This window comes from Erpetoichthys calabaricus, chromosome 14, assembly GCF_900747795.2.
Source record: "Erpetoichthys calabaricus chromosome 14, fErpCal1.3, whole genome shotgun sequence".
NCBI lineage: Eukaryota > Metazoa > Chordata > Cladistia > Polypteriformes > Polypteridae > Erpetoichthys > Erpetoichthys calabaricus.
In genome coordinates, this window is record NC_041407.2 from 94,188,120 (window position 1) to 94,332,298 (window position 144,179).

The following is a 144,179-nucleotide window of genomic DNA, read 5'->3' on the forward strand; positions in this document are numbered from 1 at the left end:
CAAAATCCCTGACTTTGTGCAAGTGGACCGATAAGAATTGATGCTGGTTTGAAGGCAAAAGGTAGTAACACCAAATATTGATGTGATTTAGATTTTTCTTTTATTCGCTCACTTTTCATTTTGTAAATTGATAACAATAAACAATCATTATTTATATTTCTGAAAGCATTCTTTGTTTACAGCATTTTTCACACCTGCCTAAAACTTTTGCACAGCACTGTATATATAAAATATATATAATTAATATAAATAAAAGGAAATCCTGGGACGACACTTTCTCTGAGATAATTTCAACTCCATTTCTACCCACACCCACGCTCCACTTAACTTCTCATTCGTGTGAATGCTGTTGTCAGATGCAGTTCCTGTGCTCTCAGCTCCAACCAGGGTCAGAAATAAAAGATAAAGAGTAGACGACAAAGTAGAACGTCGTAAAGAATTCAAAAACGTTGGCATGATACACATTCAGAGCAGTCTAGAGATAATGAAAGTGCTAAATTTTGAAAGATCGCAATTTAAGATCGCATGAGCACAAACAAATGGAAATTATTACTCGGTGAAGTAATGAACAGCAAAAAGAGATTGAATATATGGACCTAAGTGATATGACAGAAGTATGTAGATATTGTTTGGCTTAAGACTTTAAGTCAGAGACTTGTAGATTGTCTAATTTGTGTTGCCATCAGGGAAAAGTAGTGTGTCTTCCCAATGAAGCGACGTATCTGTGAGAAATAAAAGATTTGTTGTTTGGTGAAAGTGAAATCCACATATGTGAGCGGGAGAGACGTGAAGTGGCTGGCGCATAGCACAGGCCGGGGGGTTGGCAAGCGAAGTGAGCAGAGGGCAAAGCCCCCGGTATATGTGTATCTACGTATGTCTGTCTGTCTCTGTGTGTGTGTATCTATATATCAAGAACTACTTAACAGATTTAGGTCAGGTTTTTTTCTATAATTTGCTAATCCGAGAAAGAGGCTGTGGGCCGAGGGGAAGTGGAGGCAGGACCTCCTCAGTCCCGCGCCAGCCTCCATTCGAGTCGGTCTTCCTCTCGCCATGTTTTGGAGCGTTCCTCACCTCCGCTTCACTAGCGCTACCCGTTTTGTTTCGCTACTACGCTGGCGGAGCTGTGGGGGACGGCGAGTATATATACAGTATATAAAAAGACACACACTGGATTTAGAATTCAGAGGGCCTTCAGACCCTTTTGCTTTTTACAGATTTTGTTGTGTTTCGGCCTCATACTAAAATGATTTAAATTCATATTTTTCTCTCATCAACGTACACTCCGCACATCCCAGAATGATGAAAACAGAAATTTAGACGTTTTTGCAAAAAATAAAACCCCTAAAATATCCCATTGACACAAGTATTAAGGCCCTTTCCTCAGTACTTCACTGAAGCCCCTTCAGCAGCCAGTCTGGTTTATGACGTGTCAAAGCTTCACAGATGTGCATTTAGGGAGTTTCTGCCATTCTGCCTCTTCTCTGTCTCTGGCCGGTTGGAGACCCCCGGTGGACAGCTGTATTCGAGAAAGTTGGGGGTGAAAAAAGCGGCTCGTGTAATAAGAGAAGGAGTTCAGTTCAAATTAGGGTTGCCTGATTTCCCGGGACTCTCGCATGTCTCGGGCCCTTTTATTTTTTTAAGTCCTCATTTGTCCCGTATGTTTCACACGAGTCCTCTCTCCGGTGGTCTACACAGCTGAGCGCCATCACCTCCCGAGCAGCGGCCTACACACGTACTGTAAGCGAACTCCGCCACACTCGTAACGACGCTGTGTGTGATGTCGCTCTCTGATCGGCACTCCCTTAAAGAAAAGAAAAAATAAACTCGGCACGCATGGACTCTACAGCACGCTTTATGGCACAGCCTGATGGGAATTCTGCACATTCTTTCAAGGTGTTCTAAAATACAAACGTTTTTATCATTTCAAGTAACAAGTGAAGGGTGGGCTTGTTGGTGGAGATACGAAAACGGGTGCAACGCTAATCAGGCTGGTGATTCGTGTTGTAAATTAAACCACGCGGGTGGAACACGTCAGGCAGTGGCGTAGAAGTGAAACACAACTCGTGTGCAAAGCCAAGTGTAAGCAGCACAGATGGGACAGCGCGCTACAGTCCGGTGGGCGGGCAGTGACCCTCCAATGTGTTAAAACTCGTCAATCTTTGGCCTCAACTTGAAGCAGACGCACTTTGTGGACGCGAAGGGCTGTTTGCTGCTGTCTGAGGGGCCGCAGTGGGCTTTCAACTTCAACGGAGTTATCGTCAGAGTGGCTGTAGACAGCAAGTGCACAAGGTGGCGTTTAGACCAGGGGGTGCTCAGCCTTTATTCCTTTGGAGTCCCCCAGTGTACCCCAACACCTGCCGTGATATTTACTGTCTTGTATTTTTTGATGCCATCTTGGAAAAATTTAATTTAAACTTACATTTATTAACAAAGGCAGATTCGCTACATGTGCTGTCACGCTGCCTGTAAAACAGAATACAAAATGAAGAAGCCGTTTCAAAAGCAGAATGTGCCCGTGAGTCCTGAGCAGGGTCAAGGGAGCCTCAGCCAGCTAGCACAGGGCACCCACCCCGACCACACGCTCAGGACGCCCCTCCACCCAAACTGCATGTCTTTGGACTGTTGGAGGGAAACCCCCGCAGACACTGAGAGGAAGTTGTTTTTAACTAGGGCACGACGAGTGGCCATTTATAAGGGATAAGTAACAACCAGTAATACCCATAGTTTAGAATTTGTCATTGTGGGCGTTTATGACAACAAAAGATACTCATTTGGCTAAATTGTGCATAAAATGATTATGCATTTCTAGAAATACGACACCAAAAGTAATTTTAAAAATAAAAAATTAACTGCTGCAGGCTTATTGGTGACAGAAGCTACTTGGTTATCCTGCGGCGTTTCTGTCACGAGTGGAAATACAAAGACGTCTTCTCTCCACATACAACACTCGAGTCAGAGGGAAAGATGAAGGTGGCGTGTGGCTGGGTGACTGCAGTCATGTAAGCAATTGGGGTGGGGGGGGCGGTGAGGGGGAGTGACCAGTAACCGGCCATGACACCTCTGCAGCCTGAACCAGTCAGCAGAGTGCTGGCAGTGGCGAAGTCGACTTTCCATACCCTTCATGAGACTGTCGTCACTTCGAGTGAGGTCCACCGAATCAGCAAGTCATAGGACCCCCTGTGGACCCGCTGGAGGTGGCAGAGGAGGAGAGGATGAAAACTAAACTGAGCGCCACTATGAACAACGCTGCACATCCTCACTCTTTCAACCAACGAATCGATCAGCAGATGAGTGTGAAGAAAGACGACAACCATATGCCAGTATGGCGCCTCACGAGGCCTGCCAAGCCACAAGTTTGCATCATTTGTAATTTTCATCCTTCTTTCTCATTTTGGTATGTGCTTAGACGTTAGTGTGTGGATTTGTTTATTTATTTATTTAAATAGAGTTTCTGTAAAATTTCCCCTGGGGACAAATAAATATTAATTATATAGTGCCTTTCATCTCTCCATTTATCTACGTCTCTGTAGATCAGCCTGCATAATGATTGACTCTCCTTTCAACAAAAAAGATAACACTGGTATGTCTTTCATTTCCTAGGAACATCTGAGTACTGCGGTGTTTTCCGAACAAAGATTTTTAGTGAAGCAGTATTTAGTTGTATGAAATTAAATCAAATGTGAAAAACTGGCTGTGCAGAAATGTGGGTCCCCTTGTAATTTTGCTGATTTGAATGCCTGTAACTGCTCAATGCTGATTACCTGCAACACCAAATTGGTTGGATGAGCTCGTTAAGCCTTGAACGTCATAGACAGGTGTGTCCAATCATGAGATATAAAGGTATTTAAGGTGGTCAATTACAAGTTGTGCTTCCTTCCCTTTGACTCTCCTCTGAAGAGTGACAGCATGGGATCCTCAAAGCAACTCTCAAAAGATCTGGAAACAAAGATTGTTCAGTCTCATGGTTTAGGGGAAGGCTACAAAAAGCCATCTCAGAGGTTTAAACTGTCAGTTTCAACTGTAAGGAATGTAATCGTGAAATGGAAGGCCACAGGCACAGTTGCTGTTAAACCCAGCAGGTCTGGCAGGCCAATAAAAATACAGGAGCGGCATATGAGCAGGATTGTGAGAATGGTTACAGACAACCCACAGATCACCTCCAAAGACCTACAAGAACATCTCGCTGCAGATGGTGTATCTGTACATCGTTCTACAATTCAGCGCAATTTACACAAAGAACATCTGTATGGCAGGGTGATGAGAAAGAAGCCCTTTCCGCACTCACGCTACAAACAGAGTCACTTGTTGTATGCAAATACTCATTTAGACAAGCTGTTCCAAAATGAATCTAAAGTGCTTTGGACTGATGACACAAAAATTGAGTTATTTGGTCATAACAAAAAGCACTTTGCATGGCGGAAGAAGAACACCGCATTCCAAGAAAAACACCTGCTACCTACTGTCAAATTTGGTGGAGGTTCCATCATGCTGTGGGGCTAGTTCAGGGACTGGGGCCCTTGTTAAAGTCGAGGGTCGGATGAATTCAACCCAATATCAACAAATTCTTCAGGATAATGTTCAAGCATCAGTAACAAAGTTGAAGTTACGCAGGGGTTGGATATTCCAACAAGACAATGACCCAAAACACAGTTCGAAATCTACAAAGGCATTCATGCAGAGGGAGAAGTACAATGTTCTGGAATGGCCGTCACAGTCCCCTGACTTGAATATCATCGAACATCTATGGGATGATTTGAAGCAGGCTGTCCATGCTCGGCAGCCATCAAATTTAACTGAACTGGAGAGATTTGTATGGAAGAATGGTCAAAAATACCTCCATCCAGAATCCAGACACTCATCAAAGCCTATAGGAGGACAGCATCTAGAGGCTATTAGATTTGCAAAAGGAGGCTCAACTAAGTATTGATGTCATATCTCTGTTGGGGTTGCCCAAATTTATACACCTGTCTAAGTTTGTTATGATGCATATTGCATTAATGTCACTGCTGAAGTACTACTGTTTCCATAAGGCATGTCAGATATTAAAAGGAAGTTGCTACTTTGAAAGCTCAGCCAATGATAAACAAAAATCCAAAGAATTAAGAGGGGTTCCCAAAATTTTTCATGTGACTGTATGGTTCCTTTCATATCTATCCATTATATAGTGCCTTTCAGTAAACCCCCACCTCCACAGAGGGGGCTGTCCTGTATTTATGGGTAAATCCAGTCACCTTAATTAAAGCAGAATTGGGTGGAATAAAACCCTGCAGCCATACGGAGTCCCAGGACAATGTTTTTGTTTAGATTGTTTGTTTTATATATATATATACAGTGTATATATTATTACTATTTTTTTTTTGTATGACTGGTGATAACTGTGACAATTCTAGTAATGCAATTACCATTTTGTGAAATCCCAGCTTATTTAAAGGCTTCACAGTCGCACCTCGCTAGTCAGCGTGTCTGCCTTCAGACTGAAGGTGTGATCAGACACTGATGGACCTCGACCTTGGTGGTCAGCACGTATCTCTTTGGAAGTCTTCCTTGGCTCTTGGTCTGCCATTCTCATCATCCTTCTGCCCATTCTGGGGTCCATGTTCCTCCAGGGAGGTTGGCTGCAGTCCCATGGACCTTACACTTCTTAATAATAGTTGTAGGTGTTGTCACAGGAACATCAAGCTGCTGGGTGATGGTGGTCTTCTGTCCTTTGCCTTCACATGCTTGTCTTTCATGTTCTCTCTGCTCTCCTTTGCTTTGTCCGGTCCATGTTCAGTGGGGGACACACGGTGACCCCAAACAGCAGAGTGATGACTTTTCTCCATTTAAATGGATACAATTTCCAGAAAACTGAGTTTGACAAATCACTCGAATCCGGTTATTTAGGATCTTTTTTCTAGGGGTCCCAACAAAGGTGTCCAGGCCATTTTAGAAGTCCCTTGTAGAATTAGTAACCCTTGCTCTCTTGTCTCGCTTGCTTTGCTTTACTTGTTGCCACATCAAAGGTCTGCAGGGGATGATTGTTTTTCCTTAACTCACTTTCAAGGTGGCAGACGGCACTTAGTCATTGAGCTGTAATGGCACCGGCACATTTGCCCACGTTGGTATGTAAATGAAATGCGTTATTAATATTATTAGCTATGAAGCCAGTTGGCTACACAGCAGCTCCACCCCATCCTGACAGCCACGGCCTGCGGACAGATAACCCGACTAAACGCCGCCATCACTTCTCTTGAGGGGTCCTCGCTCAGCTCATAAATGACAGAAAGAAAAATGTCAGCCTTTGCACAGCGGGCTAAATGTCACAGAGTCGGCATGAGGTTGTCACTTTTTAGTGAAGCGTTTGAAGCTAAAACGGTGGCTTGTTATGGCAGACGGTCTCCGGAGGACTTGCATTCATAAAAGAAATGTGTAAGACATGAAAAGAAAAAATCAAAACGTAAAGGCAACTGGAAAAGTGTGTGGTGACCACAAGCTGACACAACACAACGCGCTCGCAGTGGCTGATGGGAAGTCTGAACACAGCACAGCACGCCGTAGTGGGCAGAGGGGGTGAAACCCCCTGAAATTCGCCAAAGGATGTCGGCTCGAGCAGACCAGTCAGCTGTTCGGGTGCCCATCTTGTACGAAGTTTACGGCGCACTGTATGTGCAGATCTGATATCCAAATGTGCAGCAACAGCGGACAACGTAATCCGCGGCGGCCTTCTCTGATGTGGCCGTTCGCTTGTGGGTGCGACGCTGATGGTCGACCACATTGAGCTTCGTCGCTCCCACTTGTTCTTCCTGCTTTAAACTTTCATAAAGTTGTCGTCGCGTCTGCTGTTTTCACTTCCATACTGAGGCGACATCGTTCGGTGATCTTCAGCAGGTTTCACTCCCTGTTGTTAATCCGCTCTCTTTGTCACTTGGTCACCGTTGTGGCGGCGCTTCCAGCAGAGTGAGCTTTACGCTGTGCAATTCCCAGCACTGATCAGAGGACCCCAAACTCCTTGCCGGACAGATATGCCAACCTTCAACTGAAGTGGGCACCAGTGTCTGACGAGGCCATGCTGTTTACAGTGGTGTGAAAAACTATTTGCCCCCTTCCTGATTTCTTATTCTTTTGCATGTTTGTCACACAAAATGTTTCTGATCATCAAACACATTTAACCATTAGTCAAATATAACACAAGTAAACACAAAATGCAGTTTGTAAATGGTGGTTTTTATTATTTAGGGAGAAAAAAAAATCCAAACCTACATGGCCCTGTGTGAAAAAGTAATTGCCCCCTGAACCTAATAACTGGTTGGGCCACCCTTAGCAGCAATAACTGCAATCAAGCGTTTGCGATAACTTGCAATGAGCCTGTTACAGCGCTCTGGAGGAATTTTGGCCCACTCATCTTTGCAAAATTGTTGTAATTCAGCTTTATTTGAGGGTTTTCTAGCATGAACCGCCTTTTTAAGGTCATGCCATAGCATCTCAATTGGATTCAGGTCAGGACTTTGACTAGGCCACTCCAAAGTCTTCATTTTGTTTTTCTTCAGCCATTCAGAGGTGGATTTGCTGGTGTGTTTTGGGTCATTGTCCTGTTGCAGCACCCAAGATCGCTTCAGCTTGAGTTGACAAACAGATGGCCGGACATTCTCCTTCAGGATTTTTTGGTAGACAGTAGAATTCATGGTTCCATCTATCACAGCAAGCCTTCCAGGTCCTGAAGCAGCAAAACAACCCCAGACCATCACACTACCACCACCATATTTTACTGTTGGTATGATGTGCTTTTTCTGAAATGCTGTGTTCCTTTTACACCAGATGTAACGGGACATTTGCCTTCCAAAAAGTTCAACTTTTGACTCATCAGTCCACAAGGTATTTTCCCAAAAGTCTTGGCAATCATTGAGATGTTTCTTAGCAAAATTGAGACGAGCCCTAATGTTCTTTTTGCTTAACAGTGGTTTGCGTCTTGGAAATCTGCCATGCAGGCCGTTTTTGCCCAGTCTCTTTCTTATGGTGGAGTCGTGAACACTGACCTTAATTGAGGCAAGTGAGGCCTGCAGTTCTTTAGACGTTGTCCTGGGGTCTTTTGTGACCTCTCGGATGAGTCGTCTCTGCACTCTTGGGGTAATTTTGGTCGGCCGGCCACTCCTGGGAAGGTTCACCACTGTTCCATGTTTTTGCCATTTGTGGATAATGGCTCTCACTGTGGTTCGCTGGAGTCCCAAAGCTTTAGAAATGGCTTTATAACCTTTACCAGACTGATAGATCTCAATTACTTCTGTTCTCATTTGTTCCTGAATTTCTTTGGATCTTGGCATGATGTCTAGCTTGTGAGGTGCTTTTGGTCTACTTCTCTGTGTCAGGCAGCTCCTATTTAAGTGATTTCTTGATTGAAACAGTAATCAGGCCTGGGGGTGGCTACGGATATTTGAACTCCAGTGTGATACACCACAGTTAGGTTATTTTTTAACAAGGGGGCAATTACTTTTTCACACAGGGCCATGTAGGTTTGGATTTTTTTTTCTCCCTAAATAATAAAAAACATCATTTAAAAACTGCATTTTGTGTTTACTTGTGTTATATTTGACTAATGGTTAAATGTGTTTGATGATCAGAAACATTTTGTGTGACAAACATGCAAAAGAATAAGAAATCAGGAAGGGGGCAAATAGTTTTTCACACCACTGTAGATCCTGCCTAGCTCGACTTTTCTTATTCCGCTTTCTGCAGTTAACTGGGGGCTCATTAGCAGACCCCGTGGAGCTCTTTGAATAGACGGTGGGATTTGAAGGAACTTTTCGTGTTAACTTTTCCCAGCTCACGGACCCTCTTAAACAGTTATTTGTACAAATATGTAATCAATTATCACCTTCTCCAGGACTGTTTCCTGCCTTACGCCCACTACTGCCAGGGTGGGCTGTGGCCCCCCGTGACTGTACTTTGGATTAAGTAGGTTTGAGAATGGCAGGCTGCCTGACAGATTTGTTAACAGTCTTTGTTGTGACGAAGCTTCATATTTCCTAAGATTATTGTCCCCCTCTCACTTGTGGCCATACAATCCCCCTTTATTGGGGGGGGGGGCACCTAATGACCCTCTTCACTGAAAATGGCCACTTCAAGCAGGCCTGGTTCCAGGGGGTCATTTACCTGGGCTAAGCCCCCCCCCCCCATAGTGTCCAGTAATGTTACTTGTTGGATTTTTGAGACTTTATCGAGTCATGCCCCCCCTGTATTATAGATGCCCCCTTTAGTATTTTGCTCTTGTGCCCAGCAGAGAAGTCATCGGTGGAGATGGCTGCCAGCTTTCCAAACATCTCATCATGTGCTTTGTAGGCCACTTCTGTTGGCGCCTCTCCATAGACCTGTTCACACAAGCGGTGACTCGAACCCGTGACACCATTAACCGGACCCTCTCTATCGCACGTTCTGGATTGTGCTTAGGTGTCCCTTTGGCTTTACCTTCTATGGTGACACGTCAGAGTCCAAAAAGTGTGGATCTGCACCTGGCAGTGGGCATGACAGCTGGGCATTGCTGTGGGCTTTTGTGGGCACCTTCTATTTGAGGACTTGGCATCCAGGGCACACAGCTTGGACCCCTTCAAAACTTCATACGTTTCTTTTAAATTTGCACGCTTTCCCCACTCCGGCATGGATTTCTCAGGCATCTTGGTGACATTTCTACGCGGTCTTACTCTCAAATGAGGCCTTAGCATGTCTAAATCCAGCCCTGTGATCTTCTTAGTAGTGGTGTTGATATCTGCACAACAATCCTAACATGTTGGTGTTAAACTGATAAAATGGGCACACGTTCAGTGTGGACTGGAGCACAGGAGAGACCGGGGTGTGACATGGTGGCACATCCACAGTCCTCGGCACCGGTTCCGTTCATAAACATAATGTCACAGACGGACTGAGGCCTGGTACTGTGGACACAACTGCCATTTGGATGGTAAAGCTTTTTCCTTTTCGCTTGAATCCATTGCCTCCAAGGTTTGTGGTGGCTCCCTGCGGTCAACTGCCCTGGAGGTGATTTTGTAATTGATATGATTCTAATGGATCTTTATAATTTTGAAAATATTCAGGTGTATTTTTGCTTTAACTACAGTAGATCATGGAGTTGCACTAACGCCTTGACCTGCACTACCGAAAGCAGGAATTGATTGATTTTATATTGTTATTGGCGTCATGCCGGTTTGACCAGTAGGTGGCGGTGTTACATCTGCCTCCACGTTTCGCGCGCCGTCTCCATCTCAGTGGGCGCGTTCAACTGCTTTTAATTCCCGCCCCCTTCCTCAGCCCGCCCATTCCTGTCCTACACGGCCGGTCCGAGATGGCGGCGGCTGCGCCGCTTCCTGATGAGGCGAGTCGCACTACCGCTGGGGGCAGTGCCCTGTCTGCAGATGGCGACACGGAGGACGCTGAAGACTTCAGTTCATCGTCTTACTGCACCGAGCTGTCGCGGCGACAGAATGCGCAGAGGCGCAAGGGACTCTTCTGCGACGTGACCCTGGCGTTCATCGGCGGAGCGCACTGCTGTGAGTTCCCGGCCCATCGCTCCGTCCTCGCTGCCGCCACTGACTACTTCACGCCTCTGCTTAGCGGGCCCTTCTCTGAATCGATGTCGGGCAGGGTGGAAATGAAAGAATGGAGCTCGGAGCTTGGGCTGGACTCGGACACCGTGGAGGGAGTCATCCAGTACATGTACACCGGGGAGATCCGGGTGAGCACCTGTAACGTGCATGAGGTGCTGGAGCTGGCGGACAGGTGAGCCTTTGGGAATGGGCGTAACTCGGACTAAAGGGTCGCTAAAGAAACGTGCGGTATGAAGCATGCAAATGGCGCCCCTTGGGGTGTAATGGCCTTTTATATTGACAGGTACAGACAGACCTTCACACCTTTACAAGAATTGTTCCGTTAAAATGGCGAAGCAAACATTAATTCTTCCTTCGCATCCATTTCTCCCAAAATTGAGGCAGGGAGCCCAAATCTTAAAAAGCAGGACCCAACCCCGGATGAGATGCCACAGGGCTGTGGGGTCGGTACACAGAACCATCGACTCCAACTCCTTTAGTTGTAATTTCAGACAATATCCAGTACAGGTCAAAAGGTTGAGGTCACCCAGACATTGTAATAGAAATTGACACCTTTCTTATCAAGTTACCTTTAAATTGAATGAGTAGAGCACTACTAGTGTTGTTACTGCTTGAAGTGACTGATTTTTAATTTATTATTCAAGTGACTGCAAAGCCCCATTTTCAGAACAGTCTCCTGATAGTCAACTTCTTGAGCTTATCTTTAACTAGCAAAATACCCGCGCTTCGCAGCGGAGAAGTAGTGTGTTAAAGAGGGTATGAAAAAAAAAAAGGAAACATTTTAAAAATAACAACATGATTGTCAATGTAATTGTGTTGTCATTGTTATAACTGTTGCTGTCTTTTATATATATATATATATATATATATATATATAATATACACACACACATAAACATTTATATACATATACATATATATACATATGTACATATACACATCTACATATATATACACACATACATAAACACACACATAAGACTTACTGACTGAAACGGGCTTTCATTGACAATCATGTTACGTTATTTTTAAAATGTTTCCTTTTTTTTTCATAACCTCTTTAACACACTACTTCTCCGCTGCGAAGCGCGGGTATTTTGCTAGTATATATATATATATATATATATACATATACACACATACATGCAGTTTTAATAACACAGAAATCAATATAAACATTAACATCATTATCATATGAGAATATGAAGTAATATATAAGAAGCACATTTCATATAAATATAAATTATTAAACAGTAAAATCTTGTTCTGTAATTTGCTACCGTGGCAATTTGTGTGTCTGTCCAGGATTTTAAATGACCTGTAGCTCGCAAACCGTTGCACCTATACACTTGAAATGTGGTACACATATAGTACGTCACGTCTACTATCCGCTTTATGGGTGATGATTGTTTTACTCTTTTTATCTTTATTTTATTTTATTGTAGAATCGACTCCTATCTGCGCACAGCAGGGCAGCCGTGGGCGGATGCGTATGGTGTATTCACTCCATGTTATCGTGCATTGCGCTGTCAGTGGTATTTTGATAAAAGAATTTGAACAACATATAACAACCGTATAAATTATTAAACAGTAAAACATTAACAGTTATGAAGTAAAGTTACATTAAGTACTACTGCAGTGCCTTCGGGTATACCTCATTTTTTGTTTGCCCATTATATGCTTAAATGTATACATTTTTTTGTTGCACCTACCCGAGAACACGCGACATATAACCGAGCGTGGGAGAAGCATGGATTTTAAACACGCGTTGAGTTGATCTGCTGGTCTCCCTCGTGGAATAACTGGTAATGTTTGACTAAAATCTACAGCGAGTAAAACGACATTACCTCCTATTTTTTTTTTTTTACGATCTCTGAGATCTTGCTTTTTTCGGTTCAAGTCTTCATAAGCTCTTTTATGTTGTATGGTGTACTTATCGCAAACCATCATCTTTGAATGTTGCAAGACTTTCGCCTTGGATGTAGATCGGGGTAATTACATTCATTGCATTCCTAGTCTGAATCACAATGTGATTGTATGGGTGGTTACCTGGCACTGTAGGGTTGCCACCCGTCCTTTAAAATACGGAATCGTGCCGCATTTCAGAATGAAATTGCGCGTCCCGTTTTGAATCAATACTGGACGGGATTTATCCCGTATTTTTTTTATATTTTTTTTTTTTAAAGCAGCGTCTCATGCAAATCATCCCACACGCATTTTATGAAGATGCCTCCTTTCCTACTTTTGATTGGGTAATACTTGATGTCATCGTTAGTTTGATTGGTCTTTTTAACTGTCCAGTGAGGAGGGCGTGTCTTTTAAGTAGAGTCTGCAAAGTGTTGGCACTGAGATGTGGCGTCAGCGCCATACTTGAAGCCCCTAACGTTGCGGTCAGCAAGTCGGCTAACATCCGCCATGTGCCGTCTTTCAGTTGCGAGAAGCAGATCATAGAATGGTTGAAACTGTTGCCCCTAACGTTGCGCCACGGCGTGTGGTTCGTTTATACCTCGTGTGTTCTCATTAAAGTTTTATCTCGCGAATATGTTATTGCAATCCGCAGCGGGAGCGTTTCTATAAACTTAATTTAAACTTACGTTTTACACCGTGCTTTGTTTCCCTTATGAACATGCTTGTATGCTTAACTCGCTCCGTTCTCAATTGTTTAATTAATTTTTTGCTCTTCGCTGTTTGCGGGTCTTCCTCTATTTCCCCCTACTTCGTTGTTTTATCTCGCGAATATGTTATTGCAATCCTTAACGGGAGCGTTTCAATAAACTGATTGAAAATAGTTTTGCATTTACCATTTTAGTAAAAGGCGAGCTTTTAAGCCTGAGAAATCACCCCGTAAATGCACACGTTTAATTGCACATGTGTTAATATGTATGGTTACACAGTATTAAAAGACAGTGAACAACGTCAGTTACCTTTGTTCCCGCGTTTGATAAAATGTGAGCTTTTAAGCCTGAGAAATCACCCCGTAAATGCACACGTTTAATTGCACATGTGTTAATATGTATGCTTACACAGTATTAAAAGACAGTCAAAAATTAACGTCATTTACCTTCGTTCCCCGCGTGTGACTCGTGCTGTAAATCTCTTCCTTGTTTTTAGTTCACGTGATTACGTAGGAGGCGTGATGACGCGATACGTGACTCCGCCTCCTCCATTACAGTGTATGGACAAAAAATATGTTCCAGTTATGACCATTACGCTTTGAATTTCGAAATGAAACCTGCCTAACTTTTGTAAGTAAGCTGTAAGGAATGAGCCTGCCAAATTTCAGCCTTCCACCTACACGGGAAGTTGGAGAATTAGTGATGAGTCAGTCAGTGAGTGAGTGAGTCAGTCAGTCAGTCAGTGAGGGCTTTGCCTTTTATTATTATAGATTAATCACATTTACATGCTAACTGGTTATTAGAGAAACCTTTCTAACTGCACTTGCAACACTGAAACCTGATATCCTGCTCACTTGTGTTACAAGGTACTGGCATTTCTGAAGTTCAGTTCTGGGTTTAAAAGTCAGGATTGGTCTCCCCTAGACCTGTCCTCAGATATGGGGGATGGATATTTGAGGAGTAACCCTGCAAGTGAATGATTATATTTTTATATTATGTACATTAAAGAACCACCAACAATGAATCAAATTAATAATATATTGAACAATTATTCTAAAAGTAAAGTTGAATAAATCAGACTCTGCGGCTGCATGAATAAAAGGTAAAGTACCACTTCCAGTTAATGTAAATAGCCCAAAAGTTGATAGAAATCTACATTTTGTACCTGATACTTGTATGCAAAATTTGGTTGACCTAAGTGAAAGCGTCCTCAAGTTATTGTGTTTACGTACACACAGACATAATTCCAAAAATGATATTTTTGGGCTCGGACAGGTCTAAAATGTCGAGATTCATTAAAATCTTGACATAGAATCTTTGGACGATTACAATACTTTCCCTGTACTTTGTATACGAGAAAGTAAAAATGGACAAAATGAATCGGCTTTCTCAAGTAACATTTTTTTTTTTGAAGAATGAAGTTTATTCCGTGTGACAGGTTGCCAAAAAACTGAAGATTTCTTACAAAGCTGTCTGTTACTGTCTTGAGAAAAGAGGATGAACTGATCTGACCAGGATAGGACAAGAAGGGCAGGGCCCATATGGACAAGTGCACAAGGCGAGAAGAACATCTGAGTGTGTAGTTTGACAATCAAACACCTGACAGGTCCTCCATAGTCTTCTTCACTAAATACATACCCAATGCTAGTGTCCATCTACCACAGAGAAAAGACGACTCCGGGATGCTGAGCATACTACACTTTTCCGATCATCTTCTGTCCAATGTCTGTGCTCTTTTGTCCATTTTATCCTTTTCTTTTTATTTTCCAGTTTTACTTATGGCTTTTTTTTAAGGGCCAGCATTCCAGAATTGTCCTTTTCTCTGTTTCGGGTGACACTGGTATTTGACATGTATTTGAAGAAGAAGTCAACTGAGGATCTGTAAGGTTTTTGTTTCTCAAACTAAACACTCTCATGTCTTTCAGTTGCAGGTGTCCAGCTGGACCTTCCCCTTCTTTTTCTATCCTGGTTAGATCAGTTCACCCTTTCCTTTCCAGACATTTAAAGACACTTTTTTTAATGAAATCCTCAGTTTCTTGACAGTCTGCCACATTGAATAGCCTTCATTCTGCAAAACAAGAAAAACAAATAGACTGACATGTTTTTTTTTAGAGAAAACTCTTTCATTTTGAACCTAGGACTGAATTTTAGGAATGTCAGCACTTTGTAACCCAAGGGTTCTCTAAGAACATACACAGCCTTGGTCCACAATAGAAATAAAATCCTGCAGTATTTCTTTATATTCCCTGCTTTATGCCCCAATATATGCAAGTTATCGCTGATATACTAATAACCCAATTGTGCTTCACTCACTCAGAATATGGAACCAATGTAGAAAGCATTTTAAGATGGAGAATCTTTTATCTGTTTCACCTCTACATGATAACCACCTTTTTCAACCTTCGCAAACCTGTCCAGTTTTTAATATCTAGAAAACATTTGGGATTAAATTACTTGGAGATCTTTATATAGATAACATCTTTGCATCCTATGAACAATTACATTCCAAATTAAGTTTCCACCAACACATTTCTTTCACGGTGGCGCAGTGGGTAGCGCTGCTGCCTCGCAGTTGGGAGATCTGTGGACCTGGGTTCGCTTCCCAGGTCCTCCCTGCGTGGAGTTTGCATGTTCTCCCCGTGTCTGCGTGGGTTTCCTCCGGGCGCTCCGGTTTCCTCCCACAGTCCAAAGACATGCTGGTTAGGTGGATTGGCGATTCTAAATTGGCCCTAGTGTGTGTTTGTGTGTGTCCTGCGGTGGGTTGGCACCCTGCCCAGGATTGGTTCCTGCCTTGTGCCCTGTGTTGGCTGGGATTGGCTCCAGCAGACCCCCGTGACCCTGTGTTCGGATTCAGCAGGTTGGAAAATGGATGGATGGATGGACATTTCTTTCACTATCTTCAAATTAGAAACTTTGTTAAACAGAACCTGCCCGATTTTCCTCATCTCGCACCTTCCTCTATGCTGGAAAAAATATTGCTCAGTTTCGAGGACTCGGACAGCATTTCTGTAATATATAAAAATATTTTACAGTCCCTCCCTTTCAAAGATCCAAGAGGACAGTGGGAAAAGGATCTCTCACTCAACATATCAGAAAAGGAGTGGAAAGTAGCAATGCAGAGAATTCATTCGAGCTCCATACGCGCGAAGCATACAACTATTCAACTCAAAATTATATATCGAGCACATCTGTCTCGTTTAAAATTGTCCAAAATGTTTCCAGGGCAAAATCCAGCCTGCGAACACTACAATTGAGCTCCAGCCTCACTGGGCCACATGTTCTGGGTCTGCACCAAATTAACATTCTGGACAAAAATCTTTAAATGCCTTTCAGACAGCCTTGGTGTCCCAATCCCTCCTAACCCACTAACAAGTGTGTTTGGTGTAAAGTGGAGAAGGACAAACAAACTGTGATGGCCTTCACTACACTATTGGCACGCAAACTTATTTTGCTAAACTGGAAGAGTCCTAACTCTCCTCTTTTAAGTCAGTGGGTAACTGATGTTTTGTTTTATTTGAAATTGGAAAAAATCAAATTCTAACTTAGAGGACACGTGCAGAACGTTTTCAAAACCTGGTAGGATCTGATCAGTAATATTTTAGAATAAGCTGTTAAAGCACTGAGGAAGTAGATGCTCTCCCCATTTCTTTTTGTCCTCCATTTATCTTTATCCACCTATTAAACTCTTCAATTTATTTATTTTTACTAGTTTTAAGTTTTACTCTGTTGGCCATGCTCTCTTTAATAATTCATTAATAATAATAATAATAATTCATTACATTTATATAGCGCTTTTCTCAGTACTCAAAGTGCTATCCACACAGGGAGGAACCGGGAAGCGAACCCACAATCTTCCACAGTCTCTTTACTGCAAAGCAGCAGCACTACCACTGCGCCACCTGTGGGGGTTGATTTGTTTTCAATCCTATTTTTTTGTAAAAATTGATCTATTTGTATGGAATGATTACAATAAAATTATAAAAAAAAAGATGTACAGGCTAATATATACAGTACCTGCTGAAAGAGGCCTGCGATGAGTTGATGTCCGATCCTCGGTAGATTGTTGTCTCAGGGACCTGCCTGTGGACGCAGGAGTCATAGTGCGCAGGCGCCACACAAAGCCCCTCTCCCCAGAGTGAAACGGGAGAGACTACGAACCGTCTGACATGCCGCAAGCAGGATAAAGTGAGGTCAGAAATAAAAGACAGAGCAGGAAACAAAGTAAAACGTCATAAAGAGGTTAAAGAACGGGGACAAACACATGGAGAGCAGGTGACAGATGATGAAAACTGGAATGCAACAGCTTCAGAAAAACCTAGGCACGAAACACATGCACAGCGAGATACAGAATATAAAGGCAGAAACAACGACAGTTAAACGTCCACACCACACAGGCAGACCTGGACGGTGCAGGCGCCTACATCGCACGTCGGAAGGTGCGGGAAAGTACGAAAGGCAAAGGCGCCTACACAGCATGGTGAAACCCGACATAATACGGAAGGCGCAGGCGTTGCCGCCATATTGTGAGTGGCACTACTGCGTAGTGAAGGCGCAGGCGTCACCACCATATTGTGTATGACACTACTGCAGAGTGAAGTTAGGAATAATGTGCTGCTTGGGATCATACAAAACGCCGAACGCGACCCACCATCTGACACTGCGGAGGCAAAGCAGGCACGGGATCAAAACGAACGAGCTCGACTGACGGATATACGCCTACAACGCGCGTCTCAAACCACAGAAGCAGGGCAAGCACGGGTTCAAAACAACGCAAGCTCCTACAACGCACGTCTGAAACTACGGCTGCCCAGTGGGCACGGGTTCAAAACGCCGGGGGTAGGCGAGCGAAGCCCCCTTGTTGTTGTCTAACAGGCAGTAGTGGATTAAGTTAACCTAAATGTTTTTAAAGTTATAATTGTGTTTTGTTTTTTTGTTTTTTTTTCATTTGACACAAAGTAGTTAAGTACTTGAAAGAAGATTAATCCACAGAGGAATGTAGGGAGTAAGTCAGCTGGTCAGGACAATACAACTGTAGGAAGGAATGTTTTTGTTAAATTTGGCTGAAAGAGGACAAATATAAACCACGACATTGAGCATGTCAGGAGGAGGAATAGCAGAGCTGGGTTATTTCTTTTAATGTTCTCCAAACAGCAGTTTCTTTGTTCTGCGCCTCACTTGTTCTTTTGCTACTTTTCAGATTCCTGCTGTTGCAGCTGAAGGAGTTTTGTGGAGAGTTTCTAAAGAAGAAACTTAATTTAACAAACTGCGTGGCTGTCCACAGCCTGGCCCATATGTATTCCTTGGACCAGCTGGCTCTTAAGGCTGCTGACATGATCCGACGTAACTTCAACAAGGTCATCCAGGATGATGAGTTTTATGCTTTACCTTTCCATCTGTTCCGGGATTGGCTGTCAGATGCAGAGATCACCGTGGACTCTGAGGAGGTGCTTTTTGAGGCAATAGGCAAGTGGATTCGCAAAAACCCAGGAGATCGTGAAAAATATTTTGAAGAGCTGTTCAGGCTGTTGCGTCTTCCTCAGATCAAAGCAAGCTACCTAACCCGTGTGCTTAAGTGTGATAAGATGGTGGCTGAGAATGAGGCCTGCTTGAGACTGGTCACAGAGGCAGTAGAAGGTCACGCTATCCGCTTTGAGAATATTAAGGCTACGGACTTGGAGTACTGGGCCTCCTATATGGCTTCTTTTCAGCCGCGGTTTGGCCAGAACATGGATGTGATCATTGTGGTTGGGGGAGTGTCAGAAGGAGGTGACTACCTAAGTGAATGTGTTGGCTACTTCTTAGATGAAGACCGCTGGGTCAACCTGCCCCACATCCACAACCATCTAGATGGACATGCAATTGCCAGCACTGAGTCTCATGTTTATGTAGCTGGTTCAATGGAGCCTGGCTTTGCCAAAACTGTTGAGCGCTACAATCCGAATCGCAACACGTGGGAACAAGTGAACAACCTTATCACACGTAAGCATTCCTTTGGACTCGCCTGTGTCCGAGAGATTCTGTACAGCATAGGGGGCCACGGCAATTTCAGTCCTGGTTTCAAAGATGTCAGCGTGTATGAACCAGATCAGGACAAATGGCACAACCTGGAGTCGGCCCCCAAAATTTTAAGAGATGTTAAGGCAATAAGTGTTGAGGACCGTTTTGTGTACATCACTGCCCGCACGCCTGTGGACACTGACAATGAGGATGGCCTGAAAAACATCACCACCAGGTATGACACAGAGCTACGGCAGTGGCAGGATGTGGAGTCGCTTCCACTCATCGACAACTATTGCATATTTCAAATGGCTGTGGCCACTACCAACTTTTACCACACTGCCTCCTGCTGTCCCAAGAAGTATGATGTCCGAGACGAGGCTATCAAGCACAAGATCACTAGCAGGACATCAGATGAAATCCTGGAGAGCCTTCCTCCTGAAGTAACTAGCATTGAAGGAGCAGCCATCTGCTATTTCAAAGATGATGTTTTCATCATTGGTGGATGGAAGAACAGTGACGATGTGGACAAGCAATACCGCAAAGAGGCATACCGCTATTGTGCCGAGAAGAAGCGCTGGATGCTTCTGCCACCTATGCCTCAACCCCGATGCAGAGCCGCTGCCTGCCACGTGCGTATCCCATACAGATACCTGTATGGATCCCAGAGGTACCCCATGCCACAGAACTTGGCACGGCAGCGGGACCGCATGCAACAGATGCAACAGCTGCACCGGCGTACGCTGACCTTGCGGAAGCAGCTGCAGTCTCAGATTGAATGCTAGAAGGGCGACTAGATTGTGCACCTCTAGTGGCACCTTGACGTGTTTTTTTTTTTTCTTTTTTTGGTAAACCTTAAAGTACTTTCCATTCAGCTTTTATCTGTGGTGCCATCTTAAAGGACTAGTGATGCCCTAGGCCCGAATGACACTAGTAATGCTGGTGAATAATGGAGCATGTCGCTGGGCATGCCAATGATTGCACTTGTTGCATGGCTCCATACCTGTGCACCATACTACACACATTGTAGTTCATATTGACCTTTCTCTTGTTTAGACAAGATAACTCTGGACAGGAAGCCAAGCCTACAGAACTTTGAGAAGAACTTTACAAGATTTAAAGGTTCATATATTTGCTTTGGATGTGCTGTAGCCAAAGTTCAGCATATGTCAGTGAACCTTTTTTGATGGCCTCGCTCTTCTTTATCACCGCTTCTTGTCCCGTAACTGCTTTAAAGAGTTACAAGAGTCGCACACTCCTTTTCTATTGCGTTGGCTGCTGTTGTAACATTTTTAGGAGATCCTGCACTTATTCCAGTCGACCAATGCTAAAATAAGTGCACTTTTACATTGACGACTGAGCATGGAATGCCAGTATTACTGATGCGAGTTTTCAAAAGTTCCTTGAAGTGTAATATGAGGAAGGACACCCTTCAAGATATCATATGTGGGACCGTGTGAGCCTGGACCACGCGTGTAGGCTCTGCTTAGCATTGTAAGGTGACCAGGACCAACCGTGACTCTTGACATTCCCTCCTCACAGTGCCAGAACAGAATCTGCTCAGTTGATGTACCTCTGGGGCTCCGAAGCTTGTCTGTTGAGTTGCCATTATGTTGCACTTGCCTCTCCCTCCTTTGTACTCCACGGCTTGTCAGATACGTGACTTGACTGACACTCCTAACCGCACCATTTCTGCATTACTGCTGCTGTCGGCAAAGAGGTAGACGAGGTCAGACATGGCACTTCTCACATGCTTAATTGAGCTACTTGTTTCTTGGCGTGTGAGCTTTTAAACATGAATTATCTAGATACTGTATATTCTAAGAATTGTTTCATATTTCTACTATACAAACTGGCTATAATTAAAACATTCTCATACAAATTGGCATTTTTAGATTGCTTGTTCTTAAATTAAGACGCATTATAAGTTATTTTCTGTGCTTTACTCATCCTTGAACACACCATGAAGTGGCTACATGATATTTACAAACCAAAAAAAACCAAATGTGATTAGTGAAGTACACATGCCCCGTATTGGTAGGAGAACGTGTCATACCCAATAAAGTTATAAAGTTATTTGAAACCGAAATGTGAGTTTTATTTTCCCTTTACAGTCACACTTATTTTTTTTTTTTTTACATACTTTATTCTCCCATCACACTGCAGAACATTTTAAAGGGGCCTGAGTTGTCTTGAAAGCTTGCATGTTGTAATCTGTTCAGTTAGCCAATAAAAGGGTCCATTTGCTTAACTTCTCATTACATCCATAATGGCTAACACGGTACAACACTCTGTACTACAGCAGTCTTCAGTTAAACCCTCCTGCGGTGGGCTGGCGCCCTGCCCAGGGTTTGTTTCCTGCCTTGCACCCTGTGTTGGCTCCACAGACCCCCCCCGTGACCCTGCAGTTAGGATGTACAGTAATCCCTCCTCCATCGCGGGGGTTGCGTTCCAAAGCCACCCGCGAAATAAGAAAATCCGCGAAGTAGAAACCATATGTTTATATGGTTATTTTTATATTGTCATGCTTGGGTCACAGATTTGCGCAGAAACACAGGAGGTTGTAGAGAGACAGGAACGTTATTCAAACACTGCAAACAAACATTTGTCTCTTTTTCAAAAGTTTAAACTGTGCTCCATGACAATTCTGTCTCACAATTAAAAGAATGCAAACATATCTTCCTCTTCAAAGGAGTGCGTGTCAGGAGCAGATCATGTCAGAGAGATAGAGAAAAGCAAACAAATCAATAGGGCTGTTTGGCTTTTAAGTATGCGAAGCACCGCGGCACAAAGCTGTTGAAGGCGGCAGCTCACACCCCCTCCGTCAGGAGCAGAGAGATAGAGAAAGACAGATAAAAAAATCTACGTGCCCTTCGAGCTTTTAAGTATGTGAAGCACCGTGCTGCATGTCGCTTCACGAAGCAGCTGCACAGAAGATAGCAACGTGAAGATAATCTTTCAGCATTTTTAGACGAGCGTTCATATTGTCTAGGTGTGCGAACAGCCCCCCTGCTCACACCCCCTACGTCCGCGCAAGAGAGAGAAAAGTAAGTTGGGTAGCTTCTCAGCCATCTGCCAATAGCGTCCCTTGTATGAAATCAACTGGGCAAACCAACTGAGGAAGCATGTACCAGAAATTAAAAGACCCATTGTCCACAGAAATCCGCGAACCAGCAAAAAATTTGCGATATATATTTAAATATGCTTACATATAAAATCCGCGATGGAGTGAAGCCGCGAAAGGCGAAGCGTGATATAGCGAGGGATTACTGTAGCGGGTTGGATAATAGATGGATGGATGGATAAACCCTTTGTTTGCCTGTATTAGCCAAAGGTTTTTGCTCCTGTGACTTCCCCAGTGATGCAGTCACCCTGACAAAACAAGGCAAAAATCAAACCTGTTTAAGTTGTAGTGGGGGGGCTTGTTTGTGCAACGGGGCTCAGCCAGAGGTACAATATACACGATGGTGCTGCAGACAGACGAGGAAAGCAGCTGTTTTGGTCTGTGCAAACAGAAGAGAGGTGCATCGCTCTGAGATGGTGTGTTTGTTACCCCACAACAGAATGAAAAAAGAAACGGCCGAGACTGCAGGTGGTACCTGAAAAGCTTTAGTACTGGCACTGGTGCTGTCAGAATGCAGCGAGACTGCGATAGTTTGACACTGAACTGAAAGCCATGTCATTTGCTAGTCGTGTATCTGACACCCTTACGACAAGTGTGATGAGCTCTCCGACTAGAAGCTGTGTAATGTGCTGCCAGTTTTAGTTAAGAGTAGTGTAGCTAAAAGGAAATTAGTCTTGTAAGTACACAATGTACTGTGCAACACTGGCTGGATTAATCAACACGTGCCTGCCATTTTGGGCAACATTTACTGATTACAGCCCCACCTGGAATGCTGGTGTTCTCTTTAAAATAGTCCTGACATGTCCAGATCTGCACCTCGGTCACTCTGCCTCTAGATACAGGAGGGTTTTTTTTGCTGTGTTTGAGTGGCCAGGCAAGAAAATTGCTGAGCTAAAAAAACATCCAGGGTCTCATTTATAAAACTTTGTGTGGATTCAAGCATGAAAATATATACATGCTAAAACAGGAAAGTATGTACACACAATAAAAATAAAATCTGGTGTACGCACATTTCTATGCAATTTACCCTTTATAAACCACTACCTGTGTAAATGTGTGTACCTCCAAGACTGGCCTAAAACTTCTGTATGCTAATCAGTCAGTCAGTCTCCAACCCGCTATAACCTAACACAGGGTCACGGGGGTCTGCTGGAGCCAATCCCAGCCAACGCAGGGCACAAGGCAGGAACAAATCCTGGATAGGGCGACAGCCCACACACCAGGGACAATTTAGAATCACCAATCCACCTAACCTGCATGTCTTTGGACTGTGGGAGGAAACCCACGCAGACACGGGGAGAACATGCAAACTCCACACAGGGAGGACCTGGGAAGTGAATCCAAGTCTCCTTACTGCGAGGCTGCAGCGCTACCACTGTGCCACCATGCCGCCCGTATGCTAATCAACCTTATGCATATGCAATCCTGATTCTGCAGAACTTCACTGACTGGTAGAGCAGCCTCCCACCTGGGACCCCACCTGCTACACTTGGGGGTATCTGGCTGTGCACTGCAACTGAAAGCACAAGCTCATGTGTGGCATTATAGCGTCTCTCGTCTGCATTCTAGGCACCAGCAGGTATCTGTGTGCAGCAGATGGGTAAGAAGCATGGGAGTAAATCATCTTAGTGGGTGCAGATTCTGTATCAGTCTTATGCCATGCCTTTTGGAGGCAGCTGCACTAGGGGGCATTAGCCACAACCAAGTGGGCAAAATGATAATACTAGGCACAAATAACATTCTCAAACCCACCTAATCTAAATTGGGCATGTGTCTAATTAGGAATAGTTTGTAAAAATTCTCATTGTACTCACCAAGAAATAGTGTGCGCTAGCTTGTCTGTCACAGGATCAAAGACAATTGGAATGCATCAAGATTTCAAAATGGGAAACTTTGGGAGAATAAAAGGGGAGTCGTTGGGAGTAAAAGGGAGCGGATGCAATAAAAGGCACACAATTGTATTGTCTCTTTACCAGTTACAGTGGATCAAGGGGCGGTTTGTGCTAATGTTCTTTATAGAGCAACCATCTCTGATAAGTGAACACCGGAATCCTGACTCAGAGCTGCTAATCTGCCTCAGCTTTTCATGAATAATCACAGGACCAGTTCGACCAGTCACACAAATATTAGGCACCTCCAATTGCCAGGCATGTTGAAATGTTTCAGAGTTCATGGGTACTGAGATGTCCTCCAGCATTATAGTATTAAGCAAGGGATTCATTTGTCAATGCAAGTGTCGGGTATGAACCTCGGGGGATTAACAGAGTATATCAAAATCAAAAACCCAGTGAGTTTGTGTAAATCCCAGTAAGTACCTTTAACACCCTGTTTTACTTAAAGTCAAGTACAGTGCCGGCATTTAGCATTATGTGTGAAAAAGTTACGTTTTAATCAAGGTATCACTAACCACAGTGTTTTTAAACTGCGCAAAGTATGGCAGGGGCGGCACGGTGGCGCAGTGGGTAGCGCTGCTGCCTCGCAGTTGGGAGACCTGGGGACCTGGGTTCGCTTCCCAGGTCCTCCCTGCGTGGAGTTTGCATGTTCTCCCCGTGTCTACGTGGGTTTCCTCCCACAGTCCAAAGCCATGCAGGTTAGGTGGATTGGCGATTCTAAATTGGCCCTAGCGTGTGCTTGGTGTGTGGGTGTGTTTGTGTGTGTCCTGCGGTGGGTTGGCACCCTGCCCGGGATTGGTTCCTGCCTTGTGCCCTGTGTTGGCTGGGATTGGCTCCAGCAGACCCCCGTGACCCTGTGTTCGGATTCAGCGGGTTGGAAAATGGATGGATGGATGGAAAGTATGGCAGCATTGGCATGTGTGGTGCAGCATATTCACCATATTGCTTTCAGTGTGAATGCCCCCTCTTGTTCTTTCAACACCTGATGATTTTTATCTGCATAGTTCTGATGGCTGATGCCTTTGTTCTCTTTAGCATCTGACTTCCTGTACATGGGGCTCAACACAAGCCTCCAACAATCAGTGCTGTTATTATGTTGAAAAACATTTTACCACGTGCTGCTCCTCTCTTCCCTATTTTGGCATTGCTGTGTGTACAAACCTGCAAAGTCTTAATTCAATATTCTGGGCTGTCGTGCTCTGATTTGATGGGTTTCTGTTTGGATGGTTCAGCGGTGTTTCATGATGCAGAAATCTTTCATACACACAACAATTCACTGGTCCACTCCAGACATGCTGGACTTGCTGTTCCATTTTCCACTTTCACAATGGGGGACTTGGACTTGTCTGTGATGCTCAACTCCATATTTGTATTCTGACCTTGAAGGTGTGACAGTATGGAACATGTCCATTTTTGTTTATTTGTTGTCCTTCCACTGTCTTCAAACATATTTACTTAATCCAGAGGGAGCCAGCATCAGCATTATTACATCATCCATTCATTTTCTTGCACTGAATTAAAGTCCTATTTATATATATATATATATATATATATATATATATATATATATATATATATATATATATATACAGGTGCTGGTCATAAAATTAGAATATCATGACAAAGTTGATTTATTTCAGTAATTCCATTCAAAAAGTGAAACTTGTATATTAGATTCATTGATTACACACAGACTGATGTATTTCAAATGTTTATTTCTTTTAATGTTGATGATAATAACTGACAACTAATGAGAGTCCCAAATTCAGTATCTCTGAAAATTAGAATATTGTGAGAAGGTTCAATATTGAAGACACCTGGTGCCACACTCTAATCAGCTAATTAACTCAAAACACCTGCAAAAGCCTTTAAATGGTCTCTCAGTCGAGTTCTGTAGGCTACCCAATCACGGGGAAGGCTGCTGACTTGACAGTTGTCCAAAAGACGACCATTGACACCTTGCACAAGGAGGGCAAGACACAAAAGGTCATTGTTAAAGAGGCTGGCTGTTCACAGAGCTCTGTGTCCAAGCACATTAATAGAGAGGCGAAGGGAAGGACAAGATGTGGTAGAAAAAAGTGTACAAGCAATAGGGATAACCGCACCCTGGAGAGGATTGTGAAACAAAACCCGTTCAAAAATGTGGGGGAGAGTCACAAAGAGTGGACTGCAGCTGGAGTCAGTGCTTCAAGAACCACCACACACAGACGTATGCGAGACATGGGGTTCAGCTGTCGCATTCCTTGTGTCAAGCCACTCTTGAACAAGAGACAGTGTCAGAAGCGTCTCGCCTTTGGACTGCTGCTGAGTGGTACAAAGTTATGTTCTCTGATGAAAGTAAATTTTGCATTTCCTTTGGAAATCAAGGTCCCAGAGTCTGGAGGAAAAGAGGAGAGGCACAGAATCCACGTTGCGTGAGGTCCAGTGTAAAGTTTCCACAGTCAGTGATGGTTTGGGGTGCCATGTCATCTGCTGGTGTTGGTCCATTGTGTTTTCTGAGGTCCAAGGTCAATGCAGCCATCTACCAGGAAGGTTTAGAGCACTTCATGCTTCCTGCTGCTGACGAACTTTATGGAGATGCAGATTTCATTTTCCAACAGGACCTGGCACATGCACACAGTGCCAAAGCTACCAGTACCTGGTTTAAGGACCATGGTATCCCTGTTCTTGATTGGCCAGCAAACTCGCCTGACCTTAAACCCATAGAAAATCTATGGGGTATTGTGAAGAGGAAGATGCAATACGCCAGACCCAACAATTCAGAAGAGCTGAAGGCCACTATCAGAGCAACATGGGCTCTCATAACACCTGAGCAGTGCCACAGACTGATCGACTCCATGCCACGCCGCATTGCTGCAGTAATCCAGGCCAAAGGAGCCCCAACTAAATATTGAGTGCTGTACATGCTCATACTTTTCATGTTCATACCTTTCAGTTGGCCAACATTTCTAAAAATCCTTTTTTTGCATTGGTCTTAATTGATATTCTAATTTTCCGAGATACTGAATTTGGGACTTTCATTAGTTGTCAGTTATAATCATCAACATTAAAAGAAATAAACATTTGAAATACACCAGTCTGTGTGTAATGAATGAATCTAATATACAAGTTTCACTTTTTGAATGGAATTACTGAAATAAATCAACTTTGTCATGATATTCTAATTTTATGACCAGCACCTGTATATAGATATATACACACAAACACACAATCCCAATTCCAAAAAGTTGTGACAGTGCATAAAATCTAAATAAAAACAATGTAATGATTTGCAAATTTCATAAACTGATATTTTAGAACACAGAAAACATATCAAATGTTTAAACTGAGAAAACGTACCATTTTAAGAAAAGAATAAGAATTTGACGGCGGCAAAACGTCTCAAAAAAGTTGGGACAGGGCCATGTATGCCACTGTGCAGCGTCCCCTCTTCTTTTAACAACAGTCTGGGAACTGAGGAGAGCAGCTGCTGGACTTTTAGGAGAGCAGTGTTGTCCCATTCTTGTCTAATATAGTAAATTCTAGCTGCTCATGTTTTCAGTTGCTGAAAGGTCAGGACTGCAGGCAGGCTAGTTCAGCACCCAGACTCCTCTACTCTGAAGCCATGCTGTTGTAACAGATGCAGTATGCAGTTTAGCTTTATCTTGCTGAAATATGCAAGACGTCATCTGGATGGGAGCAGGTGTTGCTTTAAAACCCGTTTATACCTTTCTGCATTGATGGTGCGTTTCCAGATGTGCACGCTGCCATTCCATAGACGCTAATGCACCGCCATACCATAGATGCAGTCTTTTGAACTGAGCACCGATAACAAGCCGGAGGGTCCCTCTCTTCTTAGTCCAGAGGATGTGGTGTCCATATTTCCCCAAACAAATGTCAAATTTCGATTCATCTGACATCAGAACAGTTTTCCACTTTTACTCAGTCCATTTTAAATGAGCTTTGGCTCAGAGAAGAAAACAGCGTTTTGGGATCATGTTCTTATATGGCTTCTTCTTTGCATGAAAGAACTTTAACCTGCATTTGTGGATGGCATGGCAACCTATGTTCTCACACATTGATTTCTAGTAGTGTTCCTGAGCCCGTGCAGTGATTTGCACAACAGAATCCTGACTATTTTAATGCAGTGCAGCCCGATGGCCTGAAGATCACGGGGATCCAACATTGATGTTCAATCTTTAACTGTGTGTACAGAAATTTCTCCAGATTCTCGAATCTTTTGATGATGATATGTACCGTGGATGATGACACATTCAGGGTCTTCACAATTTTACATTGAGGATCATTATTCTGAACTTGTTCCACAATTTGTAGACGCAGGTTTTTTCAGATTGGTGAACCTCTGCCCTTTCTTTACTTCTGAGAGACTCTGCTTCTTTAAGATGCTCTTTTTATACCCAAACATGTTACCAATTAACCTAATTAGTTGCAAAATGTTCCTCCCGCTGTTTCTTTTTAGTATCACTTACTCTTCTAGCCTTTTGTTGCTTCATCCCAATTTTTTTGAGAAGTGTTTCTGCCATTAAATTCAAAATGAGCTAATAGTTTTCATGAAATGATAAAATGTTTAACTTTCAACATTTGATATGTTTTCTATGTTCTATTGCAGGGGTAGGCAATGTCGGTCCTGGAGGGCCGCAGTGGCTACAGGTTTTCATTCCAACCCAATTGCTTAATTAGAAACCAATCATTGCCAATCTCAGACCTTATTTAATTTTATGGCTTGTTAGTCTGTGCAATGTAAGGCTCTTATATCGTAGATTTTTTTCCTTTCCAAGGATATCATCCAAATGATTTGAAGCCTAAAACAGATCATTTTCAGTCTGTCACATTTTTCTATTAAGTGTTTTATTAAATCAAACAGTGCATGATGAACACACACAGATGTAATTGGAAAAAAGCTAGCTGGAGAACTGCTGGCTGCTTTGTCTTTTACATCTTATTGCTAATAAGGAGCAATTAAAACACTGAATGCAGCAGTTTAAGATTGAAATAAGCAATTAAGGTTGGAGAACCTTAACAAGCGAGACCACTAAAATGAAGTATCAAAATGTCACTTAAGCAATATGTGCTTCATCAGCAATAATTGAGTTCTCGTTAAGGAACTGGGTTGGAACAAAAACCTGCACATACTGCGGCTCTCCAGGACCGACGTTGCCTACCCCTGATCTAGAGTGAATAAAAGATGGGTTTATGAGATTTGCAAATCATTGCATTTTCTTTTTTACATTTTACAAAGAATCCAAACTTTTTTGGAATTGGGGATGTGTAAATATCTGCCTATATATATATATATATATATATATATATATATATATATATATATATATATATATATATATATACATCCATCCATCCATTATCCAACCCGCTGAATCTGAACACAGGGTCACGGGGGTCTGCTGGAGCCAATCCCAGCCAACACAGGGCACAAGGCAGATATATATTTAGACTGATTGCTGTGATTTGAGAAATTGGACAAACACTGTTACTTTAGATTTTCAAACAGAGGGGTTTCAGAAAATGAGGTGAACATTATGCATAATGCAGAGCTCTACCAGTGGGAAGGAGGCATTTGAGTTTAAATTGTGATACTCCTGATTTAGTCTCCAATGTGGAGTTACTCTATGTGACCCTGTGCAAGTCACTTATTCAATATACAGAAGGACTTGAATTATTTAATTATAAACTGTGTGTGTTTGCATCCTCCAATGAAATTGCATCTTATTTCAAATTGGCTGTTGCCTTACACATTATGAGTGTGTAATAAGAAGTCAAGCAAAATGACAACTTTCATTGGCTAACTAAGCTTTTGAGGCAAGTCAGGCCCCTTCTTCAAGCAAGATGTAGTCATATATGTGTATAATAGAATGTATAATAGAAAAGACATTTTTAAAAGCTAATTCTGGTTAACAGTTGTATTAAGAATGATTCAGTAGACAGGACAAGTCACACCTTATATCAACCAAAAAAAATGTGAATTAAAAAAATGTTTATTATCCAGTCAGTAGGCAGCACATTTAAATGATAGATCTTTCCATGTAAAATGTCATGACAACATCAGAAAATACAGTCAATTTAGTATAGAGATGCATTTCCTCAATCAGTTTAGATAGATAGATAGATAGATAGATAGATAGATAGATAGATAGATAGATAGATATGAAAGGCACTATATAATAGATAGATAGATAGATATGAAAGGCACTATATAATAGATAGATAGATAGATAGATAGATAGATAGATAGATAGATAGATATGAAAGGCACTATATAATAGATAGATAGATAGATAGATATGAAAGGCACTATATGATAGATAGATACTGTGGCACCTGGCTGGGGTTCTTACCCAGCCGGGATGCCCGGGGAGACAGGAGGAGGGCTCATGCCTCCTCCAGACCACAAGGGGGTGACCGCCCTGGTTGTATTGGGGGCCACAGGTACAGGGCTTAGAAGCTTAACCCTGCAGGGGGCATCCCCGTGCCTGATGGACCCTGGACCCCAGCACTTCCGCCACACCAGGAAGTGCTGGGCAGAAGAAGAGAGGGGGACACCCGGAGTGCTTCTGAGGAGACAGCCGGCACTTCTGCCACACTGGGGCGTGTCGGGTGGAAGATTGCCGGTGCACACATGGAGCACATCCAGGTATGAATAAAAGGGGCCACCTGCCTTCATTCAAGGCTGGAGTCGGGTGAAAGAGGACGAGGTCTTGGAAGGAGAGACAGGAGGCGGCCTGAAGAGTGAGGCATCGTGGTTTGGCCTGGACTTTGGGGAAGTCTGTGGGTTGTGTGGCACAATTGTAAATAGTAATAGTTGTAAATAAACATGTGTTGGGTGACATGAATGTGTCTGCCTGTCTGTGTCTGGGCTGTTCCCCACAATAGATAGATAGATAGATAGATAGATAGATAGATAGATAGATAGATAGATAGATAGATAGATAGATAGATAGATACTTTATTAATCCCAAGGGGAAATTCACATACTCCAGCAGCAGTCTTCCCACACTCTACCCCTCTAATTGACCATCTGGTTTTACAACCTTTACTGGAAGATGAAATATTATACTCAACACTCCATAGTGTTTGTCATAAAACAACCAAAACCCTTTACAACTTTTAAACTCGTCCTACCCACTGTCACTGTAGCATCACTAAGCCTGTTAGCCTTGCTTAGCCAATCAGTACTTCCTGTTACCTTTGACACATACCGACTGTCATGCCAGAGGGAAGGTGACACTGCCATTTATTTTAGTGTGCCTATTTGGCTCCAGTTTTTTCAGGCATGTTACTGTTTATCATGCATAATTACTTTTCCTCCATTTTAATTTGTTGGAGGTTTCAGAAGGTGCTCTCCAGCCTATAGTGATACCGAGACATTTACTATTTTCATTTTAGTGGTTGGGCGGCACAGTGGCACAGTGGGTAGCGCTGCTGCCACGTAGTTAGGAGACCCGGGTTTGCTTCCTGGGTCCTCCCTTTGTGGAGTTTGCATGTTCTCCCCGTGTTTGCGTGGGTTTCCTCCCACAGTCCAAAGACATGCAGGTTAGGTACATTGGCGATTCTAAATTGTCCCTAGTGTGTGCTTGGTGTGGGTGCGTGTGTGTGTGCGCGCCCTGCCCGGGGTTTGTTTCCTGCCATGCGCCCTGCCTTGGCTGGGATTGGCTCTAGCAGACCCCCGTGACTCTGTAGTTAGGATATAGTGGGTTGGATAATGGATGGATGGATTTTAGAGGTCTGTCCCTGTTGAATGGACAGGACTCACACACTTTTTGAATCTACAAATGTCTATCACTGCATATCTATTCAAACAAAAAAGTTATGTGTAGCCTGAAAGGGAAGAAATACACAGTTGAACATCAATGACTATGTAAAGCATCCACTCAGGCATTCAACTGACATCAAATACATTTTTAAATTTTCATTCACAACAGCCCCCTGTATGAACAGGGGAGTGAAGAGTTCTCATAGGATCCATTTAAGTGAAGTGAATTATTTAAAAATCAAACACAGAGTGAGACTAATCAATAAGTTAAAATCAGAAGCATTCACAACTTTCAGGCAAAACTGGTACTAGATGGTCATCCTATACAATTATTCTTAACTCCTGCACATGAGCAATACAAGAAGAGATATCTGTTTCCTAGTCACACTTCAGATAAGAGGTAAAAGTTAATATATATAGTAGCATTATATTTATAAAAGTAATATACAAAGTAAAAAGTATGTGAACCCCTAGGAATTATCTATATTTATGTCTAATTCCCATATAAAACATGGTTGTATCTTCATGTCAGTCACAATAATGAACAAACACAGTCTCCTATAACTAAAGATTCACAGATTTCAGAGAAGTTTTGACCATATTGAATAAATCATTCAAACTGTGAAACTGAAGGTTGGAAAAAGTAAGTGAACCCTAAGCTAATGACATTTTTTAAAAAGCTAATTGCAGTCAGAATTTAGCACACCTGGAGTCCATTTATTGAAACGAGTTCAGGGGTGTGACCTAGAATTACTTTGATTGATAAAAAAACACTATAAAGTTTGAGCTTTTGACAAGAAGCATATCCAGATGCGAATCATGCCTCGCACGAAAGAGCTGTCTGAAGAGCTACGATCGAGAATTGTTAATCTACAGAAGGCTGGAAAGGGTTACAAAGTAATCTCAAAGATTTTAGATATTCATCAGTCTACTGTAAGGCAAGTTGTCTATAAATGGAGATAATGTGGTATTGTGGCTACTCTGCCTAGAAGTGGGCACCCTGCCAAGATGACCCCAAGAGCACAATGCAAAGTCAGCAATGAGGTTAAGAAGAACCCTAGAGTGACGGCAAGGACTTGAAGAAGTCATTAGAACTGGCTAACATCTCTGTTCATGAGTCAACTATACGCAAAACATTGAACAAGAAAGGAGTCCATGGCAGGACACCAAGAAGGAAGCCACTGCTATCAAAAAAGAACATTGCTGAATGCCTGAAGTTTGTGAAACAGCACTTGGACACTCCACAACGGTACTGGGAAAATGTTTTGTGGAGTGATGAAACCAAAATTGAACTATTTGGGAGGAATTAGCAGAACTTCATTTGGCATAAAAAGGGCACTTCATATCAACATCAAAACATCATCCCTACAGTAAAGTATGGCGAAGGGAACATCATGATTTGGGCCTGCTTTGCTGCATCAGGGCCTGGACAGCTTGCCATCACTGAGGGGAAAATGAATTCACAAGTTTATCAACAAATTCTCCCAGATAATGTGAGGGTGTCTGTCCATCAACTTAAGCTCAGGAGAGGCTGGGTGATGGAACAGGAGAGAGCCATGCATTGAAGACAACCAAAGAATATGGAAGAGTTAAGGCAGTTCTTCAGGGAAGAATGGGCTAAAATTCCCTCCACACGATGTGCAGGTCTGATCTGCAGTTACAGGAAGCGCCTGGTTGAGGTCATTGCTGCCAAAGGAGAGTCAACCAGTTATTAAATCCCAAGGTTCACTTACTTTTTCCACTACCACTGTGAACGTTGAATGCGTTTGTAAAATAAAGACATGAAAGAGTAGAATTTTTTGTGTGTCGTTGGCTTAAGCTCATTGTGTATATCAGTACCTGTGACTTAGATGAAGATCAGTTCACATTTTATGACCAACTCATGCAGTAAGCAAGATAATTCCAAAGGGTTCACAGACTTTTTACTTTGACTGTATATAGTAGCATAGTATATTTATATACAGTACATTATATATACTGTATATATATATATAATATACTGTAGAGAAAAGCCAAGCAAAATGACACCTTTTATTGGCTAACTAAAAAGATTTCAATATGCAAGCTTTCGAGGCAACTCAGGCCCCTTACTGTATATTGAAGCATCCTGGCCCGGGCAAAGCCTGACACCTGAAGGACTGCTAAGCCTAATGGGGAGAGTGGAGGACTGCTGTTAGGGAAATGATTGACATTGCAAGGGTGAAAAGGGGTGGCACCCTGAACAAAGGAGCTGAAAATGGAGGCGGGGACTTCTGGATGGATCAGGGTGACAACGGGAAGGCGGGGGTGACCTGGGTAGTGAGGTGAAGTCTGGGAGCGAACAGTTGATTTTTTTCCGCATGTTTATGGCAACTCTCATGGCCATGACTAGGAGAATAAGTTTATAGATGATTGTAAATTATAAATATTGGTTCAGTCCCAGCTTGTTTTAAACATGCTGTGATGTAGCCTTTAACTAAAAAATAAAATCTAGACTTTACAGACGTGTCAAACTTCAGACCCATCTCCAAGTTGCCCTTTCTTTCTAAAGTTCTGGAGAAGGTTGTCTTTCCACAGCTGCAAACTTTTTAAAATGAAAATGGCATTTCCGAAGTTTTTCAGTCTGGTTTTAAGACAGGACAAGGAATAGCTTTGAAATGGTTCAGGTCATACTGCACAGGCAGAAGCTTTTCAGTCAGCCTGGGCAATCTCTTGTCATCCTCGGCCCCTATCATCTGTGGGGGTCTTTCAAGCATCTGTTCTGGGGCCTGCCCTTAGAATCCATTTTTAAAAGACAATACATTGATATATTTTCCATTGAAACAAATCCTCTTAAACCTTTATTGGAATGTCTGGAAGACATTAAAACATGGATGTCACTACACTTTCTTAGTCTAAATGACTAAAAAACAGATTGTTTTGTATTTTGGAACTTCTGATATATGTGCTACAGAAATTAATCTTGGCCCTTTGAAAACCTACTGTAAAACCTTCACAAAAATCTTGCTGTGACTTTTGATAATGATCTCAAATTTGATAAACAAATTAACTCCATTGTTAAAACCTGTTTCTAGCAGCTCAGGGTACTGGCTAAGGTCAAGCCCTTTCTTTCTGTACATGATTTCTGAAACACTAATTCAGGTATTTGTCTCTTCTAGGTTTTGACTACTGCAACTCATAATACATTGGAGTTAATATGTCATCGCTTGTTCGTCTTCAGCTAGACCAGTATGCTGCTGCCAGTGTCAGAGTCACATCACACCAGTCTTAGCTTATCTTCACTGGTTTCCTGTTCACTACAGGACTGAGTTTAAAATACATTTACTGTTTGTTTTTAAGTCGTTCAATGGTTTAGCTCCCTTTTATCTTAGTGACCTCTTCCACCCTTGCTCTCCTTCATGATCACTGATGTCCTCTGACCAGAAGTTATTGGTCGTAACGAGTCCAAGACTTAAGCTTAGAGGGAACTGTGCTTTAGCTGTAGCTGCCCCTATGGTTTCGAATAGTCTGCCATTTTATATTAGGTCAGCACCAACTTTGATCACTTTTAAATCCTGCCTGAAAGCCTATCTTTTTCACTTAACTTTTTAAATTTGTATATGAGTATTTATTTTTGGTGTATATATTTACAGTGTATATATATATATATATAAATCAGTGGATTGAAAAAGTATTCAAGCCCCTAGACAAAGTTTAAATTTCCTGTACAGTAATCCCTTGCTATATCGCGCTTTGACTTTCGCAGCTTCACTCTATCGCGGATTTTATATGTAAGCATATCTAAATATATGACGCGGATTTTTCGCTGCTTTGCGGGTTTCTGCGGACAATGGGTCTTTTTACTTCTGGTACATGCTTCCTCATTTGGTCTGCCCAGTTGATTTCATACAAGGGACGCTATTGGCGGATGGCTGAGAAGCTACCCAATCAGAGCACGCAGTTAAGTTCCTGTGTGCTGATTGGCTCAGTGACAGAGCGCCGAATTCGATTCCGCTGCGTTAACCAGGAAGTCTTGTCTCGCTCATTCAGCATTAATGTGCTCCTGCTACTGCTTCAGGGGCCGTGCCCGAGCGCCAACGGAAGATGCTAACGATTGCCAAAAAGGTAAAAGTTTTGGATATGTTGAAGGAAGGGAACAGCTACACCGCTGCAGGACGCCATTACAGCATCAATGAGTCCACGATTCTTTTTTTTTAAGGAGGAAAAGAATATAAGATCTACGGCCGCAGAGTCCTTTAACCAGGGCGCAAAACAAGTTGTAAGTGGATGTAATAAGGCAGTAGTCCAGATGGAATCTGCTTTAGGGATTTGGATTGAAGACTGCCGGAAGAAGAACAACGGCGGTGCTACACAATCGCCTGAAGAGGCTTCTTTAGAAGAGCTGTAACGCTATCCTTTGTTGTGCAGTAAAATTAAAGTCATCGTTATCGGACAAGTTGTCGTGTCATTGTTGGTGAGTAACCATAATTAATTTTCTACGTACAGTACTTATTACATGTACATAGTTTAGTGTCACTGTACACACATTTTACTGTATACAATTTTTCTTGTATTGTACGTATTTATTGCTGGTGGCCTGTCTGTCATAATGGCTGTAACATATGTGATATCGGAGACACTCGATATCTTTAAAATAATATTTAGGTTTTACTGTATATAAACAGTGTGTTTGCATACATAATTTCAACGAATCTTACCTAATATCTATGAGAATACAAAGGGTTTATGCTGTATAATTGTGTGGGAAATGTTTATAATAGTGTGGGAGAGTTTATAAGGGCTTAAAATATATAAAAATAACCATATAAACATATGGTTTTTACTTCACGGATTTTCACCTTTCACGGGCGGTTCTGGAATTGATTGATGAGGGATTACTGTAATATATTTCTTTGAAAATGCATTTTAGTTTCATACTGTTACATACGGTGGCGCAGTGGATATCGCTGCTGCCTCGCAGTTGGGAGACCTGGGGACCTGGGTTCGCTTCCCGGGTCCTCCCTGCGTGGAGTTTGCATGTTCTCCCCGTGTCTGCGTGGGTTTCCTCCGGGCGCTCCGGTTTCCTCCCACAGTCCAAAGACATGCAGGTTAGGTGGATTGGCGATTCTAAATTGGCCCTAGTGTGTGCTTGGTGTGTGGGTGTGTCCTGCGGTGGGTTGGCACCCTGCCCAGGATTGTTTCCTGCCTTGTGTTGGCTGGGATTGGCTCCAGCAGACCCCCATGACCCTGTGTTCGGATTCAGCGGGTTGGAAAATGGATGGATGGATGGATGGACATATAAATGAGGGCCTCATGGACAATAGAAAGGGTGGCAAAGTGGCACAGTGGTAGCGCTGCTGCCTCGCAGTAAGGAGACCCAGGTTCGCTTCCCGGGTCCTCCCTGCGGGTCCTCCCAAACTCCTCCCTGCAGTTTGCATGTTCTCCCCATGTCTGCATGGGTTTCCTCCCACAGTACAAAGACAAGCAGAACTAAATTGTCCCTAGTGTGTGCTTTATTTGTGTGTGTCCTGCGGTGGGTTGGCACTCTTCCCGGGATTGGTTCCAGCCTTGCACCCTGTGTTGGCTGGGATTGGCTCCAGCAGACCCCGTGAGTTGGAAAATGGATGGATGGATGGACAATAGATTTTCACTAAAAAATCCCAAAAATTAAATTATGCTGCAACGATAAAGAACATATCAGTGAAATCTGCTGTTAAATAAGTATTTGACCCCTAATAGCTTGGAGACTGTATGATTGTTATAGTGTTGCTGATTGGACATAAAACCGCAGTGAGAAGGCACAAGGTGAGGCAGACAGTACCGTGCCGCCCTGAAGGGGGCGCATGTGAGCCCAACAGGTGCTCGTTGCTGCTGTTCTTCTAAGCAGAGGCTCTGGGCGCCAATAAGTTAGCAATATCAGAAAGTCAAGTGCACTGTAGCTGTCCGTTTATTTTTATTTTTTGTTTTCCGACTGACTGACAAAATGGAAAATTAAGATTTTTAAAACTAAAGGAAAATAAGGACTTTTACAAGAAAGTGACAGAGATTTTCGTGGAGAAGGATAGGTGCACGAACTTCATTTACAAATAAATGTAAGACCATAACCGGTTTTCAATTTTATAAAAAAACTGGATCAGACTAAGAAAACAAACAATCCAATATTTAAAAACTAAATTCTGACCTTAAATAAAATATTCTTTTGTTTTTCTTGTTATCATTTGGTTGAACAGCCTGTGTTAAAATTGACTAAAGCAACAGAATTAAAAGCTTTTAAAAACAACTAAATATTTCAATTAAGGTCAAAATTGAAATCCATTTCTTTTTGTACGACACTCTGTATCCTTTCATTTGTATTGAATGAGTTTGAATTGTGGAATTGTAACGGCAAAGTTAGAACACACGGAGGGTGAGGAGCAAATGCGCTCTCATGCCGCTATAAATGTGACGTTCTTTCTTAGCCAAATATGTGCCTTACCGATGTGTGTGTAAAGAATGCTCATGAGATATGAAACATAAGCAGTAGGCACTGTGCAGGCTGCCAGATGATTAGTGAATAAGCGACTCTTTGGGGTTTATATATTTGTAAATCTGACTCTGAAGGAGTCCGTGCCTCACCAGCAATGAACATCACCGCACGTCACTGACACACACAGAGTAAAGAGAGAGATACAGTTCATTCCAAAAGTATTCAGAACCTTTCACTTTCGGTACACTTCATTGTGTCGATTACATTTTAAGTAAACGTGTACCATTTGCCATCAATCTACACTCAATAACCCATAATGACGAAGTGAAAACATTTTCAGAAAGGTCTGCAAATTTATTAAACATCTAAAACTGAAATTTCTCAGAACCAAACACCAAAACAATGGCTCCCCAAGAAGCAACGTTAAACGGTTTACTATACAGAGAATTCTCTATAACTCTCATTCATTTGACTAAATCTTCGCCGTACGGTCTTTGAATATTTCTGGCTACCAGGTTGGAGTTTATACACAATACGAATGCCGTAAGGTTTACGAAAAACCGTAATTAAATATAAACCTACCGATGTTAAAGACGTCTGGTGAACGCAGTAAATCAGTGTACACTTGCCTTATGCTTTTAACGCTATTGCGATAAAAACATCAACTTATTTCTAAAGTTAACGGGAAGCGCGAATACTCGAAGGCGCAAAGCTTCTTGGGATAAGGCGAGCGACGTTATCTTCTCCCGCCCTCTTTTTGAGATCGCGTGGGCGGAGCTTTTTACCTTTCTGCTCCTCCAGTTGCGTATGCATACCTGTCGACCGGAGCCTTGTCTGTGTCTAGTTTTTTGTTATTATTATTAATTTTATCATAATGACTTATTATATGTTTTAATTACTTAACATTTTATACTGCAACGTAAAGACGACTTCCATCATGGTGAGTAAATGCTTAGATGAAGCTTTATATTTGATAGGTTTGACATATTTGTTGCCGGCGTTTGAATGCAGTCGCGTTGCATTTATTGGTCATCTGAAAATGGATACATCAAACATAAGAAACGGGAGTATATATCGAGCAGTTCGTCTGCGGCTTCGTATCCGGGGGAGCCTTCCAATCCTGATTGTGAAGCGGGCGACTTTTCATCTCGGCATGTGATTTAGTGAGTATGTGAACAGTGAGAACAGAAAAACGAAGCCATGGCATTCATCTCCCCACAGTACTGACAGGTCACTCTGTGAAGTATGTATCTGTCAATGACTCTGACCAGCAAATCTCCATTCTAGCTTGATGCATTTCCTGTGCTTCTGCTGTCCAGATATACAGGGCACAGTGGGCAGTCAATCCCCTGAAGATGGCTATAACTATTTGGCAGCACCTGGGCAAATACAAGGTCAGGGAATTTTTGCATGTCCATTGATGTGAATATATTGGTTGCTTTATATTGTCATCCACTAGAAGTAGGGCTACTCCTCTGCATTCTATGACCAAGAGTTTTTTGTATGCTGTGGGCATTTGTGTTCATAATTTTATTCCCAAGCAACTCAATGAAAAAAATTGAAAAAATTGTGATTGGTGGAATACTTCATGTGTATAGCAGAAGTCAGGCTGATTGGTGACTCTGAAATAACCAGGTGTGTGTGTGCCTGTGGTTGCCCATGTCCAGAATTGGCTATTCTGTCTTGTATTCAGAGCCGCCATGATAGGCTGCGGCTGCAAGAGACCTTCTACTGTACTGAGTGAGTTTTGAAAGGAATTATTTGATAATTATATTTAAAGTAATCTTGCTAGTTGTTCTGAGGAGTAGTTAGTAGGCAGCTGGCCCCTATTTTAAAGATTGAGGGTCAGCTGCCAGGGACAAAAGTACTTGAGAGACCAGGTTGGATTGTTATAGTAAGAGAAACAGAATATGCTCAAGGCCATGGCAGTTGTTGTTAGAGAACGGGTTTTACCTGCAGTGTTTATGAGACCCTTGTGCACTATTTAACCTGACAGTTTCTGCATAGTGCCTTTCACAGTAAGCACCTGCTCAAAATGCAGCTGTAGTGTAAAATAACCCGGCAATGACACAAACTAGGAACTGCATGTATGTCACAGCTGATACCTGTTATATGAAATATCAAGTTTAAGCATCACATGAAGTTCAGAAAAACATCAGAGGAAAGGTCGAACTTCAACAATTTATTTCTTGTTTCGCCCAAAATCACACAAGGAATATCGCAATGGGCTTTAATAGACAATGTTTTTGACAGCACCCCAGATCATTGCTTTTCTCCACAGCTATCATCTTAAAAAAGCAGAGGCGTTTATATCCGAAATGCTGGATGAGAAGTTCATGGCAGAAGTGTTCTTCATGAATGGCATCTTCCCAATTTAAATGGAATTAATCTTGGTTTGCTAGGAAAGGACAAAACAGTCAGCGATCTTATTAAAAAACGGAATGGATTTAAAGAGAAGCTGAACTTATTTTCAAATGATTTAACTACATTTCCCAACACTGTGTGATTTAATAAATAACTTGGCATCTGGACAAATTACTGTAATAATATCATTGATTGATGGGAGAGGCAAGTTTGCATCAAAGGCCAAACAGGTGCTTATGTCACTTGAGGAACGTTACCTGCACCTAGAACTGATAGACATGCAAGAATCATCTAAATTGGAACAGGCACTTTGATCTGTGGGATGTGTAAAAGTTTGGACAGAACTGAACCAGGCCCAGTTCCCAAACATTAAATGGTAGGCCGTTTTATGTTTGTTGTGATGTACACGTGTGTCAAGCTTTTTGTATATGAATGCAATGAAAATGAATAATTGTTCCCCTTTATACGCACCCACCTCCATGAATGTCTACAAACTCTTCTCACTTCATATGAACCGAACTTTAATGCTCTTGCAAAGTCAAGTAAGTACAACTTTAGTCATTAGAAAACAAATATAGTTCTGGTTGTCAAATGTGTATCAGATACTGTATAAACAAGTGTGGACGCTAGGGGCTCTGTTGCCCCGTGAAACCCAACAGACAGACGTCCAAGACACGCTTGTAAAAAGCACCAAGAAGAATTTTAATATTTTCTTCAAATACGGTACACAAAGCACCACACTCGCCACAATTCTCCAATACTCAATAATAAAAATACAATAAATCAATAACAATAATCCTCCTCTCCTCCCAGCAGCTCCGTCACTCTACCGCCCAACTCCAGCTCTCCTGCTGGGTCTGCATCAGTTCTTTAAATAGTCCTTGACCATCCGTCTTCAAGTAGCCTGGAAGTACTGTTGGCTTCTGTCCTTGTGACTCCGAAGTACTTCCGGGTTATAAGAAAAGTAGGAGTCCCCAGGTTCTTTATGAGCTCCCCATGGCGGCACCCAACTGGGCTGAGGAAACGGACTCCATATCCCAGGATGCCCTGAGGGAATCCGGGGTACAGCTACCGTCCAGGGGAGCTGCCACCTAGCGTCCCGGGGGAGGCAGTGTCCTGAAAAGGCTGCCTTCCTCCATTCTTCTCGTTCAGGGACGTCCCAGCCAGATTGAGCTGCCAGCCGTCTATCACACAAGGCAAAAGAGAAGTTAAAAAAAAGAATGAGAGTGAGAGTTAACTAATATTGAGAACATGTTGTTATTTCACATGTGGTCCTGTGAAGGAATTCTGTTTTGTTAAAATTAAAAGTGAAACTAACAAATGTATAAAATGTAATTATAACAAATGTAACAAAAAGTAATATATTGTCAAGGGACTCATAGTCCAGACCATTGTTATATGGCATTCCTAGGTAAATTTATGAGATTTTTTTTTTTGAGGCTGTGTAATACAAATCAGTTTTTTATTATTATTATTAATAATAATTCAATATTAATGTCGATAAACACCCAGTGTTACATTTAGTTTTGTTCATCTCATTCACATATGAATGCTGAGAGCCAATAATTATGCTTGGACCTCCCAATGTTTAACATTTGATAGTCTGACCCTCAAAAGAAAGTATTTGAAGAACCCTGACATAGAGTGTGTTCTAGTTTGGACATTCTCGCTGTGGAAATTGCGCAGGTTGCCAGCACCAGTGTTTGGGTTACAGGTGGCGCAGTGGTAGTGCTGCTGCTTTGCAGTAAGGAGACTGTGGAAGATTGTGGGTTCGCTTCCCGGTTCCTCCCTGTGTGGAAAGCGCTTTGAGTACTGTGAAAAGCGCTATATAAATGTAATGAATTATTACAACAGCTTTCTCAGATACAGCTCCTTAACACTTTGAGGAATAGAAGAATCTCCTTCACAACCAACATTAAAGTTACGGCAAGCTGTGCCCTTCCTAGCAAGCTCTTAGTCGGCACCACCTGACAGCAACAGGGTGAGAATCTATGTGAGGTATACTTGGATATTTTTAGAGGAGTACCTGAGTTGCTGTGGAGGCACTAAAACAGACCAGATGCCTGGGTCTAATCACAAACTACAAGGTTATAGTCTCATCACATTTGCTCAGATTTGGGAGTCTATCAATAGCATTTTGAAACTGGTGGATTCTCCTTTAAAACTGAATATCTGTAATTTAAAATAAATTATCCAGAATTTCAGGCTTAAACTATAGGAGCAGGTTTTGGCTTTAGATCATGGTTTCACTCATTTTTCGTAATGTCAGCAAAGCCTTGCATTATAATAACATGTACTGGTTTGTGCATTTTGAAAGTGCCAAGTCAGTCCAGGGATTTGAAGCCTGGCACCCTCACCACTAGACTATACTGCTTTTCAGAACTGTGAACACTGGAACTAAATCTGCCTGTGGGGAAAAGGTGGGGTTGCCTACGCCTAGGCAAGGCAAATGTAATTGGAACTGTGTCCCAGAGGACATGTTAACACTGACAAATGCACAATTTTCACTTCTCAGGCCAGTCTGCCACAGGGTGGTTAGTAACTTGGATGTATGTGGATGTAGAGGAATACACCACTATTCATCCTCATTGCTGCTCCTCTTTCAGTCAGCTGGTAGGGGCTCACTGGGAACTGACTTGGCACAGCATTCAGCTACCACTTGACTTCTGACCTTAATTTACATTTCATTTAGCCTGGCAAACTGCACTACTCCCAATACTTGTTTCTGTGGTTTAAACATCCAGATCTGAATGTGCCTGCTGCCCAGGACACCCCATATTAGTGTCTCACTTGTTTGTGCTATCAGTTCTCATAAACAATTGTCTTTGCTACCCATTGAGGCCACACTGTGTGCTGCTGTGCTGCATGCTTACTTCTGTGCTTACCATGCCTATGCAATCAGGCGCGCATGTATGCTTACCCAGACATCACGTAGTGCATCTATCCTTTCTTTTGTCATCTTTTCAATTTGCATTGTAAATTAAGGCTTGCTAACCGCTGTTTTCTTTTTGCAGGTGCCAGAGCTTCATAATCTGTCAGTCCATATACGTGACAGGAAGAAGGTAGAAGTCACATTAGAGTGCTTTCGCAAAGGAGGACCCAACAGAGTACAGGTAGAGTCATGTGCCTAAGTGTCCTTGATGTCCATATGGCACTGCAGCCCTGCACCAATTCTAACTTTTCTATATGTATTTTTTGTATTCACCCTATGCTTTCTGCCATTTTCAGGTCATTTCTGATTTTGACATGACTCTAACTAGATTTGCCTACAATGGGACACGTGTCCCCACTTGTCACAGTAAGTGAATGGGGACAAGGGTGACATCACCTTAGCATGATCCCCTACCTGTGCTTAGCTAGTGTTGCTTTTCTTTTCAGGTATTATTGACAACAGCAGGCTGATTTCAGAAGAAGGGAAAAAGAAGGTATGGCTTTACATTCAAGTTAAGTTTCCTGCTGTTTTGTGACTTTGGTTGATTTTTTTTTTTTACCCAAACCTCATTTTGCTGAAGAGTGTGCACTTAGGTGGGCTCTATGTATGCGTCTGTGATAGGTGTTCTGTATTTTTATATGTTCTTGTTTATCATGACACTAGAGCATGGAAAGACGTTACAATTTTTTGGACATGCAAGTAGGAATGTCACTGTATTGTATACACATGGCAATCCTACTACTACTTAAATCTTTCACATAACATTGTAATTTCTATTAAGCTTACATGGACATGATTTGTATTTTAACGTGAAAGTTACTGTTTATAGGGTCCTTAGGGTCCCAAGTACACACACAGAGTAAAGTGAAATAGTTAACTTGAATGCGCTAATGTGCACCATGTCATCACTTTGGGGTAGGACATGCACTTCAAGCATGCTGTGTGATTAGTCACGTACACTAACATTGTCTTATTGGTTTGTTTAAGCAATATGCAAACCTAATTGTACAATGGTCATCTTAAACTATACTGCTAAAATATAAGGGAACACTTAAAGCACACATCAGATCTCAATGAACGAAATATTCAAGGGGAAAGTCTTTATTGAGTAATACTGTTTAATGATGTAACAACAGTCAATGGAAACCAAAATCACCAACTCATTGAGGGCTGATTCAACATCACACCGAAAAACAAAGTCTGTATGTACTCCCGACAACGTCTAGACTTGCTCCTGAAGAGACAGCAGATGGTGTCCTGGGGGGGGTCTCCTCCCAGATCTGGATCGGGGCATCAGTGAGCTCTTAAACAGTCTGTGGCACTCCTTGGCATTGTTGGGTGCACCAATGCATAACATCCCAGAGATTCTCAGTTGAATTCAGGTCTGGGGAGTATGCGGGCCAGTCAATGGCATCAATGCCTTCGTTGTCCAGGAACTGCCTACACATTCTGGCCACATGAGGCCTGGCATTGTCCTGCTCCAGGAGGAACCCAGGGCCCACTGCTCCAGTGTAAGCTCTGACAATGGCTCTGAGGATTTCACCCCCGCGCCTAATAGCAGTCAGGGTACCATTGTCTAGTATATGGAGGTCTGTGTAACCCTTCAAGGATATGCATTCCTAGACCATCACTGACCCAATGCCAAACTGGTCATACTGGATGATGTTGCAGGCTGCATAACATTCACCAAGGCGTCTCCAGACTCTTTCATGTCTGTCACATGTGCTCAGTGTGAACTTGCTCTCATCTGTGAAAAGAATGGGGTACCAATGGCCAAGCTGCCAATTGTGGTATTCTCTGGCAAATGCCAGTCAAGATGCACAATAATGGGCTATGAGCACTGGTCCCATTAGAGGATGTCAGGCCCTCATGCCACCCTCATGGAGTCAGAGACATACACACCAGTAGCCAGCTGGAGGTCATTTGTAGGGCTCTGCCAGTGCTCCTCCTGTTCCTCCTCACACAAAGGAGCAGATACCAGTCCTGCTGCTGGGCTGATGCCCTTCTATGTCCAGCTCTCCTCATGTAACAGCCCATCTCCAGGTATCTCCTCCATGCTCTTGAGACTGTGCTGGGAGACGTAGCAAACCTTCTTGTGAAGGCACATATGGACGTGCCATCCTGGAGGAGCTGGGCTACCTGATTTGGCTGCAGGTACCGCCTCATGATACCAGTAGTGACAAGAACACTAGCAAATTGCAAAACTAGAGAAGTATTAATCAGGAAAGATAAGGAGAGCACTCGTCTGTGGCCACTACCTGCAAAACCATTCCCTTTTTGGGGGTGTCTTGCTATTGCCTGTCCAGTGCTCCTGTTGTCACTTTTCATTTGCACTAAAGCAGGTGAAGTTGATTCATAATCGCTTATGCTTCCTAAGTGGACAAATTGATATCCCTGAAGCTTCATTGACTGTGATGATCAAGTGTTCCCTTCATTTTTTGAGCAGTGTATTTACACAGGTAACTGTAAGTACCTTGAATGTTTTATCATGTAAAAGTGTTCACAAAAGGCACATTAACCTCTAAGGTTCTTTTATATTGGAGGACAAGTTGTTAATAGTGGAAATACCTAAATTATTGGCCATGATTTAAATGTACACCACTCAATACTTATCTATGTGTCATTCACTTTTCACTCATTCTCATCACAAACAGCAGTGGCTAAGGCTGGCTACCTCAGCTTCAATACCTTAGCAAGAGTCAGACAGAACTCACTGCTTACAAGCTGTACTCCTGTCGGAATGCCGAAATCGCTACCTTTGAAAAGGCTTAATTTCCAACCTACCTCCGCAAAGGCCAAGAGCCACTTCAAGAGCTGCACTCCTGCTGGGATTTCCCAAATAGGCTATCTTTGAAAGGGCTGCACATCTTTAGCAAGGACAGCTCACACCTGAACACACACACAAGCCATCACACTGCCTCCACCGTGTTTTACAGATGATGTGCTATGCTTTGGATAATGAACCGTTTCATGCCTTCTCCATACTTTTTTCTTGCCATCATTCTGGTAGAGGTGATCTTGGTTTCTTTCATCTGTCCAAAGAATGTTTTTCCAGAGCTGTGCTGGCTTTTTTAGTTGTTCTTTAGCAAGGTCCAATCTAGCCTTTCTATTCTTGAGGCTTATGAGTGCCTTGCACCTTGCAGTGCACCGTCTGTATTTACTTTCATGCAGTCTTCTCTTTATGGTAGACTTGGATATCGATACGCCTACCCCCTGGAGAGTGTTGTTCACTTGGTTGGCTGTTGTGAAGGGGTTTCTCTTCACCATGGAAATGATTCTGCGATCATCCACCACTGTTGTCTTCCGTGGACGTCCAGGTCTTTTTGCGTTGCTGAGTTCACCAGTGCTTGCTTTGTTTCCCAGGATGTACCAAACTGTAGATTTTGCCACTCGTAATAGTGTAGCAATTTCTTGGATGGGTTTTTTCTGTTCTCACAGCTTAAGGATGGCTTCTTTCACCTGTATGGAGAGCTCCTTTGACCGCATGTTGTCTGTTCACAGCAAAATCTTCCACATGCAAGCACCACACCTCAAATCAACTCCAGGCCTGTTATCTGCTTAATTGATAAGGACATAACGATGGACTTGCCCACACCTGCCCATGAAATAGCCTTTGAGTCAATTGTCCAATTACTTTTGAGCCCCAGAAATGAAGGGATTGTGTTCAAAAAATGCTTTAGTTGCCTCACATTTTTATGCAATCGTTTTGTTCACCCCACTGAATTAAAGCTGAAAGTCTGCACTTCAATTGCATCTGAGTTGTTTCATTTAAAATTCATTGTGGTGATGTACAGAACCAAAATTAGAAAAAAGTGGCCTCTGTCCAAATATTTATGGACCTAACTGTATATTGCAGTCTTAGTTTGTTGTTTAAATTTTTTTTCATAAAGCACCTATTGATCTATTAGATAGATAGATAGATAGATAGATAGATAGATAGATAGATAGATAGATAGATAGATAGATAGGAAAGGCACTATCTATCTATCTATCTATCTATCTATCTATTATATAGCACCTTTTCTATCTATCACATTGTTCCTTTCAAGTCTGCATGTTTCTCTAGCAGTATTTCAGCTGGCTGTGTTTTTTGAAGGCAAACCATTAATACACACTTGATTTTCATGACACTTCACGCTGTAAACAAGTGCGCTCCATTCACGCTCTAGTTTCAAGATTTTGTTATTGGAGGAAATGCTTGTAGGAAAGTCTTTCAGATGTGTAGACCTGGAAAGAAGGCTAGGTAGAGACAGTTTGTAGTTCTGATGGCCTGGGATCCAGATTCTCAGTTTTCATTAAAATAAAGACGCACAATTTTCAAACATTTCTTTGCACAGCTTAAGGACCTGTTAAATACGTACTACCCAATTGAAATTGATCCTGCCCTCACTGTTGAAGAGAAGCTGCCATTCATGGTGGAATGGTGAGTCTATGGTTCTCCTTTTATTATTATTATTATTATTTTTGGTTTTGCTCTTTATTTGGTTTCTTGTTGTATTTCTAATATTTTTATCTCCTTCTCCTTAGGGGGACAAAAGCACACAACTTTCTTGTTGCAGAGAAGATTCAGAAATCTCAAATAACTCAGGTGGTAAAGGAGTCCAATGTTATGCTCAGGTAGGTCAGGGTTTTGCTTTACCTTTTTGGGGAGGGGGGAGTGTAGGGTTAGCTGGGGATTTGAGTTGGTGGGGTGGTAAGGTGATCTGCCTCCTGGCTCTATCTTTTGCCTCTGAAACCAAACAAGCATAAAATAGTGCCCTTTATTTCATCATGGCATCATGGAGTACTGTAATTTACCAGTCTGTCACATAAACCTCAAGAGTTAAGAGATTGAATGGAAACATTTAAATCCGAGTTAGAAGGAGTTTGTATTTAGCACTTTATTTTGGTAAAATATTGAGAAAATAACTGGAAAGAATTATGGGAGACACTGACCTAAGGCAGGGAACAAAGCAAGAGTTTCTATTTTGAACCTTCTTACATTCTCTCGGACACTCTTGGATTGGAATAGAAGTAAACAGCTGGTTAAGTCTGCAGATGATACCAAGCTAGGAGGATAAAGAGATCATCAGTCGAATTATCATAGAGGAACTTGGGCAGGTTTGTGGCAGATGAAATTTAATGCAAGTAAATGTCAAGTATTACACATAGGAAGTAAAAATGTTAGACTTGAATAAACAATGAGAGGTTTGAAATTCGAAAGTCCACCTTATGAGAAGACTTTAGGAGTCACATTGGACTCAACATTCTTAACTGCTGGACACTGTTCAGAAGCCATTAAGAAGGCTAACAGAACACCAGGTTATATAGCACCCTGATGTGTGGAGTACAAGTCCAAGAAGGTTATGCTGAAGCTTTATAACACAGTGGTGAGGCCTCATCAGGAGTCCTGTGTGCAGTTTGGGTCTCCAGGCTACAAAATGGACATAGCAGCACTAGACAAAGTCCAAAGAATGCGACTAGGCTGATTCCAGGACTGCAAGGGATGAGCTATGAGGAAAGATTAAAAGAGCTGAGCCTTTTCAGTTTCAACAAAAGAAGATGAAGAGGAGACATGATCGCAGTGTTTAAAATTATGAATGGAATTATTCCAGTGGTTTGAGACAGTGACTTTAAAATGAGTTCATGAAGAACACTGGGACACAGTTGGAAACTTTTTTAAGGGTAAATTTCACACAAACATTACAAATTTTCCTTTACATAGAGAAAACCACAGACACAACGAATAAGTGACCGAGTACTGTGGTAGACACGAGGACTTTAGGGACTTTCAAAATTTGACTTGATGTCATTTTACAAGAATTAAACAGAATGGACTGGTGAGTTTTGTCGGGCTGCATGGCTTGTCCTTGTCTAGGTTGTTCTAATGTTCTCTCTAGCTGCTATATACAAACCCTGTTCAACAATTTTGTGGCGCAAGAAGGAGACAGACTTTTTATTCCATGTTAAGTTACTTGGTGTTCATGCATTCTTTTCCTGAAGCTTTTTTTCCCAGTGCAGGTTCATGGAGCGTTAAAGGGAATCCTTAACAATAGTGGCCAAAAGCTCATTGAAGGGTACACAAATGCACACCAGTTTAGAATCATATCCATATTACTAACCGAGACCATATTACTAACCGAGAATGCTAAACCGGATGATGGACGCAGGCACATCCGGCCATGGGCATTAGCTGCAAAAAGACGTACTGCGCAGGCGCAAGAAAGGGCGGACGGGATACACACCAAGAGGGAGATTTAACAAGCCCCTGGAACACAAAAAAAAAGAACACAAAACCACCCCACACACCCTACAAGCAACGGACGGGACACACACAAAGAGGGGGATTCAACAAGCCCCTGGAACACAAAACGAAAGAAGACGCTCGCGCAACAACAATCCTCACCCACACACACCCCCCCCCCCCCAAATCAATAAGAAGTGACACCCAAAGCCACATATCTAAAGGAAACGTCCATATTAAACATACGTCAAATCAAAACCTTCACACTAGGCAGCATAGGTGGATCTCATTAAAATAAAGCACTATTAACCATTCAACTGGAGAAAAGGATCCATATTAACAGTGAGTGCGATCCTCCTTATTACTTATCCATATTTCGCACGCTGAGGAACAAACAAGTCATGCATACACGGTCACGGGTACAAAACGATTCGGATCGGATAACGGGACCAAACACACGAACACGAATGAAACCAAAAAAATACACGGCGGCGCATACAACGCGCTTCGGAAAATACGTGAGAAAAAATGTCTCGGATCAATAAACGCAAAGCTCAAGTAACCCCGTTACAGAGACGTGCCCAAATGAACAGACACATTGAATGTAGATGCATACAGCGCGCGTCTCAAAGTGCTGCATCAAAACAAGCACGATTTCAAAAGAAAGAGCTCGCGTCTCAGACATACAAAAAAGGGAGCAAAGCAACGCGCATATGACCGGCCAGAAAACAAGCAAGCAGGACTCAAAAAGCAGAAAGCTCAACTGACCGACATACAAAAACGGACAAGGCACGATACAAACAATGCACGACGTAGAGTGAAACGGACTTTGCGCAAAGCGGAGACGGATCAATTAAAAATCAAAAATAGCGCGTCACAAATAATGGACATGCAACAACGCGGCACTCAAACACCACAAGCAAACCATGCCCGTCGCAGACATCAACACCAGACGTCTGCTAAACGCTTACGCCAGTTGGCTGACAACGCTTTCAATAATGAGTCCACTATTGAGGAAAATTCATTGGGATTAATGAATGTCATTTGCAATCATTGTCATTCACTTAACTTCACAGAAGAAACAACTGGCAATACAAATAATGAATTTACACGTTGTTGTCAAAAGGGGCAGATTAGACTGCCTCCTTTACATTCATATCCTGAATATCTACAGAAGCTTCTAACTAAGGATGTGCCTGAAAGTAAAAACTTTATGAACTGCATTAGATCCTACAATAGTTCATTTGCTTTTGCATCTACCGGAGTACATATCAGGCCACCAAAAGGCAATGGCCCATACTGCTTTCGCATATGTGGTTAACACAACGCACTATATTATGTCCAAAAAATATTAATGTTAATCACATTATTAACCAGGTCATTTCATTACTTCCTGGAGAGACACGGCTCTTTCTAAGCTCTGACAAAGTTGACTCTGATGACGACAATGAACATCTGAATTTCCCATTAGAATATTTGAACACTATTAACCCGTACGAATGACCACAACACAACCTTACCCTTAAAAACGGAACAATAATCATGCTATTAAGAAACCTTAACACTAAACAGGGTTTATGCAATGGCACACGGTTAGTCGTCAACACCATAACACACGATGTTATTCAAGCAACAGTTCTTTCAGATTCACATGCTAACAATACTGTTCTCATTCTTGGAATTGACCTTACGAGTTCTGACCTAGAATTACCTTTTACATTGAAACACCGACAGTTCCCCATTAAACCTGCATTTGCCATGACCATCAACAAATCACAAGGACAAACCATGGACAAGGTTGGCATCTACCTCTCTGAACCCGTTTTTGGACATGGACAACTTTATTTTGCCTTCTCATGTGTTCGACGTTCATCTCACATTAAAGTTAAAATTAAAAATGATCCATGCCAAGGAAGACTCATTCAAAGACAAGACACCATCTTTACTACTAATGTTGTATACAGAGAAATATTCCATTAAAACATTACTCTATGCCAAACACTCTATTTTGTATTTATATAGGCATCATCCAAACCTGCACACTATTCTATATCTAATTCATACATCTCACTCTTTGTCATGCCCCAACGCCAGGGGTTGGCGAGCGAAGCGAGCAGGGGGCGGAGCCCCCTAGTATTATCCTAATGTATGTGTCTTTGAGGTGTTACACAACATGTTAAGTATGTGAAAGGAGCCCTACAAAGACAGCCCAATGTGATTCAAATGTTTGACACAGCAGACGAAGGCTTTATGTTATTAAGACTCAAAGTTAGGTGCTCCCGTTGTCACGCATAGATAGCCCTGCAGCAATTAGTTTCACATCCTGAATAACTTCTGATGACGCTCCAGTCTGTCTGTCGATCTCTTGCTCTCTTTTCCCCACACTTGTGAACAAGACCCTGAGATGCTTAAACTCTTCCTCATAAGGTACCACCTCCTCCCCAACCTGGAGAGGTCACTCCACCCTTTTCTAGTTGAGAACAGTGACCTCAGACATGGAGGTGCTGATCCTCATCCTGACTGCTTCACACTCAGCCACAAAATGCCCCAGTGCACAGTTAAGGTTACCACCATATGAAGCCAACAGGACCACATCATCTGTCAAAAGGAGAGATGTGATCCGGGGGTCACTGAAGTGGTTTGCTTCCACCTCGTTTGCTGCATCTAGAAATTCTGTTTATAAAAACAGAATTGTGGGATCCCAAACTCACTGGAAGCAAGTCTAACTTATAAGGATGGAGTAGCCCACAACAGCAGGCCCGGTAGTGCATATTCCCAAAGCATCCCTTATAGGACACCTCGAGGGGACACAATCGTATGCCTTCTCCAACTCCACAAAACACATGTAGGCTGGTTGGGCATACTCCAATGAACCCTCCAGAATTCTCGTGAGGGTTAAGAGCTGGTCCAGTGTTCTATGTTCTGTGACCAGGCTGAAATAAACATTTTTCCTCTTGAATCTGAGCTTAGGGTATCTTGTGAGACATCAGAGACAGCTGACAGAACAACCAGAATATGGCAGTGACACTTGCTGAAGCAAAAATTCAGCTGTGGGAGGAGTTTGGTTATGCCGTGGAGAATGAGTTTTAGTTTGGCCTGAAAGCAATTCTGGAAATCCATGAGAAAATTCGGAAGGAGAAAAAGTGCTTCACCCATCCTGTGTATAGCAGGAATGGAGAGCTTCTGGGAATATAGACGGGAGGTGGAAGGTGCACTTTAAGGACCTCCAGAATTCCACTGACATGCCTTCCATAGAGGAAGCACAATCAGGGGTCCTGAAGGGTACTCACACATCACTGGAATGGAAGTAGCTGAGGTAGATAAAGAAAACTCCTTGGTGGCAAGGATGCAGAGTGGAGGACTTAAGAGGTCTTTGATGGACATGGATGCATTTCAGTTTATTCCTGGCTTCTTGAAGCTCTCAGGGTAGGCCACAGCAGCTCCCCTAGATTCATACTGTATAAAGGGGGTTCAAAAATCAGGATGGATATCTTAGTAGCTTTATTGGAGAGCCAGTGCTTACTGAGCCATGGCCTTGGAATATTTACAGTGTTACTAGAAACCTGGTGGGAAGAGGAGGTACAGGGCTGATTATTTGAATTTGATTAGATTTTAACACACACATTTGCTGTCATATCCTACTCCTTCCTACAGGGAAGGTTTTGACGTCTTTTTCAGGCAGCTACATAAGAATGGCATTCCTCTGTTCATTTTCTCTGCTGGAATTGGAGACATCCTTGAGGAGATCATTCGGCAGGCTGATGTTTTCTACTTCAACATCACTGTTGTCTCCAACTACATGGACTTTGATGGAAATGTAAGTGTTGAACATTCTGCTTTAACCAGCAGAGTTGTGCTACAATAGTTCCTATCATCCTGTGATGTTAAATAACTCAATTGTGGGAACTAAATTTACAACCTTTGAATTTTACTCTAATTGCCTAGTCAGTAGTCCGCACTGCCTGATCTACCAGCATAACCATCTACATAAACCTTTACCGCACACAGCTAAATTGAGGATTGCCTTTTTGAAAATCTACACACTGTCCCTGATGATGAGATTGAGAATTTTTGTGCTCTCTGAACCTGCTTACACACTGGCACCTGTGCTCTTGTAGACATCACCTGTAGTAAAGGAGACTTTGTTTTTACATTGTTTAACACAATAAAGAATTACCATTCATGACATTTCTGAGCTGTGGTGTGGGTTTGTATCTTGGTAGATACATGCTATGCTATGGAGTATGCTATGAGAAGCAAAGCAAAATGACACCTTTTATTGGCTAACTGACTGGGATAAACAATTTGTTTGCGCTAATGTGATCTTCACTATCAGTTTTTTGAGACTTTCGAATTTTAGTACTTTCATAATTTCTGACCTGCTCTGCAATGTTTTTGAGCCTCTTTGCGATGTTCTACTTTGTCTTCTACTCTTTGTCTTTTCTTCTTCTACTGTTTGTGTTTTATTTCTGCCCCTGCTTGGATCTGGTAGGTTTTTAATTCATCTCTTGGCACAAAGTCTCATACGCAGGACTTGAAATTATCTCTCTGAAAATGTGTAGTCTTATCCCAAGATTTTTTTATATAAGAGAGACATGGTACAACACCCTACAACTACAGGGGTACACTAAAAGAATTAACTGTCTCCATTTCTGGGTTGCCAGGTTATTGAAATCGCCAGTCACCTCTAGAAGACAGCTTCATTGTGGTTTGGTTCCTACTCTAATAAGCAAGTTCTCAGAGAATGTGCCACCTTGTTTATGGAGACTTCTTTGTTGTGCCTTAGGGCCTTTTGCAGGGGTTCAAAGGTAATCTCGTTCACCCGTACAACAAGCATGATGGAGCTCTGAAGAATTTGGGGCATTTTGAGAAACTTGACGATAAACGTAATGTCATCTTGTTGGGTGACTCCTTGGGAGACCTCCAGATGGCTGATGGAGTTGAGAACATGGAAAACATCCTGAAGATTGGTTATCTGAATGACAAGGTATGTGAAGATGAACACCAACCCTAAATGTCTGATTTTTTTTTTGTTGTTATGAGTGGGAACCCTCAGAACAAATGGCTTGAGAGAGAATGAAAAAGTAAAGGATACTTGATTTAATTGGGTAAAATTGACCAGTTATAGTTAAGGGAAACATGTTGCCAAAAAAACATCTGGCGCTGATAAAGATGGTTGGTGTGAAAAGTCTTTTAAAAACCTCTCTCCACAGGTGGACAAGCTTAGGGACCAGTATTTGGAGGGTTATGACATTGTGTTGGAGAAGGACGAAACTCTGAACGTTGTGAACGCCATTCTGCAGTACATCTCGGCTCAGAACTGAAAAAAGGCCAGACATGCGTACTCTTTTAATCTTCATCTGTTTCAAGAGGAAGCTGACCACACCACACTCCAGGAGACATCTTTTTTCTCATTTTTCTTAATTTGAAGGTAAACGAGCACCTAAATATGAAAGCTAGCATTTTTCTACAGTGGCATGAAAGTACACGGTTCCACTCCATGTTTTAAAGTGGCTCAGGTCATGGCTGCTTATCTGAAGAGAAGCACTTTAAAAACCGCACTCTTTAACCTGCACGTGAATATATAGTGTTAGGGAAAAATGGAGACACTTCAAGCTAAATTCTGGAAAAGTTTTTAATTTGTTCTCTATACCTCTATTTGGTATTTTACACTAACCAGTATAACATTTATCTTTTATGAAGTGCACTGTTGAAAGTGCAAAGGTGTTGTCAGAACTTTGAATCACAGACAACAACAGAAAGGGGAAATTCTGTATTGTAGGTCAGCTTGCGAAAAATTAGAAAAGCAGTTGAGCTTGCCTAAGCCGTACTGTGAGGTCAAGGCTCATGGAAGCTGCGTAACTGTCTGGTTTCTTACCTGAAGGAAATGGGTAAGCTTTAAATTTGTCAATCACAGATGTGAGCTCAGGCTTCACTTAACACTCTTTTTGTGCCCCTTTATAAAAGTGATCTCTATGAGAGGATCGTATCTGAGACTGGAGTAAGTGTCCAGTAGGCTATCTGAGAACGGGGAGCTGGTAATGAAGCTTGCTTACATCATTTTAATTTTTGATCAATTGAATATCAAATTATAATTATGTTTCTTAAACCCATCTTTGACAAATTATGTTTTATATGTTGTAGCACGGAATTCATTGGGACAGCTACAGTAAGTTGTCAAAAATAAACAAACTTCCTGCCTTTAAGAAAACAGCTTATGAATAGTTTTGAGAAAAAACAGAAAAAATAAAAGTGTTGAAGAGACACTTTTTTTAAAAAAAAAAAAGCATTATTTAAATTTTAGTTGGTCTCAAGTTCATATTGTGAGGCACATGTACAGAAGACTTCAAATTGTGCACTTGTAGAATTACACTGCGGCTCCCTGCTGCTAATACAAACACGCAGACTGAACACCGACTGCTTGCCTCGTTGGTATGTTTTGGCAGAAGAGGGCTGTACGTTTATTATAACGGTACATGAAATACACAATCCACTCCTCTATTGAAAAAAAAAAACCATTACAACAGTGCTATGAGAAGTCGTTCCCAGATCCCCTCTAACTACCCTTTGCCCCCATCCCTCCTGCCCACCACCACCATTTACTTTAATACCCGTAGGCCAGTTATATTTTTGGTAAAAAGCTCAACCTGGAAAAAAAGTAGAATCCTCATAACGGTAATTTCCAAGTGTGCACATATCTGAAGTCTGTTATAAAATAAGGAAAGGTCTTTCTGATTTACTGCTTGAAAAAATGTGATGCCTGTAACCACAGAACATGTTCTTAAAGGAGCTACCCAGTCAAACCAAGTGCAAAATTCATTCATTGGAAAGAAGCAGGTATTTATTTATTTATTTATCATTTATTTTACCTGAACCTCTCTGGAGTGCATTGCTGTTTCTCCTGATTTTGGCACAGCACCCTGCTTTTCACCCGGCACTCACTTGTGTGCAACTCGCCAGCTCCTTGTCTCCATTTTCTTGATGTTTACAGCTCCTCGTGCCTCACTTTTTCTGCATCCTCATCAGTCTTCAGCTTAAGTTCTTCTGCGACGATACGTCCATCTTTGTCACGGTCCTGGTTTACAAACATGTCTGTAATGATGGCTTCTGCATCCTCTCCTGGCTTCAGTCTGCCTATCCCATTATCCACCTGATTCTTGATAAATGTGGAGAACTATGAAAGTAAAGAAAAAAAAAGTGAGAGAGAAGACCACAGATGGATTATTGTGACACAAGACTGCTAATTGTGGACTGACTCCCAGAATTCAAGTGTGGTGCTACTAAAATCTGAGGAGCAGATAGGCTTTGATCACACTTCAAAAAAAAACACCGAAGGACTCTGTGAAGAAATGAAGTCGCACTCTGGTTCTTCTTTGAAAGTCCCAGTGATTTCTGAATAAATGTAAAGGCCACGTCGCATTACATGAATTTTCTAGCGATTTTCAGTCGTAGTCTTCATTTTCAAAATCGTAGCTGTCAGCGGCAGTCGTCACCGTGCCTAATGTGATGTAGCTAGTGGCTCACTCTACCTAGTCCTATTTGCTATGGCAAAACTCAAACTTTTATTATTTTTTTCCAAATACATCGCCTTTATCTAAAGATACTGTTAAAATGAAGATCAAATCTTAATATGTCCATGTGTTAAAAAAGAAAAAAAATGTCATTAGGTGTACTATTTTGTTTTGTTTTTTATTCATATCATTTCATCATTTGAATGAGCAGCCTGTTAAATAAAATAAAAATAATCTCAAGAGTCTATATAGCAGGCAGTAATGTACACTTTCTGCTCCCCCAGCGCGTTTCTACCAAATACACTGCTTAGCCCCCCATAGAGAGCTTGACACGTATCTATTAGAGCACTATTGTCCTGCACAGCATAAATAGGAAGGCCACAGCCTGCAATTAAATACAGCAGAGTGCCAGCCGGCAGTAACACAGATCACATTAGGCTACAGAATACGAAGACTAACGAAACTGAGCCTTTGTTATTGAATGCAATAAAGAGTCTTTTTAAAAATCAGGAACTCACTGGTATTTCACAAATCTGTGATCATCTATTCAAGGCTGTTTCTGAAACCTTTGTGAACCAAAAATGGGTCCCCTATGGCATCACCCTGAAGGACCACCTTTACTTTTGAGAGTTTAGCTCTAACCACACTTTCCCCTTATGCTTGCATTTCTCTAGGTCAGAGAACCGAGCTCCTATCAATTAACAGCAGCGTAACAAGAGTTGTTAACATCGTAAGATGCGTAATAAATCCGGTTAAAGTAAGCACTATGGACCAACTGGAGAAAATACCACACTACTGTCACAATTCACACTGCATCCTATATCTGCCAGTCCTCAGTGCCGCGCTGCTCGCTCCCGCCTGTCACCTCCAGTAACCGCGGAGACATTCAGCCCCTCAGAAGTGTTAAGGATTTAAAAAGAAGAAAAAACAAAATCAGAACGTGGATATCAGTGGGGAAAAAATCACTGAGTGTTCCCCCCTATTCCAGCCGGGCATGGAGTAAAAGGGCGCATGGAGCAGGGCGGGATACTGACGTTGATGGCATCTATGCTGTTCGGAGCCCAGGACAGAGAAGGTGGGTGACTGGGAGAGTGTGAAGGGGAAGGAGGGACGGCGAGGACGTGGGGGCCTGCCACCGTCTGCGGCGTACTGAAAAGGGACTCGGGACAGGCAAGAACCGCGCTAAGTCATCCAACTTGTGGAACTGGTTCCGAGCTTGGGGAGTGCAGGAGGTAGAGCCAGAGTGGGAACGTGCAGAAGGAAGCCATTAGTGCCAAAGTGTGGAGCCCACTGAGGTCGGTTTATAGGGCAAAACTAGGAGCCCACAGGGTGCAATCTATAGTGCCCAACTTGGACCACTGGAATGCTATGCATGTGGCCAAAGTGCCAACAGGGTCTGAAAGAGCTCTTGTAAATAGCACACACCACACCACATTCCTTGTGCTTATAAGCAATCACATTTTTGCCCAACCTTTGTGGAAAACCAAACATTTCTTTTGAGGCACAGAATTTCAATGTAGCTCTGTTTATTTAATGAATTTTTGGCACTGGTAGGGAATATTTCGATTATCTCCCCGTTTCTTATTTTGTAACTGAGCGACTGGGCTTGTGTTCCACCTTATTTTTGTGTGTTCCATCTAGTGGTCTCCGTCTAAGTTGCTATGTAAGGTTTGACTACCTACTTATAGTTAGTGATAAGCGAGACAGCAGAATCTCGATATGAACACAGTTTTGCAAAACTGCCACTAAAATGTACATTTGATTTTGCAATTGCAGAATGGGAAACTCACTAAAGATGAGTTTTTTTGAGGATTAAACCAAGGAATATTGCTCTCTAAGAGTTATTCTGTGACCAAAACCGCTGTTTCCTCAAACTTGGCCCCCCTCAGATGCTACTGTGACATCCACTGCCCCTTCCATGCGCCTCCATGTACTCTTATCTGCCTCACACACTGCCTGCTCCTTTGCACTGACTTTCCCCAGCTCTCTATATTGATCCATGCCAGGACCCTTCTGGAGACTCACTGGTGGCCACACACCCAAGCCAATGGATTTTAGAAGCTGAGAAGAGCTTGCAGGTTAGGGCTCTCTAGTTGCCTTCCCTTTCATGTTCTGCACCAGAACAAATTTTGCCATGCCTTAAATTTACACCAAAATCTCTATTGGAGAAGTCTAGTCAAGAAAATAGTAGCCGGATATTAAAATGGGAATAGCATTGGGAGAAGACAATTAAGAAGAAGAAACAAATGGAGGAAAAGGATACAGGTGACATGAAAATATATGTGGTAGTGGCTCAATATTCGTTGGTCATGAAACACAATTATTTTCAAAAATATTTCTACAAAGCTAAACTCCAAGTTTTACTGTGAATTCCATTTTGCGTGAATAATTTTGCTCATCTGTATGTTAAATAGCACAGCCCAAACTCGAAACGTTACAAATTCTCTTTTAATAACCACTAAATGGTGTTGAATATGATTTATTTTAATTTTAAATACAAATGTTTAGGAATGTTCCTTTGATTTGTTTTAACTTCCTGTGATTTATTCTTAAAACCTAATACAACAAAAAACAAAATTCTGCTTCCAATTGTTTTCTCTAATGCCATAATACAGTATATATGAAACTGTAGTTATTTTATCATCTTCTGGAATTGATACTGTACATTTTATTTCCTGCTATAGTCAAAAAGATAGTGTAGTGAATACACTGTTCTATTAAAATTTATATTTTTATTTTGCTATGCATTATTGGTATTCATTAAAAATAATATTGAAATTCTGATTTTTTTAACTATTAACTAGCTCTTCAGATTCAGCACCTACAGCTCAAAGTTATTTTATCAAAGCTCAGAATTTTTGCATGCATTTATCCTTCCCTCAATTCTGAACAGTCTCCCTGCCACTGTGGATAAGAAGCATCCCCATAACATGATGCTACCGCCACTGTGCTTCACCATGTAACAGGCGATGAGCATTCGCCTGGTGTTCAACAGACATAATGTTTGGAGTTTTGCCCAAAGTGGTTTAACTTCTTTCTCATCAGACCTGAGAATCTTTTCCCTTAAGTTTTCAGAGTCCTTTAAATTGCCAAGCACCTTTTACTCAAGAGTAGCCACTATACCGTAAATTCCACCGTCATTATAGCATCACAAAACTTTACTACCTGTTTCCGCGTTACCCACCTGATCCCCACGCGCATGCGAAGCGTGAACACTCCAAGGCGCATAGCTTCTTGGGATAAGGCGAGCGACGTCACCGTCTCCCGCCCTCTTTTTGAGATAGCGTGGGCGGAGCTTTTTGCCGCTGTGCTCTCCTCCAGTCGTTTGTATAGCTGTCGGGAAGAGTCTTGTCAGTGTCTAGTTTTTTTTTTGTTATTATTTTTTATCATAACGACTTATTGTTTTAATTACTTTAAATTTTATACTACAACGTAAAGACGACTTGCATCATGGTGAGTAAGTGCTTCGATGAGGCTTTATATTTGCACCGTTTGACATGTTTGCCGTCGCCGGTTGGAATTCATCCACGAAACATGTTTTGGTTATCTGAAAATGGTTAAGTCAAACATAAGAAACTGAGCTTGATTTACCGGTTCGGCTACCGCCTTTCTGCAAACATCGAGCAGATCGTTTGCGGCTTAATATCCGTGTGAACCTTCCGATCTTGACGTGAGCTCAGCATGCAGTTGCAGGGCGTGAGGAGGGCGCCTTTTCATCTCGGAATACGATTTAATGAGTATGTGAACAGTGAGTCTGAAAAGAAAGACGAATCCATGTCTTCATCTCCCAACAGTTCTGAATGTGGCTAAAAAGTGAATAACTCGTCATCATCTGGTAACGCTGGCTGACTGAGCAGAAAGTTGCCGAAAGTGAGGAAGACAGATCTTTACTACTACAAACGAGGGCAGAGTAGATTACTGCAGAGATAAGGAGATTACTTCATCATTTAATGCAGATGACTTTCAATACATAACTACTGATGTAAAGATCTGATCCTTGGGAAACGGGTTATTGGGCCAGGGCGAAGCACAGGAACACGAAAGTAGCTCTTTACATCACACTTTTCCTTGTGACATAGCACTGAGACAAGGGGAGCGAATCCTTATGTCCCCAACAAGGTTCACAATATGTTTGCTGAATTATAAAGGCTGTGAAGCTACAAAGTAGAAGTGTTCTCCTGGTTTAACTTGACAGGTCAGAATGTTGCAGAGCTCGGAGGTTAGCTAAGGTTAGATAGATTTCTTATTCTGGAGGTAGAGAAAAGCCAAGCAAAATGACACCTTTTATTGGCTAACTAAACAATATGCAAGCTTTCGAGGCAACTCAGGCCCTTCTTCATACTTATCTGTATCTCTTACGAAGAAAACAAATGCAACATGATGGAGTAAAGGATTCATCTTGTTAGGAAACTGGGGAGGAAACTGCTAGGGAGGAAGAGTAGAATTTTGTTGATCTCCTTTGAGGAAAAGTACAGTCAGTCATATGAACAAGTTTGGGAACCCCTCTTAATTCTTTGGATTTTTCTTTATCCGCTGCTGCACAACCAGTTACAACATTTTCAGGGTGTTTCTTTTCAATAAAGCCCAAAACATTTGCCCACTTTGCCAACACTTCCTTTATCTCACTTGAAGTGATAACCTGGCTCCTCTGCGATACCAATCTCCTGCAGAACCTCCGTATGTTGCTGCGTCTGTAGTTCCGTCAACTCCTTTGTCATCAGTTCATCAGAACGTGCAGTGACAAGCTCTTTGATGGCTCGTATCTCGAATTTTGGTTCGTAATTCAAGGCAAAAAATCAACCTAGTGACGGCTCGTATCTCAAAAAACTCGTGTGTTGAGGCACTCGTATCTCAAGGTACCACTGTATTTGTAAACCATTGGGCATCTCCGTTCACAATATGGCACTGAAAGGCAAGTGGACAGATGGCTGTGGTGTCCATTCTTGTTGGCTCGAGATGAGCAGCGTTTAGCATTGCCTTTAGTGGCTGCCTCCCAACATGTGGTGTCGGCTGGTGGTATGCATGTCCATCAGGGTTCAAGTAACCTGCTATTATGACATTTGGTTCCAAGTGTTTTGTGTTTGCTAACATTTCTATAGACAGTTTGACCAGCAGGCGTTGTTAACCTCTGTGAAGTATGTATCTGTCAGTGACTCTGACCAGCAAATCTCCATTCTAGCTTGATGCATTTCCTGTGCTTCTGCTGTCCAGATATACAGGGCGCAGTGGGCAGTCAATCCCCTGAAGATGGCTATAGCTATTTGGCAGCACCTGGGCAAATACAAGGTCAGGGAATTTTCGCATGTCCATTGATGTGAATATATTGGTTGCCTTATATTATCATCCACTAGAAGTAGGGCTACTCCTCTGCATTCTGTGACCAAGAATTTTTATGATGTTGGCATTTGTGTTCATAATTTTATTCCAAAGCATCTCAATTAAAGAAATTGTGATTGGTGTGATACTTTATTTGTATAGCAGAAGTCAGGTTGAATGGCAACTCTGAAATACCCATGTGTGTGTGTGTGTGTGTGTGCCTGTGGTTGCCCTACAAAGGACTAGCACCATACCCAGCATTGGCTATTCAGGGCCACCATGATAGGCTGTGGGTGCGAGAGACCCTCTACTGGACTGAGTGAGTTTTGAAACAAATTAATTGAGAATTATATTTAAAGTAATCTTGGGATGAACAGTACAGAGTAATGGGGATTGTGGAAGAGAGGTGAAAAAGAGAGTGCAGGCTGGGTGGAATGGGTGGAGAAGAGTGTCAGGAGTGATTTGTGACAGATGGGTATCAGCAAGAGTGAAAGGGAAGGTCTACAGGACAGTAGTGAGACCAGCTATCTCTTATATATATTTCTCTTCTGGTTCGTCCTGCTTCCACTTCAAAACCAGTTCCGCCGACACAACATTTCTCAATTCCTATTCGTCCTCTTCCATGGCCTGCTGAGCGTAATACATCCAACAAGTACTCGAGGTGCTGCCACAACGGTACAGTAGCTTTACCACCCTTGGGGGAGCCACCTGTGTCTTTACAACAGCTTCTTACACAGCAAACATCAGAAGCTAAACATTATCGTGAACACATTCGAGAATACAACTCTTCTCTAGCGTTTGCTTCCATGGGTGCACAGATAACTCAACCTCCTGGTCACGGACCATACTGTTTAAAATACACAAGCAAATTTATCACCAAATCTCTCCACTATACGCTAACACTTCTACCTCTCCAGGATATGGACTGTTGTATGTTTTTGACACAGCGCAAGCTACTGAAGTCCACTTACAAAATAAAGCAAACTCTGCATGCAGTGAAAATGTACTTCTCCAGCTAGATTCCATGCTCAGAACCATCAACCCCTTCGCTAAATCATACAAACACATGCATGAAATCACTCAATCCAATCCAACAGCATCTGTACAAATGGTTTTTAAGGAAAACCCTAGGCAGGATTTACGATGATACAATGCCCTGACATATCACATCGATATTGCAGCGATTTTCGTCTGAGAAGATGGCGAAACGCCTGCCGAAAGGGACATTTGCATCTATCCCATACGCAACTCCTGTAAACAGATTTCCACGCTCAATATGAATTGCAATCCTATGGCTTACTCACTTTTATTCCCTTACGGAGACATTGGCTGGCACAAAGATTTACAACATGTTCCCGATAAAAGAACCGCCAAGCGAATAAGGCTTACTCAATTCCAATTTTACATGTACAGATTAGCAATGAGGAATACATTTTGTATTTTGCACTCGAGCAGCAAACTATTCCAACAGTACGTTGTAGATGCATATGTTAAAACAGAGGGCGCGCGTCTCAACTATCTCAGATTACATCAACAAGATCTGCACATGGGACAATATAAAGGACTATCAGACGCACTGCAAGCAAACGCTGAAAATAACAACGTACGTGTAGGCAAAATGATCATATTACCGTCCACATTTCCAGGAAGTCCAAGATACATGCAACAAAACTATCAGGATGCCATGGCCATAGTACGTAAATTCGGAAAGTCTGATTTATTTATCACTTTCACATGTAATCCTACTTGGCCGGAAATTCTACATGCACACTGCGTCTTTCAAGAAGTATTTATTTCTACTTAATTTCTGAATTCCTTTCTCACCGTTTTTTTCCGTTCCTATTCTTACACCGCCGTATACTACGGCGGGCGTCGGCTAGTGTTATATGTGCTGGAGACGGTGGCACTGACCAGAAAGCAGGAGAAAGAGCTGGAGGTAGCAGAGTTAAAGATGTTAAGATTTGCATTGGGTGTGACGAGGATGGACAGGATTAGAAATGAGGACATTAGAGGGTCAGCTCAAGTTGGATGGTTGGGAGACAAAGTCAGAGAGATGAGATTGCATTGGTTTGGACATGTGCAGAGGAGAGATGTTGGGTATATTGAGAGAAGGATGCTAAGGATAGAGCTGCCAGGGAAGAGGAGAAGAGGAAGGCCTAAGAGAAGGTTTATGGATGTGCTGAGAGAGGACATGCAGCTGATGGGTGTAATAGAACAAGATGCAGAGGACAGAAAGATATGGAAGAAGATGATCCGCTGTGGCAACTCCTAACGGGAGCAGCCTAATGAAGAAGAAGAAGAAGATTTAAAGTAATCTTGCTAATTGTTGTGAGTAGTTAGTAGGCAGCTGGCACCTATTTAAAAGCTGCCAGGCACAAAAGTATTTGAGAGACCAGACTGGATTGTTATAGTAAGAGAAACAGAATATGCTCAGGCCATGACAGTTGTTGTAAGAGAACCTGCAGTGTTTTTTGAGACCCTCGTGCACTATTCAACCTGACAGTTTCTGTATAGTGCCTTTCACAGTAAGCACCTGCTCAAAATGCAGCAATAGTGTAAAATAACCCGGCAATGACACAAACTAGGAACTGCATGTATGTCACAGCTGATACCTGTTATATGAAAGTGTGAAAGATCAAGTTTAAGCATCACATAAAGTTCAGAAAAACACCAGAGGAAAGGTCGAACTTCAACAACAATTTATTTCTTGTATTGCCCAAAATCACACAAGGAATGTCGTAATGGGCTTTAATAGGCCATGTGTTTTGACAGCCCCCCTGCCTTGGTTCTCTAAGAAGACAAGAAAAACTCCCAAAAAAACCTTGTAGGGAAAAAAAAAAATGGAAAAAATCTTGGGAAGGACAATTCAGGGAGAAGACCCCCTTCTAGGTAGCTTGGAAGTGCAATGAGTATAAAAAATGGGGCAAGAACAACACAAAACAGCATACAGGTAATCCTCTTCACAGAGCACGATGGCCAGTCTAACATGGTCACCTCAGAGATGCGCAGAGCGCCGTGACGACTCTCAGGGCAAAGTGCAGGAATAGATGATATATCACTCACTAAATACAGAACTATCACATGTGAGGATGCAGACATTAACAAAAAGAAGAAACAAAATTGGGACGCACCTCAAGCCATGCTCACTGGTATGGGAACAGTGCATGCTGGGTTTTAAAAGTAAAATCTCACTCACTTCAGGAGCGCCGTGTGGAGGTTTCTTTACAGGGGCTATGAAATGAGCATTTCAGATGGGGGTGCCCCTCTAAGTGAGTATGTAGGTAGCATTTGAATCCAAGATATATTTGCATATTTTTTTAGAGGAGTACCTGAGTTGCTGTGGTGGCACTAAAACAGACCAGATGCCCAGGTCTAGTCACAAATGAAAAGGTTATAGTGTCATGACATTTGCTCAGATTTGGGAGCCTAACGATAGCATTTTCAAACTGATGGGATTCTCTTTTAAACTTAAATATCTGTAGTACTAGGGCAAGGGTAGGCAATGTCGGTCCTGGTGAGCCGCAGTGGCTACAGGTTTTCATTCAACCCAATTGCTTAATTAGAAACCAATCATTGCCAATCTCAGACCTTATTTAATTTTATGACTTGTTAGTCTGTGCAATGTAAGGCTCTTATATCGTAGATTTTTTTCCTTTCCAAAGATATCATCCAAATGATATGAAGCCTAAAACAGATCATTTTCAGTCTGTCACATTTTTCTATTAAGCGTTTTATTAAATCAAACAGTGCATGATGAACACACACAGATGTAATTGGAAAAAAGATAGCTGGAGAACTGCTGGCTGCTTTGTCTTTTACATCTTATTGCTAATAAGGAGCAATTAAAACACTGAATGCAGCAGTTTAAGATTGAAATAAGCAATTAAGGTTGGAGAACCTTAACAAGCGAGACCACTAAAATGAAGCATTAAAATGTCACTTAAGCAATATGTGCTTCATCAGCAATAATTGAGTTCTCGTTAAGGAACTGGGTTGGAACAAAAACCTGCACATACTGCGGCTCACCAGGACCGACGTTGCCTACCCCTGTACTAGGGTGTTGTACTGTGTTAGCCATTATGGATGTAATGAGAAGTCAAGCAAAATGACCCCTTTTATTGGCTAACTGAACAGATTACAACATGCAAGCTTCTGAGGCAACTCAGGCCCCTTCTTCAGGCGAGATTGAGTTGCCTCGAAAGCTTGCATATCGTAATCTTTTTAGTTAGCCAATAAAAGGTGTCATTTTGCTTGACTTCTCATTACAAACTTGAATATCTGTACTTTAAAATAAATTATCTCGAGTTTTTCAGGCTCAAACTATAGGAGCAGGTGTCGGCTTTAGATCATGGTTCTACTCAATTTTTATAATGTCAACAAAGCCTTGCATTACAATAAAATGCTCTGGTTTGTGCTTATGGAATTCCTCAGTCAGTCCAGGGATTTGAAGCCTGGCACCCTCACCACTAGACTATACTGCTTTTCAGAAAGGGAACACTGGCACTAAGTCTACCTGTGGGGAAAAGGTGGGGTTGGAAAAGGCAAATGTAATTGAAACTGTGCCCCAGAGGACATGTTAACACTGACAAATGCACAATTTCCACTTCTCAGGCCAGTCTGCCGCAAGGTGGTTAGTAACTTGGGTGTATGTGGATGTAGAGGAATACGCCGCCATTCATCCTCATTGCTGCTCTCCTTTTGTTTGTTCCCTAGATCGCTCCCCTTTCAGTTAGCTGGTAGGGCAGGGGTGCCCAACTTCAGTCCTGGAGGGCCGCAGTGGCTCAGAGGAACGATGAAGAAATTCAAGGAAACATTTCTTAAAAACCAAGTCAATTAAAATTAATTCAAAAGAAGTTAATTAGCAGCAAAAACAGGTCACTAATTAAGAAAAGGGTCAGAATGAAAACCGGCAGCCACTGCGGCCCTCCAGGACTGGAGTTGGGCACCCCTGTGGTAGGGGCTCACTAGGAACTGACTTGGCGCAGCATTCAGCTACCACTTGATTTCTGACCTTAATTTACATTTCATTTAGCCTGGCAAACTGCACTACTGTACTCCCAATACTTGTTTCTGTGGTTTAAACATCCAGATCTGAATGTGCCTGCTGCCCATGACACCCCATATTAGTGTCTCACTTGTTTGTGCTGCCAGTTTGTCTTTGTTACCCATTGAGGCCACACTGTGTGCTGCTGTGCTGCATGCTTACCTCTGTGCTTACCATTCTTATGCAGTCAGGCGCCCATGTATGCTTACCCAGACATCACGTAGTGCATCCATCCCTTCGTTTGTCATCTTTGCAATCTGCATTGTGAATGAAGGTTTGCTAACTGCTTTCTTTTTGCAGGTGCCAGAGCTTCATAACGTGTCAGTCCATATACGTGACAGGAAGAAGGTAGAAGACACATTAGAGTGCTTTCGCAAAGGAGGACCCAACAGAGTACAGGTAGAGTCATGTGCCTAAGTGTCCTTGATGTCCATGTGGCACTGCAGCCCTGCACCAATTCTAAATTTTCTATATGTATTTTTTTTGTATTCACCCTATGCTTTCTGCCACTTTCAGGTCATTTCTGATTTTGACATGACTCTAACTAGATTTGCCTACAATGGGACACGTGTCCCCACTTGTCACAGTAAGTGAATGGGGACAAGGGTGACATCACCTTAGCATGATCCCCTACCTGTGCTCAGCTAGCGTTGCTTTTCTTTTCAGATATTATTGACAACAGCAGGCTGATTTCAGAAGATGGGAAAAAGAAGGTATGGCTTTACATTCAAGTTAAGTTTCCTGCTGTGTTGTGAGTTTTGGAGGATGGACACATTTTTTACCCAAACCTCATTTTGTTGAAGAGTGTGCACTTAGGTGGGCTCTATGTGTGCATCTGTGTTTTTCTATATATTTCTATTTATTCTTGTTTATCATGACACTGAAGCGTGGAAAGATGTTGCTTATTTTTTTTTTTGGACAAGTACGAATGTCTTTGTCTGATTGCTTTGTTTAAGTAATATGCAAACATAATTGCACAATGTTCATTTTAAACTATACTGCTGAAAAAAAAATAGGGGAACACTTATATCATACATCGGATCTGGAACGAAATATTCAAGTGGAAAATCTTTACTGAGTAATAATTGACAACAAAATGATGTAACAATGGAAACCAAACTCCCCAACCCATTGAGGGCTCATTTAAACATAACACTGAAAACCAAAATCTGCATGCACTCCCGACAAGGTCTAAGCTTGCTCCTGGTTAGATGGCACATGGTGTCCGGGGGATCTCCTCCCAGACTTGGATCAGGGCATCAGTGAGATCCTAAACAGTCTGTGGCACTCCTTGGTGTTGTTGGGTGCACCAATGCATAACATCCCAGAGATTCTCAGTTGGATTCAGGTCTGGGGAACGTGCAGATAAGTCAAGGGCATCAATGCCTTAGTCATCCAGGAACTGTCTACACACTCTGGCCACATGAGGCCTGGCATTGTCCTGCTCCAGGAGGAACCCAGGGCCCACTGCTCCAGTGTAAGGTCTGACAATGGCCCTGAGGATTTCATCTTGTCACCTAACAGCAGTCAGGGTACCATTGTCTAGAACAGGGGTCCTCAATCCCAGTCCTGGAGGGCCGCAGTGGTTGCAGGTTTTTGTTCTAACCAGGTTGTTTAATTAGAAAGCAATTCTTGCCAATAATTTAATTTCATGGATTATTAGTGCTGTAACTCGGCTATGTCAGGTAATTCCCATATCCTAGATTTTCTTCCCATTTCTAAGGATATCATCCAAATGATTTGAAGGCTAAAATGGAGGAGTAATTCTCAGTCCTTCGCTTTTTTCTCTTTACTTTCCTTCCAAGTATTTAATTAAACCCAATAGTGCCTGATAAATACACACACGGGTAAATGGTAACAAGTTAAATGGAGAGATGCGGGTCTCTTTTGTCATTTGCATGTTATTGCTAATTAGGAGCCATTAAAAACTGAGTCTACAGCTGTTTAAGACTAAAGTAAGCAATAAGGGTTCAAAATCTTAACGAGCGAGAAAACTAAAGTGAAGCAGAAGTGTTACTTGAGCGGTAAGTGCTTCTTATTAAGTAATTGGGTTGGAGCAAAAACCTGCAGCCACTACGGCCCTCCAGGACCGGAATTGAGGACCCCTGGTCTAGCATATGGAGGTCTGTGTAACCCTCCAAGGATATGCCTCCCCAGACCATCACTGACCCACCACCAAACCGATCATGCTGGATAATGTTGCAGGCTGCATTCACCTGTTGTCTGTTACATAGAGAGAAAGCAGAAACACGAGGTGTGGTCATATCAACCATTTGGTACATTTCTATAAAGAAGGAACACACTGGTGAACTCGGCAAACCCAGAAGGTCTGGAAAACTACAGGAGACAACTGTTCTGGATAATTGCAGAATTCTTTGTTTGGTGAAGAAGAACCCCCTCACAACATTTAACCAAACCAAGAACACTCTCTGGGAGATAGGGCCATCATTGCCAAAGTGTACAATAAAGAGAAAACTTCATGAAAGTAAATATAGAGGGTTTACCACAAAGTGCAAACCACTGTTAAACCTCAAACACAGAAAGGACAGATTAAACTTTGCCAGAAAACATTTTTTAAAAGCCTGACCAGTTCTGCAATCATTTTCTTTGGACAAAGGAAACTAAAATCACAGTAGAGCAGAATACTGGAAAGAGAAGAGCATGGAGAAGAAAAGGAATGACCCATGATCTGTAGCATACCACATTATCTGTGAAACATGGTGAAGGTCGTGTTATGGCTTGATTATGCATGGTTGCGAATGGACGTCAGTCACTGGTGTTCACTGATGATATGACTGCTGGCAGAAGTAGCAGGATGAATTCTGAAGTGTACAGGGCTATACTGTCTGCTCAGGTTCAGACAAATGCTGCAAAACGGATAGGACGATGCTTCACAGTACAGATGGACAATAAGCCGAAACATACTGCGATAACAAACCAAATGCTTTTCAAGGCAAATAAGTGGAATGTTCTTCATTGGCCAAGTTAATCAACTGACTTCAACCCAATTGAACATGCATTTCACAAAACCGACGGCAGAAAGTCCAATGAACAAGCAACAACTGAAGACAGCTCAAATAAAGGCCTGGCAAAGCACCACTAGATAGATAGATGGTAGATAGATAGATAGATAGATACTTTATTAATCCCAGGGGGAAATTCACGTACTCCAGCAGAAAAAAATATTAAATTAAAGAGTAACAAAAAATGCAGGTAAAAAACAGACAATAACTTGAATAATGTTCAACGTTTACCCCCTCTGGTGGAATTGAAGAGTCGCATAGTTTGGGGGAGGAATGATCTTCTCAGTCTGTCAGTGGAGCAGGACAGTGACAGCAGTCTGTCGCTGAAACTGCTCCTCTGTCTGGAGATGATACTGTTTAGTGGATGTAGTGGATTCTCCACTAGGGTGAAAACCCAGCATTTGGAGATGGTCATGGGTTCCAGAATTGAGTCATTGACAGTAATGGGTTTTCAACCAAATATTGAAAATGATCATTATATTTATGATTATGTCTGTCCAAATACGTTTGAGCCCCTGAAACTAGGGGGACCATGTATAAAAATATCTATCTATCTATCTATCTATCTATCTATCTATCTATCTATCTATCTATCTATCTATCTATCACATTGTTCCTTTCCAGTCTACATGTTTCTCTAGCAGTATTTCAGCTGGCTGTGTTTTTTGAAGGCAAACCATTAATACACACTTGATTTTCATGACACTTCACGCTGTAAACAAGTGCACTCCATTCACGCTCTAGTTTCAAGATTTTGTTATTGGAGGAAATGCTTGTAGGAAAGTCTTTCAGAGGCCAGGTAGAGACAGTTTGTAGTTGTGATGGCCTGGGATCCAGATTCTCAGTTTTCATTAAAATAAGGAAACAAAATTTTCAAACTTTTCTTTGCACAGCTTAAGGACCTGTTAAATACGTACTACCCAATTGAAATTGATCCTGCCCTCACTGTTGAAGAGAAGCTGCCATTCATGGTGGAATGGTGAGTCTATGGTTCTCCTTTTATTAATTAATTTATTTATTTTTTTGGTTTTGCTCTTTATTTGGTTTCTTGTTGTATTTCTAATATTTTTATCTCCTTCTCCTTAGGTGGACAAAAGCACACAACTTTCTTGTTGCAGAGAAGATTCAGAAATCTCAAATAACTCAGGTGGTAAAGGAGTCCAATGTTATGCTCAGGTAGGTCAGGGTTTTGCTTTAACTTTTTGGGGAGTGGGGGGGGGGGGGGGAGTGTAGGGTTAGCTGAGGGTTTGAGTTAGCGGGGTGGTAAGGTGATCTGCCTCCTGACTCTTTATCTCTAGTCTCTGAAACCAAATAAGCATCATGGAGTACTGTAATTTACCAGTCTGTCACATAAACCTCAAGAGTTAAGAGATTGAATGGAAACATTTAAATCTGAGTTAGAAGGAGTTTGTATTTAGCACTTTATTTTGGTAAAACATTGAGAAAATAACTGAAAAGAATTATGGAAGACACTGACCTAAGGCAGGGAACAAAGCAAGAGTTTCTATTTTGAACCGTCTTACACACTCTCGGACACTGTTGGATCGGAATAGAAATAAACAGCTGGTTAAGTTTGCAGATGATACCAAACTAGGAGGATAAAGAGATCATCAGCCAAATTATCATAGAGGAACTTGGGCAGCATACAGGTTTGTGGCAGATAAAATTGAATGCAAGTAAATGTCAAGTATTACACGTAGGAAGTAAAAATGTTAGACTTGAATACACAATGGGAGGTCTGAAAATCGAAAGTCCACCTTATGAGAAGACTTTAGGAGTCGCAGTGGACTCAACACTCATAACTGCTGGACGCTGTTCAGAAGCAATTAAGAAGGCTAACAGAATGTCAGGTTATATAGCGCCCTGATGTGTGGAGTACAAGTCCAAGAAGGTTATGCTGAAGCTTTATAACACAGTGGTGAGGCCTCATCTGGAGTCTTGTGTGCAGTTTGGGTCTCCAGGCTACAAAATGGACATAGCAGCACTAGAAAAAGTCCAAAGAAGAGCAACTAGGCTGATTCCAGAACTACAAGGGATGAGCTATGAGGAAAGATTTAAAGAGCTGAGCCTTTTCAGTTTAAGCGAAAGAAGATTAAGAGGAGACATAACTGAAGTGTTTAAAATTATGAAGTGAATTAGTCCTGTGGTTCGAGACGGTGACTTTAAAATGAGTTCATCAAGAACACAGGTACACAATTGAAAACTTGTTAAGGGTAAATTTTGCACAAACATTACAAAGTTTTTCTTTGCAGAGAGAGAACCACTGACACAAGGAATAAGTGACCGAGTATTGTGGTAGACACGAGGACTTTAAGGGACTTTCAAAATTACACTTGATGTTATTTTACAAGAATTAAGAGGATAGGACTGGTGAACTTTGTCGGGCTGAATGGCTTGTCCTCGTCTAGGTTGTTCTAATGTTCTGTCTAGCTGCTATATACAAACCCTGTTCAACAATTTTGTGGAGCTAGAAGGAGACAGCATTGATTTCCTGAAGCCTTTTTTTCCAGTGCAGGCTCACAGAGAGTTAAAAGGGAATCCTTAACGGTAGTAGGCAAAAGCTCATTCGAGAGTATGCAAATGCACACCAATTTAGAATCACAAATTATCCTAATGTATATGTCTTTGAGATATTGCATAACATGTAAATATGTGAAAGCACCCCAACAAAGATACTGGGAGAACCTGCAAATTTTGCATAGATACCCTTGGACCAAGGCAGCAGCACTAACCACTGCAGCTCTGTGCTGACTCCATTAACATTTAGGTCGGTTTGTTTGATGCTTGAACATGTCAAAACAAGAAGAAAACTTTTCCTTGAATGTACACGATATTAGCAACAGCGAATGATTTCTACACTCCAAAAGACAGCCCGATTCAAGTGTTTTATACTGCAGAGATGTGATCCAGTGACCACTGAACTAGTCTGCCTCCACCCCTTTGCTGCATCTAGAAATTCTGTTCTTAAAATTTATGAACTGGATCGGTGACAGGGGCAGCCCTGGCAGAGTCCCAAACTCACTGGAAGAAATTCTGACTTAAAAAGATGGAGTAGCCCACAACAGCAGGCCTGGTAGCCCATATTCCCAAAGCATACCTTATAGGATGCCTACAGTCGTATTCCTTCTCCAAGTCCGCAAAAAACATGTAGGCTGGTTGGGCATACTCCCACAAACCCTCCAGAACTCTCGTGAGGGTCAAGGTCTGGTCCAGTGTTCTGTGACCAGACCGAAATCCACATTTTTCCTCTTGAATCTGAGGTTCGATCAACAGATTCTAGCACTCTGGTCTTGACCTTCCCAAGGAGTAGTGTGATACTCCTAAAGTTGGAACACACTCTTCGGTCCCCCTTCTTAAAAACTCCTTCCAAGCTTTGGGTATCTTGTGAGACATCAGAGGCAGCTGACAGGTACTGACAGGATAACCAGAATATGGCGATGACACTTGGCTGAAATCAAAATTCAGCTGTGGGAAGAGTTGAATTATGTCATGGATAATGAGTTTCAGGCTGGCCTCAAAACAATTCTGGAAAACCATAAGATAGTTCAGAAGGAGAAACTGTGCTTCACCCATCCTATGTATAGCAAGGACGGAGAGCTTCTAGGGATATAGTCGGGTGGTGAATGTAGCAGTTCAGAGACCTCCTGAATTCCACCGACATGCTTTCTGTTGAGGAAGCCAAATCCGGGGACTCAAAAGGTACTCACCTATCAGTGGAGTGGAGGTCGCTGAAGTAGATAAAGAAAACTCCTTGGTGACAAGGCAGCAGAAAGAGATCTTTGATGAACATGGATGCAGATCAAAGTTTACTCCTGGCTTCCTGAAGCTCTCAGGGTAGGCCACTTGCGCACCCCTAGATTCGTACTCTATAGGGGGTTAAAAAATCAGGATGGATATCATGGTAGCTTTACTGGAGAGGCCGTGCTTATTGAGCCATGGCCTTGGAACATTTACAGTGTTACTAGAAACCTGGTGGGGAGAGGAGGTTCAGGGCTGATTATTTGAATTTGATTAGATTTTAACCCACACATTTGCTGTTTTATCCTCCCTACAGGGAAGGTTTTGACGTCTTTTTCAGGCAGCTACATAAGAATGGCATTCCTCTGTTCATTTTCTCTGCTGGAATTGGAGACATCCTTGAGGAGGTCATTCGGCAGGCTGGTGTTTTCTACTCCAACATCACTGTTGTCTCCAATTACATGGACTTTGATGGAAATGTAAGTGTTGAACATTCTGCTTTAACCAGTAGAGCTGTGCTACAATCGTTTCTATCATCCTGTGATGTTAAATAACTCAGCTGTGGGAACTAAACGCACAACCTTTGCATTTTACTCTAATTGCCTAGTCAGTAGTCCGCGTTGCCTGACATTAGAACAATCTAGAGCAGAACAGGCCATTCAGCCCCACATAACTCGCCAGTCCTATCCACTTAATTTCTCCAAAAATAACATCAAGTCGAGTTTTGAAAGCCCCTAAAGTCTTACTGTCTGCCACACTGTTTGGTCACTTATTCCATGTGTCTGTGGTTCTCGGTGTACGTTTTGTGAGAAAGTTACCCTTAACAAGTGACCTACCAGAATTGCCATCTCCATAAACCTTTACCGCACACGGGTATCCGAACTCTACACGCTCTCCCTGATGATGAGATTGAAGTTTGTGTGCTGTCTGAACCTGCTCATACACTGCCAATCTGTGCTCTTCTAAACATCATCTGTAGCGAAGGAGATTTTTAAAAATTTTTTACATTGGTTAACATGATAAAGAATTTCTGTGCATCACATTTCTGAGCTGGGGTGTGGGTTTGTTTTTTGGTAGATGTGTTTATTTGCAGGGATATGCTGAAGGAGTTACCGGTCTTCATTTCTGGGTTGCCTGCTGATTGAAAACGGCAGTTATCTCGAGAAGACAGCATTATTTCTTTTCTAAGCAAGTTCTCAGAGAATGTGCCACCTTGTTTATGGAGACTTCTTTGTTGTGCCTTAGGGCCTTTTGCAGGGGTTCAAAGGTGATCTCATTCACACGTACAACAAGCATGAAGGAGCTCTGAAGAATTCAGGGCATTTTGAGAAGCTCAACGATCAACGTAATGTCATCTTGTTGGGTGACTCCTTGGGAGACCTCCAGATGGCTGATGGAGTTGAGAACATGGAAAACATCCTGAAGATTGGTTATCTGAATGACAAGGTATGTGAAGATGAACACCAACCCTAAATGTCTGATTTTTTTTTTTTTCCTTTTTGTTTTTATGAGTGGGAACCGTTAGCACAAATGGTTGAAGAGAGAAGGAAAAAGTAAAGGATAATTGTTTTAATTGTGGAAAAATTGACCAGTTATAGTTAAGGGAAGCATGTTGCCAAAAAAACATCTGGCGCTGACAAAGGTGGCTGGTTTGAAAAGTCTCTTAAAAACTTCTCTCCACAGGTGGACAAGCTTAGGGGCCAGTATTTGAAGGGTTATGACATTGTGTTGGAGAAGGACGAAACTCTGAACGTTGTGAACGCCATTCTGCAGTACATCTCGGCTCAGAACTGAAGAAAGCCAGACATGCGTACTCTTTTAGTCTTCATCTGCTTCAAGAGGAAGCTAACCAGACCAGCACCTAAATATGAAAGCCAGCATTCTTCCACAGCGGCCTGAAAGCTCACGGTTCCACTCCATGTTTTAAAGTGACTCAGGTCATGGCTGCTTATCTGAAGAGAAGCACTTTAAAAACCGCACTCTTTAACCTGCACGTGAATATATAGTGTTAGGGAAAAATGGAGACACTTCAAGCTAAATTCTTTTATTTATATTTTAGTAATGGAAAAAAATTTATTTTGGATAGGATGTTCTATATATCTGTATTTGGTATGAAGTGCATTATTGAAAGTACAAATGTCTTGTCCTGGACAACAACAGAAGAGGAAATTTGGTATTGTATGTGAAATGTCAGCTTGCGAAAAATTAGAAAAGCAGTTGAGCTTGCCTAAGCCGTACTGTGAGGTCAAGGCTCATGGAAGCTGCGTAACTGTCTGGTTTCTTACCTGAAGGAAATGGGTAAGCTTTAAATTTGTCAATCACAGATGTGAGCTCAGGCTTCACTTAACACTCTTTTTGTGCCCCTTTATAAAAGTGATCTCTATGAGAGGATCGTATCTGAGACTGGAGTAAGTGTCCAGTAGGCTATCTGAGAACGGGGAGCTGGTAATGAAGCTTGCTTACATCATTTTAATTCTTGATCAATTGAATTTCAAATTATAATTATGTTTCTTAAACCCATCTTTGACAAATTATGTTTTATATGTTGTAGCACGGAATTCATTGGGACAGCTACAGTAAGTTGTCAAAAATAAACAAACTTCCTGCCTTTAAGAAAACAGCTTATGAATAGTTTTGAGAAAAAACAGAAAAAATAAAAGTGCTGAAGAGACACTTTTTAAAAAAAAAAAAAGCATTATTTTTATTTTAGTTGGTCTCAAGTTCATATTGTGAGGCACATGTACAGAAGACTTCAAATTGTGCACTTGTAGAATTACACTGCGGCTCCCTGCTGCTAATACAAACACGCAGACTGAACACCGACTGCTTGCCTCGTTGGTACGTTTTGGCAGAAGAGGGCTGTACGTTTATTATAACGGTACATGAAATACACAATCCACTCCTCTACTGAAAAAAAACAACACCATTACAACAGTGCTATGAGAAGTCGTTCCCTGATCCCCTCTAACTACCGTTGCCCCCATCCCTCCTGCCCACCACCACCATTTACTTTAATACCCGTAGGCCAGTTATAATTTTGGTAAAAAGCTCAACCTGGAAAAAAAAGTAGAATCCTCATAACGGTAATTTCCAAGTGTGCACATATCTGAAGTCTGTTATAAAATAAGGAAAGGTCTTTCTGATTTACTGCTTGAAAAAATGTGATGCCTGTAACCACAGAACATGTTCTTAAAGGAGCTACCCAGTCAAACCAAGTGCAAAATTCATTCATTGGAAAGAAGCAGGTATTTATTTATTTATTTATCATTTATTTTACCTGAACCTCTCTGGAGTGCATTGCTGTTTCTCCTGATTTTGGCACAGCACCCTGTTTTCACCCGGCACTCACTTGTGTGCAACTCGCCAGCTCCTTGTCTCCATTTTCTTGATGTTTACAGCTCCTCGTGCCTCACTTTTTCTGCATCCTCATCAGTCTTCAGCTTAAGTTCTTCTGCGACGATACGTCCATCTTTGTCACGGTCCTGGTTTACAAACATGTCTGTAATGATGGCTTCTGCATCCTCTCCTGGCTTCAGTCTGCCTATCCCATTATCCACCTGATTCTTGATAAATGTGGAGAACTATGAAAGTAAAGAAAAAAAAAATGTGAGAGGAGACCACAGATGGATTATTGTGACACAAGACTGCTAATTGTGGACTGACTCCCAGAATTCAAGTGTGGTGCTACTAAAATCTGAGGAGCAGATAGGCTTTGATCACACTTCAAAAAAACATCGAAGGACTCTGTGAAGAAATGAAGTCGCACTCTGGTTCTTCTTTGAAAGTCCCAGTGATTTCTGAATAAATGTAAAGGCCACGTCGCATTACATGAATTTTCTAGCTATTTTCAGTCGTAGTCTTCATTTTCAAAATCGTAGCTGTCAGCGGCAGTCGTCGCCGTGCCTAATGTGATGTAGCTAGCGGCTCACTCTACCTAGTCAAGAGATTTGCTATGATGTCTTTAGTCATAGGGATGGGCTCTGCGTGTGTTCTAGCTGGCAACTGGAATTACAATGCCACAATAAGGAATATGGGTGTACTTTGGATGTCACAAACAGCAGCTTGTTTGGCTGATGTCTTGTGTTTTATATACCACGGCAGAATGGAAAAAAGGAGAATAAATAGGGATTGCAGCCAAAGACGCTATATGTGTTAATCCTTAATACAGCACTGGCTTCATCAGGCCCCATGCTATTGGCTGGATTGTCGGTGCACAGTCTCATAATTTGACATGGTCCGAAAAACAAGATCAGCAATGGCAGTCGGTAGGTAAGTCTGACATATGCAACACATAATGTGACATCTGCTTATGTCGGCCTTCAAGTACCCATTTGTTAGCTATACAGATCAGCTTTCAGAATAGTACAAGAAGACAGAATTGAAATACCATGAAGAGGAAGGCGTGACAAGTGATTAAAAAAAAGATGGGCTTGTCAGATGGAGGATTTTGTATATTCTTATATAAAAGTGAATCTCCTCTGCACGACATTCAGCGGCTCAACCTCATTTAAAATTAGCATTGCCTCTCATCCACAATTCCAGTTACAGGTCACTCACATTCATTTTCTCCATAAAAGTTAAAAGGCCTCCCTTCTACCCACAGACATTCAGAAGAAGATGACCCGCGTTGAACACCCCTGCTCTAAACGTTACCAGAGAAACATGGGGGTTACGTTTTGTTGTAATCGTCTCCAGGGATGTCTTTCACCCTGACAAATATTTTCACAGATAAAGGAGAGATAAACACCCTTTCTTAATCGTATTTTCTTCATGTTTTGTAACTTCTTCTGTGAGAAATGCGGGCAGAAGCACAAACAGTTGTGCAATATAATACACCAAAGCATTGGCTTGTCCTGACTTTTTAATGAAAAAGGCAAAGATTAAGTGAATATCACATTGCTCACCTCTTCAAGAGGCACCTCACCATTCTTGTCCAGGTCCATCGCTTCAAACAGATTTTCGGGGGTGTCACTCAGCCACACAAACAGATAGCCATTTGGGACTCCCTTCTTAAAATCCAGCAACTCAAGCTCAAAGCGCAGGACGGCACTACCAGGGACACCACGTGCTGGAAGTGACACAGATGTGGAAAAGAAAGCAGCGTACATGGTAAGACTGGGATCTGCAGCCTGAAGCAGCATTTGTAGGCTTGAGTATGAAGACAAACAGACACTTGAAAATTAGCAATGCTTTAAAAGAAATCCACTGGAATTGGACCCAAACAAGGCACCTTTTTTGCACAGTGGCCTAGTGGTTCTTTTAAATTCTCAGGCTATGTCCACACTACTGCATTTTCGAAAAAATGACCTGTCTATCTAGCATTTTCACATAATTTCAAAAGTATCTCCATCCACACTAAAAAGACTGAAAATGCATAAGATGTAGATGTTTGCTTACATTGGGTGTGCACACAAAAGTCCTTGAAGGTGTGGTAGCACTGCTGGCCACAGTATATATGTATATCAACACAGTAGCAACCAGTGAATTATTTGCCTTTTGTGTATTTATGCAGCATTCAAACTGTACAAAACACAATTTAGATGCATACAGGTAAGCAACACAACAAGTGCCATGGAAAGCAGCTCTTCTTTGTCTGCTATGTTGGAAATTGGTGACCAGTCAGGGAATGATAAGCAGGATCCAGTTAGGGACGGGCCTCATAATAAGCATGAATCAACCAATCAGAATGCGACCAGAGTCTGCGTTTTCAAATATCTGTTTTCACCTGTCTACATTACAAAGCTGAGGCTGCATTTTAAGAAGTACAGGACTCTGGAGTACATTTTCAAAAGTCTTCCATTTTTGGAAGTTGAAAATGCTGTTGTAGCATGGAGGAAAGGTGAAAACAGAGACTAATGTCTGCGTTTTTGACTGAAAAGCCTGAATATTTTTGTATAGTGGTTCCTGTTTTGCTTTGGCTATTGTCTGTTTTAACATACTTAACATAAAAGGAGTTCAGGGGAATGGAGTGGACATCAACTTTATTTATTTTTTTGCTGCATATTGCCTGTACGGAGGTGACCCTTTGTTTTAGATGTATGGCCAAAACCCCACAGTCAAAGTGCATTTGACTCCCTATATTCTTTCCATTTGTGTGTTTTAAGGTGTTAACAATAACAGAATGCAAATAAAAACCTCTTTCTTACCTCCATTTTCTCCATGTCCAAGATGGGGAGGGACAATGGCCACCCTACGTTCACCAGCACACATGCCATGCAGAGCAGTGTCCAGACCATCAATAACTTTGCTGGCTCCCAGGATGATTTCTTGGGGGTTTTTGTAGTCATGCCTGTGAAAACAGTACACCTTGTTTTCCCTCAATAAGGTTCCTTAAGTAAAGCTGACCACTGATTAAACGTCACACTTACGAGGAGAACAGCTGCGTGCCGTCCAGCATGGAGCAGTTGTAGTGGTACCTGACAAGGTCATCTGTTTGTGTGGTGTCATTGCAATTCTCTGGTTTGAATGTAGTGGTGACCTCCACATTGTCTTTGGGATTGTGGAAGTCGATAACATGGACGTCAAACACCAGTACGGCTGAGCCTGGAATGATGTTGTCTAGGAAGAAAAACACAAACAGGACTTAAGTTATATTGTGAGAGAATCTGGGGGCTGCACTGGATGCTCTGTAATACATACAGTCATATGAAAAAGTTTGGGAACCCCTCTCAGCCTGCATAATAATTGACTCTCCTTTCAACAAAAAAGATAACAGTGGTATGTCTTTCATTTCCTAGGAACATCTGAGTACTGCGGTGTTTTCCAAACAAAGATTTTTAGTGACGCAGTATTTAGTTGTATGAAATTAAATCAAATGTGAAAAACTGGCTGTGCAGAAATGTGGGTCCCCTTGTAACTTTGCTGAGTTGAATGCCTGTCACTGCTCAATGCTGATTACCTGCAACACCAAATTGGTTGGATGAGCTCGTTAAGCCTTGAACTTCATAGACAGGTGTGTCCAATCATGAGATATAAAGGTATTTAAGGTGGTCAATTGCAAGTTGTGCTTCCCTTTGACTCTCCTCTGAAGAGTGACAGCATGGGATCCTCAAAGCAACTCTCCAAAGATCTGAAAACAAAGATTGTTGAGTCTCCTGGTTTAGGGGAAGGCTACAAAAAGCCATCTCAGAGGTTTAAACTGTCAGTTTCAACTGTAAGAAATGTAATTAAGAAATGGAAGGCCACAGGCACAGTTGCTGTTAAACCAGCAGGTTTGGCAGGCCAAGAAAAATAGAGGAGCGGCATATGTGCAGGATTGTGAGAATGGTTACAGACAACCCACAGATCACCTCCAAAGACCTGCAAGAACATCTTGCTGCAGATGGTGTATCTGTACATCGTTCTACAATTCAGCGCAATTTACACAAAGAACTTCTGTAAGGCAGGGTGATGAGAAAGAAGCCCTTTCCGCACTCACACCACAAACAGAGTCGCTTGTTGTATGCAAATGCTCATTTAGACAAACCAGATTCATTTTGGAACAAAGTGCTTTGGACTGATGAGACAAAAATTGAGTTATTTGGTCATAACAAAAAGCGCTTTGCAAGGCTGAAGAATAACACAGCATTCCAAGAAAAACACCTGCTACCTACTGTCAAATGTGGTGGCGGTTCCATCATTCTGTGGGGCTGTGTGTCTAGTACAGGGACTGAGGCCCTTGTTAAAGTCGAGGGTCAGATGAATTCAACCCAATATCAACAAATTCTTCAGGATCATGTTCAAGCATCAGTCGCAAAGTTAAAGTTACACAGGGGTCGGATTTTCCAACAAGACAATGAACCAAAACACAGTTCGAAATCTACAAAGGTATTCATGCAGAGGGAGAAGTACAATGTTCTGGAATGGCCGTCACAGTCCCCTGAGTTGAATTTCATCGAAAATCTATGGGATGATTTGAAGCAGGCTTCTATGCTCGGCAGCCATCAAATTGAACTGAACTGGAGAGATTTTGTATGGAAGAATGGTCAGAAATACCTCCATCCAGAATCCAGACTCTCATCAAAGGCTATAGGAGGACAGCGTCTAGAGGCTGTTAGATTTACAAAAGGGGGCTCAACTAAGTATTGATGTCATATCTCTGTTGGGGTGCCCACATTTATGCACCTGTCTAATTTTGTTATGATGCATATTGCATATTTTCTGTTAATCCAATAAACTTGAAATACTAGTTTACATAAGGCATGTCATATATTAAAAGGAAGTTGCTACTTTGAAAGCTCAGCCAATGATAAACAAATATCCAAAGAATTAAGAGGGGTTCCCAAACATTTTCATATGACTGTAGAGTGCTGTGTGAGGCACTATAAAGTAATAAGCTGATGATAATGAGTCTATGGTATTCTCATTCTGTCAATCTACTGACATATATTTCAGTTCATCCCTACTTACAGTATGTACACTTTTACTTTGGCTTATTTCAGTTTATCATTGTAGCTGGTTACTTTGAATTTTACTAATTTGTTTTAAATACTCTATAAAAGTGCACTATAAAGTCCAGTCAGCGCCATAAGCTAGGAGACCCTAGCCAGGGGACCTCTAGGACTTCTACTATGGTACTGTGTGATTCATCAGGCAGCACTCCATTCTGAAAATGACAGTCTCCCTAATGAAGCTGAAAAAAGGAGGCCATGGCAGAAGACAGAGAAGAAACCCCAGATTTGAGGAAGTGCCAAATGGAGCCTTTTATTCGTGCCGTCTTCTGTCCCTTATGTCTTGTGCCAACAGCACAGGCTGACTAATGTTTTCTTTGCACACGTTATGCCTCTTACTACTAACTGACCGTCACTTGCATGCCACAGCATACCCAAGCACTGTAGCTGACCGTTTATAGTCTGCTGTTTTTCAAATGTACCACATTGCATCACAAAGTTCCTGTCTTTTCATGATGGTTTCACACAAATCACGGTGACCTTTTGTTAATTGCAATAGCCCACCTGGTCTCTAGATCTTAGTCCAACAGAGCACCTCTTAAATTAATGTGTTGCCACAAAATCTGCAGGAACTGTGTGATGCTATCAAGTCAGCATGGCTCAGAATCCTCACCTGTGTCTCCAAGCATTCAGGCAAGTTCTGGAGGCTAATAAAAAGGCCACCGATTGTGTCTGTGTGCAAAATAGCAAGTCGCAATTGGTCCTTCTGTTAGTAGATTTTTGTAGCCCACCATGGTTCGTGCTGTAGATTTTGTCCATTAGCCTCACCTGTGTTGATACTCCTATTTATGTAAACAGATGTTCTTGACGTTGTGATAAAAAGGAAGAATGTGTGTATGGAATCAAGTGTTAAGTTTACCCTCGGCCATTGCAGTTATTATTTGTTGTACTTGTCAGGAATTCAATGCCTCCATCGTTTACATGGTCAGGAAAGACTAACTTACCCTTACCGAGTAACTTTTATGTGAAAGCCAATTCTTCATTATGCTACTTCTAGTTGGAAGGTACAGTATGTCAGACTTTGTTGACGTCAGTTGCTGGTCTTGCTGCTGGACCATGACAGTTTACATGACTGGAAATTGCTGGGCTGGTCAAATTTATCGACTGTGTGCCGACCTTCCAGCACAGTCATGTTTGCCCCTTTTTCTGACAGCCAATAGCCTGCTGCCTGACAGAACTGGTACTTTATGAAGGGTTAACAGGTACAAAGAGTTTCCCAGCAATCTCTGCTGTCTCTTTTTTTTTTTCTTTTTCAAATTCTGTCATGGTACACAAAACGTGATACAACAGAGAAACGAGCTTCTGTTCTGTCTGTGAGGTCCGTAACACCTGCGTTTCTTAATCGTTGTTGCTGCATTAAATGCATTGTACTTCTGGATGAGCATTCATTGGTTGTCAGCTTTCCTGCAAAGAGAGCCGTTCCCTACAATTGAAGGTAAAATCAGACCCGTTTAATTTTGTTGGAGTGAGTTGCTGGGTATTTCAAACTACATGAGTGGCAGTCATGAGAGAGTGCCACCGTCTGCTTCTGTCTCAGTAAGATATGTAAATGAAAGCTACAACTGAAAATCGCTTTAAAACTTGTGAAGGCTTTAACTGTCCTGATATGGCTGGTGATTCTTCTCCAACTGTTCTTTGGTCTTTTAAACGTTTTCAAACATTGTTTCCAGGGTTTTGTGGACCTATAAGCACAGCAAATAGCTCTCATTTACTTGCGCGTTCGTGCAATGAAAAACTGGCAAAAACAAAGAAAAAACATGAATCTACTAGTTATACAGTATTTATTTAATTTTTTTTCAAACTGTTTTTAATGATATTGAAAGTGAATTACGTTCTTCTATGGTGTCAGATTGTTTTCTTATGGGCACTGCCATTTTTGTTGACATTTGTTAAGCAGTTAGCAGGCTAGGGTGGCATCATGTCATCTACGTGAATGTTCATTCCTTTGATTATTTGAGATTTCAAATTCCTCTTAAGAAAAACCTACATGATCCTTCTTACTAGTCTTACTAGTCTATTCCAGTTCTGTTCTTTGACTTTGTTTAACGTCCCCATTTGGCAACCAAATCCCACGCTGTATCCCGACTTTGATGTCTGAATCACATCCTGAGCTTTCTTTATTAATTTCACGTCTTCACAGTTTTCAACCTTTTGCTTATTATTTCTGACCTAGCGACATCTTTGGATTACTTTTGCAACTAAACCTTCTAATACCCAATGCAGGCAGTGCAGTAACCAGCTGTCACAGATTTGACCAGTTAAGCAGGCTGTACCCACAGACTCAAAACATGACGCACCTTGCATTATGTACTCTACACCCCAGCCCTGGCATGCGTCGACGCTCTAAAGATTTGTTTGAAACTCTACTTGTGCATTAAAAACTTCAAAAGGATTTAGGAGTACTACTTACCCACTCCATTCTCACCATAGGCCATATGAGGAGGAACAGTAACCCGCATCCTATCACCAATGCAAAGGCCCTGTAGGGCCTTGTCCATGCCAGCAATTACGTAGCCCATCCCGATGTAAGTGTTGTACGTCTGGTTTCGGGAGTAGCTATTGGGAAAAGGGCATTTACAAATTTTGTGAAAAATGTTTTCTATAACAGAATCGGACAGACAGGTTGAACAACATATTTGTTTAGGATAACTTATATAGACATTCATGAAAATACCAGTACCCTTTCACTTAAAAATGTTTTAGCAGCCATGTTTACTCCAATAAAAGAGCAAGAGAAACTGACAGACCGAGGTTAAAACTTTACCACTGTGACCAAAGGCACACCAGGGGAAAGCTGTACAGCCACCCCAAACCCAATTATCAAAAAGGTGCAGATAATTATTAGCTTTCATTCAAAAATTCCTTAGGATTACCTGGAATCGAAGGGTGTTCCATCCAGCAGGGTGGCATTGTAGTGGTATCTCATGTAGTCACCCGCCACAGACTGGCGTATGCAAGATTCTAGAGATTTCTTTGAGTCAATGGTAATGTCATCCTTTGGGTTGTGAAGATCCACCAGCAGTACATCAAACATCAGGCTGGCATTAGGGGGTATCTTGGTACCTATGTGCACACATGGACAGCTTGTGAAGATGGTGACAAGTGGAAAAATGGTATTATCAGTTGAATCTGAATAAGGGATTCATTCAAGGGTCATTACCTCAGTTTAGACAGAGAAGATTCAAGAGAAAGAAAAATAGCAAAACCCAATAATCCTATCATTTGGCCCCTCAGCCTGGCCTTCACTCAGAACTCCATCTCCGGCCCACACCCTCAGTAAGAAAAAGGCCCTCCTCAGCCCCGTAGGCACACAAATCTAGCTGGACCGCCTTCCTCACAGCTCCTCAGCTCTCTTACCCCCAGGATGACCCAGCACTATGTGGCTCTTCCCTTTTTATTAGTAGCGCCCACCTGTAACCCCTAATGAAAAAAAGGAAACAGCAATAAATAAAACTTCTGCATGCATTATAGGGACCATAAATAAATAGTGCAAACATTAAATTAAAGCTTTAATGTGGACTAACCAAAGCACTAAGAGTGAGCCCAGTTGGCCACACCATTTCAGGCACTGCAGTTAAACAAGTCTGTAAGCACACTGGGTGCCATATACCAACTAAAGTACTCTGACCATGCTGTCTCTGATCCCAGAGCCCAATACACCCCTTAATGCACCCCTCTGTAGCCCACTAGGTGTCCCTGTGCACTTCCCACAAAGATGCCCTAGAATGACCCTCTCACCTCCCTTTGGTTCTCCTTACCGAAGCCCTGCTCGCCATAGGCAAGAAAAGGCGGCATGATGATGCTCCTCCTCTCCCCAACACACATGCCAATGAGACCCTCATCCATGCCCTTGATGATCCAGTCTTGTCCAATATAGGTGTCGTATGTGTGGCCCCTGCTGTGGCTGTGAGGAACAAGAAGCAAGAGATTGGTACAACTAGAGAACACACAATATCCAAAACCAGGTAAGTGCATCTGGACATATTCCAGTTCAAGCATAGGAAGCAAAGCATTATGGTGAGGTGGAACCTGATGCGAATGACATAGTTGATGGTAAAAGTGGTGTCCAGCAGGGGTCAGTTCTGGGGCTACTGCTGCGTTTAATATACAAAAGTAATGTGGACAAGAAGCTAATCAGTAAGATGGTTAAGTTTGTAGATGATATCAAACTAGGTGTGAGGGCAGATAACATAAAATCAGCTAAACTGTTACGGAGGGACTTGCATACAGGCCTGAGCAGATTTGTGGCAGATGAAATTTAATGGAAGTAAATATAACGTAAAAATGTTAAATCTGAATACACAATGGGAGGTGTAAAACTTGAAAATACCCCTTACGAGAAGGACATGGAAGTCATAGTGGACTCGTTACTATCAACATCCAAACAGTGAGCAGGAGCAATCAAGAAGGCTAATGGGATGTTAGGGTTATATAGCGCCCTGATGTGCAGAGTACAAGTCGAGGTTGTGCTTACGTTATGTAACGCTCTGGTGAGGCCTCACCTGGAGTACTGCATGCAGTTTTGGCCTCCAGATTACAAAAAAAGACATAACAGCACAAGAGAAAGACCTGAGAACAACAACTAGACTGATTAGAACTGAGAGCTTCTCAGTCTAAGGAAATGGAGATTAAGAGGGGACATGATTAAAGTGTTTAAAATTATGAACAGAATTAAGTGGACCACAGCAGTTACTTTAAAATACATCTTAAAAACAAAAAAGAACATGAGAGTAATTTTTTTAAACTTTCACACAAATGTTTGAAAGTTTCCCTTCAGGCAACATACAGTGCATACAGATACCTTGAGTCAAACTCGGTGCCATCCAGCAGTGTTCCGTTGTAGTGATAGCGGACAAAGTCAGATGATTCGACTGTGCGATTACATTCTGCTGGCTTGTACAGCGTATGAATCTGGACCTTGTCCTCGATATTCCAAATATCCAGCATGTGGACATCAAAGTACAGAGTGGCATCCGGTGGAATCACACTACCTGCCCAAAAGAAGGGAAAAGTCTGGTTATATATAGATGTATGGCAGGCACAGCCATTGACCTCTAAAGCACAACACCTCGGATTCCATCCCTTCCACTGACTCTCTTATTAACCCAGAGTGAGACACTTCACCTGCCTGAGATGCAGTTGTAATGTTAACACAGTCGTATTATACAGTTATGATTCAGAAGCTGCTTGGAAAATAAGAAACTGATAGCAAAAATGAATGTGTTGCTCTGCAGCAGCATCACATACTCCAGCAGCAGCATACTGATAAAAAAACAATATTAAATTAAAGAGTGATAAAAAAAATGCAGGTAAAACAGACAATAACTTTATATAATGTTAACGTTTACCCCCCCCCCGGGTGGAATTGAAGAGTTGCATAGTGTGGGGGAGGAACAATCTCCCCCTATCTGTATCCTGAGTAAATAAATATAAGATTTAACTTCTCTACAGCTCAGATCATCCAATAAGAAGTGTCTAGCTGCAGATCTCCTGAGATCTGAGATTCAGATGCTTCTCTGAACAGCCAATTGAATTGCACATTTATATCCCATGATTTACACAGAGGAAAATCCGAGAAGGATCCATTTGTGGTGTGTAGCACTAGACAACACTCATACTAAAAGACACGCCTTCTTAACAGACATTATTACTTATAAGTAAGCTAACCCTTATACCACCCTAATCTTAATGATAGTGTTAGGATGTTTTATGACAACGAACCCCAAGATATACCTTGAAATAAGCGTGTAGAGAAATACATAAATGACCAGGCATATGATGTAATATCACTGAAGTATAATCCAAAAGCCACTAAATCCCATTGAATGTGTGCAGTTTGAGTGACAGTTCGATGGAGGGAACCTCTGGAGGTCTGTCTGCAGGTAGACTCTATTGGATCCATCGCTATCTGAAATTGTGGATATACTACACAAAAACCCTTTGTGCATGCAAGCACGTGTAAAATAGTGTTATTTAGATTTTCCAGTTCCTGACTTTTGACTTCTGTTTTTTTACTTTGATTCTTTACTTACAATTTTGATTAGAATAAAGATAGGCTTGACTCTTAGTTTTGAGCTTCTAGCTTGTTTAAGGTTTCCTCTTCTGGTCATCTCAATGTATTCTGTTTGCATTTCCTAGGGCGAGGCACATCACTGACTTGTGTTTTATCTCCTGCTTTTTACATTATAATTAGTCTGTTAGATATAGCAGCACGACACTAAACATGCTAAGTTAATTGGCAACTGTAACCTGGCCCCAGTGTAGCGGTGTGTGTGTGTATGTGTAGTAACGCTGAAGTTTAAAGAGCCCACTGTAAAAAGAAGATACCTTCACAGTCACAAGCCTGACTAGTTACATCGGGGTTCTTGATTAACTTGACTGGCTAAGACATCTGTACCCTGCACACTGAACCCAAGAGGGCAATCAGCGGCTCTCAATAAAGATCTTCTACTAAGAGGGGTGCTGCTTGAGTAGGAGAGCTTACCTAGGATTCACTCAGGTGAGTGTGGTGAGACTGAAATGGAGAGAGCCTGCTGAAAAACACAGGTACCCTCATAGTCAGGAGCCTGATTTGGCACTGGAGAGTACTCTTTAAGCTCTACAGATGGTACTCAGCACTCTGAATCCAGCAGCCCAATTCCAAGTCCAGAAGCTCAGAATGAGGACACTAAGCTGATAGGGATGACATCTGAACAAATTTCTAATTGTTGACAGTATATACATATCCTGCTGTGGACTGGTGCCCCGTACCATATCTGGTTCCAAACTTACACTACTTGCGACTAAGATAGGCGTTGAACATTTAAAAAGCTTGAACTGCCTTTCAGAAAAATGAAGTAAACCTAACCAAGGATGTCCATTTGCCCCTCACTACATGCACAAGTCAGCTGGCCTTTTCTAAACTGCTCTGCAATTTACTTGCACCTCCTCCAAGGCTGCTCCCTATTTTCCGCCTGACTCTACCAAGATAGACATTGTCCCCCACAGCCCTGAACTGAATTATGGATGTTTCAATAGAGGATCAATAGACAGACAAGAATGGCTGCAATCCTGTGTTTTGGCAGCTGTCATAACTGGTTACTGCTCACACTTGAAAGGCACAAAGAGGCCTCAAACACCTGCTTACTCACCTGCTCCCAGGCTGCCGTATGCTAGGTGGGGTGGCACAATGATTTTCCTCCGCTCATTCACACACATGCCCTGAAGGCCACGGTCCATGCCAGTAATCAATCGTCCAATGCCTACCAGTCCACTAAAAGGATATCCCCGGTCATGGCTGCAAAAGAAACATAAAGAAAACGTATGAAATATTACCAATGCCAACACCACACATTGACTTTAAATCATTGGTGACCAGATAGATAGATAGATAGATAGATAGATAGATAGATAGATAGATAGATAGATAGATAGATAGATAGATAGATAGATAGATAGATAGATAGATAGATAGATAGATAGATGTGAAAGGCACTACATAATTGATTACTTTTTATTATAACAATTCCCTAGCTCAACCACACACAAGAATTACAAAAAAGAAGAAAACTTCTGATTTTATTAAAAATAAGACATCGTAGGGAGGAAGGAGCCCCAGCAGCATTTCTTGATACACTCTGCCGAATAATTGGTTAGGTGAAAGTCCTTAATGCTTGTGTGTCAGAGAGGGGATGTACAGCATTGTTCATAATGGCTTTCAGTTTTTTGTTCAATCTCTGCTCCACTAATACCTTCAGCAGGTCCAGAGGGCCTTCCATTACTGAGCCTGCCTTGTTAATCAGCTTGTTGATTTGGTTGGCCTCTCTTGGAGTGATGTTACAGTCCCTGCACACCACTGAATGGCCATCACAGAGTTGTAGAACATGTAAAGGATGTCAATGCCCACATTTAAGGAGCTGAGTCTCCTAAGAAAGAAGAGTCTGCTCTGCCCTTTCTTATAAAACCCATCTGTGTTTTGAGACCAGTAAAGCATGTCACTAATGTGGACCACCGGTACTTATAGCAGTGCACCACATCCACTCCCTGAATGTGACTGGGCACAGAGGCCTCCTTGTGGTGCGAAATTCAATAAAATATGCACTCGGTGTCACAATGAGTCATATGAAAATGTCTGACAATCTTGGTATTCACTTCCAAGAGCTCCGTATGTTCAATTTTTTAGCAGTTAAACTGAACACTTGAATTCTCTCCTCATTCACTGGTCAAGAGTCCTGCATTTAATGCAAAAGTGTGTTCCCTTGTGAATGTGTTTTGTTTCAGTGTTCACAGTTCTGGTTTTCCTGAGTTATTTTATTTAACAATATTTTAGCTAATAATGCATGAGTTTTTCACATGACATTTTGTCGTAGACGCCCATTCTTTTAGAAACCTTGTTATCTCCGTTCACCATGAAAACATGAGATTATGATTTTTTCTTGTGCATTACTATGAAGCACAGTACATAGCATTTAAGAAAATATCATTTTTGGGGTAGAGTATCCCTTTAACTGAATTTTATCTTCACAGTAGCAGCATTCAGTGAACAAAAATAAAGTTGCAGACTTCATCTGTTAAAGAGACCTTTCATTACAGTTTGTGAGATATAATGGCTCAAATGTGGTCATTTTCTGGTAAAGTCAGAGGACTCAAGGGAGTTCTGGGTCTACAGCCAAACATTATTTATTGTGAATTTACTTTTTAATGTTTGCTTCAAAAAAATTTTAAACACATTGAGAGGCTCTTCCAACTGAACCTGTCTTATTTAAACCTCAGACATTTAGCTTGATTTGTTCTTTGGTATGCCATGCCTCGATTAAAAAAGCTCTCTGAGACCTTCAGAAAAAAGTTACAGATGCCTATGTGTCTGGGAATGGATTTAAAAAGATCTGCAAACAATTGAAAATCAATCATTCCACTGTCAAGAAGATCGTCTACAAGTGGAGAAGATTTCAAACAACTACGAACTTGTCCAGGCCAAGCTACCACAGCAAGCTGGGTCTGTGAGCAGAATGCAAGATACTGAAAGAAATCTCTAAGAACCCAAGAATTTCATCACAGGACCTACAGGTAGCTGTTACCACTGCTGATGTCAAAGTGCAAGAGTCTAACTTTAGAGGGAGGCTGCACAAATTTGATCTGCATTGGAGGTGTGCCAGAAAAAACTTCATGCCAAAACTAAAGTTTGCCCATGAATACCCAGGCAAAGACAAGGACTTAAAGAACAGACAAAGCAAAGACAAAGTAATTTGGCCACCATAACTGAACACATCCATCCATTCATTTTCTAACCCGCTGAATCCGAACACGGGGTCACGGGGGTCTGCTGGAGCCAATCCCAGCCAACACTGAACACATGTTTTGCAAAATCAAAGTCAGCATATAAGCAGAAGAACTTCACACCAACTATAAAGCATGGTGTGGAAATTTTCTGCTCTGATGCTGAGATGCTACATCAGGGTCTGAGCAGCTCACTATCTTAGAATCCATACAGTAATTCTTCATTGAACCAGAGGGTGCCTGAGGATAATTTGAGACCATCTATCAGGTGATTGAAGCTCAAGAGACCTTGCAACATGACAGTGACTTGAAACACACAGGAAATCCAAACAGGAAAGGCTAAAAAAGAAAGAAATGGAGGATCCTGGAATGGCCAGGTCAAAGCCAAGATCTGAATCCCATTGAGATACTGTGGTGGACTTGAAACGGGATGTGCACACAAGGCACCCTTCAAATTCTGCCTTGAGGAGTGGGAAAAGGCTTTCTCCAGATGTGAGAGACTGCTTGGCAGTTCCACAAAACACCCACTTGAGGGGGCAATACTAGCTGTTCGAGACAAGGGGGTACTTACTTTTTCCACAGATGGAAATGGCATATGTTCATTGTTTTTTTTTTTCAGTTAAATTCCCTTTATGTAAAGATATTATTAAAACAATGATCAAATCTTAACATGTCAACATATGTTAAAAAGGAAAAAATGTGGGCTGTACTTAGTTTTTTTTAATTCATGTAACATCAACATTTGAATGAGCAGCCTGTTAAATAAAATAAATAAGCAATAACCTCTATCCCATAGCACGTTGGAACGTACACGTTCTGCTCCCCCAGCACGTTTCTATCAAATACACTGCTTGGCACCGAGCACCCTATAACCCGCCCCCCACCCCCAAGTACTTGACACGTGTCTAGTATAGCACTTTTGTCCAGGACAGCCTACATGGGAAGGCCACAGCCTGCAATTTAATTCGGCAGATTGTCAGCAGGCAGTAACACAGATCGCATTAGCCTTAAAAAGTTGCTCTGGCTTTACATTTGAAGGAAAATGAGATTAGAAAGTAAAACTTGCTAAAGGAAGCACTCTATGACTTTTGCTCGGAGCTCTCACTGGGAACCCCATGCCCCTAATCCCCTTTCATTTTTGCGGTAGCTGCTTTTAGCTGGACCAACTTTCCTGCGTGCGTGTGTCAAGAACCTGTAAAAACGCATGCACGAATGCCAGACCCCCCAGCTCCAGCAAACTTTGACACGTTTGCACCCATGGGTTAACACCAAGTCAGTCCGGACCGAGACACTCACCTAGAGTCGAACTTTTTCCCGTCCTCGAAAGTGCCATTGTAGTGGTATCGTACGTGGTCCCCTAGCGTCACCTCTCGGGGGCACACCGGAGGGATGTAATACCTGTCGATCACTACATCTTCCAGGGGCCCCGTGCTGCAAAACACACAGAGGACTGCGAGGTTCAGTAAGGCAGACACCGGCGGCAGGCGCATCTCCTCCGGAAAATCTTTTTTTTATACACAGATTCAGAAAAGAATTTTACGGAGAAAATGTGCCCGGGTGCGTGTCGGCGTCTGAGTGTGGAGTGGGGATCAGGAGCTGGAGCGGGGGTGGGGTGCAGCACTCCAAGGAGCCTTCTCAGTCGGGCAGCCCAATATAACCGGGGCTGGGCGGAGAGCGAGCGGGGGGCTGAGGGGTGGAAGGGAAGTGGGGGCTGAGATCGGAGAGGAATTTTGTAAACGTGTAAAGCGGTCGAAGGGGGAGGCGCGCAATTTTAGGTGTCCCGGATTTTCGGGGCGGACCTTAAATCTCTAGTTGTCCTCTCGCCGAAGCTGTACTTTTACAAGAGAAGAATTTTTATAAACAGAGACGGGTTAGAGAGTTCTTTCTTTTAAGTGCTACACGGATACCAAGAACCAGAGAGCATAGACATCTAGGTCCTAAACAGTCCAACCATGGAGAACGGATGCATACAAATATATATGTACTGTATATCAGTGTCAGCCGAGCTCTGCACCGTTGCAGCCCTCGAAACATGTCTTGCTGAAGTGGACTTTTCCACCACCAGTAGCAACAATTTTCTATTGCATATTGAGCTGGAGGACTTCTAAACACACAATGCCGGACTGCCGGACAGTCCTTAGCAGATTCTCATCCAAGACTTACACGTCAGGACACGCATCCATTCTACGATGTATCCAATTTCTAAACCCGATTAGCCACAACATGTCGCAGGAAAGCTGGAGCCTATCTCAGCTTGCATTTGATGTCAGGCAGGAACAATACCTGCACAGGGTCCCAGTCTATTGTATGTTGAATAAACACACACCGACACACAGAACTCACACACTGTTCAGACCCACTCACTTTCTGCATATGTTCATGTGTTTTGTAGATTCCATGTTAAATGGGTTTCTAGTAAGAGAACATAAAGCTATCACTTAAGCATGATTTTTCTGCAATGGGGAAGGCATAAAATATACACTGGATTCAGAAAGTATTCACACTTTCAAAAATGGATAAACTGCCCAAATCCATGTGGTCAAAGCCAGAAGGAACTAACCGATGAAGACTCAAAGGTGGAATTGCTGCGAAATGGGCTTCTACAAAATACTGGATTGAGGGTCTGAATACTGTGGCAGATGGCCAGAGCCCTTACCTGGCTGGGATCACCCTGAGTATGGAAGGACTGGGGGAGAGAGTATTTGTAAGACTGTTTCCCCCCCCAGACCAACAGAGGGCAGCCCCCTTGTCTGGCAGCGAGGCCATAGGGTTGTGAGCATGGAAGCTCAACCTTGCTGGGGCCCATGGCCTCCGCCAGGGGGCACCTGGACTTTTACAAGAACATTTCCCGGTGTGGTAGAAGTGCTGCCGGAAGAAGCTCGTTGGGCACCTGGACTCCTTCTGGGTGCCCTATTAAAGGAGCCAGCCACCACCACTCAATGGCCAGAGTCGGGAGAAGGAAGACAAAGCTCTTAAAGGGGAGGGGAGGCAGAAGGACTGTGTTGTTTGTGCTTGTATGCTGTGAAGGCAACAGTGTTAATAAACCATGTGCTGTGATGACTAACACCTGTGTCCTACCTGTCTATGTCGAGGTTAGGGCGGCTGTATGCGCCCATGGGCATCACAATACTTACAATATATGAAGGAAAGATTTCAGTTTTTTGATTTTGAGTAACTTATCAAACCTTTATGAAAACATGGTTTCAGTTTGTCAGTACAGGATTTTGAGTGTAGATTGATGGGTAAAAATGACAAATTTATCAATTTAAAATTAAATCTCCAACACAATGAAGTGTGCAGAAATAGAAGGTGTCTGAATAGTTTGTGAATACACTGTACTTCACGGTCCGGTTTTAAATTACCAATCTGTCTAATCTGCATGTCTTTGGACTGCAGGAGTTAACAGGTTACAACATTTGATACTAAAATATAGGCATTCACATTGCCATTTTCTGTATTTTCACAGCTATTCTTGTTTTAATGTTGTTGTGCCCAAGAAATATTACATATTTAAAAATCTACTGTATTTTCAAAGCAGAGGTACATGTGGCTAGAGCCTGACCCTACAGCAGCATATATAAGGCAGGATCTGGACCAGTCAAAGCCACTCCATTATAGCTGTCACTTGATCACATACCCATCTGACACCCTGTCTTGGGATGGTGGAAGTAAACTGTGAAAGCACAAGGAGAGCTTGCAAAGTCACCCAATATATGAATCAAACCTGGGCATAAGAGCTGTAAGTTTGCAATTGTGCAATATGTGAATTTCCCATTGGGATTAATAAAGTATCTATCTATCTATCTATCTATCTATCTATCTATCTATCTATCTATCTATCTATCTATCTATCTATCTATCTATCTACTGAATCTCCATATGCCATGGATGAGCCATTTCTGGTTCCCAAAAGACCCAACCACATGAATGTTCCAGAAAGAACCTTTATTCATTTAGATCTGTAACAAACAATATTTGAGAAATACCAGTGGGTTATGATTTTAAACAGGACTCTTGCTGCATACAATAACACAGGCCTGTTTTCTTTATCTGTTTAGGTACCCTACCATACATTAAAGATTTCATTTTTTAATATACTGTATATTAGAAAGTTTTTTAAAGCAGAAAGAACCAACTTCATATACAAAGAACCCTTCCACAAATGGTGTTTGGTCAAGCAATAGTTTTACGAGGAACCACACAACCCAGTGAAGAGCCACAAAGTGCCAGTAAAGAACAAGGATTTTTAAGAGTGTACTTCCTGTTCTCAGAAATGGCTAAATTAATTGCAAACACCTGTTTACATCACTGAATAATTGATGTCCTTCTCATTTACTTAAATGTCATATGCATTTGGAATTATCATGTAAGGCATGACAGCATTCAGCAAAAAAATGAAGCATGTTAGTTAAAACAGCACAACCCCTGTGAAGTAGGCGTCCTACTCTTTACACCTTATCAGTAAAGTGTAACATCACAATATATAAGAACCCCAAAAATAGACCAGGACAAGAACAGCTATCCTGTACATTTGGTCATTCAATTGACAAAGTGCAACACAGGCAAAATGAGTAAGTCATTATATAGTACACACAAAATATTTTGATTTCATATTTGCATTGAACTCATTTCTTTCTCCTTATCTCTATTTCCTAAACCCACATTATGAATATTACAGATCTAATGGAGACATCAAGTTCTTTGCCCTCTATAAAGTACACTTAAAAATGCTGCTTCTAAAGTGGCACCTTACTGCATTGTGTGGTTTCTCGTAACCCCATTGCTTGACAAAGATGGGAAGACTCCCACACAGATAAAATGAATTCTTTGGACTTTGAAAGTGTTCTTAATACGTGGACAAAACATAAGTCTTTGATGTATAATAGGCTACAGGTTACTAAGAGTAACTAAACTTAGCCTTCGTTATTGTATGCAGTAAACAGTCCTTCTAAAATCAGGAACCCATTGGTATTTCACAAATCTGCGATCATCTATTCATGGTTACTTATGAAACCTGTTTCAGATCTAAACAATAAAGGTAGTTTCTGAAACCTTTGTGGACTGTTCTTTTGGGAACCAAAAATAGGTCCCCCTATGGCATCAGCCTGAAGGACCACCTTTACTTTTGAGAGTTTAGCTCTAACCACACTTTCCCCTTACGCTTGCATTTCTCTAGGTCAGAAAACCAATCTCCTTTCAATTAACAGCAGTGTAACAAGAGTTGTTAATATCGTAAGATGCATAATAAATTCAGTTAAAGTAAACACTATGAACCAACTGGAGAAAATACCACACCACTGTCACAATTCAGACTGCATCCTATATTTACAAATTCAGCTCTTGTAAATAGCACACACCACACCACATTCCTTGTGCTTATAAGCAATCACATTTTTGCCCAACCTTTGTGGAAAACCAAACATTTCTTTTGAGGCACAGAATTTCAATGTAGCTCTGTTTATTTAATGCATTATTGACACTGGTAGGGAATATTTCGATTATCTCCCCATTGCTTGTTTTGTAACTGAGTGACCGAGCTTGTGTTCCTCCTTATTTTTGTGTGTTCCATCTAGTGGTCTCCGTCTAAGTTGCTATGTAAGGTTTGACTACCTACTTATAGTTAGTGATGAGCGAGACAGCAGAATCTCGATATGAACACAGTTTTGCAAAACTGCCACTAAAATGTACTTCCCATTAGATTTTGCAATTGCAGAATGGGAAACTGACTAAAAATGTGTTTTTTGAGGATTTATAAAGTTGTTTGAGGAGTAAACCAAGGAATATTGCTCTCTAAGGGTTATTCTGTGACCAAAACCGCTGTTTCCTAATATTCCTATCTGCCTCACACACTGCCCTCTCCTTTGCACTGACTTTCCCCAGCTCTCTATATTGATCCATGCCAGGACCCTTCTGGAGACTCACTGGTGGCTACACACCCAAGCCAATGGATTTTAGAAGCTGAGAAGAGCTTGCAGGTTAGGGCTCTCTAGTTGCCTTCCCTTTCATATTCTGCACCAGAACAAATTTTGCCATGCCTTAAATTTACACCAAAATCTCTATTGGAGAAGTCTAGTCAAGAAAATATGTAGCCCGATATTAAAAGGGAATAGCATTGGGAGAAGACAATTAAGAAGAAGAAACAAATGGAGGAAAAGGGTACAGGTGACATGAAAATATATGTGGTAGTGGCTCAATATTCGTTGGTTCTGAAACACAATTTTTTTCAAAAATATTTCTGCAAAGCTAAACTCCAAGTTTTACTGTAAATTCCATTTTGCGTGAATAATTTTGCTCATCTGTATGTTAAATAGTACAGCCCAAACTAGGAACTCTTTTAATAACCACTAAATGGTGTTAAATATGATTTATTTTAATTTTAAACACAAATGTTTAAGAATGTTTCTTTGATTTTTTTTAACTTGCTGTGATTTATTCTTAAAGCCTAATAAAACCAAAAAAAGAAAATTATGTTTCCAATTGTTTTCTCTAATGCCATAATACAGTATATATAAAACTGTACAATTATTTTGTGGTTATCTTTTGGACTTGATACTGTACATTTTATTTCTTGCTATAGTCAAAGAGATCGTGTAGTGAATACACTGTCCTATTAAAATGTATATTTTTATTTTGCTATGCTTTATTGGTCTTCATTATAAATAATATTGAAATTCTGACTTTTTAACTAGTTATTAACTAGCTCTTCAGATTCAGTACCTACAGCTCAATGTTATTTTACCAAAATTGAAATTGCTAATTTTCTCAAACAAAAACTCTAAGGCAGCTGGTGCGGTATGGGTGATTATTGGGTGCTCCTTACAGGACTGGTTCCCGCTCTGCACTCTCCTGTGACCTGAAAATGGAATAAGAAGGACATAAAATGGGATGTTTTAAACTTAAGGGCATATTGTGAAGTCTGCATGTGTTTAGGGGTTTTACATATACCAGGCTGGTCAAAAATGAACGTATACAGTGGATTCAGAAAGTGTTCAGACCCCTCCACTTTCTGCACACTTTATTATGTTGTACATTTAATTTTACATGGTTAAATTTGCTCTTTTTACCCATCGGTCTACTGAGTAACCCATAGTTACAAAGTGAAAACATATTTTCAGAAAGGTTTGCAAATTTTTTAAAAATCAAAAATTGAAAACTATAATTCATTGAAGTATACAGACCCTTAGTTTGGTACTTTGTATAAGCCCATTTGGCAGCAATTGCAGCTTTAAGTCATCTTGAGTAGATCTCTACAAGCTATGCCAACCTGCATTTGGGCAATTTATCCCTTTCTTCCTAGCAAATCCTGTCAGGCTCCATCGGATTGGATGGGAAGAGTCTGAAATCTGCCATTTTCAGGTCTCTTGGCAGATGTTCTATGCTGTTTAAGGTTGGGCTTTCCCTGGGACACTTAAGGACAGTCTAAGACTTGTCCCAAAGCCACTCCAGCATTGTCCTGCCTGCATGCTTCAAATCACTGTCATGCTGAAAAGTACCATCTGTGGTGGAGTGCACTCTGGAGCAGGTTTTCATCAAGGACCGCTCTAAATTTGGCTGCATTTATCCTTCCCACAATTCTGACTGGGCTCCCTGCCATTGTAGATGAGAAGCGTCCTCATAACATGATGCTACCTCCTCCGTGCTTCACCATGGGGGTGGTATTAGACAGGTGATGAGCATTCGCCTGATCTTCAACAGACACAGTGTTTGGAGTTTTGCCCAAAGTGGTTCAATTTCTGTCTCATCAGACCAGGGAATAAATTTTCTTAAGCTTTCAGAGCCCTTTAAATTGTCACACGTCTTTTACTCAAGAGTAGCATCTGTCTAGCCAATATACCATAAATTTCTTAATTATACTTCCAGAATCCACTGTTACGTTCATTTGTGCCAGTCATTGCCATGTGCCCCGTACAGGTAGTTCTTCTGGTCTTTCAAGCTGCTGCAGTAGGCTCGCTACGAATCTATTTTAGGAAAGCAGGTTCATATAATAGACAGATCATACTGCTACTGTCTGCATCGTCATCCTGTTTATCTTGCAAGTGGTAAAATTCTGATCATGATCAGTGTTTGTCTAGGATGTATTTAGTTTAATTATTGTGCAGATGATTTTCCCAATCCCTGTTTACCGCTTTTAAACACATTCTCTTCCATTTCATCAGGCAGTAGGGTCCTTGCTAGCTCCAATCAATTGTGTATCATTGCAGTTTAATGTCGACATACTGCAATCGGATTGATAAGCACAATAACGTTAAAAATGACCAAACTGTATATATAAAAGTCTTTGAGAAAATTAACGAGGATTTCAAAAATCGTGCAAGAGCTGATAACCATTAGGTCTTAAAAAAGAAATTCTAAGCGTTCCCTGACAATTCTCTGGCTTACGTCCGTAAGATCACACGGGCTCTAGGACCCATCGGACACAAAGATATGCAGAGGGCCTGCCAGTTCTTCAAAAGCTCCAGGTTTTTTTTTTTTCCAACTTTCCAAAATTCCTTCATTCATCCCCGAGTCCTTCAGTGTACGTGCGAGGAGGCATGGCCATCTCTTTCTGACACAAGGAGCAAAGACACGAAGCAACATGGCACTGCGTGGCGCGGAGCCGCGGCTCGTCGCGTGTGTTTTTGTGGGACTTCTCGTGGTCCTCCAGGCGCAGTACGAAAAATATAGTTTCAGGAGCTTCCCCTCCAATGAGTTAATGCCACTGGAGAGCGCCTACGGCTATGCACTGGACCAGTACCAGGCTCAGAACTGGAAGGAGGCTATCCGTTACCTGGAGAGCAGCCTGCGACTCCACAGGTTATTGAAAGACTGCCAAGCGTTCTGCCACAAGAACTGTAGCTCTGCCGGGCGCCAGGAGGAGATCCAGTTTACTGACTCCGAGCTGCGGGTCTTCAGCCACGTCCTCCAGCGGGCGTCCTGCTTGAAGAAATGCAAAAGCAGCTTTCCAGTTTTCTCTATCACGCAGCCCAGGAAGGAGATCCTAGACGCGTTTGAAGCCCGGGTCCCCTACCGCTATCTTCAGTATGCCAACTTCCAGGTGGGTATGAAATGCACGAGAAACGCTACACGCCTTTTAACGGAGGCATTTAAAGGAGGGCGCGTCGAACACATATAAAGTGTTTAGAGTTTACTAAAAATACCGAAGTTAATGTTGTCTAAGTTAGCGTAAGTCACGCCCTTTTTTGTTTCTTGCTCGCTCCTTTTAAGAGTCGTGCAATTTGCTTAATAACTTCTCTTTCTTTCTTTCTTTCTTTCTTTCTTTCTTTCTTTCTTTCTTTCTTTCTTTCTTTCACACATGGCTGGAGCAATGTTACTCATTTTATCCCTGGTCTCCTCAGAGATCCGAATCGCCTCAGTAGCTCTACGCTCATCTTTCCCGAGTGAGCGCCACAGACTGTCGGACTATAAAAGCGAATCACGACGCTTCCTGTCTGATTTTTAATTCGCCGATTAACCAAAGGTGTTCCAGCAAACTACTGGATCAGTAGCCCTCATCTTTTACGGATCTGTTTTGGTCTGCACACGGGTGCCCCCTGGCAGGCAAAAAAGGGAAACAAAATTGTAACAAGTTGCCACGTCCCCCTAACTTTCAGAGCGTCAGCGGGGGGCAATTTAATGAGGTAGGAGACCTTCCCGAATCAGCTAAATAAAAAACAAAAATGTGTGCGTTCTCTCCACGACCTGCGGCATGCAGCCGTGTACAGAATTGTGTTCATATTTATACCAGATATTCAGCTTTAAGAGGTCTATATACACACTGCACTCTTTAGTAATATCACACTTTGCCAACACCTGGGATCAAACGAGGCTGGAGAAAATTCGATGTTTCAAGTCTATCCTCAGTTTTGTATTCATTCCACCTGCAGTCTGTATTGCAGGGGTCATCAATTATAATCCTGGAAGGCCGCAGTGGCTGCAGATTTTCATTTCAATTAGTTTTTTTTAATATTTGAACCCATTTGTAGCAGTGTCTTTTTTAGGTTCTCAAAGTCAAGCTGCTGCTGAGTTGGCAAGGTAGTATGCAACATAGTCAAACTCAATTACTGTCCATACAGAATAAAAGGCAAAAAGGAAAAAAAGGTTTCTGCTCTGTTTCATTACAGCTTTCACCTGTTGAACGTCTGTCACTTTCTATACTTAAAGGCTGTTACTTTTCTATGGAAAACTTACATGGGCTTTGCCTTAGTACCTCAGTATGTTCAGTAAATTCATTATGTCCAATACGTTCTGTACGGTTTGAAACTGTTCGCCCTCCATGCCTTACCAACTGCAAGGCAGATCTTAAACTGCACTAGTCTGTAGTTAGAATGAAAATAAATAATTAGAATATTCCATTTACAATTTAGCATGTATGAGTTAATAGAACCTCCCATTAAATATTCACTAATACATAGGGAAACATTTTAACATAACTAAGAAAATACTTCTATCAACTTAACATAACCTAACTAACTAACTAACAATTGGCTCTTACACCATTTACTGCCTGCTAAACCGATATGTTTTTTGGGCTAAATTTTCATTAACACATTATTTATGATTCAGAAACCTTAAATATCCATTTCAGTTTCAAACAGCTGCATTTAGGTTTTATTTGTTTCCTGTTTTCTTATCTAGCCTTCAGCTAATAATAAATGCAAATAAAGAAAGCACCAGCTATCCAGCTAACTTGGTTCCATTTAAAGCTCTGAATATAAATCTTGAAGTATCTGTGTTAGTAAATTGGGGAAAAAAGGGAAGGACTGTGAAGTGCAAATCTGTACTGGTCTACAAAGTATATGGAGAATGTTTTCAGAAAAGGAAACCCTACAATGTAAATAAAATTGGTCTTGGAAGCATGAGAGAACTAACAAGCCATATAGTTAAATACCGACTAACAGTATCAGCTGTCTTTTAATTTTTAAGGACTGTCTTTTAATTAGGAAACTATTTGGAATGAAAACGTGCAGCCACTGTTGCCCTCCAGGACAGTGATTGCGGACCTCTGCTTTATTGATTTGTCGAATTCATTGGCAGCAGGTATTACTGGTCTGATGTAGTTTTTCAAAGTTATTTTTTGATGTGAACATTTCCATGTGATATGTTCAACTCTGTATGCTTAGCTTTAACTAGCACTTTCTGCATCAACAGGACAGCAATCTGGAAAAAGCTGTCTCTGCAGCTCACACATTTCTACAGAAAAACCCTGCAGATCCCATGATGTTGAAGAACATGAATTATTTTAAGACATTGTTTGATGTGGAGGAATACCTGATTGACTTGGAAGAGCGCCCATATGAGGTAAGCGCCGTGTTGTGAAAGGCAGCAGTTGTAGTTCAGAGATATACTGTAGCACTTGCATTATTACATGAAGTTGTCACAGGTTATTTTTCAGTTAGCCAATGCACTACATTTCTACATACATTAATTGTTTAAGCAGCAGTGTCATAGGACAGCCATGTGTAAAATAGAAAATGGCAAAGACAGATGGATAAAAATTGGATCTTAATTTTAAACTTCAATTTCATTAAAAATTCTCCGGGGTTGAATTCATAATAATATGTAATATTTTTAAGCCATTTCAATTCATGGGTCTGAAGGTGCTGAAGCCAATCCTAACAACTTTATACACCTAGCAGAAACAGACACTGGATGAGGCTGTAACAAACTCACAAATTTGCATATGGCCATTGCAGAATTGCCAGTTAACCATGTAGGAAGAAAACTGGAAATAAATAAATGTGTACATAGTACAACATAGTATAAAAGGCCTGACGCTGTTCAAGATTAGCAGCATAAGTCAGTTGGAAACACAGTCAGTGTCTTAATAAAAAAAATGCTTTGAAAGTGTTTTTTTAGTTATGTGAATTCCAATTTTTTTTTTTCAATCAATTTTTAATTTTATTTAGCAAAGTCAAAAAGAAATCAATATGTCAGAATGACACCCCACTACTCTACCTTATGTCCTGTGCCAACTGACCATACCATCATACCTAACCTAGGCAGTGACTACGTCACAAGTCTCCGCGCATAAAACACTTAACTGTGGAAGCAGCAGAATCCCAGTTGTGTATGGATTTGCTGGGTGCTCCTTTAATGTATGATGTAAACAGTTCCAGAAGGATCAAGTTGTGAAAGGCAATCCACTAATTCTTCATTATAATTAGATCCCACCTAGAGGCAAGAAGAAGTTAGGTTAGGTTAGCTTAAATAGGGAAGTTTAGCATCTACAGTGCCCAGGCATAAGAGTTTGCACTGGTGCGCTGACAGAACAAGGCCTGAACGTGTGTAAGAATAGGCAAGAGAGAGAATAGGAACTGATAGCATTGAGGAGAGTGAGCAAGAGAAAAGCCAAAGATGAGGACAAAACCAGACATGCGTACATATCCCAGGGGCATCACTGAGGCAAAAGTGACAGAGGGGATCTATTCCCATAGTTTGATATTAAGACTAGACTGATAAAAACATCCTCATATAAAAGGGCCTCATTTGGAATTGTTGCATAAACGAATGCATGTCAGTGTTGACCAATTTAATTTATTGGCATGGAGCATTATTTGGTGTTTATTATAGCAAAGGGCAGTAAACTGTTTAAAGTGGATAAAACCATAAGAAAACTTTTTTATAAGTCTTTGAATTCTAATGTTACATGTGCGTTTACATGTTGTTTTGGCAACTTTATCATTAACATTAAAAACTGTCTAAACAATATTGTCAAAATTAGTAGTAAAAGTATTGGTTAATAATTAAAGTATTATTAATAATAATTAAAGTATTGGTTAAAATAATTAAAGTATTGGTTAACAATAAAAGTATTGGTTAATAATAATTGGGTAATATTGCAGCAACCCTTTGTTACTGTGCCATACCACAAATAAGTTAAACAAAGGCCGACTCAATTTTGTCAAACAGTAGACACCCTATTTTTTCTAAAATTCAGCTATTGCCTTAAGCTACAGATTTAGGTTCACAAGGGTAAAGAGTAAAAGATTTAGGACCTCTTTCATTCCTAGAGCTATAAGCATTTTGAATTCCAGTTGTTGTAGGGATCCTACAGAATTCTGAATTGTTATTGTGTAGTGTAAAAGGTAATTATTCCTATTTGCAGACTGGAGACAGATTTAGAATTATGGTTTTGTTTCTTATCAGTTTGATGTTTGCATGTTCTGCCAACATTTGTATGGTTTTTTATTAGGGTACTCTGTCTTCCTTCCATATCTTAAAGACTGGCAGGCTAGGTAAATTGGCTCTTTAAATTGCCCCAGTGTAGGTGCAGGTGTAACCATGCCCTGCCAGGACAGGCTCTAGTTCCATATAAACCTGTAACTGAATTAAGTGGATTAAAAAAATACATGAATAATGAGTGTTGTTTAAAATACTTATCAATGCTTTCTATACTTAAGAAGAGCATAATAGTAAATGTCTGAAGTTAACACTGTGGTTAATTTGAAACGTCCTGTTTGCAGCTGTAGCAACTCAGAACAGTCTGTTTTGTAGTCTATATAGAGGAGGCCCTCAGAATAAAGTTATGCAAAGCTTCTAGACATCATCTTGTTGCTGAATTTCTTATGGCGGAGAAGGAATCTGTGACAAATGATCACTAGCAGATAAAAATATATAGAGAGAGACAATGCTGTTTGTAAAAGTATGGCTTCATGAACTGGTTAATTCTGAGAAAGGCCAAACAGAGCTCATTGATGCACTTTGTATACCCAGCCAACAACAGCAGTCACTGCAGTCCTACTTCATTGGCTGACAGAACCAATGGATAATCACCAGAAAGTTTGAAAAAGTGCTCCCAGTATCCAAGGAAAGTCAGAACAACGCCATGAATTCTTTAGCATATTGAAATGTCTGTGCACATTGGACTCCACAAAACCCTGTTATTGATCGCACAACTGTGCAGCAAGAGAAGTGTTCCTATTTGCTCTCCTGTTACAAGGCTGAAAGTGAAAGTTTCTTGACAAGTATGACCTCTTTGGATAATACATGGATCTATTAACTTTGAACTGTAAACCAAAAGACAGTCAACTGAATAGTATTATTTAACTTTTGCTCAGAAAACATTTAAGGTTACTCCATCATCAAGGAAACCGTAGACACTATTTTTGGATGTGAAAGGGGTGATTTAAGTAGACATTATATCAAGTAGTGAAACCATTGACTCAGATCTGTACATTAAAATTATTTCAGAAGAATATACAGTAGGTAGAGTTTGAAGTCACAAAAATCATCCTTCAATATGACAAAGCATGATTACAAACACATTGGGAAGCACTGGAAATAATAAAAAAATCTCTGGCTGACTGTTCTTCAAATCCTGCACCATCATATTTTGACCTCTTTGGAGCCCTCAGAGATGCCATTATTGGCAAAAACATTTAAGAGTGATGATGAAGTTATTGACCATGTGAAGAAAGGGGTATTAATGAAGGATTCAGACTAGTACAAAGAAGGTGATACACACTAATGTTTTATTCTAGCACAAAGCTAATGTTAAAGGAGATTAAGTAGAAATTATAAGAAGTGTAAAATATATCTAGTTATCTTATGGGTATATTCAAACAATTCTATTATAAATTATTAGCATTAGCAACTTGTGTTTTAAAACTTTCTTGGCAACCTTTATATAATGTTAATAGTAGTTGACACATTTGCCTAGATGTTTATTTGCCTTTTCATCTATCCATTTTTATTTATTTTAGTTCAGTGTTATGAGGACATGAAATTGACCTGGGTGCATGGCAGGGACCGATTCTAGATGGGCCACCAGTCCATTATAGGACACATTTATCAAGACTGCCATATTCATTCATATTGGGATAATTTAGAGTTGCCACTTAATGCAAAATTAATGTTTTTGCAATGTAGTGAAAAACAAGTGTATTCAGGGAAACACAGATATAAGATTATTATTTCAATTTATAACATAACATTTCTAACCCTTACAATGACTTGACTCATTGTTTTAATGAGTAACAGCATACTAAATTTGATCTGTTCAGGGTCATGGCATATCAGCCCATCATGAACACTGTCCTAAAAGGCAGTTCTCACATCGACATCCCAGTGATGTGCAGGCTAGGCTAATTTAAATTGGCCTGATATGAGTAGGGGCCTTCTTTTAGAGTGCTAGCTAAACATCCAAAGTAGGGTGCATTTGCTCAGTTACCCCACTTAAAATTTAGCAGGTGTAAAAATGGTTGGATAAATTAACCCAATAAAATGCATTAATAATGCAAGTTTACCTAAATTAAGACATTTAAATTACAAAAGACATAAAGCAGTTTGCTTCAATAAAAATGCTTGCCAATTTACAATAAACAATCACATTAATAAAGTTATTTATTCAATTTTTGTATTATTTTGAATCATGCCAACCCATGGCCAGAGTCTGTTCATCAAATCAGTTAAGCTGTACAACACTGGGGACTTCAGCAGCAGTGTGCGTGACATGGAGCAGTGTCTTGTGGAATACTTCAAGAACTATGAGCTTTGCCTGGCTGGCTGTGAAGGTGCTTATGAGGTGAAGGAATTTAAGGATTTCTACCCAGCAGTGGCAGGTAAAGTTTTTGCTCCATTCAAGAGTGCTGTCTATCCCAGGTGCTGTGCATGTGTGGGTGTTAATACAAAGGACAGCAATTTAAGGGGTCAGTGTCTGGAGATCAAGTTACAGCAAAAGCACAAACAGAAAGAAAACGTGATATTAAAAGCACTGAAGCAAATATTCTATACTTATGTTTATAACAGCCTTGCTGGGCAGTAGTTGTTACAATGTGATTTTCTCATTCATGTGATCATGCAGCTGTGTGGCCTGTAGCCGATATAACTTGCTGTTTTTGGGTAGCTCGCTCTCCATTCAGTAAGATTTCTGACAGGAGATGCTATTAACCATTGAGATTTACTTGTTTAAAAAGAAAATGATAGAATTTGGCCTTTAAGGGTTTGTTACAATACACCTACTGGTAATAGTCACTAAGTGCTGTATAACACAAAGAAGGCCTTTGTTAAGCTCTAGTTACGTACATAGCAGTAGGAGACTAACAGATGCACTTTAAATAGTCCCTGTTCTAAGAAGGCCTCATCTCTTGAAATACATCAGAGTAAAGGAGGAGAACATCTACAGCAAGCAGTCAAATGTGAGGTCCCCACCTGCTGTCATTGGCTATTTTGAGCTTACTCTTCAGCATTGCACCCAGAACCTTTCCCATTCTTTACAAATTCCTGGCTGCTGGGAATAGAATGAAAGGCTCACATAGAACTAGTCTATCTCTAACCACTTTTTAAGGTTTTTGTTTAGACTTTAGGGGCTGGATTGCACAATGATTACCTTGGGCAGTGTGATCTAAGTATGCATTAGATAGAAGTCACAAGTTTCATGCATACACTATCTTTTCAGATCACTATGCAGATACCCTCAAGTGCAAAATAAAATGTGAAGACAGCCTAATCCCCAACGTGGGAGGCTTCTTTGTGGAGAAGTTTGTGGCCACCATGTTCCACTATCTTCAGTTCTCTTATTACAAATGTAAGTAAATACATTTTGATATGGGAGTGATAATCACAGAATGCAGGCTGTGTTTAGGAGTCCAGGAATGAAATGTAGCTTTGTATGCAAGTTTATTAGTATAATAGAATTTGTACCCTCTGTCTGAAGTTTGCTGATTTACAAGGAATGTGAAGCATAATGTGGAAAAAGGACTGAGAATGGAAGGGGGGAGGATTCAGGTGGGAGGGTATAGATTGTTACAGGCACTTTGAAAAAGAGATGTTAAGAAGAATAGGAACATTCAACAGCAACAATAAATGCAGTCGCAGCTCAGTGTAGTCATTAAAAAATCTAGACAGGTCGACTTAACTATCTGTAATTAATAATCTTGTCCTACTGTGTTTCTCTTACCAGTGAGTGATATTAAAAATGCTGCCCCCTGTGCAGCTAGCTATTTGCTCTTTGACCCCAGTGATGAGATCATGTTACAAAACATGGTGTATTACAGATTTTACCGGGAGAAGTGGGGCCTTGACGATGATCAGTTTAAGCCGAGACCGGTAAGTCAGTTCCTCACTTGAATATGATTTAGCAGATTTTGGACCAAAACAGAATGATACAGTAACTACACTTTTTGACATTTGAACCCTGCTGGTTTGTTGGGGCATTGGAGTTCTAAGAGAGCTTGTACTTTGGTCTTTGTTTATTTATTTTTTTTGTCTTAGTTATCCCTTATTCTGGTGGTCACCTGTCATTTTGACTTAGAGGAAATTACTATTATGTAGAACACATCCTACACCTTTGGAAGGTGGGACAACTATATTTTAATAAACTTTTTGCTTGTTCTGTATTTTAGGAAGCATTGAAATATTTCAATGTAACCACTATGCAGAAGCAGATGCTGGAATTCATGAAGAACTACATGCAATCAGATGATGAGGTAAGAGAACAGCAATTAAGCCAAGGTATGAATGAAATGGATGAGGCTGAAGGGTAATATAGCACAGGGAGAAGAGGCACAAGGCTGGGAAGAAAGTTGTGGTAGAATCAGGGGAGCATGGAATGGTGGTTAGGAGCAGGGAGGAAATATGTCCTGGACTGAATGTGGAGGGAGCCACAACACAAGTAAAATCAGAAATAGGTAGAAGCCAGAAAATGTTAATACAATCAGAAAAATAAATTTACATTTATTTTTTAAGCTAACAGTTTGGTCCATTGCGACCTAACCAGTCACATGTCACAAACCTTGACAACTGTTAGACAGTACCCGAAATAAGCCTAACAGACTAGCAGACATAGTCTCCATCCATGTTATAATGGGCATAATTCTCAAATGCTTTGTGAATGTTTGGTGTAGAATTTGGACAAGGTTTGTGCTTACTCAATTTTTTATTTTAACTCCCTGGGAAGTCTTATGCAAATATTTCTTTTGCTGTACAAAATGTTTTTAAGTATTTGAAAACGATTTTGTGGTTTACTGTAACGGCAATTTGTTTTCATGGGGCGCAACCATTTTCCATCAATAGCATCACCTGTTGGTATGAATTTCCTGTGATTGTGACATCATCAAAGCAACCATATATAAGACCCAGTTCATGCTTTCTACAATTAGCCAATATTAGGATCTTCTGAGCAATTGTGAGCAAACCTTTTATTTTTTATAGATAGATAGATAGATAGATAGATAGATAGATAGATAGATAGATAGATAGATAGATAGATAGATAGATAGATAGATAGATAGATAGATAGATAGATAACGTTATTAATCCCCAAGGTGAAATTCACATACTCCAGCAGCAGCATACTGATAAAAACAATATTAATTAAAGAGTGATAAAAATGCAGTACAAGTTAAAAAGTGCAAGGTGGAGAGTGCGAGGCAGGTATAACTTTCAATAACTTTGTATAATGTTAACGTTTACCCCCCCCCCCCCCCGGGTGGAATTAAAGAGTCGCATAGTGTGGGGGAGGAACGATCTCCTCAGTCTGTCAGTGGAGCAGGACAGTGACAGAAGTCTGTCGCTGAAGCTGCTCCTCTGTCTGGAGACGATACTGTTCAGTGGATGCAGTGGATTCTCCATGATTGACAGGAGCTTGCTCAGCGCCCGTCGCTCCGCCACAGATGTCAAACTGTCCAGCTCCATGCCTACAATAGAGCCTGCCTTCCTCACCAGTTTGTCCAGGTGTGAGGCGTCCCTCTTCTTTATGCTGCCTCCCAGCACACCACCGCATAGAAGAGGGCGCTCACCACAACCGTTTGATAGAACATCTGCAACATCTTATTGCAGATGTTGAAAGACGCCAGCCTTCTAAGGAAGTATAGTCGGCTCTGTCCTCTCTTGCACAGAGCATCAGTATTTGCAGTCCAGTCCAGTTTATCAACCAGCTACACTCCCAGGTATTTTTAGATCTACACCCTCTGCACACAGTCACCTCTGATAATCACGGGGTCCGTGAGGGGCCTGGGCCTCCTAAAATCCACTACCAGCTCTTTGGTTTTGCTGGTGTTCAGTTGTAAGTGGTTTGAGTCGCACTATTTAAGTCCTTGATTAGGTTCCTATACTCATCCTCCTGCCCACTCCAGATGCAGCCCATGATAGCAGTGTCGTCAGCGATCTTTTGCACTTTTGGACTCTGAGTTGTATTGGAAGTCCGATGTACAAAGGCTGAACAGGACCGGAGAAATCACAGTCCCCTGCGGCACTCCTGTGCTGCTGACCATAATGTTAACCGCCATTCCATGCTCCCTTGATTCTACCACAACTTTCTTCCCAGCCTTGTGCCTCCTCTCCCTGTGCTATATTAATGTATAACTCTGCTTTTGCTGTGATCTTTCATTTTTTAATTAGTATTTTGGGCTTTGACAATTAATAATTTCTTGACCACGTATTTTCTTCCAGTCCTTTATCATTAAAATTATTAATTGTCCTTTTTGAGACAGTAAAATTAATTTGTCAAACTTCTTATGTTGTAGGCCCACAGTAAAATGTTTTCATATTTCTACAGTGTGATTACTGGCAGTTGAAGTGACATTATCATTGTTGCGGAAGGCAGTGCAGGTCAAAGCCCATATGGAGCCTTAGGATGGTATTCACAGCACATGACCCTTCAGTTACAAGGACGGCACCACTCAGTGTCCATAGCATGGACTGTGAGAGTGGGGGCTTTTAGGTCTGTTTGATTTACATAAACAATGCGCCTCAGTGTTCATAGTGCAGCCAGGAGGTTAGGATTATGGACCGCGCGCCACGTAACTTTCATAAGTCTTGTACCTCGGGTGACTCCACCAGAAGTGTCCACCTATGTTTTCTAATGGATTGACCAGCTTTAGCAGAAGGAGATACAGCTAGGGACAGAACCCAGCATCCTTTGCTTTAAATAGATTCCAGGACTTTAGTCATACTGTCTACATTGATTTGAACCACACTTAAGGAACAAATACTTTACCACTGTATCAGAACAAAAATAAGAATATATTTAAATATTTAGATGATGCTGTTAGACATGGGCAACAACTACATAATCTTGCTGTTTCTACCAATAGGGCCTTGTCAGGTTAAACCATTCCTTGAGAGTCACCCACATCCCTTTTATACCCCTTGTATATCGCACCCCTCTCCTGATAACTTGTTATACTTAACTGGAACTGGTAATCCTATTTTGTTGTAAACACCCCTGCTGACAACTGCATAGAAAGTCAGAAGATTGATTTTTTAAAATTTTTACTATGTAATTCCATTTATTTTGAAGCATTAGCATAATTAAAATGGCAAAAGCATTCTTCGGTTGTTGTTTTATGTACAATATTGATCAACAAATCATCACTCAAACTTCCAAAATGTCAATCAGCTTTGTGGTTAGCTCAGATGAAGCCCCCACTTTACTTTGAGATGCTGTGTCTCAATTCCTGATCTCCTCTGGGTAATACATATCAGGTCTTTAACACCCGCTTGTAACCTTTTCACTTGTGTTTATTTAAAAAAGGTATGGCTTAACTGGACAAAAATTCTAAGCACACTATAAATATAAATGTCTGAGAAAGCATAATATGCTTAACTGTATTCTGTTAAAAAATAACACTCTCCTATCTGCTTTATTTAGCTCAGTGTCACCGGGGTTTGAGTCTATCGCAACAGCATCAGGCACAAGGCAGGAAACAAGTTCTACAAGTGGTGCAGGGCTCTCACTTACATGGAGCAAATTCAAAATAATTAATTAACCTAACATGCACATTTGTTAGATGTGGGAGGAAAACCAGAATATGCGGTAAATAAACCATGCAGACACAGCAGAGCCAAATTAAGACCAACTGATGCCCTAAGCTCAGTCCAACAATGGTGCCCCTTGTCCCTTCCATTGCCTAACTGACAAGATATTATGACTCAATAAGTGAATAAAACTTACTTCTTGTATAATGAAAAATCAATAAAAGAAATAATAAAATAAATGGCTTAAGGGTCCATTGCACAAATCTGCAGATGATTTAAATGCCAGCCAGATACAGAAGAGAAACTCTTATGCCATACAAATATGATGTCTAACAACATCTTTACACCTCTCTTTTAAAGTTTAGTCACTCACTATGCCAAAGAAAAATTTTTTTTTTCTTAACAACGAAGGTTGAACATAAACTAGAAGGTCAATTACCAAAGATTAGGCTAAAGTCGACTGTGGCAGTGAAAGAGTTATGAGCATAATAGCTTAACTTTTTTTTGGCCCCCTTTGCATTGGTTCCTTAAGAACAGTGCTGCTTTTACTTAATGGTTAATCCAGTGCTGCACAGCGAGGCAAATGTGCTGATATCATAGATGCTGGGTTTGGCAGTGGAGAAACTAGGGCCCTAGATACATGTGTCAGCAGCACTAGTATAAAATACATCTTACTTTTATGTGTAGGTAGGTGCTGAACACTTCAAAGTGGGGCTTAGGAACAAAGGCATCAGAAATTTCAGATCAGTTGTGGGTTAAATGTAAAATAAAGTGTACATCCACGTCAGAGGGATGCTGCACGTTTGTAATTGCAAAATATTAGTCATTATTATTAAAACAGAAATGATTTTATTTTGTTTGTGTTTCAGAGGGTGTGGCTTCATAGCTTGACTCCACTACTGAAGAGTGTGGACTTGCATGAGAGCCCCATTTCAGATGTCAAACTGTCAAGAATATTTTTTATCTGATGTGATTTTTAAATGTCTAAGTGTCAGGCCAGATTAAAGGCAGACTTTTAAATTATTGATTCTGAGGATTTCTTAGAATCAGCATTTCTCAAGCATATGAAGCACTATGTATCCTGACAGTAGCTGATGTTACATTGCTTACGTAATTTTTATCTGCTGTAGTTGTCTGATGTATGTCAGTTCTGCATAGTATAAGGAGAATCTGTTGCACTCGTTTTTGTATTTTTTTTTCTCACACTGTAAAGTATTCCAATCTCTTAACACCTAGCATATTATCTCTCTATTACTAAAAACATCTTGGGAGGGAGACGAGACATGATCTTCTCGGAAGACACTTTGTCCCACGAGACTACTTGCACAACACACCCTACTTACAAATAAATTCTCGGAGACGCTTTAATGTCCCGCCAGACAAAGAAGTGAGATAAAAGGACAGCTGCTGTACAGGCTTTTAAATGATTTAAATTAATTCGCATCTGAGAATAGATAGCATAAAACAGCCACAGCAATATGGTGGTGGGACTATAGCCAACAGAATTCTGGTGCATGATTCACTATTATCCTAATAAAACACAAAATAGGACAGACACACAAGAATGAAGTAGAAGCATGGCACCCACAAAAATGGGAAAAAACTGTAAATCATAAGAAAAAGGCAGGAGAAACAGGTGTCCATAAAATGTTCATGAAGGATTTTATACCCTGATTGGGCATCAAATGCTAAACACTACAGTAACCAACAGTATTGAGAGCGAGTGACTAACAGAGAAGAAAATGTGATCTTTTGGCAGCATTTAGGGAGTGGACCATTATATGAGCTGTGGTATTCAGCTTTTACTACACAGCAGGCCTCTTGGACCTTTGAAAATATGACACGTTCTGTGGAGTTGAATCATTTTTGGTCAGGCAATAAAAGTGTGTATTTTTCTGATTGATCTCTTCTTCCATCCAGGGAGTGGTGAGCCCCGAGATGTCATCTGTGACACCTGTTGAGTCTCCAGATACAGAGTTTGATGGTCTTGGAGACTATGAAGAATCCTTATATTCAGAATGGTGGCAAGAACCCAAATCGAAAGGCGATGCAGGGGAACCAGCTTAATGACACCCTCAGTTTTCTTTATCATACCAACCAGCAGGATTAAATGGAAATTCCCAAGTGACTGATACTTCCATTACAAGCCTCTCAAAGAATCAGCAAGGACAACAAGACATTACAAAGCACTGAAATAGGAACATTCAATTCTGTTTAGAAAATGACATAGCATCAGTCTACACTTGGGCAAGACACTTCTTTTCAGCAGTAGGGCAGCTTTTCAGAAAAGGATTCTGTAAAACATCCTGCCCGTAACTGTTCTGTTTAGATTAAGCAAACAGACCTAGTACCAAGTCTTTCAAACATGGCTACAGTACAAGACGTATGCCACTTCACTCTTCCAGCTGCTAGCTTGATTCCTTCCTTCCTTCCGTCCTTTATCTGGCATGGGTCTATGCTGCAACCATTAAACCAAATTGTACAGCTAATATAAATGTTATATTGTGGGCTTCCACTTTAAAAGCATAATGAAAAAGAGGAATTACCCTAAAAACAGTGTGAACCTGTTTTTTATTAAGATTTTCCTTTATGCCATTTGTTCCTCTTGAAACTAATCAATGTAAATAAACTACTATGTACAGAAAGCATAGATATTCATGTTGTAAATAAAAACTGTGATAAATAAAACAAAAAATAAACCATAGTGTCTTAATGTCCAAGTTATTGAGGCTTCTTTAGAAAATCCATTGAGGGAAGACAACTCAAGGCCATCAATAATCTGTCCAATAACACCTTAGTGTCACTTACAGTGCATCATAAAGGTTTGCTAACACTTCACTTTCCCATTTGAGGGTTTCAGTATTAGCACATCGAGCTGAACAGATCTGATCACTCTGTGGCTACACACAGAAAAAGCCAAGGGACCAGATGAAGTTTGTCCTCGAGTGCTTAAGGTGTGTACTGACCAACTTTGTGGTATCCTCTGCTACCTGTTTGCCGCCAAATGCAGCTGTTGTGCAAAATAAAATAAAACAGGCACCTCTTCAGCTAATCAGTACAGGCCAATGGCCCTTACATCCCACATCCTGAAGACCTTATGTGAGTCCTCTCATAAAAAAAAAAACACTTTGATCCACTGCAGTTTGCCTATGGGACAAAGATTAGAGTGGAACGTGCAATTACCTGTCTCCTCTACAAAACTTATCTTCATCTGCGCAAAGCTAGCAGAACAATGAGGATTATGTTTTTTGATTTCTCCAGTGCCTACAATACCATCCAGATATCACTTTTAATGTATAACCTAAGGCATATGCAGGCAGATGACTTAATAGTGTCCTGGATAATGGTCTATCAGTCCAGCATCTGCAATGCTGGGGCAACACAAGGCACAGTCCTGTTACACCAGACCATGTCATTTAAAGAAATTCTCTGTTGGTTCTACACTAATGTGGTTTATTGACATGTGGTATGAGACAGAGAATAACAGTCAAATGAAGAACTTTAGGAACTGTCTGCAACTAAACATCAACAATGACATGGTAGTCATTTCTAGCACTATACAAGAAAAAGCACAGAAGACTCTTTTTTGTAATTGGAGACCGTGTTTCTTTAATATGGGCTGTGATGGCCTTTACGCATTCTATAATTATAGATATGCTAATCTGTCCACATAGCATCTACATGATGTGCTAAACATGAAATGAACGAATGAGAATACTAACATAACGCATAATTAAAATCATTTCATTAATAAAACAAATTATTTTTTATCTAATAAGCTGACTGTATCCACAACCTACCTTCAGGGCGGACCTGTATTTATACAGTGGCATCCCCGCTTGTTTTAGGCGGCAATGTGTTAATAGGACGGAAGAGCCAATAGAGTAGCGGACTCATTTGATTGACAGCGGTAAGAGCCATACACAAAACAGTATTATATTTGATGTCATACGCCGGGAACATTCCGGGCTGTGGCAATATGCACTTGGCTGACCTGAGCATTGTACGCAAAGCTGAGTGTATTTATTTGAATTGTGCGGTATGAATTACTTTCATATTCCCTAGTTTTCTAGTTTTTAAGTATTCGCATATATAGAGAGAAAGGCTGTTGAAATGGACGTGTCAGCTTGCTCGGGTAAGTTAGCGAGTGGCGCTGCTTGTTCTTTCTTGCGGCAGTGTTGTCAATGTTAAACAGCAGGTGTCAGCAAACGTCTTTAAAACAAACTACGTGCTTTACTAAGTCGATTTTACAGCAGTCGTTATCGTTTTAATTCAGCGCTGAGAGGTCTCACTTGCAGCCTCAAGTTGTAAAAGTATTTTGGAATATGTGGGATAACTGTATTGGCAATTGAAAATCCATCCATCCATCCATTATCCAACCCGCTGAATCCGAACACAGGGTCACGGGGGTCTGCTGGAGCCAATCCCAGCCAACACAGGGAACCAATCCTGGGCAGGGTGCCAACCAATCGCAGGACACACACAAACACACACTAGGGCCAATTTAGAATCGCCAATCCACCTAACCTGCATGTCTTTGGACTGTGGGAGGAAACCCACGCAGACACAGGGAGAACATACAAACTCCACACAGGGAGGACCCGGGAAGCGAACCCGGGTCCCCAGGTGTCCCAACTGCGAGGCAGCAGCGCTACCCACTGCGCCACCGTGCTGCCGCAATTGAAAATGATCCTGTAAAGTTTACAAATGAAAACGTTTCCAGTGTCTGTCAGTAACCTGATCCTACCAGCCCTGAACCTGCGTACAGTATCCAACTGCAGGTTTATGTGTAATTACGCTATTTTTTTTAACTCTTATTTATTTATGCTGTTTATTTATTCATACATTTATCATCTGCTACTCCTACTTATTTGTGCATTTATTTATACCATCACTGCAACTGTGGCACAAGAATTATACTGTGCTCTTGCAGTGTATGTGACAATAAAGATTTCTAATCTCTAATCTAATAATCTTTATTTTCCTTGAGAAGTTTGTGGTAATAAAAATCAGAGTTCCTGATCAATTGACAGATATGTCCAGGCTAACTGATAGATCTAAGCTGTCCAGCATATGAAGGGTCAGACCTGGGTCTTCTCTCACTGGGCATGCTTTGAGGTCCCCCTGTATTACCAGACTCCTTGCTCAGTCATTTACAGTGAGCCCAGCAACCTTGCACAGACACCCCATGTCAGTATTCAGTATGTACAATCTGATTTGTTCCTTTACTACCTAGAGCTTGTGACTATGAAGGTGGGGATGTAGACTAACCAGTACATTGAAGGCTTTGTCTGAGGACTTTGCTTACTCTTAGCTTAGCAGTCCCAGTATAGCATTTGTGAAACTGTGTTCTCCACACTGATTTGTTGACACATTTCATGATCATTCATCCCTCACTCATGAGCAAGACTCCATAGTGCATGAAATCTTCCTTTTATGGGAGATGCTATTTGCCATTTTATGAATTCTTTTTCTTAAAAGATGATGCTATTTTGTGATTATTTTTTACAGATCCTGCATTAAGGGCCAGTGGGATACAGTCTGATCAGTAGTTATACAAAATAAGTAATATGCTTCCTTCATTATTTTAACTTATTACTAAAATGTTTATAAAATGAGGAATACCTGTTGTTGTTGTTTTTGTTTGTTTTTTTTTTAAAGCATGCATTTGCCAGTTCAAGTGTTTCCCAGCTGTGGCCATGTAGCACACACTAGCAAAGAGGTATGAAAGTCCAGTAACTTTTACTCCCTTAATGCTATCCACTATTATTTGAAAACAAAAGGAAGTAGATCAACACGAGGAATGCATTGTCCACAAGACATTGCGCCACATCTTGATTTTCACCCAGCAATGAGGAGGACCACCCTAAATGTGAAAAAACCACCAAGTAAGCTCACATATGCTCCTTCCACTTTGTAGAAAAGAAGCAAGAAGTTTGATGCTCTTGCTTCAAAGAACCGCAGAATCCTAGTAGGAAAGGAAAAGGTATGTAGTTGTTTGCTGGCCTTGTGCTACTACCAGACGTGCGTTGTGCATTTCAAATTGTGCAGTGCATGTACTCTGCATGTGCTGCTAGTGTTATTATGGCTTGTCCTTTTTCACTTCAAAGCCATGAAAAAGCCTTTCCATCTTTGGCAGTTCATAGCCAGTAGATTTTCCAGAACATCAAATGGCTGTGAGGTCCTCACTTTACTTAACATTTAAATTTATATTGCTGTATTTTGACAGACGATGACGATGTCAGATCTGATGATTACAATAATCTGATACCAAGCAAGATAGACCAGGTACCAGCATCCCTTTGTTTGATAGATTTTTTTTGATGTGAAAGGTACATGATCTTGCATGTCTTGCTACTCATTAGTTGAAGAGGAACTGACATGTTTATTTAAATAAATTAATGTTTGCATTAGAGAAGTCTATAAACAGAAAGGGTAAGTCTGGGATGGCCTCACCAATATTTTATGCCATAAATACCTTTGTTTGTAACTCACAATGTCTGTTGCTGTTCAACGCAGTTATTATTTAAGACAGTAGGGCTTTTGTTTAAATTTTGGATGGTAAGAATCCTCTTCAAACAGGTTTTGGAAAAAGAGTTAGATTGAAAATGGATAACTAGTTAGTTTTAGGATTTCAGCCTTTCCTTCTTTTGACTACAAGTACTGTTTTTTTATAATTGACAAGAGTACAAGATAAAGGGCCTGGGGCACCCGGAGGCAAGCCCCATATATTAAAGTTATGCAAAAGGTGTAAAAATAAAATGCGTGGTAATGCGTAAAACTGAGATGTCCTTGAAATCAGTCAGTCTGCCCAAGATGGCATTGTTTCCTCTTATGATGGATTCTGGGAGAAAGAGGTGGGTCCAGGTTGTCTGACCCTGGAAGTGACATCACAGTGAGAGAAGTGTCAATCTTCTTTTCTGCAGGAGGGGAGGGAGAAGAGAGAACATTATTATATAGTGCCCCATCATGTCTTAGCTGTAAGTTACACTCACAAAAGCCTTTAGGTTGCTCAATTAGCACACACATATGAATATATACTGTGTGTATATATATATATATATATATATATATATATATATATATATATATATATATACATGTATATAGAATCATTTATCTTAAAATAGTCTTTTATGCCTGAGCTTTCAACACCTACTAGGTGTCATCATCAGAGGAAGTCACTCTCAACAGAACCATCTCTTTCAAACCGTGTCTTTCAAACAGCACCTGTCCAAGGTTGCTGCGAAAATTAAGATGAGAAAGAACCTACTGTCAAAGGTGGCTGATACATCGTGGGGGCCAAAGCAAATGTATTGAGGTCTTCCTCCTTGTCTCTGTCATACTCGGTTGACTACTGCTGTCCAGAATGAGACCATTCATCTCACTGTAAAATGGTGGATACACAGCTCAACGAATCTATGCGCATCATAACAGGCGCTCTCCGTCCAACCCCTCTCAAGTGGCTACCAGTGCTAGCTAACATAAAACCTCCTCACAGTTGCTGTGATGCTGCTACTGCTGGCTTTTTAACAAAATATGAGAAGCAAGACCATACAATTTGGTTGTGACCTAGGGATGTATTCACTAAACAACAACAATATCAGAGAAAAATTATTAGACATACAGGAATTATAGGCCATATACATGTATTATCTAACTGCCTTACCTTAACCTTTCTTGTTTCTATTTTGTCTGTTTTATTTCATTCTGTCTGTTATTAGATGCAACTGAGAAGGCAAATTTCATGTTTTCTTGTGTAAACATGACTAAATAAAGAAACCTTAAATATACAGAAAATGAGGAAGGGAGGGGGGTAGGTGGGATTCATTTTTTCCCTTTGTGGGTTTCTAGCATTAAATATATAATCTATATGTATAAATATCTATATATGTAAAATACATTTTATTCTAATGAAAACCATGAAATGTTATATTGACCACTTCTTTTGGTTTCTCCTTAAAAACCGGTCATTTCCATGTTCAGCTATTAACTTCCTTTCTCCTTTTGGGCATTTATTTCTTTTACCATTCCTGGAGTCTAATGTCCACATTATGAGATCTTGCCTTAATTCCAAATATGAGAAAACATATTTGCATATACAGGACAAGAAAAGTAGACCAGAACATAATCTGCATTGTTCCTCTTGGACCTGAGGTTCAGTTATAAATAGAGCATTTGTTTAAATATCACTTTTCTAGAGAGACTGCGTAGTGTGATCCTCAGAACATGGAATGCAACCCCCTTGGCCAAATTTTTAAAAATGGGGATCACCACTCTTGTCTTCTTGTCCTGAGAACATTAAAGTGGTGCATTTGCTGTGAATCTTACTTTTTGACACCCTTGACTTTGGTTCTGCCATTATTTTGTGCATTTATTTGTTTCTTTAATATATTGGTATTTGTAATCATTATTTTTGTAACTTCACCACACTAGTATTACGATAAATCTTTTTAATTACCTTTGCTACTATTATGGGTCTTCAAGGGTAAGCTCGGGTCTGTTTTTGTTTGCAACAATGTCTGGTGGCTAATATGTGACCACCAAAAATTCAATGTGTGAGATCATTGCTGCATATTAACCTCCACGTCCAAGTTTCTGAATAAAAACAAAACTTCATGATGTGTTTATCTGTTTAAATGTCTTTGGTAGTTAGTAATGTTTTGTGAATTCTTACAATGATTTGTGCTGAAGGTTTCTGACTCTGACCCTTGCTTGTTTTTGACTTTTACCTTTTCTCTCCTTTATCTCCTATCCATTTTTCAAATTTGCCCTGCCATGTTTTCTTTATTTGAAGTACAGCATTCCTCAAAACACCCCCACAATATCCTGTATTTCCAGAATTTCCAGTTGGATCTCATTCACTCCTGTGGCCTTGCCACTTCGGCCTCCTCAGCCCCAGAGATTAACCCAATTCCATCCAATGCGTTTGGCAATGTTTCATTCAAGGATGACATGTTCACTGCGATTAAATAGTTCTAATACATGCTCTTTCTTTCTCTCGTTAATATCTGCATTTAAGGTCAGCATTCCTTCAGTCTTGCTAAGAACAGCTTGTGCAATGTCCCACCTATCCTTGGGATGTAGAACATGATTTATTGGGTGGGAAATTAACCAGATCTTGTACAGGAGGTTGAAAAATATTGTTTAGCTATAGTTGTACTTAACTCTGTGAACAGCACAGGGGCAGACTGGCCATTAGGGCATTTGGGCAATGCCTGGTGGGCCGTGGACTCTGGTCTGGTCATGGGCCGTCCGTTTCATGAAATAAATTTTATGTACTGGTTACTGTTTGACATTAAAATTAATGTTCGAAACTACTAAACATTATCTGTCCGGTACTGCGATTTATACAGTCCTATATAATATGCTGTATTACGTCATTAAGTTGTTTTAGTTGTCAATACACAATGTTGCAGTGAAAAATTTGGTCAAAACTGCCTTTTGCCGATTTTCTGTTTTGATACCGCTACATTTCGGTTAGCATATACATTATTGCAATTTATTTTATCTCATGTCTAATATTTAAATTCTTCAGTACTAATAATTACTTTAGATTATGTATTATGTATTTTATTGTTCTCTGGTCGTCGGCGTGAGCAATAATTAGTGGTTTTCAGCTGCGATTATTAGTATGATGAAATAAAGTTATAAAGCACATATTATGACGGAACATTTATAGTTTATCGTTAAGTTAATGGAACATTTCAATCATGTGAGGTTTTCATTATAACCTCGGTTATCATTTATTCCATTGTAAATAAGCAGTTTGATTATCGAGTTGAAAATAATTGTTTCATACCTTGTGGCAGGCGGCAGGGTCCCATGCCCGACCAGGATGCCCCTGCCGCATATGTTCCGGGGGAGCAGGCACGGGAAACCCAGTACCTCCCCCTGGACGCTAGATTGCAGCCTCCCTGGGTTGCAGCGGTGCCTCGGACTCCCCCAGGGCGTCATGGGGGTTGGAGTGTTGTGCAGCCATGTTGGGTTCTGCAGACACCACCAGGGGGTGCTGCAGCAGGAGCTGCTGGACCCTTCTGGGCACTGGTTTCGCCAAACGCGGAAGTGCAGCCGGATGTCGGTAATCAAGCACGTGGAGCACTTCCGGTTGCCCAATAAAAGGAGCCAGCAACCACCAATCAGTGGCCAGAGTCGGAGGAGGAGGACAAAGCTTGGAGGAGTGGTGGTGGTGGTGGAATAGAAAAGAAAAGAATTAGTGCGGTGTGTTTGGTGGTGCTTGCACACTTGGGACTGTGTTGTGCCTGTGGGGATTATGTGGAAGACGTGCCCCACAAGTGAAGAAAAATAAAAGTCTTTTTATTTTATACGTGTCTCCAGTGTGAATCTGTGTCAGGTCAGGCGCTTATATAGCGTCTTTTTACAACCTGTAATCATTTACTTTGCTTTAGCCCGCCTAACCGCCTATATGGGTAATTATTTGGCATTGAATTAAGTAAAGTTCTTTTAACACCCACTCATGACCCCATCCTCGTTTGACCTTGTATCATTGTCGTTCATTTCAGCCATTCAGCACCTGTTGCCAAATATGGATGAAGCAAAACAGATGAGGAGAAAAGGTTAGGCTCAGAAAGAACATGATCGAAAGAAAAAGAAACTGGCAGTTCATATCATAGTACGCGGCTCACTACTTGCTATGAGCCTGTCACAAATTTTAAGAAAATTACAATGAATAATGGGCCGAGTAGGTCGACCTCGTCACCTCACTCGTTGAAGGATGCTGGGACAGTTTTGAGACCCAGTCTACTCCTGGCACAGCATTTCCACTGGAACAGATTTCTCAATGAACATTTGGGTCTCTCTCTCTCTCTCTCTATCTCTTTCTCTTTCTCCCATCCCATGTAATGTCTGGGGTTTCTCAGTAGGAAAGGCCCTGGACGCATGTGACTAATACTCACAAGCCCGTAGCTGTGTATGGCATTTTCTGAGATTTTTTCTATGGCCAAGAGAATCAACTCAATGTGACTTAAATTTGCAGAGAACTTTGAATATTGTTTGCAAGAGTTCATGTAACAGCTCTCCAGGGTATTTGGCTATTTTGGAGACATTGGATTCCATGATCCAAAGAGTATCATGTGCTGACTGTAGTCCTACTGAAAAAGTAGTTAAGAAGTATCATTTCAGAATGTGATAAATGCCATTTCACTTTTAGTCCAAACTGCTATATTGAATAATTAAAAAAAAGGAAATCTTAGAATATATACACCATGGGACCACATAGCTGTCATAGTGTACAGGAGGCAGACACATTCTGTCATACTGAAGAGAAGTAGTTAAAAAGTATTACTTCAGAATGTGAAAAATTCCACTTCACTTTAAGTCTAAACTGCTATGTCAGGTAATTTAAAAAAGAAAAAAAGCAAAACTTAGAAAAGTGTAAACCAATTTGTAAAGGATCTCCCACAGTTTTTCCTTAATCTTACAAATGCTCAATATGCGCCCCTTGTGTCACAAAAGAAACCTCAATCCCACAGGCTAATTTCTCACAGAGGTTTTGCTTCATTTTACCAGCAAAATTTTTTTTTTAATTAAGGGCTTCTTTACAGTTTGGCACATACTCCATAATGCAGATAATTAGCTACTGAGTAATACATTTTTGAAAGTCCTATCATGTTCTAACCTGCTTAATCCAGACCAGAGTCGCGGGTGTGCTGGAGCCTATCCCAGTTAGCATAGGGCGCAATGCAGGAATAAACCCTGGACAGGGTGCCAGTCCATTGCAGATTTTTGAAAATGTTAATTTCTTTTTGATTTACCCTGTATATATATATGTTTAACCATACAGTGCCCTCCAAACATTCCAAGGTTACACTTTTGGCAACATTAGTGAAGAACGTAATTTATTTTTATTGAGTTATTTATTTCTGTAGTGATAATCACTGTGCTTGAAGCACCAGCTCATCTGTCCTCGGGTTAATAAGAAAATGCAGAGTCTTCCTGTGTAATGAACTATTTCTAGATATGTGCAATGAAATGTTTATTTACTAGATGTATTGTGATATGGTCTGGTATGGCAGTTGTTTAATTTATTGCCAGAAGGCATCCAAGACGGATGTGAAGATCACCCAGACCATTACTGGAACAGATGTTACACCAATTCAGAACATTTTTATAGTATTCTACCTCCAGAAAGCAGGTAACATTTTCCTTTCCTTCCTTCTGGCAAATTCAATACTGTAGAAATTTAAAACACTACTTCATATTGCCCCTCTGTCATTGTATTCATTGTATCCAATTATTACGATTGGTCAGCTAAAATCCATAAATGTTTCTTCATTTTCCAGCACTTGTGAGTTAGCATACAACAAGGCCTTTCGTTATCATAGAGTGTAAGTGTAAAAAAACTTTATCTTAATCCATTTCCCTATGTAATAATACTTTTAATAATTTTTTTCAACCTGCTTATTACAATATTTCTATTCCAGGCACAAGGCAGGAACCAGTCTTGGATCTGATACCATTCCATCTCAGGTAACACTCACATTTTCAAGTATGCTTTCTTAAACAGGCCAGATTTAGACTTGCAATTGAGTATGTTAATTTAGCAAGACATAATTAAATACTGCATACATTTTCTTTTCACTTTTTTGGAAGTATTGACTGTTAGATGTCACTGCAGTGACAACTGTTTCTCTGAATTATTCTGAGGCAAAGGAGATGCAAAAATGGTCAGAAAGGGGCGGTAGAGATTGTAACTAGAGAGACAGATAGAACCATGCACCAAAACCGAAAATATAATCAGAAATGAAAGTTGAGGACAAAAAACAGAGGTCAAAGCATAATGCTAGGGTTTACTTTGAAAAGAAGCTATCTATACTAGAGTTCTTCATACATTTAATTTTGTTTTTTCCATTGATGGATAAAGAATGAAGCAAATGCTGTGTTTTTATATGCAATTTCTTATAACATCATTAGCATGATCAAATTGATCGCATTGCCCTTTCATGGAGCATCACATAAAAAATTAAAATAAGACATGAATAAAATATACAGTAACTTCCACTAATCAAGTTATACTAAAAATATTTGCACAAATAATAACTTGACATAAAAATCATGTTCAAAATGTAATTGCTAGTGTAAATAACTCCAATAACAACAACAACAACATTTATTTATATAGCACATTTTCATACAAAAAGTAGCTCAAAGTGCTTTACATAATGAAGAGAAGAAAAATAAAAGACAAAATAAGAAATTAAAATAAGACAACATTAATTAACATAGAAAGGGAGTAAGGTCCGATGGCCAGGGTGGACAGAAAAAACAAAAAAAAACTCCAGAAGGCTGGAGAAAAAAATAAAATCTGTAGGGGTTCCAGGCCACGAGACCGCCCAGTCCCCTTTGGGCACTCTACCTAACATAAATGAAATAGTCCTCTTTGTAGTTCGGGTTTTTCACGGAGTCACTTGATGCTGATGGTCATACAGACTTCTGGCTTTTAATCCATCCATCATTGTTGGAACATCATGGTGCTTTGGGTAGATGGTGGTGGCGCACGCCACCACCAATAGGACACCGGAAAAGGAAACAGAAGAGAGAGTAGGGGTTAGTACAGATTTTGAATGAATAGTTATTATAATGAATTAGATATACAGAGTATCAGGATTAAATTACAGTGAAGTTATGAGAAGGCCATGTTAAAATAATGTGTTTTCAGTAGTTTTTTAAAGTGCTCCACTGTATTAGCCTGGCGAATTCTGGCAGGCTATTCCAGATTTTAGGTGCATAACAGCAGAAGGCCGCCTCACCACTTCTTTTAAGTTTTGCTCTTGGAATTCTAAGGAGACACTCAGTTGAGGATCTGAGGTTACGATTTGGAATATAAGGTGTCAGACATTCCGATATATAAGCCGGGGCGAGATTATTTAAAGCTTTATAAACCATAAGCAGAATTTTAAAGTCAATTCTGAATGACACAGGTAACCAGTGTAGTGACATCAAAACTGGAGAAATGTGTTCGGATTTTCTTTTCCTAGTTAGGATTCTAGCAGCTGCATTCTGCACCAGTTGCAAACAATTGATGTCTTTTTTGGGTAGTCCTGAGAGGAGTGCGTTACAGTAATCTAGCCGACTGAAAACAAATGCATGAACTAATTTCTCTGCATCTTTCGATGATATAAGAGGTCTAACTTTTGCTATGTTTCTTAGGTGAAAAAATGCTGTCCTAGTGATCTGATTAATATGCGATTTAAAATTCAGATTACAATCAACGGTTACCCCTAAGCTTTTTACCTCCGATTTGACTTTTAATCCTAATGCATCCAGTTTATTTCTAATAGCCTCATTGTATCCATTATTGCCAATCACTAAGATTTCGTTTTTTTCTTTATTTAATTTGAGAAAGTTACTATAATAATAATAATAATACTATAGCCACAGCCTACCAATCGGACAATGGTTGTAAATTAGGAATCAACACAGATCTCAATCTCCTTGGAACAATGTAAAGTTTCCAATCACCATAAAAATATATCTTTGAACTGTGGGTGAAAATGAGTGACCACAGAGGAACATCTCTGTCTCAGTCACTTGACACAAAGATTACATGACAGGGAGAACAAGACTCTGATTTGGATTAGGCAGGTTTGAGGTTATCATCGATAGTTTACATTTCATCAATGAAAATGCTAAAGGCTGAATTTCTGGTTACTTTATGGGTATGGTGAGGGAGGACATAAAGGCAGTTGGTGTGGCAGAAAATTATGTGAAAGACAGGGATAGATGGAGGCGGATGATCTGCTTTGGCAGCCCCTAAATGGGAGCAGCCAAAAGAAAAATAACAAGAAGAAGATGGATCACCTTCTAATAAAGGACAGAATGTTGGCACAAATATTAGTTCTGCAAACACACAACTCCAGGATCTCATGTTGGATTCCCACCTATTGCACTGTCCATGCATATTTTGCACATTCTGCCTGTGTCCATGTATCTTTTCACTGGGTATTCAATCTTTAAGACTTGCAGATTAGGTTGGCTAACAGATCTAAGCTGGCCCAGTGTTTTTAAGTTTGTGTGTGTGTGTACACACCATAACCTCTGCCAAATGGTAGTTATGTGTTACTCAGATTCTGTTTTGTGACACCAAGTATAAAACCTATTTCAATGTTTTACCCTGGAATGCACCTTAACTAAGAGGCCCAATGTTCCTTTGTTGTAATGTATTCCTTAATGGTATTTAATTAAAGGGAAAACACTGTACTGTTTAAAAGCCTCAAGAATGCAGCATCAAGTTGCTTTTTCCCAAACAGCATTAACTTACAGGAATCTGTATTCTTTAAAAGTTTCACATCCGTCATCTTGGGTGAATATTTGAATTTTTAATAGAGTACTCTTTTCCTATGGAATGCATTTCCCATGGAATTATTAGCCTCTGTGCTTGGTTAAGCAAATCAGAAGCCCAAGTTGAGAAGTGTTGCACTAGCTTTAAAATCAATGTCCATTTCCAATATGTTTTGCTTCAATATGTTCCATTCAGCACTTGGCTCAGTGATGATAGATTTAATTAGACTTATGCCAATAATGAGTTTTTCAATACTACCACTGGGTGAGGTTATAGAGGACAAATGATACAGTGAATTCCTTTTGTAAAAGTGCATTAATGAGTGCTATTAGACAGGGCAAAGCATATCATTTTTATGACCTGTGTAATTATGTGTCTAAATAAAACCACTTTTTTATTTAAATTCCTTTGATTTCACCTGCTGTCAGTATAGATAGAAAGGTAAAGGAATACATCAGACACAGAAAGCAGTTTCATATTCACTGAGTGCACTGCAATTTTGAGTGTTAGGAACATGTTAGAGCCTTGTCTGCTTCATTTTGTTTATTTTGTTTAACATTTATTAGATGTTTTTTTGTATTGTTGCTCAAGTGACTTTATAAATTTGTAGGGAAATCAATTTCAGCTTTGAACTTTTTTTTTACGAGATAGTGTTTGGTTTTGGCAAAAGATGTAATGAATCTCTGCATAATAAGTGCTTGCTTTGAAGCTGACTATCTCTACTGTGCTGTAAATGAAACTCAGTCTGACTAGACTTTTCAGTTCACCCAATTCAAAGATAACATTAACAACCAGTTTATCTAAACACTTGTGGTGTGTGTTTAAGGTAAATCTACAGTATATGTTTGACTGCGTGCTGAAAGACCATGCCAGGAGAGGCACACCATTGCACAGATCAACTGTTGTTATTCTGCCACAGTAGAATAGTAGAGAAGGAGATGAATACATAACCAAAAAACAACAATAGTAAGGTAGGTTGTGAAGGTAAAAATCAGGAGTGGTCTCCCCAAGACTTTCTTGTATACTCAGATATGGGGATGGATATTTAAGGAGTAAACTGCAAGACATTGATTATATTTTTATATTATTCACATTAAAGAACCATCAACAGCAAATCAAACCAAATTAATAATATATTGAACAATTATTATAAAAGTAAAGTTAAATAAATTAGACTCTGCAGCTGCATGAATAAAAGGTAAAGTACCACTTCCAGCTAGCGGAAATAACCCAAAAGTTGATAGAAGTGTATGTTTTGTACCTAATACTTGTATGCAGAATTTGGTTGAGCTAAGTAAAAGCGTACTCAAGTTATCGTGTTTAAATACACACACACGCAGACAGACAGACACACGGACATAATTCCAAAAATGGTCTTTTAAACACACACACACACATAAGCTTGTTTTTTGAGGATATTCATAAACCTGGATAATGATGCGTCTGATTTGTATGTTGTCAAGTTGATTATTTTAATCGTGGTATTTTTGAGAAACACTCTTTGTAGCAACCAGCACAATGTCACAATAATGGAAACTCAACATTCTCATAAAAAAATCAAAGCTACTGCAGAAATTGCAGAATTATTTTTTTTAATAATTAAAAACTATAATAATAGAAGCTAAAACAGGCACTCAAATATTAAAGTACACAGAATCATAACACACAGAAAAGGAGTGACAAAGGTTAGAACTCAGGCCCATACCTCACACTGAGAACTTAATGCTGAAATTTTTCTCTGGAGTTTAGGATTGAATTTGGAAATTGTATCAAGAATCAATGACTAAAAATGTAATCAGACTTTTAACAACAGCATTTATTTATATAGCACCTTTTTGTACTAAAGTTTAGTTCAAAGTGCTTTACAAACGGTCAAAGAAAAAATGGCAATAATAATAAAAGGTAGAAATGGAAGAATCTTTAAAGGAAATTAACATAAATTAGAGTTAAATTCAGGTAGTTTAGTCTCTAAAGAGAAAAATGATTTAACTTTTAGTTCTCTGTCAGGTACATCAGGTATGAAGGGGAATTCTACAATCAAACTCTAGAGACAAAACAAGAGGAAATAACAATGTTAAAGCCGCGAACTCACAAACACGAAACACAATGTACAAAAGTCTAAACATGACATAAATGATATGTTTCATAATACAGTATATTTTAATATATAAATATATTTAAGAAAAATGGGATATGCTGTAAAGTCCGATAACAGATGGTAAAAAAAGCCCCCTGTAGTGATCTCTGGACCCCAGTGGTAAAATCAGCCTTGTTTGGAAGGTGTTTCATAAGATTGATCAAGATGTTATACACAGGCATTATTTGTGACAGCCAACAGCTAAGCCATGACAGTACCTCACTCTAAAAACCCTGCCCTGAAGAGTTCAACTCAAAGTGACACTGCCTGCCAGAACAGTTTGTTTTATTCTAGTCAACCACTCACTTAATTAATTAATCAATCAGTTTTTGTGTTGTATTGCACTATTCACAATATGCACCTATCATGATTATGATGGAGCTATGGCCCTAACCCTACTTTTGCCTTTGAATTGCCCATGGACCCATCCTTTCACTTTTTCTAGCCACACAGCATTAATCAGGGGCAAATGATATAAAAGGATCTTGATAGTGGCTAACTGTGCATCCTTCTGTGGTGAATGCTGCTTGCTTAATGCATCTGTGCTTTTGCATTATAATGTCTAGTGCATTTTGAGCCTTGCTTTCTTTTTCTGGTTTTTTATTTTTTGCCTAGACAGTTGAAACTTTGCTTAAGTTTGTTTTGTTTTGTTTTGTTGTAATTTGACTGCTTGCCTGTTTCTCACATTTCTTTATTTCAATATTCAATTCACATGCTCGCAATAGCTCTGAACTCTTCAACTGCACCCCAGCCTTGTTGTGCACTGCTGTTCAGGCTTGACAGGGGTGGAGTTCCATGCTACAGCTCAGTACTTTAGCTTTTCCATACAGAAAGCTGATGGCTATCGATTGTGTTGCACATGCTGCCATCTCTGTGATCAAGCTTGGATAGAGGCAAACACAGATTTTCCAAAGTGCTAGGCAAAAACCAAAAGCAGTCAATTTGCGGTTTTATGTACAATTTACATAACATTTCTATTATTATTAAGTTATTAAGCAGTTCGCATACATTTGCAACCTGAGATTTTTCTTCTTTTTTGCATATAACAAAGACATATGCTTTGCATTTGCCATTCCAACAGATTGCACATCACAAACATTAACACTGTTATCGTTTTTTTTCGTGTCTGCCGTTTCTATAGGAGGGTGACAATGAGTTAAATTCCAATGGATGTTTTTCAAATGTTGACAAGCAATAAGCAAAAGGTATCACTGAAAACCACAGAAAACAAAAACAGCAAAAGAAAAAACAGTACGAGGAAAGTTCGAAGAAAGAATTTTTTTTACAATGTTTCTGTTTGGGGATCGTTGTGCAAACGTGCACAACTGAGCAGCGACCACAGAAGTAACTGCTCTGTGGATGATTCATTCAGGCATTTCAAGGTCACTTCGTTGTAATGAAAGCATCTGCTGAATGTACTTCGTAGTAACATGATTTCTATAGACTCGTGTTATATGGGGAAACTGTCGGGACCGTAACAATACTTTGTTGTAATACTCTCTCACCTCGGTCCCTCTCCTCTCTCTGCGCCGCTGCAAAGCCCCGCCCGCCAAGCGTTCTGAAAACTCTGAGTGAGTCTCCGTTGCCGGCAGTTCTCTCACGGCCCGGCTGTCAGACGGCTGTGGCCCGGTAGTGGGTTGTGGACCGGTGGTTGGGGACCCCTGCCTTAAGGTATACATTTCACTGTACTCTGTACTATGACAATAATGACCTTATAAAGCTATACATTGTTAACTCCATCAGCATAGCTTACATAAACATGTACTGTACCTATGGTATATGTAGGAAAAGTAAGAAGGAGTCAAACATTTTCATTTGAAATGGTGATCCCACAAAAAGCTACCATTCCTTGATAGCTTTGGTATTAATTGGGTATCACATGCAAGGCTACCAAATCTACAGAGATGCCAAGCACCCTGCCTATTTTATGAATTAGGCCTGGGTTTAGGGGATGATGGACAATTACTCGCATTCCATTTAACTAATTCCAATACCTAGTATTAGAGTGAAAATACATGAACCTGTTTATTGCTAAAGACATGCAGGTTAGGTGCATTGGCGATCCTAAATTGTCCTTAGTGTGTGCTTGGTGTGTGTGTGTGTGTGTATGTGTGTCCTGCAGTGGGCTGGTGCCCTGCCCAGGATTTGTTCCAGCCTTGCGTCCTGTGTTGGCTGGGATTGGCTAAAGCAGAACCCCGTGGCCTTGTGTTAGGATACAGTGGGTTGGAAAATAACTGACTGACTGACTGTTTATTGCTAATGGGCCACAAAAAGTAGTAGAATGGCTTTCCCACCACCGTGGTGGCACAGGGGTTAGTGCTGCTGTCTCTTAGCTTCTGGAAAGCTGTGTTGGATTCCTACTCCGGTCACTTTTTTTTTTTTTTTTTTTTAGCTCTCTGCTTACATCTCAAAGATTGATAACTCCTGATGTGCATGTGAGTCCTTCAACAAGCCTGCTACCTATCCAGTGTTTGGTTTTGCTTTGGACAAAGTACTGCTGGCAAATGACCTGACTCCTAAGAACTCTAAATTTAGACTGGGTTAGTGGGTTTAGTGGATGGATGGATTTTTTAATGGAAAAATCAAATTAGAAGTCAAGAGTGGGAAATGGCTTCTTGCTCAAGGAATATATGTAAAATTATAGAAATATATATTTATGTCTCCGATTTACACTGAAGAGTAAGTCAAGGGCCATTTTGTACCTGTGACTGGACTTTTTCCTTGCTATATACATAAATGCATACATCCTTCAGCTTATTCCAGCAGCACTGGTTACAAGGTGGCAAACAGCCTTGTCGAGTGTGGGAGACCAACGCAGTTTACGCATACACAAACTCACTCACACTGAGGGCAATTGAGAGTCTCCAATTGAGCTGACATGCACATCTTTGGGGATGCGTGAGGAAAACCCAGGTAAACACAAGGAGAATAGTCACACTTCATACGGACAAAGGCGGGTTTGGTGTGTGGTGGTGGCATAATTGCCCACATTTTTTATTTTTACTAATAAATACAGCATTTGTATGTTTTATTTTCACCTGCACATTTACTTTTCCTGTCTTACTTTCAAACCTTTCATTACTTAACATGGACTCACAGGTGAGTGGACAAGAAGCTGCAGGTCCTGTTTAGAACCTCATTGTTGACTGTTAACTAGCCAGAAGTTAAGCGTGTTTGGGCCCGGCCAGTACTTGGATGGGAGATCATGTAGGAAAGCATGGGTTGCTGCTGGAAGAGGTGTTGGTGAGGCCAGCAGCAGGTGCTTACCCTGTGGTCTGAATGTGGATCACAATGCCCCAGTGCAGTGATGGGGACACTGTGCTGTAAAAATGTCACTGTCCTTCAGATGAAACCATGTAAAACCAAAGTCCTGTCTCTCTGTGGTTATAAAAGATTGCTGGGCATCCTTCATAAAGTGTAGGGTGTATCCCAAAGTCCAGGCTATGTTGCTCACCATGGCCTAGTTGCTCTGGCTCCCTAATCACCCCTTGTCTCTAATTGGCTATCACTGTCACCACTTCACCACCTAACAGCTAATGGGTGAAGAATGTACTTGCACAAAAATGTCTGCCATTGCATCATTTAGGTAAATGCTACACATTAGGGGTGGTTGAAGTGGCTCCCCTCTCACTGAAGCATTTTGAGTAGTGAGAAAACCACTATATAAATGTAAAGAATTATTATTATTAACTATCATTTCAAAAATAGAGTATATAAGCCATTAAGTCAGCAGACAGTTAACAAAAATATGAGCAAACGAGTAAAGAGCAGGTCCTGTGTGCTGGAAGTTTTCACAACATATTCACCAATCCATTTTCTATATCTGCTTTCCCTGTCAGTGCTGTGAGCAGATAACATTTATGGAGATACATTTCTTCCAAATGTTGAGCACATAATGAAGCCTGATGCTGACTGTACAAAATGATAGCAGAAATGAGGCAACTAATTAAACAAAGAAAGGATCAGCCTCTGCATAAGAAAGTGTTGTAAATGAAAAGCAGCAACCACAGCAAATCTGGGAAATCCGGCTGTAGGTCACAGTTGTATACTATACTGCTATCTGTTAATTACACGTTATTTTTACATAATAAAATTAGATTGCTGATGTCGCCTGGCCAAACATATTGCAGTAAACACAACTTCACACTTCTTCTGTGCTTCATTCCATCTATTTTCCATACCAGTTTTTTTCAGTTACAGATTAGCAGACACCAGTCTGCAAAAGGGGTCATTCAGACTCATACTGGTCAATCGAACACATACATCTTTTGGATTTGGGAGCAAATTGAAGCACAGATAATTAAAAAAAAAACAACAACAAAGTGACAGTGACCAGGAAGGGAATCAAACTTGTAGGCACTGGGGAAGTAAAACAGCAGCATTATTCAATGTGCTGTCTTTTATCTCACTTATAATTAATTATTAATTTTGATTGTTTTATAGTTTTTTTCATTTCTACCTGTTCTGAAACTCATATTTCTGCTACACTGATGTGGAGAGCTAGGAGCAGTTCTCAGATACAAGAGTACAAGTCAGGAGCCACCCCACAGAAAAAACAGATTTATTACAAACAATTCAAGAATACCAGCATAATTCATAAAAATGTGTTTGAGATTTGGAAGGAAACAAGAGATTCTGAAGAAAACCCATGTGAACAGTGACTAGGCTGGAAGTTAAACCTGGAGTCATTTTAGCTGTGAGGCCCAAGACCTCAAAACCACATGGGTGTACAGTTGTCATCTTCTTTTGTGGTACTCTTATGTATTTATTCCTTTTAAAAGTTTGTTTATACTGCAGGTGGCACAGTGATTAGCGGTGCTGCATCAGAGATTTTGTTTATACTGCAGGTGGCACAGTGATTAGAGGTGCTGCGTCAGAGACTTAGTGTCCTTTGTGTGATTATCATGTCTGCTTGTTGTCTATGGAGTCTGCTTGTTCTTTGCATGTCTATGTGTGTTTTCTACCTGCACCTTCAAAGACATGGTTATCAAGTTTAATGGCAACTATGAATTGGCCTTATGTGAGTGTAGCTGTGGGTGTGTGTGAGAGAAGACTCTATGATAGATTGGCACCCTGTCCAGGATTAGTAACAGCCATGTGCCCAGTGATGCTTGGATAGGCTCTAGGTGGGCTCCCGTAACCCTCTGTATTAAGCAGGGTTAACATTGGTTTTTTTTCCCACAGTGTATTTTGTGTAATTTTGCTTTATTTTCTACTCTTCTGCACTGCATGTAAGGTGCTACAGTTGTGAAAAAATAAAGTGGATTTAATGGTATGTTTAGAGTCATGTTGCAAGGTCCACTTCAATTGGTGAGACAACCAGTCTTACATAATCCTCAAGCACCCTCTGGTACAATGAATAATTCACAGTGGTTTCTATGATGGTGACCTGCCCAGGCTCTGATGCAGCAAATCAGCCCCAACCCATAATATTTCCACCACCATGCTTTACAGTTGGTGTCAGGTACTCCTGGTCTTTCTGTGCTGTCTTTGGTTTTGGCCCGAAACCTGTGTTCTGGTACTGTGGTACCAGATCTTTGCTTTGTCTCTTTAGAGCACATTATTCCAGAAATCCTGGTCTGTGCCTGTTCTTTTACCTAGGTGTTCATTGGCAATCTTTACTCATGCTCTGGGCAGCAAAGACTCCGTCCTGGCACACCTTACACATAGAACTAATTTGTATAGCCTCTTTCGAATGATAAACTCATGTACTTTGTCTTCAACAGTGGCAAGAGCTACATTGATGTTATGAAATTGAAACCCTGGAGCTCTCAGAGACTCCTGCAATTTCCTTCGGGATCAATAAAGTATCTATCTATCTATCTATCTATCTATCTATCTATCTATCTATCTATCTATCTATCTATCTATCTATCTACAGTATCTTCTGCCAGTATTTTGAATTCTGTAAATAAGTAAATAACCAGAATATAAGTGGTAGAGGCAGTTCTTGAATTTCAAAGTTCAGTCCTGTGTAAATGCGTTACTGCTGCATGCACTGCTCCAATTTTCTGGAAGTATGTATATAACAATATTTTAGCAAACAATGTATGCATTTTGCCCATTATGAGCATATGACTGGATGACTCAATTATGTTGATTAAGTTACATTATTAACAAGATTTTTTCATGTACATGTTTTAATTGTAATAAAGTATCTATCTATCTATCTATCTATCTATCTATCTATCTATCTATCTATCTATCTATCTATCTATCTATCTATCTATCTATCTATCTATCTATCTATCTAATTGTTTGCTGTGGTCCAGTCTCCATAGACACCCATCAGAAAGTTTATCTCCGTTCTCCTTGAAAACATGAAAACTAAACTTTTTCTTGGCCATCACTACAAACCACATGGGGTAAGTAACAAAAAAATAAATGTTGCTTTTGGATGGAATTTTCCATTATGGCAGCACAGTGAGCAGGAAGAGTAGGAGGGGTGACCCACCATTCTTAGTTTACAAGACCATCTATCATATGTCGTTACAAAACTGATTTAATTTTTAAAATGGCATAGTGTAACATGTTTTTTTTAAATTTCTACAGTGAGGCAAAGGAGAGAATTACAACAAAACTGAGTGCCATTATGAACAACGCTGCATATCTTCTCTCTGACACTCCAAAGTGAAGACTTTTAACCAATGGTGTATCAAGAAATGGTACTGGGGCTGCTTTATACCAACAGCAATACATCTGCATAACTCCTCACTGTGAATGTGACAGCCAAGTAACAACCTTTCTTTCTTTTTAACTTTTTTGCCTTATAGTCATTGTTGTGTGTGTGCAGAACAAAGTGTGTGTGTACATTTATTTATTTAAAGAGCTTCTGTAAAAAAAACAAATTTCCCAATGGATACATATAAAGTGTGTTCAGTCTATCTAAATGTTGAACAACATTCATTATAAACAGTACAAGAATAGTGCACTTATAAAAGGAGATGTGCAAATGATGTGCAAGTGACAGTACAGTGTATGTGTGTATGTACATGCAAACTCATAAATGTACATACTGTATAACATATACACACTCACAACTTCATACAGTATATGAGAGAAAACATAATTATTATGCTGTTTGGAAGGGTTGTGTGGCTGATTAGAGTGTGCATGCCAAGTGGAGAGATAATAAAACATTTGTAGGCAGTGCGGTGTAGTGGTTTAGGCTTTGGATTTCAAACCCTGAACTTATTGGTTCAACTGACAGACACTATGTGACCAGAAGCAAGTCACTTGACACACCCATGTCCCAATTGAAAAATCAAAAGAAATGTAACTGATTGTATCATAAGTGTTGTACGTCACTTTGGATAAAGGTGTCAGCCAAATAAGTAAATTTAAATGTATATTAGTGGGTGGTAACAGCAGGAGGACTCATGCATCTCACAATGGCAGACATACTAAGTCAGGGGTGTTGAATTCAGATTCTGGAGGGCTGCAGTTGCTGCAGGTTTTTGTTCTGGATACTTTCTTGATTCTGAACCGATTACTGCTGCTGATAAACCTTTTTTTGCCATAATTATAATTGAGTTGTTTGATTGTTGTTTTTCTTAGCCATCAGCACAAACACTTCAGAAATACAAAGCAAGCCAATAGATGACAAGCTAACTCAAGGTTGTCAAAACATTTCTGGAGGTCCACCATTTTTACTGTGACCATCTCCTATTTAGACATTATAACGAAGCCCATTATTTAATTCTAAGGGTTATTAGTGTTCTCATTCTGCTAGACCAGTCATTTCTAGAACTGATTTTCTTTTTATTGAGCTCACCATTCAAATGCTTTGCAGATCAAAATGGTGTTTGTCAGACTTTCACTTTTTTCTTTTCAAAATTCTACTGAGACAGATATTATATGAAAACACACTAGGAAAAATGGGATCTGTTTACTTACTCTGTATGTAATTATTGTTTGTCTGCTGGTTAAAGAAACAAACAATTAAAATGCAAGTGAGTTAAAATAAAGGCATCATAATATGTTCCATTAGCATTATTAATTGCTTACTAATGGAGAAAAGTGGCCGGAACAAAACCCTGCAGCCAGCGACCCTCCCACCCACCAGGAGCCGAATGTGATACCCCTGTGTTAAGTGGAGAAATAAAAAAATATAATACTCTGGGCAGTAACACGAATGGGAGCTTTGCAGCTGCTGAGAGTATGCATGTGGAGTGATCAGGTAATAGTAATGCAGTGCTTCAAGGCAGTAGGTTTGAGTGTAGGTGGCCTGACAGGACAGTAAACAAAATGCAATACAATAAGTTGTACGGTAATCCTGGTGGGCATTGTGTGGTTGGCATGAAAGAACATGTTAAATGGACAGGTAATAAAATCTAGTGCTACTGGGTAATAACACTAGGGGTGGGCAAGTAATAAAATTTAGTGGGTTGAACAGTAACATTAGAAGGAATTGCGTGGCTTGTGTAGGAACGCACATTGGATGTGCATTCATCTATTCGTGTTCTAACCTGCCTATAAATTTCAAGGTCTCAGAACCAACACCATGAAATACAATGTGAGAAGAAGCCTTTAGTGGGGCACCTGTCCTTTGCAAATCATACTAATGTCTGTATTATTTTGCCATCCCATTATCATCTGAGAACATTGTGGCTGGTGAGGACCAACAAGTAAATTGGACAGATACAAATTCCTGTGCTGCTGGGCAGTTATATTAACGTGGAGCTGGGCAAAGTGTTTTTGCGGACATGCTGAGTGGACATGAAATGAAACTGCCTGCATAGTCTCTAATGGGAGAGGTACAACCTGCAAGTTCAGGCACGAATTCCACATTCAGCTGTTGTTCTGGGATGTGAAACGTCATTTTCAGGTCCCATGTGCCTTGTGTTCTATTATCAGACTGAGCAATCCTCCCATTTTCCTACCTCTCCTGTGGCTGTCTCTGCAAGTATTTAATTTGCATGTTGCCCACCTACCCGTCTGTACTGGCCTCATTACATTTGAGGCCTTTGCATTTTAAAAGCATGAGCCAATGCTTGCAGCAGCAGATCAGGTGAAAACTACCACCCATTCCTGCAAGTCAGCACAGGCCACAGTGAAATACAGTTTTGGAAGGTCAGCCACACCTGGCAGGCATGTAAATGAGGTGGGATGGCTCCATTTATGCTCGCTTGTTTTATTTAATCTAATTTTTTTTTTTTTTTTTGTTTATTTGCGCAGAGCTGACGAGTCAGGGCAGGAATGAAGGCGGCAGATTCCAGACGCAGTTTCCTTTGCTAGAGCACGTCTTAATATGTCAAGGCCCCAGAGCCTCCTCTGTTCCCTCAGGCAGATGGGCTGTAGCTTGGCGGCAGTGAGATCTGTGTGCACCTGGCAGAGGAGCCAGTTTCATAACCGGATTCTCCGGTGGTGTTAATCAGATTAATTTTACCTGAAACATACTTACTGACAGCTTAAATCACTGGTTGGGCCTTTTTCAAAATCTGTAGCACCGATAAGAGCAAACCTGAACATTTAGGTCTGTCTGTGCATAGTAATGAATAGATTAGAAAACTTATTTGTGTTCAGTTATTTTAGGAAAGGGTGGCACTCCAACACATTGATTAGGATGGCTTCACAGTTACAGGGTCATGGTGTTGTGAGCACTCTATGAAAGAGGGAATGCTCACTTAACAAAAAATAAGAGAAAATGATTAGTAGAGGTTTACGGGGCCAGGCAAATTCATTGTCAAGCAATCTGAGCAGAGTGTTGGCATGCTTGAAGGCCTAAATTCTAACATCAAAACTGAAATGGCAAACAAAATCAATGAGGTCTAAAGGCTAGCAAATGTTTAGCAGCTAAAACTTGGGAAACAAATTTCCCTAACCAAAAGAAAAGCATGTGGCATCCAAGAGTTTGTATGTAAATATACAAAAGTTAGGATGCAAAGCGGGATGACATAAAGTGCCATGTGACTTCCACATCACATGACCAACAACAGGAATAGCAACCTATAAGCAATATGTCTGTGACCATGCAAACCGACGTGACCACAAAATAGTGTCATGAATAACAAAACACAAAATGGTGATGAGTTGGTGTCATTGTCATTAAAATAACTTGATAACATAATATTCATATTCAAATTAGTAATAAAAATACATTAAAGGGATTCACAATAGCTGGATTTACATCCTGCTTCCCAGAAAATGCTTATGTGGAGCATGTTCCCCCATGACTGTGGATTTTTTTTCTGGGCATTTAAGTTTCCCCCAATATCCCAAAGACATTATTTACACATAAATATACATTATATGCAATGGTAGTTTAAAGTTGGTGAAGCCTTCAGAATTCTCCATATTCCTTCACAAATGAGACCTAGAAAATTGTCAGATTTACATTTGCCCTAAAAAGTAGGTGAAGAGAACACAGTTGAACAAATGAGACAAAAATATCATACTTGGCCATTTATTTATTGAGGAAAATTACCTTATGTCACCAATCTGTGAGTGGCAAAAGTATGTGAGCCTTTGCTTTTAGTATTTGGTGTGACCCCCTTTTGCAGCAATAACTTCAACTAAACTCTTCTGGTAGGTCTTGATCAGTCCCGCACATCGGCTTGGAGGAATTTTAGCCCATTCTTCCATACAGAATTGTCTCAACTGAGGGATGTTGCTGGGCTTTCCTAAATGAACTGCACGCTTCAGGTCCATCCACAACATATCTGTTGGGTTAAGGTCAGGACTTTGACTTGGCCATTCTAAAACTTTTATTTTATTCTTCTTCAACCACTCTTTGGTAGAAGGGCTTGTGTGCTTTGGGCCGTTGTCTAGGGCCGCATGACCCAGTTTCTCTTGAGATGTAGTCCACGGACAGAAATCCTGACATTTTCCTTTAGAATTCACTGGTATCTTTGGGAATTCATTTTGCCATCCACAATGGCAAGCTATCCTGGCCCAGACACAGCAAAACAAGCCCAAAGCAAGCCGCCACCATGTTTCACAGATAGGATGAGGTTGTCATGCTGGAATGCAGTGTTTTTCTTTCTCCAAACTTGATGCTTCTCATTTGAACCAAAAACTTCTATTTTGGTCTCATCTGTCCATAAAACATTACTTCAATAGCTTTCAGGCTTGTCCACATGCTTGTCAGCAAACTGTAGATGGGAAGCAATATTTTTTTTTGGAAGGCAGTGGCTTTCTCCTTGCAACTATGGATGTACACCACTGTTGTTGAGTGTTCTCCTGAGGGTGAACTCATGAAAATTAACATTAACAAGCGTGAGAGAGGCTTCTAGTTACTTAGAAGTTACCCTTGGTTCTTTTGTGATATTTGTGGACAATCACATGCCTTGTTCTTGGAGTGATCTTTGTTGGCCGACTACTCCTGGGGAGAGTAGCAATAGTCTTAAACTTCCTCGATTTGTACACAATCTGTCTTACTGTGGATTGGTGCAGTCCAAATTCTTTAGAGATGGTTTTGTAGGCTCTCTCAGCATGATGAGCATCAATAATTCTTTATCTGTGGTCCACTGAAATATCTGTGGCATGATACGCTGATACCGCACAAACATGTCCGAAGATGAAGCCCTTGGTAGAACCCTGTTCTTTTAATATAAACAGGGTGCCCACTCAGATCTAGTTGTCATCACAGTGATTGACAACCTTGACATTGATTGACAGCACCTGATTCTAATCTCACCTTCAAATTATCTGCTAGGTTCATATACTTTTGCCACTCCCAGATATGAAATACTGAGTGATTTCCCTCAATAAATAAATGATGAAAGTGTGATATTTTTGTTTCATTTGTTTAGCTGTGTTCTCCATATCTACTTTAGAACTTGTGTGAAGATCTGATGATGTTTTAAGTCATATTTATAAGCAGGAGTATGGAAAATTCTGAAGGGTTAAATTTCAAGCATCACTGTACATATATATACTAGCAGGGGTACCTGGCGCTGCCCCAGGTGGAATGAAGTACATGTGTGTTCACTAAATAAAGAATGAAACACAGCTTATGATCTTTCCCTGTACAAATGGGAATCTTTACAAAATTTAGTGAAGAAATGTTGAATGGTGTGGATCTGCATACTTAACAAAGAAACAAACACGCATTCAGTTTTATTCATTAGGTGCTGGAGAGTGGCGATGTGTTACATGTGGCAAGGATGAATTTCACTGTACTACTGCCACATGCATGTTGGGTTAATTGACAACTCTAAATTGGCCCAGTGTGAAATGGCCAGGCCTCCCTGCTGCAGATGGTTCCTAGATAGTGAGAAAGCGTCATGGATGAAAGGACAAATCTTTGCATGGAAGGCCTTCACAATAGGCTGACATCAAGCACTTTATAGACAAATGAAAAACAGCACTTGATTATGTTGCTTGCATACTACTCCCACTTATGGGTATTTATTTCAAATGGGTGGTGTCACATTCTGAAGTGTGAAAATTAAAGGAGTTTCATAAAGAGTATGACAAGAAAGTTTCAAAGCAATAATACTGACATCAGAGAAATGCCCTGTTGTGCGTGAGGATTGTTGAAAGTAGAAAAGGTGTTATTTCTTATTGTTATGTTTCACTGAAGGAATTTTGTAAGCCTTTTGCAAACCAACTTTAATGGAAACTAGGGATTGAAAGTTACCTTCAGCAAGGCCTACTTTTAATGGGACAAACAGGCTAACAGAGGGGCACAAAAATAGTACACAGTCAACAGTGGTTGTGTGCTTGTGCATTACCATACCTTATACTGTACATATAATTGTTTTTATCCTATACATGAATACTGGAACGATCTAAATGAGTCAGAGAGGGGTCCCGGCCCATCATCTGGAAAGTTCACACGATCAGAGCAATGCACCAGCTAAATGCTACAAGTATGCCACATCACATGATTTTCCATTATTTCTAGCCTTCATTTACATAATCTTAGAGAGTCTGAGGCAGTTGGTGCGCTGTAGTAAAGGTCCGTCGCGAAATGTGACATACCCAGCAACTGACACCAACTGGGACTCACTACAATAAAATCAAACAGGTTTGATTTTGTCTTTAGTCTTAGGGCTGGACTTGTGTGCATGAGACATGACAACTAATGAGTGCTCATCTGGAAGTGCAATGCATAGAATGCAGCAACAAGAAATAAGTAGCATATCTGTTTTGGATCTCAGAAACACAAGAGAAGCTCGTCTGTCTAATGTTGCATGTTTTATGTACCACGTCAGAACTGAAAAAAAAAAGGGGGGCAGAGGTTGTGTCTGAACTCACAGTCAGCAGGCACGTTATTGGCTGTCAGAAAAAGGCAGAGCGTGACTGTGCTAGAAGGTCAGGGCTCAGCCAGTACGTGTGACATGGGTAGCGATTTTTCACTCATTTAAAACTGACATTGCCCATCAACAAGATCAGCAATTCTGTTCCATAAATCTGACTAACCCTGTGACTTGAAGTCGCATAATATGACATTGGCTTTAGTAGAACATAAGAAATGCTAGAAGAAGCTGAAGCTTGTTGTGTACCGAGTGCTGAAGGAATGAGAGAGCTTCACCAATGACAGTAAATCACTCATCTGCCTGAAGAAGATGCTATAACATGGGCACAACAGGCAGCTGCCATAGGTGGCTTCATTAATTAATCACCCAAAAAATAACTTTGTTTGAGTTTGCTTTTGTCCATCATGTTTGATAATAATTTTACTAGTTGATACAATAACAGAGTACATAGCAAGTATAACACTACTAATGGTGGCCATGTTTGCCTAATATTTTACTGATGGTTTTATCTTTGATTTCAAATACAAACTAAAAAAACTGTTTTTTCACAACAAACCACAGTGTGGTTTGTAGTGACATGGATTGCAAAACTGCCATTTTTTTTTTCTCGCTGTGTTTACTTTTTTTTTTTAAA

The 144,179-nt window shown here is 40.9% G+C and overlaps 5 protein-coding genes across 8 annotated transcripts; 4 read left to right on the plus strand and 1 right to left on the minus strand.

Moving 5' to 3' along the window:
* The first annotated feature begins 10,274 nt into the window (after positions 1 to 10,274).
* Positions 10,275 to 20,327, plus strand: klhl11 (kelch-like family member 11). Its single transcript, XM_028818933.2, has 2 exons — positions 10,275 to 10,743; positions 18,384 to 20,327. The coding sequence occupies exons 1-2, from the start codon at positions 10,310 to 10,312 to the stop codon at positions 19,966 to 19,968; spliced, it is 2,019 nt and encodes a 672-aa protein (XP_028674766.1). The 5' UTR covers positions 10,275 to 10,309; the 3' UTR covers positions 19,969 to 20,327.
* Positions 20,328 to 39,708: 19,381 nt separating this feature from the next.
* LOC114665109 (7-methylguanosine phosphate-specific 5'-nucleotidase-like) lies at positions 39,709 to 77,463 on the plus strand. Of its 3 annotated transcripts, none has more exons than XM_051936473.1 (9): positions 39,709 to 39,785; positions 68,082 to 68,180; positions 68,298 to 68,367; positions 68,448 to 68,494; positions 71,698 to 71,783; positions 71,891 to 71,980; positions 74,859 to 75,021; positions 75,788 to 75,988; positions 76,226 to 77,463. In XM_051936473.1, the coding sequence occupies exons 1-9, from the start codon at positions 39,747 to 39,749 to the stop codon at positions 76,334 to 76,336; spliced, it is 906 nt and encodes a 301-aa protein (XP_051792433.1). In that variant the 5' UTR covers positions 39,709 to 39,746; the 3' UTR covers positions 76,337 to 77,463. The 3 variants fall into 3 exon arrangements, with proteins under 3 accessions (XP_051792433.1, XP_028675338.2, XP_051792434.1); XM_028819505.2 differs by lacking the exon at positions 39,709 to 39,785 and adding an exon at positions 60,716 to 60,874; XM_051936474.1 differs by lacking the exon at positions 39,709 to 39,785 and adding an exon at positions 62,654 to 62,707.
* On the plus strand, positions 43,775 to 55,288 carry LOC114665110 (7-methylguanosine phosphate-specific 5'-nucleotidase-like). Its single transcript, XM_028819507.2, has 8 exons — positions 43,775 to 43,868; positions 43,984 to 44,053; positions 44,134 to 44,180; positions 48,025 to 48,110; positions 48,215 to 48,304; positions 53,565 to 53,727; positions 54,697 to 54,897; positions 55,124 to 55,288. The coding sequence occupies exons 2-8, from the start codon at positions 44,002 to 44,004 to the stop codon at positions 55,232 to 55,234; spliced, it is 750 nt and encodes a 249-aa protein (XP_028675340.1). The 5' UTR covers positions 43,775 to 43,868; positions 43,984 to 44,001; the 3' UTR covers positions 55,235 to 55,288.
* On the minus strand, positions 56,326 to 94,054 carry LOC114665108 (peptidyl-prolyl cis-trans isomerase FKBP10-like). 2 transcript variants are annotated; one of them, XM_028819504.2, is made up of 11 exons: positions 93,523 to 94,054; positions 90,102 to 90,247; positions 87,773 to 87,962; positions 86,730 to 86,875; positions 85,845 to 86,034; positions 85,382 to 85,527; positions 80,911 to 81,100; positions 80,689 to 80,831; positions 79,447 to 79,610; positions 77,473 to 78,123; positions 56,326 to 56,439 (listed from the first exon to the last, which is right to left on the minus strand). In XM_028819504.2, the coding sequence occupies exons 1-10, from the start codon at positions 93,714 to 93,716 to the stop codon at positions 77,935 to 77,937; spliced, it is 1,698 nt and encodes a 565-aa protein (XP_028675337.2). In that variant the 5' UTR covers positions 93,717 to 94,054; the 3' UTR covers positions 56,326 to 56,439; positions 77,473 to 77,934. The 2 variants fall into 2 exon arrangements, with proteins under 2 accessions (XP_028675337.2, XP_051792426.1); XM_051936466.1 differs by lacking the exons at positions 56,326 to 56,439; positions 77,473 to 78,123 and adding an exon at positions 56,769 to 57,084.
* A 6,586-nt stretch (positions 94,055 to 100,640) lies between these two features.
* Positions 100,641 to 115,604, plus strand: p3h4 (prolyl 3-hydroxylase family member 4 (inactive)). Its single transcript, XM_028819375.2, has 7 exons — positions 100,641 to 101,260; positions 103,354 to 103,503; positions 107,594 to 107,765; positions 108,602 to 108,730; positions 109,106 to 109,251; positions 109,548 to 109,631; positions 114,823 to 115,604. The coding sequence occupies exons 1-7, from the start codon at positions 100,802 to 100,804 to the stop codon at positions 114,967 to 114,969; spliced, it is 1,287 nt and encodes a 428-aa protein (XP_028675208.2). The 5' UTR covers positions 100,641 to 100,801; the 3' UTR covers positions 114,970 to 115,604.
* Positions 115,605 to 144,179: the final 28,575 nt, after the last annotated feature.

Coding starts and splice junctions, on each gene's coding strand:
- klhl11 (XM_028818933.2), top strand. CDS start 10,310: ATGGCGGCGGCTGCGCCGCTTCCTGATGAGGCGAGTCGCACTACCGCT. Junction 10,744..18,383: donor GTGCTGGAGCTGGCGGACAG/GTGAGCCTTTGG, acceptor GCTACTTTTCAG/ATTCCTGCTGTTGCAGCTGA.
- LOC114665110 (XM_028819507.2), top strand. CDS start 44,002: ATGACTCTAACTAGATTTGCCTACAATGGGACACGTGTCCCCACTTGT. Junction 44,181..48,024: donor CAGAAGAAGGGAAAAAGAAG/GTATGGCTTTAC, acceptor TTCTTTGCACAG/CTTAAGGACCTGTTAAATAC. Junction 53,728..54,696: donor ACATGGACTTTGATGGAAAT/GTAAGTGTTGAA, acceptor GTTGTGCCTTAG/GGCCTTTTGCAGGGGTTCAA.
- LOC114665108 (XM_028819504.2), bottom strand. CDS start 93,716: ATGCGCCTGCCGCCGGTGTCTGCCTTACTGAACCTCGCAGTCCTCTGT. Junction 90,248..93,522: donor GGGAAAAAGTTCGACTCTAG/GTGAGTGTCTCG, acceptor TTTCTTTTGCAG/CCATGACCGGGGATATCCTT. Junction 87,963..90,101: donor ATACGGCAGCCTGGGAGCAG/GTGAGTAAGCAG, acceptor TCTTTTGGGCAG/GTAGTGTGATTCCACCGGAT.
- p3h4 (XM_028819375.2), top strand. CDS start 100,802: ATGGCACTGCGTGGCGCGGAGCCGCGGCTCGTCGCGTGTGTTTTTGTG. Junction 101,261..103,353: donor TTCAGTATGCCAACTTCCAG/GTGGGTATGAAA, acceptor CTGCATCAACAG/GACAGCAATCTGGAAAAAGC. Junction 108,731..109,105: donor TCAGTTCTCTTATTACAAAT/GTAAGTAAATAC, acceptor TTCTCTTACCAG/TGAGTGATATTAAAAATGCT.
- LOC114665109 (XM_051936473.1), top strand. CDS start 39,747: ATGGCTATAACTATTTGGCAGCACCTGGGCAAATACAAG. Junction 68,181..68,297: donor GAGGACCCAACAGAGTACAG/GTAGAGTCATGT, acceptor TGCCACTTTCAG/GTCATTTCTGATTTTGACAT. Junction 68,368..68,447: donor ACGTGTCCCCACTTGTCACA/GTAAGTGAATGG, acceptor TTTTCTTTTCAG/ATATTATTGACAACAGCAGG.